At 39.6% G+C, this 144,179-nt stretch overlaps 1 protein-coding gene across 3 annotated transcripts; it reads left to right on the plus strand.

Moving 5' to 3' along the window:
- The first annotated feature begins 13,547 nt into the window (after positions 1–13,547).
- Positions 13,548–87,282, plus strand: LOC126470495 (proteoglycan 4-like). 3 transcript variants are annotated; one of them, XM_050098381.1, is made up of 10 exons: positions 13,548–13,736; positions 28,378–28,513; positions 28,596–28,770; positions 28,888–29,050; positions 29,693–29,819; positions 31,953–32,133; positions 46,184–47,038; positions 49,343–49,532; positions 83,809–84,762; positions 84,868–87,282. In XM_050098381.1, exons 1-10 carry the CDS (start codon positions 13,730–13,732, stop codon positions 86,430–86,432), a joined length of 4,353 nt encoding a protein of 1,450 aa, XP_049954338.1. In that variant the 5' UTR covers positions 13,548–13,729; the 3' UTR covers positions 86,433–87,282. The 3 variants fall into 3 exon arrangements, with proteins under 3 accessions (XP_049954338.1, XP_049954328.1, XP_049954347.1); XM_050098371.1 differs by having other exon boundaries at positions 83,809–87,282; XM_050098390.1 differs by lacking the exon at positions 46,184–47,038 and having other exon boundaries at positions 13,549–13,736; positions 83,809–87,282.
- The last annotated feature ends 56,897 nt before the right edge of the window (positions 87,283–144,179 follow it).

Raw genomic sequence — 144,179 nt, forward strand, 5'->3', positions numbered from 1 at the left:
TGACGTGGACAGCAATAAAATACATGTTCTTCCTTTTCACAAACATTTGACTCTTTTGTTTCCGAATATGTGTCTCTTCCGTGTGTGCTGTTAGGAAGGAACCTAAGAGTACAGCTTTAATTGCTGCGACTGAAACGAGCGACAGTAAAGTTCATATTCTGCCTTTTCACTAACATTTGTCTCTTTATTCCCGAATATGTAGCGATTTCCGAGTGTGTGGTTATGCTGGAATCTAACAGTACAACTTCAAAAGCTGTGACTAAAACGAGCTGCAAGAAAATTTCTTCTCACAAATATTTGTCTCTTTATTTCCGAATATGTAGCGATTTCCGAGTGTGTGATTGGGCAGGAATTTAAGAGGACAGATTAAATTGCTGCGAATGAATAGAAGAGCAATATTCATATTCTTTCTTGTCACAAAGTCGATAGCCGATCATGCGATCGTCAATATTAAGCGTGACGTCAAAAGACGTCACGTTAGCGGCAATTATTGTGTAACAGGCATTACCCATGAGTGTTACCCTCTAACGATTATAAATGAGGTTAAAGATTATGTGTTGTAATTAAACGATTATGTTGAACAAATAAGTTGTATTAACGCACGTCACATTACAGCGATAAGGGTTAGTCTGTAATCAGTTAGTCGTCACAAAGGAACTTGTTCCTACTACTTATTTTGCAACTGCTGTTATTTCATGAACATATTGTAATTAAGACATCTTGTTCGATTTTTTCGCCTAGAAACATGGCGTTGTTTGGCCGCTGGATGGACATTCGGGAAGAGCTTAGTGATTTATAGAAACTTGCCCAGCCATAATGATTTACTTTTCTGTATGCTGCAATAGGTAGATACGAAGCCCATGCCTACCACATTAGTACACGTTTATAAGCCAACTAGCTCCAGAGATGACGAAGAGATTGATGAAATGTATGAGGAGATAAAAGAAATTATTCTGATAGTGAAGAGAGACGAAAATTTAATAGTCATGGGTGACTGGAATTCGATAGCAGGCAGGAAAAGCACGAGAAGGAAAAGTGGTAGGTGAATATGGAATGGGGGTAAGGAATGAAAGAGAAAGTCGCCTGGTAGAATTTTGCACAGAACATAACTTAATCATCTAACACTTGGCTCAAGAATCATGAATGAAGGTTATATACATGGAAGTGGTCTGGAGATACTGGAAGGTTTCAGATAGTTTATATAATGGTAAGATAAAGATTTAGGAACCAGGTTTTAAATTGTAAGACGTTTCCAGGGGCAGATGTGGACTCTGACCACAATCTATTGGTTATGAACTGTAGTTTAAAACTGAAGAAACTGCAAAAAGGTGGGAATTTAAGGAGATGGGACCTGGATAAACTGACTAAACCAGAGGTTGTAGAGAGTTTCAGGGAGAGCATTAGGTAACGACTGACAAGAATGGGGGAAAGAAATACAGTAGAAGAAGTATGGGTAGCTTTGAGAGATGAAATAGTGAAGCCAGCAGTGGATCAAGTAGGTAAAAAGACGAGGGCTATTAGAAATCCTTGGGTAACAGAAGATATATTGAATTTAATTGGTGAAAGGAGAAAATATAAAAATGCATTAAACGAAGCAGGTAGAAAGGCATACAAACGTCTCAAAAATGAGATCGACAGGAAGTGCAAAATGGCTAAGCAGGGATGGCTAGAAGACAAATGTAAGAATGTAGAGGCATATATCACTAGGTGTAAGATAGATACTCCCTACAGGAAAATTAAAAAGACCTTTAGGAAAAAGAGAATCACTTGCATGAATATCAAGAGCTCAGATGGAAACCGAGTTCTAAGCAAAGAAGGGAAAGCAGATAGGTGGAAGGAGTTTATAGAGGGTCTATACAAGGGCGATGTACTTCAGGACAATATTATGGAAATGGAAGAGGATGTAGATGAAGATGAAATGGGAGATATGATACTACGTGAAGAGCTTGACAGAGCACTGAAAGACGTAAGTCGGAACAAGGCCCCGGGAGTAGGCAACATTCCGTTAGAACTACTGATAGCCTTGGGAGAGCCAGCCCTGACAAAATTCTACCATCTGGTGAGCAAGATGTATGAGACAGGCGAAATACCCTCAGACATCAATAAGAATATAGTAATTCCAATCCCAAAGAAAGCCGTTGTTGGTAGATGTGAAAATTACCGAACTGTCAGTTTAATAAGTCATGGCTGGAAAATACTAACACGAATTCTTTACAGACGAATGGAAAAACTGGCAGAAGCCGGCCTCAGGGAAGATCAGTTTGGATTCCGGAGAAATGTTGAAACACATGAGGCAATACTGACCCTACGACTTATCTTAGAAGATAGATTAAGGAAAGGCAAACCTACGTTTCTAACATTTGTAGACAGAGAATGCTTTTGACAATGTTGACTGGAATACTCTCTTTCAAATTCTGAAGGTGGCAGAGGTCAAATACAGGAAGCTTAAAATTATTTACAATTTGTACAGAAACCAGATGGCAGTTATAAGAGTCAAGGAACATGAAAGGGAAGCAGTGGTTGGGAATGGAGTGAGACAGGGTTGTAGCCTATCCCCGATGTTATGCAATCTTTATACTGAGCATGCAGTAAAGGAAACTAAAGAAAAATTCGGAGTAGGAATTAAAATCCATGGGGAAGAAATGAAAACTTTGAGGTTTGCCGATGACATTGTAATTCTGTCAGAGACAGCAAAGGACTTGGAAGAGCAGTTGAATGGAATGGACAGTGTCTTGAAAGGAGGATATAAGATGAACATCAACAAAAGCAAAACGAGGATAATGGAATGTAGTCGAATTCAATCGGGTGATGCTGAGGGAATTAGATTAGAAAATGAGACACTTAAAGTAGTAAATGAGTTTTGCTATTTGGAGAGCAAAATAACTGATGATGGTCGAAGTAGGGAGGATATAAAATGTAAGACTGGCAATGGCAAGGAAAGCGTTTCTGAAGAAGAGAAATTTGTTAATATCGAGTTTAAAATTTAAGTATCAGGAAGTCTTTTCTGAAAGTGTTTGCATGGAGTGTAGCCATGTATGGAAGTGAAACATGGACGATAAATATTTTGGACAAGAAAAGAATAGAAGCTTTCGAAATGCGGTGTTACAGAAGAATGCTGAAGATTAGATGGGTAGATCACATAACCAATGAGGAGGTATTGAATAGAATTGGGGAGAAGAGAAATTTGTGGCACAACTTGACTAGAAGAAGGGTGGACATGTTCAGAGAAATCAAGGGATCGCCAATTTCGTATTGGAAGGCAGTGTGGAGGGTAAAAATCGTAGAGGGAGACCAAGAGATGAATACACTAAGCAGACGCAGACAGATGTAGGTTGCAGTAGGTACTGGGGGATGAAGAAGCTTGCACAGGATAGAGTAGCATGGAGAGCTGCATCAAACCAGGCTCTGGACTGAAGACCACAACAACAATACAACAGGTAGTTTATACAAATCAAGCCCTACTTCCTCCCTCATCTGTTTCCAACTGGACTACTGCTTCACATCTAGTGTCGTCGACATTTATATCACATTAAATCTTGCGTTCCTTTTTTCTCGTCACTGTTCGTCCCGGGTGCTTGAGCACGCCGTAACGTAAAAAATAAAAACAAAAACAAGATTAGAATTAGGGCTACTGAATATTAGCTGGTCTGACAACGCATCGGCATAGGAAACAGTCGAGAGAATTGTATTCTTGCCCCACTGCTTTGCCTGTAAGGAAGGCACTTATCAGCGATATCCGTTATGTACGTTCCGTTTGAGTGAAAAAACAGTCGGTAAATGTCTTCTAGGTCATGGGTCAATATAAGGAAATTTTAATGTTCGTTTAATTTGTAGAAATCAGGCGCAGAGTTGTAAACCATACTGTTAGCTGGCTTCGAGTCCTTCGACTGTAAAAAGTGTTTGTGAGCCCTAAGAGAAAAGGCTTCAATTCGCTTGCGTTATTCAAGAGTCATATTGATCTGCGCTGTGTTAGTGCAAGACATTCAAAGTTCCTACTGGACGTAAAGGTGCATAACACAACTGTGCAATTGGGCATTAACAAGCGTTCGGGTTGACCACCCGCGCTGTCTGTCTGCAATGGCTAAACAGTAAACACTCTGCGTCCAGTGAGTCTCGCCACCGCTTTTCACGGGCGGCGCCACTAGCATTGCATTCCAAAACAGTCGCTGCACGGCTGCCAACACAGCAGAATTTTGGCGCAAGGCCGTGGTGCTCAGCTTGTTTCCCTATTACAAGGAACGTAGTGGCGTGATAAAAGTGCTATTGTGCGGCAGAATAAACTATCTTTACCACTTCTAGACCTCATGTTGTGTTTCAAACGATAAAATTACTAGATAATATCGAAAAGCCGTCAGAAATTATCATCGGCGTAAATGAATTCTGGTAATGCGAGATAACTGTCTGCCATTGAATGATCGATTGAGGTGGAACAGTAGTTAAAAGCATTGAGCTCGCATTACTGTGGCGCTGTGTTCATATTTCCACACGGTTATTAACCAGTGATTTTAAATCTTTTTGTGGTTTCACAAAATAACTTCAGGGAAATGCTACGTCAATTTGTTCTGCACGCTGTAGACGATTTCCTTTCTAAGTCCAACGGAGTTCTGCTCTGTTTTCTATAATCTCCCAGCTTTTATGCTGCTACTACCGTAAAAGAAATCAGAGCAACTCCCTGTATCCTACATGGAAGGCTTTTAGTCACAATCCGCAGATTTTTACATCAAATGGAATGTTTTTCTTATATCAAACTTGTGATGCAGCATTTGTTTTAGAGATTTAAAGTTCGAAGAGACCAATGAAATAATTGAAATAATTGACAATATTACGGTACCAGGTATTCATAAACGAGAGCTTAATTGCATGACTGTATTACTGTAGCTGTAAGTCACTAAAATTCACTGGGAGGGTCGAAAGCTGTCAATGCGAAGAGGATGAAGGCTTGTTTACTGAATCCATTTATTTTGATATGTCAGTGACACAGACGTCTAGTCAAATTTAGATAAAATATTACCATCAAAGGGATATCAATTCTAATAAGCCTCTTTGTCATTTGTTTCTTTAAAGAACTCCATTTTTAAATACTAAAGTCCGTCCAATATTGAGACAGGAGAAGTATGAATATAATATCTTCATGTCAAAAGAAAAACTTGAAGTACTAAAAATAATTTATATTTGATTTCGTAATTAACAGAAGACAAACTTGTTTATAGACTTATGAGACAAAACATTATTTAATTACTGATGAAAAGGCCGCTACTGTTGCTCTGTAGGACTGAAACTGCAGTACATACGATAGTTGTATGCCTGTACATAACTGAAGACGAAAAAAACATAGCTTACGTATTTTTATGTACAGATAGATCGTAAAACTTACTGAGAATGCCTTAACAAAAAAGCCTTAACCGATAGTGGACTCAGTAAAATTCTATAGAACAACTGGAGCGGCCTTTTCATTAATTAAACAATCAGCACATGGGGAAACTAACAAAATTTTATAGCCATCTGCTTAATGGCCTTTTAGTCCACATTTGAAACTCAGTGCTGTAGCGATACGGTGTGGCATTGATTTGACAAGTCCTTGATACGTTTGTGAAAGTATGTGGTGACAGATGTCTGTGCACAGATCCCTCACTTTCAGTAAATTACGGGCGGGTAGTGTAGGGTACGGAGCTAACCCCCGATAGCTTCCAGATATGTTCCATTTGGGTCAGATCAGACGAATTTTACTGTCAAGATATCAACACTTGTTCACCACCATGCTCCTCAAACCGCCGTAGCACGATTCTGGCCTTGTGATATGGGTGGTTATCCAGCTGGAAGATACAACTACCGTCGAGAAAACATCCACCATGAAGGGTACAGGTGGCCTGCAATAATGTCCACATACTCCGTAGCTGTCAGGGTGCTTTCGGTTACTACCCTACGGTCCATGGGAGACCACATGAATGTCCCCATAGTATGTCCACATACTCCGTAGCTGTCAGGGTGCTTTCGATTACTACCCTACGGTCCATGGGAGACCACATGAATGTCCCCATAGTATAATACTGCCCCTACCATTCTTTGTCTGCGGCGTGGTGCACGTTTCGAGAAGCCGTTGACTTTCGTGACAGCCCTGCAGCCAGGCGACTAGCGCGAGTTTTGGTGTTCTCGTAAAGATAAGTCATTTTAGATTATAAAACATATAGATTAGTACTGATTACGTGGTAAATAAGTGTATTAGTGTGCAGTTTAAGTGTACCATTAAAGGTTTAATTTTTCTTTACGTAATATAGCAGAAAACGCGAAAAGACCGTACAGTCGTATTTTCTGTTTACGTTCTGCTGCAGCAAATCTATAGAATTTCGTTTAGATGTTCCTTGCTCTCTCCAGCAATTTAACTTAGCGTACCTCTCCATTATTTAACTAGCATTTCCGGAAAGGAGCGTAAAGTTGAAGTTGTTGTTTCAGAAACTTTGCACTTTTGTTTTTGTTTACGCACAGTTGCGTATAGGCCAAATTTGTGTAACCATATTTTCGTGTTTATCTGTAATTTAACTGACTTATTCTTAATAAACTATTACGTTTATCATGAGCGAAAAGTGCTTGATTTGCCGTAGAATTGTTAGGTCGGGGCTTTGGTGTGATGGGTGCTGTAGTTTTTTCCATGTGGGTGACTGTAGTGGCGTGGGAATAGGGGAAGTAAATGAGACTCATCAGTGGTTTTGTAGGATTTGTAGTAGAGATAGGAAGATACTAGAACAGGAGGGGAAAATTGCCGCCATTCAGGCTGAGTTAGACAAGACCAGGAGAGATCTTAACAGGTTAAGGAGGGAGAAGGGTAAAGAGAGGTGGGAAGTGGCAACAGGCAACAGGGGGAACAGGCCTAGAACTTTGTCTGACAGCTTTATGATGAATTTGGAAAGTAGATTTGACTTGTTGCTTCAGTTAGAAGCTGGTGAGCCTCAAGCAGTTGCAGGTGTAGACAGTGCACAATAAACTTTCAGCAGCAAATTGAAAAGTAAGAACGTAGGGAAATCAGTAAAGAGAAAGAAAATGTTGTTGTTAGGTAGTTCCCATGGAAGAGGTGTTGGCCAACTTTTGCAGGATGAACTAGGATCAGAATACCAGGTCACCAATTTTTTTTAAACCTAGTGCTGGTCTGGAACAGGTGACAGAGGATTTAGGATCAATTTGCAAAGATTTCACTAAGGAAGACACCGTGGTTATAGTGGGTGGGGCAGGTAACAGTATTGACAGAGATCCTGGGTACAGTATAGAGTGTGACCTGGCGAAGATTGCATCAGCATCGAAGCATACTAGTGTTGAGTTTGTATCTGTTCTTGGGCGCCATGACCGAACTCATTTGAGCTCTTCTGTCAAGAGGGTTAATTTGGAGCTGGAACGGCTGCTCATGTCGGGTGCGGGTTCACACATTGGTGTGGTTCATATTGATTCTATCAGTTGGTGGTATTATACTAGGCATGGCCTTTACCTCAACAGGAAGGGGAAGGGTAAATTAGCTGGGGAAATAGCAGAAAAGTTAAAGGGGGGAGGCACTGTCATGAGTGGTAAAATACCAGTGGTTATAGGATTCAGAAAAGTCCTTTTTTTAGGGTAGGGAGGACAGAAAGAAAGCAAATTTTAAGAGAGGTTAGAACTGAGACAAACCTTCAGTTTGAGAAAGAAATCAAAAAACATAATTCCAGCTTATTACATCAGCATAAACAGCCATTGGTTAAGAATTTTTAACTGTCAGCAGATATTTTAACTCCACCCAATTTTAACTCAGTCAATGTGAAATGTCAGCTATCTTTATTGCATCAAAATATTCGAGGAATGAGAAATAAAATTAATGAATTAACTATCTGTATAGATGAATTAGAGTCTTCAAACCCAGCTGACATAATCTGCCTCTCTGAACATCATGTGACCACTGGTATAGAACTTTTAAGTGTTACAGGGTTTAGGTTAGCATCTCACTTTTGTAGATCAGAAATGGAGAAAGGAGGAGTTGCCACATTCATCAGGAACTGCCATAAATTTAAGAACATAGAAATTCATAAATTTTGCCTAGAACAGCATATGGAAGCATGTGCAACAGAATTAGAATTTCACAAAAAATCCTTCATAATATTAAGTGTATATCGAGCACCTGCAGGTAACTTTAATCTGTTTGTAAACCACCTTGAAGCTGTACTGGCCCATTTAACAACCAAAAACAAAGAAATAGTGGTTGCTGGTGATTTCAATGTAGATTTCCTTAAAGACTCTCCCAATAAGAACTTATTTGAGTTAGTGACACTATCATTCAACTTAATTCCCACTGTAAAGTTCCCCACTAGGATAGCCACTTGCTCACAAACAGCCATTGATAATAGCTTTATAGAAAAGTCCAATGAACAAAATTATATTACAAAACCAATAGTCAATGGCCTCTCAGACCATGACATGCAGTTCCTTCTGTTAAATGTTAATACTGAACAGAATGTAAAATCTGTTAAATCTGAGCTCAAGAGGGTAATCAGTAAGCCAAAAATTGATTATTTTAGGACACTCCACAGAGACATTCACTGGACTGATATTTACAGTGCTCATGGCATGAACGAAAAATATAACATTTTTGCTAATAAAGTGCTTACCTTATTCGAACACTGCTTTCCCCCAAAACTTACCAAGGTTAGAGCAAAGTCTACAAGGAAGCCATGGATTACTCGAGGAATAGGGGTATCTTGTAAAACAAAAAGAAAACTGTATCTGTCAATCCAAAACATTTCCAATGTTGATGCTATAGCACATTATAAGAAATACTGCAAAATATTAAAGACTGTAATAAGGATGTCAAAGCAAATATATTACAAGGGGAAGATAGTCATATCAGATAACAAAATAAAGACAATATGGGATATAGTGAAGGAGGAGACCGGTAGAACCAGACATGAAGAGGAACAAATAGCATTAAGAGTAAATGATACATTGGTGACAGATGTGTATAGTGTTGCAGAACTTTTTAACAAACATTTTATAACTGTTACTGAAAAGATGGGGTTGTCAGGTTTGGTAGATGCTGCTATGGATTACCTTAGACCAGACATTTCAAGTAACTTCCATAATATGAATTTGACCCTCACTACCCCAACAGAAATAATGTCCATCATAAAATCTTTAAAATCAAAAACATCTAGTGGGTATGACGAAATATCAACAAAGTTCATTAAAGAATGTAATTCTGAGCTAAGTAACATATTAAGCTATCTGTGTAACCAGTCGTTTATCAGTGGAATATTTCCTGAATGGCTGAAATATGCTGAAGTTAAGCCACTGTTTAAGAAGCTGTTGCCAGCATTCTCAAAAATTTTCGAAAAAGTAATGTACAGTCGTCTTTATAACCATCTTATCTCAAATAACATACTGTCAAAGTCACAGTTTGGATTTCTAAAAGGTTCTGATATTGAGAAGGCTATCTACACTTACAGTGAAAATGTGCTTAATTCATTAGACAAAAAATTGCAGGCAACTGGTATATTTTGTGATCTGTCAAAGGCATTTGACTGTGTAAATCACAATATCCTTTTAAGTAAACTAGAATATTATAGTGTAACAGGAAATGCTGCAAAATGGTTCAAATCTTATATCTCTGGCAGGAAACAAAGGGTGTTATTAGGAAAGAGACATGTATCAAGCTATCAGGCATCATCCAACTGGGAACTAATTACATGTGGGGTCCCACAAGGTTCCATTTTGGGGCTCTTACGTTTTCTTGTGTATATCAATGACCTTTCATCAGTAACATTACCAGATGCCAAGTTTGTTTTGTTTGCCAATGATACAAACATTGCAATAAATAGCAAATCAAGTGTAGTCTTAGAAAGATCAGCCAATAAAATATTTGTGGACATTAATCACTGGTTCCTAGCCAATTCTTTGTCACTAAACTTTGAAAAGACACACTACATGCAGTTCAGAATTTGTAAGGGGTGTCCCAAGAGTATATGTCTAACATACAATGACAGGAAGATAGAAGAAGTGGACAGTGTTAAATTCTTGGGATTACAGCTTGATAATAAATTCAACTGGGAGGAGCACACCACAGAACTGCTGAAGCGTCTTAACAAATCTCTGTTTGCAATGCGAATTTTGTCAGACATAGGGGATATAAAAATGAAAAAGCTGGCATACTATGCTTACTTTCATTCCATAATGTCATGTGGGATTATTTTTTGGGGTAATTCATCAAGCGAAGCTAAAGTTTTCCGTGTACAAAAAAAAGCACAGTAATAGTTATATGTGGTGTGAACTCAAGAACATCCTGCAGAAACCTGTTTAGGGAACTAGGGATACTAACTACTGCTTCCCAATATATTTATTCCTTAATGAAATTTGTCATAAAAATATATCACTTTTTCAAACCAACAGCGCAATTCATGGAATCAATACTAGAAATAAGAATAATCTTCACAAGGATTTAAAGTCACTTAGTCTTGTACAAAAAGGTGTGCATTATTCAGGCACACACATTGTCAATAACTTGCCAGCAGCCATAAAAAGCTTAACAACCAATGAAATTCAGTTTAAGAGAAGCCTAAAGGATTTATTGGTGGCCAACTCCTTCTACTCCATTGATGAATTTCTTAGTAAAACCAACTGATTTGTATATAAGTACAACATAACTTCTGCACAATTTCAGTGCAGTAATGTGTTCATTGAAAATTTGTGTGTTTCTCTCTCTCTCTCTCTGTGTGTGTGTGTGTGTGTGTGTGTGTGTGTGTGTGTGTGTGTAAGTATAATCTAACTTCTGCACCATTTCAGTGCAGTAATGTGTTCATTGTAAATAAGTATTACAGTAGTTGTATTACATGTTTATTACCTTCTAAATAAATAAAAAAAAATTATTTTAAATTCAGTGCATTACTATTTGTAAAATGACTCTTAGTGTTCATTAAAAATGACGATCATTCCACTTGGGACCTGTGGGATGGTACATTAGCTTATTTTTTTTAGTTGTAAATATTTGTCATGTATTGTTGTTTTTCTGACATGTTCCACATCCTGGAGGACCTCCTCATCACGGATCAATTGGAATGAAAGTAAATCTAATATAATATAATCTAAACTATCGGGTCACGACCGTTACAAGAAACGTGATGCAATCGACCGGACGACGAATTTCGATTGATCCACGGTCCAATCTCGATGAGTTCCCACTAGAGTCGCAATTGACGATGTCGTTGTGTCAACGTGGCAAGATGCAGGGATCGTCTGCTGTAGAGCCCCGTGTTCAACAATGTACACTGAATGGTATGCTCCGGAACACTTGTGCCTGCACAAGCATTGTACCCTGTCGTAAGGTCTGCCACTGAGTGCTGCGTGCTTTTCAGAATTGGTAAGCCTCCAACATCCAGTTTTTATGATGCATGAACGTCCAACACGTTGCATTCAGCCAACCACTTTCCGTAAATAAGCCTACCACCGCAGCTTAGAAGGGCGGCACGGTAGCTCAGCGTGTTGGGTCAGAGGGTTTAGCTACCTTCTGTATTAAAAAAAACTGCGTGAACGGATCAACGAACAACCAGAACGAGTGCTATCGGACGTCCGCAACGAACAAAGTCAACTAACAATATAGAACAAAATGAGATTTTTTTAAAAAAAGTCAGCGTAGATGGCTGCCATGCGGTAGATCCGGGTTCGATTCCCAGTACTACAAATGATTTTTCTTCCTTTGTGAGGGGACTAGTACAGAGCACACTCAAACCTCGTGACACCAACAGAAGAGCTGCTTGTCACAGCATTTGCGGCTCCACAGTCTGGAAAGTCTGCAAAACAGCCGTGGAGTGGTGTGCTGACAAATGCTCCTCCATGCCGCATCCGCATGACGCCACAAGGCAGAGGATGACACTGCGGCCGGTAGACATCCCTTGGGCGTTCACGGCCTGGTGAGGAGCTCGTGCTTTGCATAAATGCTTGCGTTGGCAGCACGTTAATAGTCAAGAAGCTACGAGATGATTGTTCGCAAGCGCCGTTCATAACAAGCCACCCTTGCGGACCCTTACCGCCGCCCCCCCCCCCCCCCTCTTCCCCCCGACCGCGTTTATACAATTCCCTTATTCGTCACGCGCCCCCGACGTCAGAAGTTCAGTCTCGCAGTGTTCATTAGCCATAAGGTTTTGGCTCATCATAGTATGTTTATCGTCGAAATAATATACCAATAGATGCGTTTTGGATTTTAGATCTTAGAATGATAAATACTTGTAAATGTCAACTACGTGAACGCTATCCGTTGGGTTCCATGAGCTGTTTGAATCTCTTGTAAATGCTATTTTATTAAGTTACTAACACATGCCTACATCGATTTCTTCTTTGCGTTCACTGAGCGAGATGGCGCAGTGGTTAGCACACTGGACTCGCATTCGGGAGGGCGACGATTCAAACCTGCGTCCGGCCATCCTGATTTATGATTTCCGTGATTTCCCTAAATCACTTCAGGCAAATGCCGGGATTGTTCCTTTTGAAAGGGCACGGCCAACTTCCTTCCCTAACCCGACGGGACCGACGACCTCGCTTTTTGGTCCCCTTCCCCAAATCAACCAACCAATTTATCTGTTTCTCCATTTCTTCTTCTGTATTCCGCGCTAGCAGGGTCCACTTATTGACTCACGTGCCTCCATTTGGGTCTGTCAAAGGCATCTTCATAGGTGGCATCGATGAATTCCATATCCTTCTTGATATCCATCGTGTCTTGGTTCTGCCATGAGGTCGTCGGCCATTTATGTCCAGGTGCATAGCTGTTCTTGCCATCGAGTCTGCTTCATTGCGCATGACGCGTGCATACCATCTTAACCTACTTTCTTATAGTTTGTCTGATAAGTGAGACGGGTGCAACTCCAAGTCGCCGCCGAACGTCGACATTTTTTGCGTAGTCAAGTCGGAGAAGTCCAAGTGACCATTCAGGTATACGCATTTTCATCACTTGGAGAGCGAGCTCATGCTTCGTTGTTGTTGGCCAACGCTCCGACTATTTTGCATAAATTTCTATAGTCGATAGATGAACATACTTTGCTAAATTGCAAGACGGAACAACATTACTATTCAGAGCGATGTAAGCCGATCTAGTTCCTGTATTTATACTTATCCGATTGACAGGTAATCGTGCGAAGGGCCTGAGAGTATATGCGGCGTTGATTGTTCGAATGTTGTGTCTGTTAGTAGTGAGATTACTAGAGACAACATTCGCTGAATTCGAGGACGTGGAGTATTGGCATCGACACACACACACACACACACGTATATATATACACATGACCAGTTCATACTTAATGAACGAATTAGTGTGTTGCCAGACTGAAGTATAAACTATTGATAAGCGATAAAACCATAGTTTATGTAAGGCTAAATCTGATGTTTGTATCTATGACCAAACTGTTTACGCTCTCATATACATTTCAGAAGGCGATTCTCGGAGCCAGAGGATCGAAATTGCTCTGAGCTGCAGTGTGCTCGTCCCCTTGAGATGTTCATTTTTCAGTCGTTGGCGACACTGCTTGGAACAAGTAGTGGGGAAAGGGGGTGGAGGGACTCGAGTTTACTGGCAACACATGTGTTGGACGAATCAGTTGTAGGAGGTGCGAGTGTAAAGTGTCATCGCGAGCGAGTGAAGTGTCAGCTGTGTACAGGTGTTAGAAACATTGAAACGAGTTGTGACGGATTATTCTGCCGTCACTACAACACAGATACTAGGAAATCTCTGTAGAAAATGAGTGGTGAGTGTTCTGTATTATACTGTCCAATTTCTTTCCTATCTGGTGGATAGTGTTGCAGACCAAAATCTGTATTCCGAAAAAGAATTTCTAGGACATCGCTGACAAACAGGTATACATCTACTGGCCTGTTTATGGAATTAAGTCATATGAAGGTCATTCTTAAACGCAGAGGTCAATTTGCATTTTGACCTTGCTGATGCATTGATGGTTTTCCTGTACGAGAGAGCTTGGAGAACGAAGTAGTTAGATTTACTGATTCTACCTACAAATATCAATTGCTGTTTTAAAAAAGTAAATATAGTAGAAAATAGAATTCTGTTTACTTGTCTCCCTCGCACTTATTTTAACCACGTAAATGCAAAAAAACTGTTCACTCCAGTATTCTGTATGACATAGGGATCTTCATAGGGACCCTTTTTTTATTGTCAGTCTAGTTTAAATGTATTTTTGTTTATGGACTTAATCTGGGAATTATTTTCGTAGCGTGGCCAAACTGTCCGATGTTTTGTTATTTAAAAACTATTATTTCATTATGAGGGTGGAATAAGTCGACCTGTCACATTTCTCTCATCTAGTTGTTAGAAAATAATCTCATATGTGTACCGAATAATCAGACAATTAATTACGGTAATCCGTGTTCTTGAGAAAACTGACTGAATCTTATAGGCGAACAAATGAAATTACGGCTTGCAAGTAATGTTTGGTAGTCATTCAGATAGTTCTTTGGCAGCACCTGGTGTTTAGTGGTAAGAACTGAGGTGCCAGTATTGTAGAATTTGTAGTGACTGCTGAATAGCTATAATGTAGAACATTATTCGCAAGTAGCAGTGTGTGTCCTACTCTCTGTTATTGAAAAGGCACTGGCGTAACTCATGTGGAAGTACCTAGTTTTTTTTAATTTTTTTATTCCATGGTAACTGTAGAATTTCTGTTTGTCAGCGTTTCAGCTTCTAGGATCAACTCTCGTTTTAGGAGAAGGTAAAATTTCGTTACATTCTTTGCAAATGTAACAGTTGTTACTAGCCTTGGATGAACATTGTTTACATCTTCAGTGGAGAAATTGTTAATAATGCACTTCCATAATCTATTGCACTGTTTCTCTGGATCACAGCACAGGCTGCTATGATTTGTGTGTGATGTGAAGGAAGCTGATGTTGCACAAGTCAACACACTTTATAATCCCCGCATATAATCTTAGAGACAAGATGATGACTGTAACTTTTGGTGTTTTAAAAAGTAGAAACACACAATTTAGGCATGAGTGAGAGTCATTTTTAGTTTGAATATTTACAATGTTTTTAGGTAATTTGTCAGGCAATACGTAAGAAATATTTATTGTAAATCAAACATCCACAACCAGAATGAAAATTTTGAATTAGTGATGTGTGTGCAGAACATAAGTCACAATCTAAGTGTATCTTGAAAATGGAATAAGCAAATGTACTGTAATTATCTTTCTTTATATGGGTAATAACTGATGCTTCAGATGTAACAGTAATGCTAATAAAATGGAATGGGCCACAGTTTTATTTTTTGTTGTTTCAAATATATGAGGTTTTTTATTTGCAAAATATCCATTCACATGGCCTTCACAAAAAAGGACTGAAAGATCATGGTATACCTTGTAAATAACATATTGTATGACAAGATATGTTCAATTTGATTACTATTTATCTACACTTTAGGTACCATCCGCACCAGTGAAACATGTTGTTCCTCCAAGAAATGCCTGTGCCTGGCACAATGCCTGTGAGTGGCTCAAAATAGCCCAGTTGATCGTTACACTGCCTGTGTATGGGTGAGAGAAAGGGAGAAACAAAACTGTATTAATGTATCTGTTGCATTTGCTGTTGATATGTCCCTAAACTGTCCCAGACATGACTGTAGTTCAAGTTTTGTTGAGTAAAAGTGGAAGTGGCTCCTGAAAATAAGCATGATATTATTAAAAATGTATTTTTAAACTATGACTGCCAAATTCAGTAATAAAAACTCGGACAAAATCTAATAAGTTAAAAGTAATATTTAACACTCTCAAAATTAAAAATTACATAGCATAGGAGTGACTTTTTACAGCATGAGTTGTGTTAAGTGCATCAGCTCTGCCTCAGCTCTCCCAGCATTTGAAAAGATCCAGAGGCTTATACCTGCTCTGTCTTGACAGAAGTAGCTCACCTGAATGTTCTTTAAATTCAGATATTTCAACATAGTCAAGTAATGCATTACAGCAGATTGCTGTTCTAGATTTTAACGTGATCAATCCTTGCAAGCCTCCCTGCAACATATGCTGTGGATGTGTGGTAAGTGGCTCCATTCAGTGCAGCCCACTGTACATAGCCTGAAATTCCTGAATGTGAGATATATGTCTGTGTACAAGTACCACAATTAAAGGCGAGAGAAATGCAGTAACTTTCTGGTCAATCAGTAATTAAACATCAAATGATTGCAACAAGGCTATATGTTTTTCCAGTATGCTGTCAATGCCTGACAGTAGCAAAATGCCATATTTATCAGTCCAATCCCTTTCTCACCAACACTATGTACATCATTGGTACCACACTTACAAATTAAGCACTGTTCAGCCAAGTAGTCTACTTTGCTTATTTCCATCACTTATGACAAATATTATATTTTGGGGGTAACTCTTCCAATTCTCAAAGGATATTTTGGGCTCAGAAATGGGCAGTTCAGGCAATAAGTGGTGTAAGTTCGCGAACCTCTTGTCAACACCTGTTCATTATTTGGGTGTTCTGACTTTGGCCTCTCAATATATATATCAAACTTCCTGGCAGATTAAAACTGTGTGCCCGACCGAGACTCGAACTCGGGACCGAGTTCGAGTCTCGGTCGGGCACACAGTTTTAATCTGCCAGGAAGTTTCATATCAGCGCACACTCCGCTGCAGAGTGAAAATCTCATTCTGGAAATATATATATCCTTTACTGTCATTTCAGAATATCAGAAGAAATTCAATCTTCATTTGGAGTGACTCTTGTGTAGAAAGCCATAAAGTATACTGCTGCATCCATTTTCAATAAGCTACCACAAGAAGTCAAAAATCTTGACAGTAATCGACATGCTTTCAAATTAAAGCAAAAAGTTTCTTCATGGGTCACTCCTCCTATTGTCGAGCAGTTCCTTGAAAAATTAACCAGATTTCGTTGTTATATTGTTGATTGCATTTACATAAACTTATGGCTTGTCGTTATTGGGCTCATAAACACTTTAATTTATCTATTATTACTTTTATGTTGTAATTTCATGTACTGGCATGTTCCATGACCTTGGAGATTTGCTTCTCAATTTGGTCCTATGAAACTACACATGTGTCTATAAAGCCCTCTTACATTACATAAGGGAACTGGACCAAAAAATGAGGGGGAGCTATAGCCTGTCTGCAAACTGAAAAGCGAACAGTGCTGGTAGGGAAGTTGCCTTTCCCAGAAGAATGTTGCAACTGCTGTACAGGATGACTAAGAATATATTTCCCCTCTAGCAATGTAGAATAGTGTGCAGAGGTTTATTTGGAAAATAAAGTGCCCTAGGGGGATCTATGTGCTTTGTTGTCATCGACTGATAAGGCAATCTCTGGAAGGATCGGTATAACTTTGTGAAATACCATGTATTTATCACAATGGAAACTGCAAGGTGGAATGTAAAAACGTTATGAAAAGGTTAGTTGCTACTCAGCATACAGCGGAGATGACGTGTTGCAGATAGGCACCCCACCACCTGGCTGCATCTCCCATCATGTGCAGCTGCTCTGTGTGGCCTCAGTAGCCAGAGACTGCAGTTTGTGTGCGTGCATGCGCGTGTTTTAACCCCGCTGAAGGCATTGTTAGCCAAAAGCTTGTTTTGTGACAGCATTTTTGTTGCGCCTATGTGTGAGTCAGCATCTCAGCTATATGGTGAGTAACAGCTATCCTTTTCATAATATTGTTGAAATACCATGTGGTTGCTTTTCGTAATGTAGTGGGTTAGAGAGAGGGGGACTCATTTGCTTGTTCTTCAGTTAACAGCCCTGCGAAGGAGGGGAGTGTCTGAATCTGGCAACTTGCCTTCAGTCACCCGTCTACACTCCACATGCACCCCTCCCCCACCTGGAATAGAGATTATCTCAAAATAAGTGTCAGTGAACTTAGAAGTGGTACAAACATTGAATAATAGCTCTTGACCCATTTGTTTTCCATCCTCTGTAACATGGAAACTTAGTCCTAGACAAAATATGAATAATCTTTTTTTGTGTAAAATTTAATGTAGTTTAGGTTTGCACTGAGAAACATTTTCATTGGAAGCCGCAGTCATAAAGATTTCCAAGAAAAACATGAAAAAGGGATTCCCAGAGATCCCTGCTCCACCCCATGCACACACCCCACTGACCAGGAGTTTTAGCTTGTTGTTAAAGACACTCCCTCCCCCCACTCTTCCCCACTAATATACAAAAAATTGCGACCACATGATTTTTTTTCCCTCAGTCAACCTTTGTTTACTTTTGTTGACTGGCCTACAGAATGGTATTAGCTTCATACAACATTATCTAAGTTGATATTTATTTTACTGGTTACCTGTAGGAAATTCATGATCTGTCTGCAAATACTTCCAGTGATTTGGGTTGACCATGAAAGAGTATTCAAGACCCATTTTTATCAAGAAGAATGCTGTTCTGGAAGTATACGTCTCTCGTACATAAAGGGTGTAGAAGAGCTAGTGGGAGTTTTCAAGTCCACAAAGCATTTGTGTAATGGAACTATTCTCTTGGAGATATTTACTTGCAGTCAAATCAGCAAACTGATGAAAAGTAATATTTTAGTGGAATATTCCAATAAAATGATATGCACATCACCACCATTAGATTAATGATTGTTCAGAAACCTTACAGATATTACAATAGCAGGAGAAAGAGGGCATCCAGAATGGTAAAAAAATTATAACAGGCAGCAGTTTTGCACTTCCGCAAGAGTTCACTATAGGTTTGATTAATTGGCAAGTGTCGACATTTATTCCAAAAATGGTGAAATGCTAAAAGTAGAACTATCACAAGTTTCTTCATTTTGCTGTGGCCTGTGAAAGGCGACCAACTTTGGGTTACTACAGCAAGGCTACATATGAAGCTGGTCTGTAATTCTCTTTGACGCTAGTTTGCATTCATTGCTTGAAGCAGAGCAGAAAAATATTGAGGTAGTTTAATGTAATAGAACAGATGTATTTGAATGTAGCAAAAAAGGTGTAGGTGGTAATGGCTACCAATATTTGCAACGTCTTCATCAGTGTTGAAGGTAATGGTGAAAGACAGAACTTGCCAGCACAAACAAAAATGTCACTTGTTGCAAAATCCATAAATCAATACATAGCAGTATTACAGAAAAAAATCTTTGAAGAGCAGTATTCCACCACCTGCACCTATATTCACCAAAGAAGAAACTTGAAGGAAAGATAAAAACAAAGAAAGAAATAGGTCATAAGCCAATTAGTAAAAGAACATTACGTCTGTCCAGCAGTGATATCAAATCGTAAGTGATATTGTAATTTATGTGTGCATGATGGAATGTGAAAGCCCCTAAGTACATACCCATTTTCACCCCAAATTCCCAGTCCAGATGGAAAGAGAGAGACAACATAAAACATCAACACTGACTGCCATAATATGAAGATAATGAGTTTGAAACACAAGAATTGAACCTTTCATTACTCGCAAGGCAGTGCATGTTATTATGGAGAAATATGTTTACATTCATTTTAGATGAGAAGAAAGTAAAAAAAAATTCTGGAAACAATTAAGGTTAACAATTTTTGTAGTTCTCTGACAGTGATGTTGGCAACAATGGTGATCCTCCTTTATCACTATCAAAGATAGAAATCAATATCTGAGCAACTATGTTAATTGTTTACTCGAAAAGGATTTATAGCACAATGCCTGACAAGTATAGCTGGTTTGATGTAACTTGGTAGAAAGATTAGGACTATGGATCGATAATCACTTGTTTCTGATTGCTACCTGCCTTAGCTTTCAATACAGTATGCAGAGAATATTGTCATTGAGCATATCAATAAATTCAAATTATTTAAAATTTAATTACTTACGGCATTTTTATGATCTGTAGCTTTGTGGTGGTGTCTGCTTTTGCTGAAGAGTACATAGACATGTGGAACACTGTCGTTAACTAACTATGGTTGACTAGATTGGCTGTGTTGAAAAATCTTTTAGCATTGAGTGAAGCCTTTCCAATTTCATTGAAGCCACTGCACTGTAAGTCTTGTTTGAGTGAGCAATTAGTACTATCTAGAATGATCTCTTCACTCTACAGTACAAAGGGTAAGTTCTGCATGCCTCTGCTGTAATGGAGCACAGAGGTGAGCATAAGTGCAGGAACTGTCATATATGTAAAACATAGAGAGAGGACAAGTGAACTGAAGATTTGTGTTGTATCATTCCTCATTGTATACATTGTAAGCACAATAAAACTCGTCACAGCTCGTGCAGTCATGTATGTCTGGTATTCCTCGTGCTGGTAGGGTACAAGTTCCTTTGCCAAGAGTAAGCTCATGTAAAAATAAATGGGTCTCTAGGTATATCTGTTGCTTTCCCTGCCCCCTCCCCCCCACTGCCCCTCCCCTGTCCTTTTTTAACTTGTTCCGTATCCCTGAATGTTCTCCTTCTTGATGGCATGTACGGAACATAATGAATGAATGGAATTGTCACTACATCCAATGTCTATAAAATGGTAGCAGTTCTATGCATTTGTTCTTTACAATTTGAAAGTGGCTTTTAGAGTAAGTAAATGCCTTTGTAGGCTACCCCATTTTAAACTTTTTGGCATTGTGTCCTCCTCGATTCTTTTAGGTGGTGATTACAAAGTATTTTCAAGACAAATGTAATGCAGAGCATGATTGCCTGTGATTCAGGCTTGTTAGAGGAAGATCTTGGTAAAGGTCATGGTTGTTTAGTTGCATGTGCAATAATAGTTAGTGTAATATGAACTATATGTGGTGAGTCAAAAAGGACTTTACAACTTCGGTATGATATAGAATTTTATTGAGGTAACTTACTGACTTAGAAGATCTGTCATTTCATAACAATCAACCTCATGTTTGATTCACATAGTGCATCAGTACCCCATTTAACTGGCCATAGTGGCCAGTTAAAATGGTTACTTTCACTGGTGCAGAATGTGTTCACTGTGTGTTTTGTTGTCGTGAAATGAACTGTGCAACAACTGTTTAGTGTAAATTTCACACCATATATGCCTACTATTTACTCTCGGGACAAGAACTTTGAGACAGGTTGTTCAGTGTGATGTGATAAATCACCAGGTTGCCTGTGTGTTGTTGATTAGATTGAACAGGTTGGGAAGAGTTTTGCCGCAGTCCACAAAAATCAGTGCGATGTGTCTCTTGTGAGACTGACATTACGCGAAAGACTGTTTGGTGAGTACTGCATAGACGTCTGTCTGAAACCATACAAGTTTACAACACCACAGCACATTAGTGATGCAGATAACATTGCTTGTGGGAAATTCTGTATTGATATTTTTGCATCCGATAGAGGATGACGAAACGAATCCAAACACAATAATCTTTAGCAGTGAGCCAACATATTAGTGGCTTGGTGAACATCCACAACTGCAGACTGCGGGGCAGTGAAAATTCACGTGCAAACCTGGAACATATTTGTGACAACTCTAAACTTAATGTGTTTTGTGCCATTAGCAAATTGAAAGTGTATGACCTCCTCTTTTTCATGGGGAAAAGCATCACTGGTATTGTATATCTGGATATGCTCAAAAACTTTTTAGTTCCACAAATCAGTGAAGATACAGAGATGGGATGGTTCATTTCCTCATTTAAGTTTGAGGTTTCCTTGATAATTTCTTCCCAGTTCAGTGGACTGACCATGAAGGGGCAATTGCATGACCACCTCGCTGTCCAGACTCGACACACTAGATTTATTTCTCTGGGATGTCATTAAAGACTGTGTGTATGTTCCTCCCCTACCAAACAATTTAACCAGTCTGAAAAATTGAATCTGTGCTGCTGTTGCACAAGTTATGGCAGGTATGCTGCAATGAGTGTGGAAAGAATACCAGTGGGATGTTTGCCGTACTACAAATGGTAGTTACATCAAACAAAAATTACACTTGACACTTTTGTATGAAACTCGAGGAAGTTTCCCACAAAATGACACATCTGCCGATTCTGTTAGTTATCACAATAAATTTCTGTATCATTCCAAAGTTGGCGAGTCCTTTTTGACCCACCCTGTGTAACTGAGGTCACATCAGTGACACAGCTGAGAATAATCTGCTTGATAACATGATTATTTCATTATTTGAATGGTATGACTAACCTTGATTGCTGTGTTTTGTGGAATGTGTTGATGAAAAGCTCGGACTGGTACATGGGAAGAAGGCTGTTTACACATAAGTCATTGCCACATCCCTAAAACTCCATCTTGGAACTGAATGCTTCTGGTAATAGTTTAATTGCTCAACTTGCTCAATTAATTGCCAGAAACAGCAAGTCGGACCAAAACAGGATCCATACTCTGCCAGTTATTTCCAATGCCTCAATCTCCCTTCCCCAGTGCTGACAACTCTTTTGTGAGCACAATTGGCAAGTAAGTCCCTAAGCCTTTCTGTGCTTAGTCTAACTCTTGACTGTCAGCTGATATATTCTCCCTAGTACTCAACCAGTGATACTTTCGTACAGCTGTAGTGAACCTGGGTTTCCTTAGCTGTTGGTGAGTCAGTTGTAGTAAAAGTCAGTACTGATACAAAAACCAGTAGGCATTTGCACAACTACTTGTATGTAAAGGTAGGTGTAACAATGCTCTAACTAATAAGTTTACAGCTGTTTCTAAACCAGTTCCAGGAGAGGTCACCAGCAAATTGTGGAAAGTACTTGCTTCACAGTAACAACCAAGCAAAATCCATGCTGAAAAACTGGTAAAACTCAAAGAAACTGGACATGCAAACATCAGATAGATGGAGGTCAGCGCTAATGAAGATTATTCTGAAATGAAACTGGAAATATATATACACAGATGAAATGACTATCGATTCATTTTTCATCACTCACTGCCCAACATGTCACAAAAAAAGGAAAAAAGACCCCTTTTGATGAATGGTTTCTATCTCCGGTGGAGATTGAATGGCTTTACATACTCATGGAGAGGAAGTAAAACTTTTTAACGCAGGGTAGGTCTTTATGGCTACGCATATGAGGGTTTTCAAATCTTCAGCCACCTCTTTGTTTGAAGGCTATACCGCTCACAGGAAGGACGATACAGATGAGAGATTTAAGAATGGAGTGACAGTATTCATACATGGTACATGCCATTCTGCATTACCCTCACAATCCACCTTCAAGCAGTATCTGTTTCAGTTTACACATTATTAAGAATAACTGTTAGGTCCCTGTACCTCCCACCTTATGAACATGATAATGCCTTATAGATCTTATCCACAGAGTCCTCTGTCTCTTTCTCCTCTGGAGGTTTCATCATTAATTACATGCAGTTGGGCTCTGCATACACTAGCCCCACAAGTTGGGTATTGGAGATGTTCCTCTTCTAGAATTATGTCTGGCTCCTGAATATGGAAAAAGCAGAATTCTTCAATACTGTAAACAGATCATCCTCAGCCACTGACCTATCACTTTGTTCTCCTATGCTATCTGATGTTTTCATTTAGAAAGTGGCAGAGGACTTTCGCTTCAGTAGCCACTTTTCCATGTGAATCGATCTGCTAGATATGTCAACACTTGCAATCAGTCCATCGAAATGATTGTTGAACAGGGTCAACTGGACTCTTTATAGCAACTTGGCTGTGTTCAGTCACCAGATTGATATCCAGGACATGGTATATCACATCACTGCAGTCATTCACAGGGCTGGTAACATCTTCCTCCTGATGTCATGTGTTAAACCTGGCAGATATTAAGTTCCATGGTGGAGCAAGGAGTGTCATGTAGACCTGGGGGAAAGGCAGGTGGTAATGTGAAAATTCCACCGCAGTCTACTTGCTGATGATCTTAGTCTTTTGCAGTGCTTACATAAAAGCCTGGTGTATCTGAAAGAGCAAAGAGCTGTCTTCACAAGAATTCTTAAAATCCATTAACTGTTTCACATCATCTGTAAAGGTAACATATTCAATGCATTTCTATAAAGGACAGTTAATGGTGAAATACTTTCAACAAATAATATCCAGTGGCAATAAAGATGTGAGTTCCAGTGTAGACTAGGAATATCCATTGGACATTGACTCCAGTAATGTTGAAGAGTACAACTGCCCCTTTAGTATGGAGATGTTAAAGCATGTGTATTTACACATGTTGTGGCAGTTGAATACTGATTAGAACAACTCCCTCCTTGTGCTTTTCAACAAAATCTGGTTTGAGGGACAATACCGTAATTTTAGGAGAGAAGAAGAATGATTTGCCTCCTGTAACCTGCGTAGTAAAACACCACTTCAGTAAGTTATTGCAGTTGAGTGCTTATCAGTTCATAGGGAACTTGTGGGAATGTCAGTTATCCTCAGTGTGATTTCTGTATTTACTATTCTACACTCAACAGTCTGATAAGCCTAGAAGCGGTGGTAAAAGGAGATCTTTTTGTGTACGCTGCACTAAAGAACATTTTCTCACATTGAAAATGCCTATGGCATCATATGGCCATACATCATCATCCAACACCTGTATGAATTAGGTTTCTATGGTTATCTTTTCAATATTTGAAAATCTTTCATGGTCGTATTTTAGGTTCAGAGCATTTTACAGCGCATTTGTTAAGGTGCAGCTGAACCCTGGCTGTTCTGTATATAGTTCTGCATAACAATGAGGGTGTTAAACCAGTGACATACCCAGCATCAGTGCTGGGGCTGGGGAACAACCTTCAACGATCTGGTAATAATTCATGTTGTGACATGCATATAAGGTTCATTCACTCTGTGTCCAGCATTTAATATTCTTATCCAGCCAACAGCAAAACATGTGTATATGAATTGTAGAAGACCAATAGGAGTAACTTGCAGAGCTTGGTGTGGTGAATCTGAATGTTTTAACACAGTAAATATCCTCTCTGATTTGCAGTGAGGCTCAGGCTCTTTTTAATTTGATAAACTACAAAATAGCATGTATACCACTTTCAAATACACCTTATATGAATTATTAGACAAGTATCAAATGTTAACAAGGTAGTTATTTACATTGATGGGTATAAGCAGGGGCAGACTGTCTGCTGCTTGGCGAGTTCCTCCAAGAAACGACTGTAGGATTCAACTCCCAGGTAAATTAACGATCTGCGACACAAAGCTCTATGCAGTTGTAAATGTCTTGGAGAAAGTGAGATGTAATCAACAAAGTAATTTTGTTTGTTCTGATTCCATGCAGCAGAATGGCATAAAACATGCAAGGCATCCATCACACCACACTGCCAAGAGGATGCTCCTCCAGCTAAACTGAGAAGGGCAAAGAGTATTGCTAAAAGAATAAAGTAAGTTTTCTTCACTGTAATTGGGGATGATGTAAATGATTGCCCTTAAAGAAATGCTTCTGCGTCCTAACAGCATCCAAACAGCAATCTATTGAGTGAAACAGCAATTTCTGTTGTTGTGGTTTATCATATTTAGAAATTAATCTGTAGCAAAAGGGACTAACACAGTGCTAGGCAGAAAAAGCTGGCTAAAACCTGAAATCAACAGCAGTGAAATTCTGGAGTAAACTCAGGTGGAGATTGAAAGGAAAGGCTAGTAGGAAATGGAGGTGGTGAATTTGTCAACATAACAAGGAATCACCTCTACTAAGATATAAAATGAATCACCATGAAAGGCTGTTTTGGCAAGGCTCAGTATCAAGGGTGGGCATAAAACTACCATTGAGTCTTTCTACCAACCACCTGATTCACCCCCAGATGTAACTGAAAACTTAAATGAAAATCTCAGCTCACTGACATGTATGCTCCCCACTCACACTATAATCACTGGAGGAGACTTCAGTGATTCAACAATTTGTTGGGACAATTACAGTTTTACATGTGGTTGGCATGGCACAAGATATCCTGTGAGATAGCACTAAATGCCTTCTATGAAAGTTACATAGCAATGATACTTCGTAATTCAATCACAATGGAAATATATTTGATGTAGAGGCAACAAATAAAATTAGCTTCTTTGAGAATGCCTATGTTGAAACTGGTATCAGCGACTATGAATCTGTTGTAGCAGTAATTATTACCACAGTGCAAAGAGCAATTAATACAAGTAGAAAGATCTATATGTTCTGTAAACTATGCAGCTGTCAGATCTCAAGGAAGAACTTGAAACTTTCACTGCTGGTCATGAGCATGTGGAGGAAGTGTGACCAAACTTCAGAAGAATGATTATCAAACACTGGATAGATACGTACGTAGTGAAACAGTTTCTGATGGTATTTAACCTCCATGGTATACATGAAGAAACAGCAGCTACTGCAAAATAGACCTAAAGCAAATCATAGTCCTATAGATGGACGGATGTTAGTGAAACACATGTGGCCTCAGAATGACTAAGCATGAAGCCTTTGGTGATTACCTTAGCAGAATTATATTGAAAAACCTCTCACAAAATAACACATTCTTGTGATATGTAAAGGCTGTCTGTGGCACAAAAATGAGTGGTCTGATGCTTGTGGATGGCACAGAAATTGACAGTAGTAAAGCAACAGCAGTAGAGCTGAACATTTTCTAATGTTCCTTAATGAAGTAAAATCCAAGAGTTCTACCGCATCTTAATTCTTACCTCACTGCAAAGATACGTATTTTCTGCTACAGTATATGATACATCCCTAGACCAAAATCTGTGACTAGCAGTTGGAAGAAAATATAGCTCACACCTATCTGCAAGAATGGTAGCAGAAGTGATCCACTAATCTATGGTCCAGTATCATAGACACCCCTATGATGCTGATTATTAAACCCATATTATGGGTTCAAAAAATTGGTCATAAGAAAGTCATCTCACACTTTTCTCACATGCCATTCTGAATGCCATGGACCATGACAGATAGATGCACCATTTCTTGACTCCCAAAAAGCATTTGACTCAGTACTACACCAGTGCCTATTAATGAGTGTACAATCATATGGGTTAACAAATGAAATTTATTACTGGATCGAGGATTTCTTGGTAGGCAGGATGGAAAATCTTGTCTCGGACGGAGAGTCACCAGCAGATGTAGAAGTAACTTCAGGTGTGCCCCCGGAAAGAGCATTAGCACAGGTGACATCTGACTTTTTGTAGATGATGCAGTTAGGTTTAATGAAATAGTGTCTGAAAAAACTTGCACAAATATTCAGTCAAATCTGGATAAGATTTCAAAATGGCAGGCAGTTTGCATCAAAGACACAGAAATGTAATATTTTGCATTTTGCAAAATTTAAAATTGTGGTATCCTATGACTACAATACGAATGGATCACAAATGGAATCAGACAATTCATATGAATACCAAGGTGTAACAATTTGTGGGGATTTGAAATGGAAGTATCACACTGCAAGTAATGTGAATGGTAGAGTATTGGGAAAACAGTCCATCTGCAAAGAAGATGGCACATGAGACTTGTGCGACTCATCCTAGAATATCGCTTATGTGTGGGACGCATATCAAATAGACCTAACCTGGGGTACTGAAAGTATGCAGAAAAGGGCAGTGTGGATTATGATAGATTTATTTGACCCATGGGAGAGTGCAACGAAAATACTGATTAACCAGAACTGACAGACACATGAAGACTGATGCCAACTAGCCTGCAGAAGTGTGCTTACAAAGTTTCAAGAAACATTTGCAGCCTCTTCTGCATTGCTCCACTAGGTACTGCACAGGCAAAATTAGGCCAACAACAGTGCACACAGTGTCATTTATGCAGGCTTTCCATACCCCTTATGTGAGTTGAAGGTAAGAAACCCTAATTTGTGGTACAATGGGATCTCCCTCTTCCATGTGTTTCATAGGGACTCGCAGAATCTGACTGTATAACTGTAGAAGATTTAGAAGTTTAAAAAAAGTAGGGTGGCGAGGGGGAGGTTAAGAAAGTATCAGTAAAGCAAGGCAAATGAAATTAAAGTTGAAGTAAAATTTCATAAGCAGTGTGTGTGTTGCAGTGCCTTGGGGTTTTAGATCAAGGATTTACATTGACTTTCTTAATGTCAGAGCTGTTGTTTCTAGTTCATCTGTGCAAAACTTATATGCACTGAAACAATGCTATTTCATAAGACATTTGTTAAAGACATGCACTCAGAAATATGAATAGGCCTAACTACTGTTGAATATTCTGAGCTAGCCTTGTGTATTTTTCCTGTTTCTGAGTGATTTGAGATAAAGTGGGAATAGTAGAAGGCCATAACTTGCTTGTCCCTTTCCATTGCTTAAAATTGGTACTTCATGCATTTAATTGAAGAATGTATGGCAACTGTGAAAGGAGTATTTGCATTATGAATATTAAAATTTACCGAATGGTTCCGGCTCTACAATGAATACATAAATACTTCATCCTGTGAAAGTGTTGTCAGTACTTTACCATAAATCACACAACATTATTAACAATTCCCATTTCATAATGAATGTTCTCTATTATATTTGTGATGTCATTAAAAGTGTTATTTGTTCATTTTTAGCAACATCCTGGGTAACATTAGCCACAAATGACTCATATGCCTTGGGAGCCCTTGTTTTGGGACATTCTCTCCAGAATGTTGGCACAATTCATCAACTGACAGTCCTTGTCACACATGGTGTTACAAAACCGATGAGGTAATTAGACTATTTGAAATATTACAGCCAATCAATCCATAAACATTTGCTATTGTGTTATGCGCTATAAATGTGTTCCCAGGGCTCAGTTGTCAACTGTGTTCAACAATGTGAAAGAAGTAAATGTTTTGGATTCTCAGGACAAAGCCAATTTGGCTTTGTTGGCAAGACCAGATCTTGGCATTACATTCACCAAGCTGCATTGTTGGCGTTTAACAGAGTTTTCAAAAGCTGTATTCTTGGATGCCGATACTCTGGTGAGCAGTGCCCTGTAGAAATTTTTATGTATGTATGAAGATATGCCCATTTGCTTTTGTGCAAAGGCATCTGATAGTTTATAGGATTATGTTTTAGTAATTATTTTTTTATGACAGGTTCTAAAGAACTGTGATGAGCTATTTGAGAGAGAAGAATTCTCTGCCGCCCCAGATGCAGGGTGGCCTGATTGTTTTAACTCTGGTGTGTTTGTGTTCAAGCCTTCAGAGGAAACATACCAGTCACTCGTCCAGTTTGCTGTGACACATGGAAGTTTTGATGGTACGTCATCCTTACATTCTCATTGTCGAATTTGCCAAAAATGTGTTGCAATTTTGATGTGTCTCTTAACTTGTTTATATTTAATGGAAAGTCAGTAGAAAAGAAAAGTTTCCCTGATTTATTCTGCTTCCTTGATGCTTTCAATGAGGTCTCTGGTCTTCTGTTGTTTCAGAATCCTAGTTATGTCTCTTCTTTCTTTCTGTTTTCTAATTTGCAATATTCTCATTGATTTCTGACAAAAATATTATGTTACTCCTATGTTTGTAAAACCTCATTTATAAAATTTCTATTTTAAAATAGATCTAATCTTTCATTATCTGTCCTATTCCTTTCTAAGACAAGTTTCCAGACGTGGCCTTTTCTTTCTTTTTCTTTTTTTTTTCCAAAATGCTACTATGCTGTAAAGAGGGAAGCCAGGAGTATGTTGTGCATATTGTGCATAATAAATGTACTTGATTGCCACAGATAGCTTGAGGAAAGCAAATGATCCTTTTATCATGATGATAATGTTAAGGGGATCTGTTTCTCTTATCCCAGGGGAAAAATTGTATTTTTATCAGTATATGTTTCTCTTAGTGTTAGATGTAATTGATTTCTTAATCATTATTGTACTGGAGTTAAAAGATTGTTAATTTGAAACAGGTGGGGACCAAGGACTTCTCAATTCATACTTTTCTGATTGGTCAACAAAAGACATTAGTCGCCATTTGCCTTTCATTTACAATATGGTTTCTTCAGCATTTTATTCTTACCTCCCAGCTCTGAAACAGTAAGTTTTTCAAGATTTCATAAATATTTCTTATTTTGAATAGCTTCAAATAATTTTATTTAACCCTTTGTTTCCTGACATAAGATAGAATTTACTTTTTAACATTTTCTTTGCTGAATTTATGCTATTGTGGCCTCAAATGATGGTAGGGTTTTTTTGTAAAATTTTATTTTATTTTTCACAACTTTTTTGTCTCCTGGTACTCAGAAGTACCGTCAGACTCCATGGACAGAATCACAACATGCGCAGAAAAATGCTCCAATTTTTATAACTTGTACTTTATGCCACATAAATATTAAATATTTTTACATTAGAAAATTAACAGAAATAGGATATTTCTGAATTTTTTTTTAATTTTGCATAAATTTATTCTAGAGCAACTTCACAAAAAAATGGTTTAAATGGCTTTGAGCACTATGGGACTCAACTGCTGAGGTCATAAGTCCCCGAGAACTTAGAACTACTTAAACCTAACTAACCTAAGGACAACACACACATCCATGCCCGAGGCAGGATTCGAACCTGCAACCGTAGCGGTCGCGCGGTTCCAGACTGTAGCACCAGAACCGCTCGGCCACCAGCGGCCGGCGCAACTTCACAATACATAGTAACTTAGCTATACATTTTTGACAGTATATACGTATCTCACATTTAGTGATACCTCATGAAATTGTAGGAAACAGTTCTTTTTCTCATTGCAGCACAAATACACTTTACATGTACTACATTGAGAATGTGGTCTCGACAGAATTTTATTTTTCGCACACATTTCTCATTGTCCTCTTTTTACAACTGAACACTACAAAATGGTTCCCTCGGTTGCCAAGACGTACATTCTTCGGAACAGAAAAACTATCCTTCCTTCTCTTTGGGGGAGTTATTTCATCTTTACCAGAGTTTTTCTTTTTGAGATTTGGCACTTGCTGTTCATTCATTAGCCCTAGTGCCACAGCACGCCTGAATTCCAGCAGTGGCAGTGCCCCATGTAGATCACTGAAAATGACGTAAGCATTGACAAAAGCAATTTCTATTGCTCTCCAGAAGAGACGGTGCCACCATTTCTTTGATCGCTTGTCAAGACCATAAGTTGAACGTAATCTGTCTGCGTGATCCACACCTCTCATGTTTTTATTGTAATCACATACAATAACTGGACATGGTATAGTCATACTAGTTCCATCTTTCTGTTTTTTTGTCACTACGCTCTGTTAAGTGCCATGGAAGTTTGACGCAAAATACACTACTTTATTTTCCTTCCATTGAAGTACTGTTAGGTCTAAAGATGACTCTCTGTGATTTGATTTAGACATTTTTCTTTAGGTAAATTCCCTGGCAAACCTTTCCTGTTTGTTCTAATTGTTCCACAGGCAAATGTATTTACGGATTTCTGTGTGAGAAAAAGTGGACAGAACAATTAGTGAGAGGTAACGCATTGTTGCTACAATAAAGTGTTCGCACAACCTGATGGTACTAATAAGTCCGCCTTATATTTTCCACTTTATATCATTCACTTGTAATGTAATGCTTCAAACTATTATAAAAAAAACAAAGAAGGTAAGTAGGTACAATGGAAAACTCAACGGATGTTTCAATAAATTGCACACAAATTCAGGCAACACCATGGAAACAAGCACATACAGTCTCCTGTTTTCACAGCAGCGCGCGAAAAACAATTTCAAGCTCTGACCGCCAGAGAGGTCTATGTATTGCACAATAACATCTATGAAACAGTAGAGCAGAGTTACTGTTACGTACTGACAGGCTCTCAGATCACGAAACTGCATCACGAGAAAATAATGAGTCAAAACTTACTGGTACTTTTAAGTACCATCAGGCAACAAAGGGTTAATATTTATTTCTCTTCATAAATAAATAATGGCACTTTCAAACAGAAAGGAATCTGTTTGTGACAAAATGATTTTTCTTAAAATAAAGCTATGATGTAATTCATTTCATTACACTGTGTGGGATGAGTTATTTGAATGCCATTTCTACATCATGGTTTGAACATTTGTTTGCTATGTCTTCTAGTATTACTTGATGTTTTATTTCAATTTCTTCAATGTGCTCTTTAGAACCGAATTTGAATTGAAATTGGTAATGAGATGCATATTACTAAATAATTGTTTTTAGGTATGGTGACAAAGTTAAAATAGTTCATTTCATTGGTACATGCAAACCCTGGATGCAGTACTTTGACTCTGAGACAAAGAGAGTAAAAGCGCCACCAAATTCCGAACACTTGCAGCCACTTCTTCAATTATGGTGGGACATATTTTGTAGTCGGGTGCATTCTGGCCTGAGTACGGACATGGTGAGTCATTTTTTTGTAAGCTTTCATTCAGTTCTGTGTTGAATTCTGTTGTGGAAACATTTTGCTACTTATTGCCTTGTGAGAATTGCTATTAATCTCCAGTTGTAAATCAATGCTGAATGTTGTACATTAACAAAAGATTTTCTTAGTAATTTTTGTTGTTTCATTTTCAAGCTTAATGTGGAAGAAAACAAGGTAAGTGCAGTGTGAGGAGAGCATTTTAGGAGCAGAGCATAAAAAAGTTTCTATATTGTTGCTGAGTTAGATGTTGGCAGATAAAATCTGTAGTTTGTGGTAAAGTTAAAATCAGTATTAAAACTAAAGAGCAAAGTTTTTTTAGTAAAAAGTCATGGTTGCTGTTACTTTTTATTGGTAGATGACAGATTTCAATCTACTACAGAGATTATCATCAGATCTGCATTCCTGGGGAACGGTAGGAATCACTGGTGTGGGGCAGGCTCATCAGTGCTGGTGTTGAGGACACTGTACTATCACGAAGGAATGTAGATCTGATGATCATCTCTGTAGTAAATTGAAACTGGTTATCTACAAATAGCAGGTAACAACAGTACGCAGCCACGACTGTGTTTACTAAAAAATTATGGTATTATTAAATTGCTGTTTCATGAAACAATATTCCAAAAAATTGAAAATAATGGTTAGAAAATTCCATATTTGTGCCAGAATTGGATGGAAATATCACACGCAGTACTGTTGTGAAACTAGTGAGACAGTGATGCACCAAGAAACAAAAGCGGCCACTGTAATTTTGGTTATAGATGAACATCTGTTTGCAAAACCATGGAAGCTTAAAAATGTAAGCACAAAGGACACGAAAAAAGGACCTGCATATTAAATTTGCAATAAGTTATGGTATGGAATAAGGTGAAAGGGTCGGGGGGGGGGGGGGGGGGGGGGGGGGTGGACAATTGTATGTGAAGTGTATAGGTCTGTTAGGCTCCATGGAGATGGGACAGGACAGTTGACTGTCTTCTTGTATACAGTGTGTAACACGGGATAGAAAGATAGCTCGACAAAAACACAGACTGAGATGTTTCCTCAGTTTGTGACAAATAAGATTACTTCCCAAGGCAGCAATAATTTATGCAGGGTAAAAGTGGTACATCTGGACTTTTTTGGAATAAATAATCAAGAGAAAAGTGCTGTCAAATGAATGTTGGGATGGAGTTCCACCCAAGAGGCCTTTCATCATTGCTGCTCACAAACTTGCATGATTATATTTGGTATAGAGATAACAAACATTGGACTTGGAGAACTAGAGTAATGTTATCTGGTCAGACCCTAATGATACATGTCATGTCCACAATAGACTTTAGGACGCCTCTAAAGACCGGAAGCTTCATTCAACTGGTGTGCAATCAAATTTTGTTGCTTGCCTTACTTGAATAAGGATCATAAATTTCCAACCATGTTTTTCAAGATGACAATTTTGCATTCATCAGGCTAAAACTGTGATTGTCTCTCATTTAAAAGGAGCATTCTGGAGAAATCTCACTTTTGTACTAGCTTCAAAAGTCCTGCCCTCTGAACTTCATTGAAAACTGGACAGTTTTGAAAAATTTGTCAGATGTCACATCAGCCAACCTGCTCAGGTTTGCAAGGCACGAGTAATCGGGTAATGGCATCTCCTAACAGCCAGAAATAAGCAGTGAATATCAGCTGCTACTGAGGCTTGTGTGCCCACTACACACTATTAAGATATGGTGACATTACTGTTCATTGTGCCTATGTGTTGTTCTTCAAAGTGGATTGTGGTCAACTGATTATTATGGTGTGTGTTTAAATATTTTATGTAGAAGACTTATTTACTAAACAGCTCACTCATAGTTAACTGTCTTACATTTCCGTTTAAATGTTTGAATGTGTGTTTTTACTTTCAATTTTCTAACATTTTCACCATTAATACAGTCCTAGTACAAATAGCTCATTCATACTCCTCATTATTTCCTTATGTCTCTTAATTCCTGTACTTCAATCTTTACAAATTTTTTTGTTCTCTGTTTCAATTTAATTTATATTTGATAAATGTAAATAGCTACAGTGGTTTACATTTTTTTTTTCTCTCTTGGGTATGGAAAGCAGTCTACTTCACAGAAAATACAGATTCATGCAGCTTTGATTTTGCTTAGTACCTTTTAAGAGGGACTGAACAAAATGAGTAGGTTGTGTTGTGTAATGCGTAACTACTGTGAAACATTCTGGCAGATTAAAACTGTGTGCTGGCAACTCAGACTCGGAATCTTTGCCTTATGCGGACAAGTGCAGTTTGAAAGGTAGGAGATGAGATACGGGTGGAAGTCAAGCTATGGGACAGGTTGTGAGTCGTGCTTGGGTACGTCAGTCAGTAAAGCTCTTGCCTGCAAGAGGCAAAGGTCCCAAGTAAGTCTCTCTAGCTGGCACACTGTTTCAGCATGCCAGGAAGTTTCATATTTTGCATGTCTAATACACAAATGTGCCTAGATTTTGTGATTGTGTTGGAGAATGCACGAAGTCATTCTGAAAGAACCTCTTGAATCAATAAATTGGTGAAGGAATGTTTTGTAACAAACCCAAGACAACAGAATTTATTTTCCAAACTTTGCAACTATATTTCCTATATGGAAAGTGTTTTAAGTGCTTCATAAAGCCATCACTCTCATCAGGCAGAACGCTCAAAAATTTTGGAATTTTTTCGCAAATGCTCTTGGAGAGGCAACAGAGATGCAACTCATATGTACACTAAATCTGAATACAAAGTCTGCCATGTTGCAGCAGGTACTGGATTGACAGTTTCACTGTCACGTTGCTATATTTATTAGCAAATGTATATTTTTATATTCATGATTGGCTAATTTAGGCCTTAAGCCATTTTAAGTGGTTCTCTATAAATTACAAATCATACATTGTATTTCAGTTACTGCATACTTCTATGTCTCATGCGCAAATGATCCTCTCGGATAATTTAATATGTACATGAGCTATGAAAATTTGATAAGTGCGGTACTTGATGTAAGATATGTGATATGTGGATTAAACTGGATACAATCAATAATGGATACAGAAATTCTACATCAGAAATGGAAAATAAATAAATCTCTTAAGAAAAATGCAATTTTTTTCTACACCTTCGTTGAATCGAACACATGATAGAAAGCACCTTTAATTTGGAGATAGCAGAAGAATCTGATCGTAAAGTAAGCTTTACAAGAGCAGACTGTATGAGCAACAAGAATTAGTCCACAGACATAGTAACCTTAACCAAAGTATTTTATGTAAAAGTTAAAAGAGCTATCTTTGTAAAATAGAACACTGTAAAAGATAAATGTAGGTAACAGTAATTTATCACTGTACTCGTATCCTTCAAAAAAATGGTGTTCCTTTTCAAGTATAAAAAGCACACTGAATATTCTGTAGAAGCAATGCAAATTTCTGCTTATCTAGAAATAAACCTTCACATAGGTCTGAAACCTACTCTTGGAAATTATGTGACATAGTGTCGACCCCAAAACCTTGCCTAACATACCTATTTTATCAGGAACATTTCAAATAACGCCCACAAATGGTTTCTCCCCCCCCCCCCCACACACACACACTATCTCTCTCTCTCTCTCTCTCTCTCTCTCTCTCTCTCTCTCTCTCTCTCTCTCTCTCTCTCTCACTCACAGGTCTTGTGTGAGATCAGATGGGGGCACTGCAGTGAACAGGGAAGTGTTTGAATCGTGGATTCCTTGAGAAACGTTTATTTTGCACCCAGGTGCAGATCTTGTTGTAGCGGAGCAAATCTAAGTCTGAGAACTTCTATTAGCTTCTTAAATACAGCTATGGAAAGCTGACTGCTCTGAGTCAGTCTGTAGTTACAACTTCTACATCAATACTTCACATGCCATCTGATGGTGTGTGGCGGAGCGTACTTTTGGTACCACTAATTGACCTCCTTCCCTATTCCACTTGCAAATGGCATGTGGGAAGAATGATTGTTGGTAAGCCTCTATATTAGCTCTAATTTCTCGAATTTTCTCATTATGATCATTTTGCGAGATGTATATGGCAGGAAGTAATGTGTTATCGGACTACCCATAAATTACTCTTCGAAATTTCAATAGTAAACTTCTTTGTGATGCACAATGTAAGGTCTGCTATTGGAGTGTCTAGAGCATCTTTGTAACAGTACTTAAGAATCAGCATAACAAGCACCTTGTAAGCCACTTCTTTCATGGATGAGTTACATTTCCTTAAGATTGTTTCTACGAAGGTGCCTGGCACATACCTTTCCTACTATTTGTTTTGTGTGTTCATTCCACTCAAGGTCAGTCTGGATAGTTATTTCTAGATATTTTACAATAGATGTTACTCAAAGTAATTAGTCATCAACAGTGTACTCGTATAACAGTGGATTTCTTGTATGTATGTGCAATATGTTACATTTATTAATGTTCATGATCAACTGCCAGAGCCCTCACAATTCATCAGTCTTCTGTTGGTCAGTCTGCACATCGATATGGTCTTAGGGCATTGCTACTGTCTTACAGACAATAACATCATGTACAAACAGTTTTAAAAGCTTCCAACGCGTTCTACTAGATCATTTATATACATTATAAAAAGTAAGTCTTGTCACATTTCCCTGGGGTACTCCAGAAATTACATTTACGTCTCTCATTTGTGGTCCATAAAGAGCAATGTGTTACTTTCTATCTGCAAAGAAATCTTGAATCCAGTCATAAATCGGTCACGATACTCAATAAGCTTGTAATTTTTTTTTTTTTTTTTACTAGATGACAGTGAGGGACGATGTAAAATGCCTTCCTGAAGTCAAGAAACACTGCATCAACCTGAATGCCACCATTGTCTACAGCACTATCGGTCTTTTTTGCATAATCTTTGTAGCATTTTACAGGTATCTTATCTGGTCCTGTCTGCCTGCCTGCCTGCTTAGCTGAGTGGTAAAGTGATTGCCTCCCATGCAGCGGGCCTGGGTTCAGTTCCCAGTTGGGATGGAGATTTTCTCTTCTCGTGGACTGGGTGTTGTGTTGTCCTCATCATTTCATCCTCATCACTGGCATGCAAGTCGTCCAGTGTGGCATCAACTGAAATAAGACTTGCACTCGGCAGCCAAACTTCCTCAGATGGGGCCTCCCGGCCAATGATGCCACATGCTCATTTCATTTCATCTGGTCATGAAGCCTTTCCACTATTAAGAGATTGCAGTTGCTTTTCTATTCCGTGATCGGTTCTCAATATCTGCCATTTGAACATTCATTTAATGTTTGAAAGGAGGGACCATGTTACAGCCTTCTGTGGTGAAACAATTTCAGAAGACCGAATTCAGTATTTTGCCTATCTTTTTGTTATCTTTTTGTTTCAGTGCCAGCATGGTCACTAAGTGACTAAACAGGTGATTTTGAACTGCTTACTGATTTTACGTTAGACCAAAACCTTTAGGGTTTTCAGTCAGACAAGTTGATAAAATTTCACATTGAAAGACATTGAATTTTTGTGTAATTGCTCTCCTTACTCATTTTTGCTTGATTTGGCTTTAGTTTGTCAGCTAGGTTTTGACTTCACTTGAATCTGTGATGCTCTCTTTGTTTACGCAGCAGTTTTATGACACAGCAACTGAACCACGGTGTGGTTTTCCCCATCCCTTAAGTTCTTGCTTGGAACATATTTGTCTAAGGCATAGTGAATGATGGTTTTGAGTTTCTTCCATTTGTACTCCACATCTTCTACCTCAGCACTGAATATTTGATATTGACTACCCAGATATCTCTGCTATTTGTATCTGTCACTCTTGTGAAGTAAAAGTCTACTCCCTTCTTGTTTAACATTCCTTGTGATACCCATAGTCATAGTTGCTATCAAGGCCTTATGATCTGATATCTTCCTGTACATTAAACTGCTTGATAAGTTCAGGTCTAATTGTTGCCAAGTAGTCTAAGAGATTACCTTCTCAAATTGACTCTCTAACTATCTGTTCAAAGTAATTTTTGGACAAAACATTGAGAATAATTTCAGATAAATCCCTGTGTCTGGCATCATTATTCAAAGCATGACTGTCCTTGCCTGGCAAGTTGAAGACACCTCCTATTAAAACAACATGAGCAGGTTATTAATGATATGCATGTTTTCTCTGAAGCACTCTTCCACTACAGCTCCTGATCCATGCAGTGTATAAAAGCGTCACATCACCATTTAAAATACTTGATGCTTAAATTCACCCAAACTAACTCTCATTTGGAATCCATGATACCCTCCCTAGATATTTTCGGCTTCTGCAGTACAATGCTGCCACCAGTGGTGAGTAACCTTACGATAAACGTTCCATTTTGAAGTTAAGATATCGTTGCTATTCACTTCTGCTTTCACCTGACTTTCTGTCCCTAATATTATGCCTAAGCAGTGGGCGTCTTCATGCTGACATGTGCCACTATTTGCAGAGCCTCGTCCACATTTTGGATGAGACCCCACCGGCATACGTACTGAGTGCACACCTTCATTCTTTCCCTAAGGGATTTCATTGCCTGCCTATGTTGGAACTCCCAGTGATTAACATAACCCAGTCTCTGCACCTGTCTGGACTGGACAGGAAAATCAGCCACTGGTCCAACGGGAGAGGCATCTTGCCCTGGTTCAGAAGTATTATCGACAATGGGTAAAACTGCATACTTGTTGCTAAGGTGTAAGACACGAATTGTGCATCCCCGTTCCCTATTTCACCTCCCACACAGTGGTGCTTTAACTTACCATGTCCATCACTCACTCGCAAGTGAAGACGGACCAGTCAGATGTTGTGTATCGGAAGTTGCGGCAACATCCAGATTAACAATGGATTCCAGTGGTGCCAAAAGTGTCATGGAGTCTCATTACTGGTGCTCCAATGTCACTGCAGCTTTGAACAGTATCCAGCAGCCTCCAGACAGTGGCCATCGCAGCTTCCAGCTGTTTACAGACAGCAGCTAGTACTCTTTGTATCCGCTTACTATAACTGTCCCCATCCATACCATACTGTTTAAAAAATCTGAATAATATCTCAAACAATACAAACAAAGCCGTTGGGAGTAAGTGAGAAACTACAATCAGACTCCCATACAGGAGAATATTATTAAACTGTGGTGCTACTGAGGTTGGAATGTTCATAAATTAAAAACGACAAGAATAAACTGACATTAAAATCTGCCCTCCAGAGTTCACTATAGCCTAAGAAATATTAGCTCACTGAACACAAGTGACCAGCACCCAGGCAAGTGACAAACTACCCTGTATTCGTAAAGCACAATTGTGTTGCTGCATCCATATTGAGTGAAAGGTGACTTCGTACTTATGGTAGAAAGGCTATGAATTTGAATCTTTCTTCCATATTCTCTGCCACTAAGACTTTCCTGCTGAGAATTGCAAAACATAGTGTATTAAAAATGTTGACTAGTAATATCATTTGTGATAATGAAACCTATTAAGCATTTATTGATATAAATTCAAAAGAAGAGCTTCACTTTTGTCTCCACTCTTTCCTCTCCTTGCATTATTGTTTGAAAAAGTGTGATTAGGAAGGAAGGAATATTATATTCAACATCCCATTAATGACAAGATCACTGGATGTTGAACATAAACTTGTGTGGAACCTTCATAATACTAGTCCAGTGACTGAATCAATGTGCCAACTTGCTCAGTAGCATGATTAGGGTAAGTCCAGATGCACAATTGCCATTTCATTGTGGTCACTTTGATACAGTTAATGTCTGTTGCCGTACATGATGCTCAATGTACATCTTACCAAAAAAGATAGGTTGCTACTCACTGTAAAAATGTGTCAAGTTGTGGGCAGGCACATTGAAAAGACTGTTACAGATTTAGCTTTTGACCAAAGCCTTCTGGAGATGGCTGTCATGTGTGAATGAATGCAGGCACACGTGTGTGTGCAACCTGGAATCTCCATTGTTCATTATGTATCTTCATATTTTCATGCTTAATGAAGCCATTCCCATAACCAATACCTTTCATCTTCTGATATTTTTGCTACAAGATGTCCAGCTGTCTTCAGACTGACATTAAGCAAGCTGATGTATTGCACTGATGCGCACACAACCACAAGCACTAACAGCTCTTGAAATGTCACTCATGAGGCAGAGATATATCCTAATTGCATGTCATTTGTAATGAACACTGTAGTAACTTTGGCACACAATAATTATGCATTATCAACATGGGTGCTGTACTATTGTTGTTAAGAGCCAACTACTGCAAGTGCTGGATTTCATTCTCTATCCAAATTGAAGCCACTAACATGATTAAGTCAGTCCTTTGCCACATTATTTCAATAGCTTTCTTGATGCTCAATTTCCAGAGGACGAAGCAGATGCCAAAATTTGGACATAATTGTAAAACCACACAGTTGTCAGGCTGGCTGCTTGATGTGGCATCTGACCTTTGAAGTTACACTTGTGGAGGTCTAGCCTGGCTGGTGTATGAAATATACACACTTGTGCAGGGAACAAATAAGTTTTATTGCATGGCACAGAAAATAAGAAACTTATTAAGAATCAGTAGTTTTGGAGAAGTTCAGCAAACATGTAGAATATTCTCTCAAGATACAAGAATAACTCTTAATGTAGTGTGTAACTAAGTAACTCATATCTCTGAAAAACAATAAATAAGTGCAATAATAAGTACATTCTCAATAGAAATAAACCAGCAACTCGGATAGCTGGCTCGAAAAATGCTTTGACAGCCATGATGTAAATAAACATGTGTGAGGCAACATGGCACTGCACAAGGACTGTAATCTTGGTCACGAGTGGTCCATCGCAGTGCAGTGTTCATTCACCACAGATTTGTCAGGTGGTAGAATCATCAGTGTTCATTGTACTGTTATTGAACAGTTCGTACCATTCACCCAATATAACATAAACCTCATTCACTTCGGATCTTGTACAAATTTGCCTTGCAAAGGATCAGACATCCTTTACAGAGCCAATGAGTGGTATGTATGTTGGCAGGTGAAGGATTACTCCAACTCTTTTGAAGATTTGACCTATTTTGGAAGAGAGATTCCCTACATACCGTAGAAAACCTGAGTTTAGACTTTTCCTCCTAAATTTCTTGAAACAGAACGTTCAGTTTTAGGTTTAATTGTGAATATTTGTGAATATTGTATGGTGGTAGCTATTATCTTTAAAAATTTTGAATATCAGTACTGACCTGCTGTAGTTATACATATTTAGTATTTATGTATGGAACTTAAATTATGGTGCTTCCTATTTGCAGTTAAATGATGTAGTATTTGTGAAATAAGTTTGCCTCACATAAACTATTGTGTACAATCTGAGAGACAGCAGTCAATTGAATTACAAAAGGTCACACTGACTCTGCAGATAGGTGCAGTAGGTACTTTTAGCATTCACTGTCTCAGGAGGACATGGTAGTGGCTCTTATTTTATACTGAGATTGGCTTCAGTTTTTGGGAAGAATTCCGTTGTTGTTTTTTTTTACGTTGTTGAACTAATGAATGACAGTGACTGAGAGGAGAAGAATCCACAAATTTGAGATGTATCACTCAAGGCATTGTTTCACACTAGTGAATTATTTAAAATTGTGGACATTATTGCACACATTTCAACTTTTTGTGTGACAACAGATGACTATCACAATAGCAAGACCAAAGACCTACCTTTTAGTCACAGATTGTCGAAACATGCTACAATGGATTGTATTGTATGTTGCTACCACATTTCTGAAAAGTGTGATAATGTATCAGTTAAGTTCTGCTCTAACAACTGATTGAGCATTTTAGATGAATAGTTGTTATACACTACTGACACAGAAGTGAACCAAAATAGAAACTGATGGGCCACACAGCATTATTCACAAAGTTGCATTACAAAGCTGAAATTAAAACTCCATTTTATAAGTGGGAAAGATGCACAAATTTATGACAAATTGATAATTCGCACATGGTAACTCTACTGGAATAAGAAAGACTATTGTGCCAGTAGTTACATAAGTGGTGAGTTCCCCATAAGGTGCTACAATGTGAAGAGAATATTTGTCTTAAATTTTATAGTAAATACTAGCAGAGTACCTGATGTTGCCCAGGTATGTATTTATTCTACCTCTATTAGAACATCTCCTCCTCACCTCTTCTCTCTCCTTGTTATCACTTCAATCTCAATCGGAGGTTGCTGGTTCTTACCCCCACTGTATTTCTCTGCCAGATAGTAAGTTATATGTGTACCAAATTCGGTTGAAATAGGTCCAGTGGTTTAGGAGGAGATGTGGAACATACGTACATTTTTTATAACATGTATGGATTACTGTATGTAGGAATTCAAGCATATCTCATTAACTTTGTAGTAAATGCAGCAGAGTTTGCAGTGTTTAGTGTGAATCTGTGCTTCAAAAGTAAGTATTGTTTCACCCCCCCCCCCCCTCCTCTCTCTCTCTCTCTCTCTCTCTCTCTCTCTCTCTCTCTCTCTCTCTCTCTCTCTCTCTCTCTCTCTTTCTTTCTTTTTCTCTTTCTTTTAAGCATGGGCATTTGTCAGTCTGCATGGATAAGCCTGTATATTTATATAAAAAGGCATGGTTATAAATTATTTGCCCAAAATAAAAAAATCTAATAATATGGAATTGTAACCTTTTCTTTACCACACGAGATCTAACAAAGATGAGGCAATGTATTATGTTACTGAAGCATTGTCATGGCGCAGTAGTGCCAACACTTTTTATCTTGGATTGTTTCCTGATTCTGTGTCAATCAACTTAGTGACAGTTGACCGCAGACACGCTGTTGTATTGTGGCAAGCATTCCTGTGAAAATCTCATTCTTGTTAAACAAACTTGTTACAAAATTTGCTGCTGCTCTTTCAATCTTCTCTTTATACTACACTGTAAAGGTCCCAAATTGATGAGCAATATTAAAGAATCAGCCAAACAAGGATTTTTGTAAGCTAATCTGTCTTGTGAGTGAATTGCATTTCCTTAAAGTTCTTCTGAAGAATCTCATGTGACCCTTGCATCATTTTGTGCTCAGTGCTTTGCATGTGCTTCTGTTGAGGATCATCTGCCAATTCCTACACCATGCAGTGACTCTCTGCAGGCCTACATACATTTCATGTCTGTGTTCTGGTATAATACTTTCCTCGATGACAGCCTTTAAGTGAACAGCATAATGGAACTTCAAATTGAAATTTCATAAGCTTGTATTTTGTCAACTAGGTGACAGTGTAGAAATTGCTTCCTAAAAGTCAAATAACATGACATAAACTGTGTGCATGTGTGTACTGCCGTCATGATTTGTGAACTAATAGAACAAGTAGAGTGTAACAAGGTTACTGTTAAGGCTCCATGTTCAGTCACACAGTGTTTATGATGTCCAAAAGGATCATATTTTCTTGTGCTTAAAAAGTGTTCCACTATTTTACAAAAATGATCTACCTTGAAAATTGAAATGGCCTGCACTTTTTTTTTCTAAACACTTGCAACAATTTGATGTTCAGGTGACCAACAATAAACTTAGATTAATTTGGTATTTGTGCAGTGAGTGATAGGAGAAACTATAATGCAATCTTTCGTAGTGAAACAATTGTGGAAGATAAAATTCAGTATTTTAGCCTCATGTCATCCTGTGTGCCTTTGTCAATATAACTGAATATGTGCATGACTGACATTTTTACTGACTTTATGTAACATCAGAACTTATTAAGATATTTCATTGTGTCAGCAATGGAATGTTGTCTTAAATTTTGTGGAATGCTTAATGTTGTTTTTCCTTTATTCATCTTTTGTTTGTCAACAATGCATCAGATTGATTTAAATTTGTGATGAAGCCCTTTGCTTCTGTAACAACATTGCAACATGGCTAATGAATCACAGTGGGTCTTTTCCACCCTTCACAACTGTTCTCAGCATTGAATTGCATCCAATGTTACTTATTATTTTCATCCCCAGAGGTGAATTTTCAGTGAAAATTGCTCAGTCTTCTGTAATCTGTTTCTTGTCACACTTCCTAATCAGAAATATAATGTAACTGCATAGATAAAAAAAAATCTACTCAACAAGTGGCAGTTGGAGAACACACATATAAAGAAATGTTTGATGTATGCAGGCTTGTTCAAGGGGAGGGAAGAGGGGTGAAGGAAAAGGACTGGAGAGGTTTAGAAGAAGGTTATTGTTAAAAAAAGTTACCCAGAACCCTTTGTCAGTGAAGTCTTACCAGAAGGGATGAGAAGGAAAGAAATATTTTCCTATTGTTTTTAAAATTCCTTTTGATACCCTTTGGTCAATGACTCTATAGAAACCTTATGGGCACTGTCTGTCTTCTATGTTAACCGAATCAATAAGTTCAGATCTGTATGTTCCTAGGGTGAAGCTATGAGTTGGTTCTCTCATTGCACAAGATAATTGTTGCGTAAGAGGTTAAGACCAATACCACATTAATCCCTGTCCCTGAAACCTGTTCTAATCATATGAGTCACCCAGTTTTTAGCTGTAATTGAAATATTTCGAATTATCATAACATAATCAGGAAATTTACATGTGACATTCACAGTTTCCACTGAAGATTTTTGGCACTACATCTATTAAGCCAAGCAAGCTACCGTAGCATGCTTGACCCCCATCTTGGATGATTTTTCACCCAAATTAATCCTATTCAGAATCTGTAATAACCTTACTAGATATAAGATATCTTAATCGTAATAAAATTCTGCCCCCATTGGCATCTTGCCTATCTTTTTCCTAGCAGTTTGCGTATTAAGAATTATACTTTATTCCATTCTTCTGAATAATACAGTTCACAATGTACAGACCATATTGCAGGACATTTTTCTTCTGTGCTTTTAATTTACTTTAGGGAGACTATTGAAAATCTGTAAAGGCATTTCCAATTCTTTCAAAATATTCTTACCTTTGACCAATTTTTCTCCTTTATGTAGTTAAGGTAAAAATGTGTGAATTTCTGTTGTTTGTGTAACCAGTTGTTCACAAAGGGTAGAATGAATGTTAACTGGCAATTCTGTACTCTCTCTCGCCCATTTCCAAGAAAAATTGATCATTTCTTGCTGTGTATGCTCTTGGTTCCCACAAAAACACAATACAGCAAAACTATCTCTTTTACATAAAATTCTTCATGAATAGAAGTGAGCTGTAAGAAACCAGCCATGTTCTGATTTAATACAAAGGGCTTGTTCTTAATCACAAAGATTTAAGCTCAAACAGTCCAGTAATTGAACCACCTACTCATGAGTTCTGTATGATACGCATAAAAGAATCAGAAGTTAAATTGCCTCACCGATGTCCTCTGGAGAGTAGAGTTTGAGCCGTGCATGTCATTTTATACTTACTAAATACTGAAGATTTTTTTCTAACTAAAGTTAGTGTTCTAAATCGTGACTATTACTTACTACATATAAGAATTGTGCTTCAGCACATAAAATTTGTTATAAAGATTTAATTAAACAACCACATTTCAGCTTTCTAGTGTAGACATGTAGAGGTGAAAAAGTGTGTGAAATAAACAAAAAGCAAATAAATGTGTGTGCTTGTGTTACTGTATTTGTTGATGTTAAATCATAATTTTGTAAAATGTAGCTATTTCTTTTTAAAAAAGTATATTTTTGTTTTACAATTTTTTAAAATTCTATCACCATTCTGGTAGAATTTGTTATTACTTTCTAGTAAGAGGTGAAATGTAGAAAAATCTTAACTTTGTTGCCGGCCAGAGTGGCCGAGCAGTTCTAGGCGCTACAGTCTGGAACCGTGCGACCACTACGGTCGCAGGTTCGAATCCTGCCTCGGGCATGGATGTGTGTGATGTCCTTGGGTTTAAGTAGTTCTTAGTTCTAGGGGACTGAGGACCACAGCAGTTAAGTCCCATAGTGCTCAGAGCCATTTTGAATCTTACTTTGTTGTTAAAAGTTCACTAAAATTCTAACAGAATGGTGATGGTTTCCTGTGCAGTACTTCATTTTATTGCTTTTTTACTCATCCATTTATTATAGCATTGATTTTGACTAACTTTTTTAATTTCTTCTTTGTTTTGCATGACTTACTCTGATAGAAACATCGAAGTTCTTATGTGGCACCGCTTACTGCACATTCTACTGCACGTACTGATGTACATCCTGCACGTGTAACAGCTGATACAAACTTTGCATCCAATTTCTCTAATAACCAGAACTCTAATCTTGCTGAAACTGTGTACAGTAGCCCCAATGTGAGTAGCTATTTCACTGATCCATGGGAAGAGCACAATGAAACATGTCATCCAGAACACTCCAGTGATGCAAAACATGTGGAAAGTCAGGAACACTATAATAACAGTTGTATAAAATCATTGCCTGCTTTTGCACCTTCAGTTGTGGAAGATAAAACCATTAGCATAGTATATGAAACTGAGAAAGGTGATTCTTCCCCAGAAAGTGAAATTACAGCTTGTAGTTCAGTCCATTTATACTGTGATAAAGATTCTGAAGTTAAAAATACTGATGTCATCAATAAAGCATTGCATGATGACAACATTTATTGGCAGCAGAATTTAGAATCTTCTGAAGATAGATCAACATTATTACCTGTGGTAGTAGATTGTATTATTGAGGATGAAGTTCGGCATAACTGTTTTCACCAGTCTGGAACTGGTTCTGAAGATGTCTCACGGACTGAAAGCACTTCTGAAGACAAGCATTTGGACGGGACTCAAAACAGTGAATTAAGTGTACCGGTCATAGAGAACAAAGACAGCAAGCAAGTGTCCCAATTTCCTAATACTACACAAGCCTTAAACTTCCCTAATCCTCTTAACACTGGCCAGATAAATGAGGTCCACAGTGATCATAATGTGGACAGTAGTATAGAGAGTGAATGTGACTATATCAATACTGGACCTGCAGCAGACAGAGTACAGCAAATAACAGAAGTAAGTAAGCATGCATTTTCAATTATTTCAGCTTTTGTGGCTTTACAAATCCATCCAAGCAAATAACTGATTATTTTTTCATTCTTAGCTCCATTATTATTAAAAGGTATGCCTTAGGCAGTTCTAGATTCCAACTGTCTCAAGACAGAGTGAGGCGACATAATGGGAGGAGCAAAATTGTCCAACTTATCACAATAATCTGTGGAAGTAAGATGACAATATTTTCAAGATGTTAATGGATTCATGAGCTTTTTGACCCTGAAAAATTTCTGTTATAGAGCTAAGGAAGATAGTTTCACTGTTACTGGAGAAATAATTTGGAACTTACATGTACAGTTTCCCAAAAGTGTTCAGACACCCATCGTTATTCATTCCAAAGATGCAAACCATTTAATAAGAGCACACAGGCTTTCTCTCAGTTTGTGTCTGTATTTAAACACAGAGGAAGGCTATCTGTCAAGTGCTAATATTTTAAATGTGGTGTTTCCATTCTTACTGAAGCATGCTGTAGTATTGCTACACTTTCGTAGTATGTTTACATTTTACCTAACTGACAGTCAAGTTCATCCTAGTCAGGAATGCTCCCTAAGCTATTAAGGAGGATATTTAAAAATTGAGTGGCTGGCCATCTATTATGTTGATCAGCCAGTCATGTGTATCTGGGGAAAAATGAGTCTGTTATCCAGCTAATCTTAATTTCATCACACAGTATTTCATCCTAAGTAACTCAGTGATCATGCCCATAGGTTTGTGCAGTGCTGAGTGACCGTGTCATTACCTGCCTAATGGCTTTATGTGGATGTTTTATCTGGGAGCCTTTACTACTCAATCAAATTTGGTCAGTCAGTGTTGGCAGTGATGGAGTCTGCAGATTGGTGTTATGTTACATCATTTCACACCAACATTGTCACACATTTTCAAAAATGCTGCTAATGAATTTTCATAGTACATCACAGTAAATTTATTTTTGTATTGACAGATTTCTTTGTTCATTTCAGAAATTGCATACATTAATGTTCATAAAATATGCTGATAATCATGCTGTTGAAAGTCCTAAAACCAATATCATCATCATCATCATCATCATAATCCACATCTGTAAAGCCTTCCTCAATGACCCACAGTGCATAGCCTAATGTTTGTGTAGAGCATATGTAGTGATATTGTCTGGAGGCTCTTGGCAACATTGTATTTTAATAAAGACTGCCAGTCCTCCTCCTACCAAAAGAAGTTCCAATGGAAGTTGATGGCTAATGAATTAATTTGCTTCCAAACTTATCACTTAGTAATTATAGCTGTTATGTGTTCCAATATGATAGAAGTTACCTCAGATTGTGTATCGTATGCTGTGTTACTTGAATGGGAGTTGAATCAGACAATGAATTTCATACATGTAAATAGTTCATGAAACAAGTAACTGCTTAAATCACATTTTGATATCAGTGCCAAATATGAGCAGCCTCTGTGTTTGCTAGATGGTAATCAAGGTTCAGTTGGTGGCAACAAGTACTAAATGTTCTTCCAGCATTGTAGACCTTTTCCGCAACAACTAATAATAAAAAATTGCAAAAGTAAATTATTAATAGTTGTGAGAGCAGTATCACAATTTACACATTACATTGTTATTTGTCATATTGTATAAATTTTCTATACAGCCCTTTTATCAAAATTTTCACACAAATTCTGATTACTTGTTTTTTGGTTCCTTACACTGCTGATTAAATAAATTTTCATCTGTAGTTTTATTTTGTTCAATACCTATTATAAATAAATTCATTCTATTGTCAGGACTGTATTACAATGTGAATTTGGAGCCTAATAGAGTATATTTTATTGTGAATACAAATGGTCAAAATCATTAATAATCTGTGATGTTGGCCATTAATAATACTGGCGAATGGAAAAACTGCACCTAAGTTGGATCACAATTCTTAGATAATCTGAAAGAACATTTAAGCTTGTACCTAGACACATTGCTTGGTGTGTCATAATAATTGATGAGTTGTAACTGATTTGTGACGGAGATGTCAATTATTGACCAAACATTTTATATGATGAGCAAGCAGAAAAGAAAATTTTGATTTTGTCACATAGGGGGTCATTTTTCACTTCATTTACTGTCTCTCTAATCATAAGTTGGTGTACATTCAGTGATAACTTACTTCTCTCTCCATGGATTAACCATTAAATAAAAGAATATAATTAAAAATGAGATTAATCCAAGTCTTTGGACTCTTTTGTTCATTTTTTAAAGTATTTAATGTACAGTAGTAAAATTTTTACTTTGTGTTTAACTTATCACAGGCTGGCCTTGCTGGAGCATTTGCACAGCTGACACTGGGAGCACCTCGAACAGCAGCTCAAATCGCATATGATGAACATGTGCGCCGGCAGGCATGGGAAGAAGGCAGATTTGATTACATGGGCGCTGATGCCTTTGACAATATATGGCAGAGGATAAGTGAAACATTGGCTACAAAGCCTGAAAGTAAAGGTCAGGAGTTGACTTCCACCACACAGCAGTAATAAGTTTTCTGTGTGTGTTGTGCATGTATACACTTTTAACATGCAAATGATGCAAAACTGAATAGTCTAAACCTCACAAGAAGTGTAGAAAATTAACATAATCCCAAGAATGCTTTTTGTAGTTTCTGTTTATCAATACGTAAAGAATGTCATAATAGAAAAAATATAGTGTTTGTATACTACAGACATGCTATATTTTGATACAGCAATGATGCATTATATTTGTATAATTCTTTCTGGTGTGTCTTTGTTCATATCAAAAATTCATTTGTTTTATGTTCTTCCCAGTTCAATTTCTGTTAAGACAGTTGATAGATGTGGTTGAGGTTCAGACTATAGAATGAAGACTAAAAGCCTAATGTTATGCAGTTGAATTGTGTGAAATGCTAAAGACTGACAGCTAATTACTATTGTTCTGTATTCTCTTGAAAGTGCTGTCTCTTTTCTAATATATTTATGCTTTATTTTGAGAGAATTAACTCTTTATACTCATTTTCTATGCACTGAATAGTTCTGCAAGAACTCTGTTTATCAAGAAGGCTATGTAATATTTAAATTTAATTTTGTATGTTTGTGAATGGATGCGTGAAGGCATGTTGCAGGATCCAGGAAGTGATCTTTGAACTACAGGGCAGCAGACTTCTATCTGGGCAGCTTCTCAATGTAGACAACACTCAATACCTAGAAAAAGACCTAAATTGAGAAATTTAGTTCTTTCAGCACCATTGTCCACTACTGTATTTCTCTGAGAATTTGTATATGTTCCAAATTTGTATTTCAGAATCGTGTGGAAGCTAGATTTATTTTGAAAAGTACTCAGAGAAACATGGTAGCAACACTCATTGTAAAAAAAATGCATCGCTGGAGGATGAGTATTCTGTATAAAGCATTGCCACATGAAATGGTTTAACAGTATCAATCTGCTGTCATTTGTTGAACAACAGCTTTAAGACAAGTTAATTTGTGAGCATTTTGATAGAGACTTCAATCTTACATAGCATTTCTTCAAATACAATGCTCTGAGTACTGTGCTGGAACTTTCTTTCAGTATTGAGAAAGTTATATTACAGTGGCTATTAATAATTTTTTGGACAAAAAGAAAAGGAAAAAAGGCTGTTGTATGCACAGGTAATTCAGTTGTTTTTTCCAAAGGCAAAATCGTAGTTACCATCACAGCACAAATGAAAATTATAGTTTGCTTTCTGCTTTCCAGTTGTTTAAAACAAAAGCAGTGTGTAATGAACTGCTGCAAACTCAAATTTTGTTATGTGATCAATAGTGCTGCATTCCGTTTGAATGAAGACAGATAGGTAAGCAGTTCATCTAGGTGCAGCAACTTACAGCCTTTGTAACTATGAATGAATGATATTAACTGAAAGATCTGTTATCTTTTACCTTCCTTTCTTCTGTCTTTACCACATCCAGGTCAATCTAAGACCTGACTTGTTATATTATAACTCAGTTTGTGATACTTTTTATTTATGCTTTTGTCTGATAAGCAATATATGGCAGTGTTCTTAAATACTTCTGTGTGAAAATAGAAGTAGTATTTGTATTTCATAAATACTGTTACAAGGAAGATGATAAAAAATTAAAGTTTTCATATTTTATGCAATACTGCCATTGTGTTTTGACTGCCTCGTGTGAAACTTTCTTCTTTCTTCTGCAGTCAGATGTGTGTGTTGTAACATTCTTTAAAAATGTAAAATTTGGAGCATTTTCTGTAAGAATTGCTTTGTTATTTTAATAAAAATTTACCAAGAACTTGCATGTTGTTTTTTTGTTTCTTTGAACTGTACTTTTAAAGTGTAGTTTGTATGGCTATTAGAACATAATGTATATTGCACAATAACATTGATTTTTTTTATTTGAAATTAATATTGCCATAATAAATTATTTTCGGAAAATTGAGGTGTATTGCTGAAGCTTTAATATCACAACTGATAATGCTTTAACAAAATGCATAGTGTTATGTGTCTAACACTGAAAATTGGTATTAAAATAAAATCATCATTCCAGAAATAGCAGGATATTTTAACAGCATTTAGTAACATACATCGTTGTGAAAATAGGGGCATGGCACTCTTTATAAAATACGGAACAAGCAAGTTGTTATACAGCTGGTCTTTTCATTAATTTTACAAGTTTATGAAAGATTATCAATAAGCAATACACATCAAATACTCAGACATATGCAAATAAATATGTATACGGTTATAAAACAATTAAAGAACTTGTTTTGACTGATATAGTTTACATAATGAGGTGGGAAAATTTTCAAAATGTAAACCATACAATAATCTGATAAATAAATAAAATAATAATGATGATAATAATAATAATGATAATGATAATGATAATAATAATGGTGGTGGTGGTGGTGGTGGTGGTGACGATGATGGTAATTTGGTTCCCCAGCAAATCTATGAATGTGTGTGGTCTTGGTTAGATTCAGGGGTTGTGAGAAATCAAAGAATAAGACTTGTGAAACTAAAAAAAAGTACATTACAGTAAAATAAAACCAAAACTGTAAGTGAAATAAAACAGTCTTCAAGTACAAATCTTCAAAATAAAAATCTACTTTTGGTAAAATTCAATTATGTTTCCTTCAGCCTGTGCACTGCAAAATGCTTAGATCCTCCTCCATACATTTTCCACAAAATGGTGAAGTCATTGCTGCTTAAGCCACTTCCAGCTTCCGGAGGTCATCCTGTGTGCTAGGAGGGTATTTATGACAAGGGACTGAGAGTCTCAACCATCCAGAAATATGCTCAGTTGGGTTCATGTCAACAGATACTGCAAACCATTACATTCAGTTGATTCCTGCCTCTTGGAGGGATGCATATGAGAGATGAGTGCACCATGCTCATTCGTTACCATCTTGAAAGGGACACTCGCCATTGAAGTGTACGACTGGAAAATAGATTGCAAGATTGTCCCAATACTTCACTTACCCTCGATTTAATGAGAGCTGTGTGACTCTCATACATGATACCAGCCCCAAAACATGATTGAGCCATGTCCCTGTCAAACCCAAGGAAAAGGATACCTGTGGCATACATTGGTGCCTGGCTGTCCTAAACTCTTTATATGACACAGGTGTTGGACAATTCCTGAATCCAACAACGATGAGAACATGACATCACTGACACAGTTTCTATTCCACGTGTTTTCATGCCCATCTTTTCTGCATGCTGAAGTGCTGTTGGGATTTGTACCCAAATTCATTTTGTTGAAATGGTTAAGTACATGTTGAGTCATCAAAGTCATCCCAGTGGGTTACACCAATACCCAAACAGTTTATTTTATTTATTTGTTTATTTATTTTTTCCTGTCTTCCTCAAGATACCTATAAGCAATAAATTGTAGGTAGTGGTTGTAACTGGTGTCACTAACTGCAGGCAACCCCCTGCAAAGTAGATCTTCAACATTTTGTGGGTCACGATAGCAGTTGAATGTTCTAATGAACTCACTGGGGTGCATGCCATTTCAGTGGGCAACTTCTCATGCCGACAATCCTTCTTGCTGTAAAGTGACTGTGGGTGTACTGTCTCAGGTTGAAATGATGTTTCACAACATGATTACAAGATAAGACAAGACAATTTTATTGTCATTAGGCCTTTACAGCAATAGACAATTTTTTTTATATGTGTAACATAATCATTATTACATTAGCAAATATAACTGTTTGGCCACGTCAGTTGTTAGCTTACAGTTCCATGTTGCAGTCAAAAAATTCTTTCAATTCGTAGAAGGCATTGGCAACAAGCCATTTATTTAATGTTTTCCTAAATTCACACTTGTATCCTCTGTGGAAGCTTATTAAATAGTTTATGGCCCACTAGCTCATTGCTATTGATTGACTTTGATAATCTGTGGTATGACATATGTATGGAACTATTATTTCTTGTGTTGTGCCCATGAATATTGTTTCTATGTTTTATTTCATGTAAATTTTTTTAATGGGTTAATGCTTGGTATATATCCAGATTTATAACAGTCATTATTTTACATTCAGGGAACAAAGGCTTACAATGTGATTTATGCCGAGAACTTGTAATGACTCAGATTGATTTATTCTGCAGATGTAATATGTTTTGAATGTGGCTCGAGTTTTCCCAGAGAATAAGTCCATGTAACATGGTACTTGAAACAGTGCAAAATAACATGTTTTAACATAAGGTTCTGGTACACATTTCATAAGACATCTTAATAAGTAAATAACTCTGGATAATTTAACACTAATGTATTTTATGTGTTGATCCCAGTACAATTTGCCATCTAGGGATACCCCCAAGAACTTTTATATAAAAGGGATCATTAAAAGGACTTTTGTCCTTTAGACTAAATACCATTTTCTGTGTTTTGTTCTTATTCAGGACAAACCCGTTTGACCTTAACCAATATGATGCTTGGGCGAGTGTATTGTCAGCAGAATCTTTTAACTTATTTGGATCATTGTTGTAGTTTACAGACTGAACAGCATACAGAAGTTGCAGTTTCCTGACCAATACATGATATAGAAACTGTGTAAATGACAGTGAGATAAGAAGATTGTAACTGCAGTTTTTTGTAAATATGGGTAAACATGAGTAAACTAAGGTAAATTGCTTTTCATATACATAAAATGTATGTGTATGTTCCACATCTATTCCTAAACCACTGTGGGGGTAAGAACCACTTACCTCTCAAAATGGGTGGACATGAAAAAGAGGTCTAGCTCATAACACATGTGTAGCTAGACTATCTTCATCCAGTATTTGAGAATGAGAGCACTTAGTGACTTGCAAGTAACTTTACACATAATTGCAAACATTTACAAGACTTTTTCTCACCGATACCCCCCTCCCAAAAAGTTTTTCGCTTACTACATTTACACTGTTCATGCAGTAAAACTGCCAGATCAGGCATCACCCTTTAATTTATTACTGCTTTACTACTAACTCTATTTGTGACAAATTTTGTACACAGTATTCACATATACCACTGAATGTATTTGCAAAAATGTCATTGTAGGACACCCCTTTCAGGAGATGTTACCTCATAAACATCAAGCTGTGTGTGAACAGAACAGCAAGGGGAAATTTGCTGGAGATACGGATGAAGTACGTATACAAATAAACCGAATATATGTGATCTGTGTGTACACGGGGAAAACCACAGGTATTGAGGTCCTCCTAAATCCCTGGATCAATTTCAACCAAACTGGGTACACAAATTAGTCACCATCTGAAAAGAACTACTATGGGGTGTAAATCAACAACCTTGTATTGGGGTGCAGATTATAACATGGAGAAGAAGGGAGGAGGAGGAAATTGACATAAAGGGAACAGGAGGAGATGGATAGCGAGAGGGAAGGAGGAGATGGACTGGAATTAATACACATCCAGACAACGCCATGTATTCAGCTGAGAGAGTGAAGTGTGTGCGTGTGCATGTGCGGGCACTTGCGTGCATGCACACACACTCAATCATTTTCAAATATTTCTTCAGGAAATAAAATAGTTTCTCAACGTTTTAATACTCAATGGGTCATTATCATCAAAATAAATCTGATACTAATATTCGTCAATATCTGCTAATGTTCAAGCATTTTAGAACCATCTATGGTTTCCTCTTGATCTGTCTCTTATAATGAAATGCCTTTGTGGTTTGAGACTTAATGAGAAAGAATAGTAATATAGAAACCAAGATTAAGGCAGTCATAAATTTGAAGAGAGAAAACCGATAAAATAACGAAGAGGTATTGTCCATTGATTGCTTCTTTCTCGAATTATTTGGCATAACAACTTTTACTGCTACATAATCTTTCTTGTCCTTCATCGAAAGTTCTAATTTGTTTATCTCCCTCAATCTGGTGTGTAGTATGTTAGAAAGGAGGAAAACTGTTTTGAAAAACAAACGTGTTTGCCACCCATCCTATATGCAGTGCATTCATTCACCCATCTAGCCAATTCCTTGTGGCAACAGCAGTTATTCTAATGATATTGATAATGAATAGTGTGAACTTCAAGACATCTCACACTAATGAGCCTCTTGTTACAATACATTGAAACTGTGATAGAACTGAGGAAGATGATAAATCAACAAAAATATATATATATATATATATATATTTTTTTTTTTATTTTCAACCAGAGTCACTGTGGAGGGTAAATCTATTTCTGTGTTTGTTGTCTTAGCTGATCCTTTTAGTCTCACTTGGTGTCTCTTTTTATTCCACTTCGCTTACTCTGTAAAGCGTATTCTCTCACTCCCAGATATCATTTTGTAAAATCCAGTATGGACTGAAACATTCAGGGACATGTAATGGACCAAGGAATGAATTGATAGTAAGTTTAGTTTAGTTTTAGATATGTCATGTTCCGTAGATCATTTTCCCAATTGTTGTATCGATATGATGTAGAACAAGTCAGATTAACATGCGCACACACATGAATAGTGCTAATATTAATATTACTCAAATTTTTAGTTCTACACATGCAACTACAGTTAGAGGTACATTTCTGAAACAGAAACTCGTCCATGGAGTAGGAGGAGTTGTCCAAAAGAAATTATTTTAAGCTAGATTTAAAACTTGATCTGGTACCTCCCAGACACTTTATGTTGTTGGGCAACTGATCAAAGATTTTAGTTGCTGAATAATGTACTCCTTTTTGAGCAACTGACAGCTTCAGTAATGGATAGGAAAGGTCATTTTTCCCTCTAGTGTTTGTAACGTGCGTGTGGGGCACACAATACTCGTTAAAGTCTGTACTATAGTAAGTGAGCAGAATTCACCTTATGAGAAAGGATTTTCTTACAGATATCGACCGTGTGTACCTGAATGGTGGCAAATCAGACTTAAACACACTCTGTAATAACAATGATCCATCAAGCAAGTCCAAAATGCAACTACACGTCAGGATGGACCAAAAGCAACACTGAAGATGTTACCAATTTAATAATAATACGGTCGCCAGCCTAATTAGGCATTAACTGAGTTTCTTCCCTGTACAAGTTGGTAGATATTCATGCAAAACAACAGGTAGTAACACTGCATAATATAGTAGAATTTTAGAACCAGAAAATCTATTGAACTGATAGTTTCACATTCTGTACTGATATGGAAAAACCATGAATACATAACACCACACTATACTATACTACAAAACTTCATACTGTCTATTAATCTGATTAAAATTGGGCATAGGTTACCCTAGCAATAGCACTTTCGTGACACACGCAAAATGTCAATTTTGATAAAGATAAAATACTGATAAATTTTGACTTATATATTGACTTTAACTTTTGCTGGTCAAACCAATTTAGAACACTTCAGAATTCAAATGAATAAAAAAAAGGGGGGAGGGGGGTCCCTGAAACTGTTGTGATCACTATATTAAAAAAATTGATTACTGAAATTATTATGCGTTCAGGATTTCCAGTATATAAGTTACAACTCTTTTCATCTTATTTACTGCTCATTTAAATACCTTTATATCTGTCTCGAAATAATTAAACTTCATTACTATATCAATATTAAAGTTATCTTTCAACTTCGTTAGACCTTCGTTATTTATTTACTGGTTCATTAACAAAACAGTTCTTTAAACACCATTCTAACATTGCTAGGTCTGCAAGTAATTATTATTAACACACAATTTAATTTTTCATTTCGGGACACTCGGATTGCACAACATTTGGAAAGGACCCTGTCTAGGTTAGTTGTGAGGATAATTAAATGACGGGAAAGTTCTGGTAAAATTTAGGTTATTATTGAACAGTTCACTCTATGGTCCATACGAATACAGTACTAAAAGTTTCAACCTGCTTGTATCGATGCGGCGGTTGGCGGGCGGCGAGATGGCGAGACACAGAGCACACATACAACCACAGTTATGGCTCTTGACGTATCGGCACTTTAATTCTTCATAGCATCTCAATACTTTTCCATTTAGTGCCTATGGAATTTTGCCATGCTGTGTGGGATTTGGAACGACATACCCGAGGCTCAGTGAAACTACGTCTTCCAGGAGAGCCTCCTCGCTCCAGAAAGTGTTGCTCAAACCAGTGCCAGACTCCAACTACTACTGCTGAGCCCATTGTGCCATGCAGTGCCCGCGTGCATTTTCCCACGCTAGCCTGCCATCCACCTTTTACCGCTCCCTTACAGACAGGGTATTCACCCGAGGTTTTGCATTCTACGTATCCTAACACATTGCCTATGTATGGACCAGACGCACAATTACAATTTTAAACATCTTACAACAGTTTCAACATTTGTTACATTTCAATTCTATTACAATATTGCTTCACATTTGACATAAACATTAATATTCACATTGAAACTTGTTTACGGTTTCCTTAACACAATGGCATGAAACAAAAAAGAAATGGAATCAGAACATTAATTACACAAGTTTATCGAAAAATCAGAAGAAAAAAAAATTACTTATATGTACAATAGTACAGCGTTGTTGTTGTTACATGTTGTACGTATGAACATCACTGTTCTTCGCAAATTGAGATGGATTATTTGTAATGAATTTCATTAGTGAATAAATGTACTCTGATGGTGCTGTTAAAATACCTAACTCCTTGAAAAGTTGCCTATATGACATCCTTGGGTGAACACCACCAATTATTCTCACTGCTCTCTTTTGTGCAGTCAATACTTTATATCTAAGTGGTGAGTTATCCCAGAAAACTATCCCATAAAACATTATTGAGTGGAAATATGCAAAGTATGTGAGGAGACTGATCTGTTTATTACCAAGACTAGTGATTATACGAAGAGCGAAAGAAGCTGAAATTAGTTGTTTGAGAAGCTTAGTAATATGCTTCTTCCAGTTTAAGCTGTCATCAATGTGAACACCCAAAAATTTGGAGAAATCTACCCTGTTCATATGCTACATCAATTGTCGCTATGACTCTGTTCGGTGTACAGACCTGGATATAGTGAGTTTTTTCAAAATTAAGGGAGAGTCCATTTTCTGAGAACCACTTAATAATTCTTTGAAAGACATCCTTAACAATATCTTCAGCTGCTATTTCTGGAATGGGATTTTAGTATAACACTCGTGTCATCTGCAAAAAGTACTAGTTCCACTTGCCGAACATTAAGTGGGAGGTCGTTCACATGATTGAGGAACAGCAGAGGAACTAAAATTGAACCCTGTGGACTCCCTTTGTGATATCTCCCAATTCACTAGAATTTTCCACCCTCCCAACATTATTTGTGCTACTCAGCACAACGTTTTGCTTTCTGTTCATTAAGTATGATTCAAACCAGCTGTATGTATAGCCTTTAATTCAATAAAACCTGAGTTTTTCTAAGATGTGACATGATCCACACAGTCAAATGCCTTCGAGAGGTCACAAAAAATACCAACTGGAGATAATTTGTTATTTATGGCTTGTACTATTTGATGGGTAAATGTGTAGATAGCATTCTCAGTTGAGTAACCCTTCTGGAATCCAAACTGTGACATACTGAGTAAATTATTTTCACTTAAATGTGAGACTGCTCTTGAATACAGAACTTTTTCGAAAATTTTAGAAAATGAAGTCAGCAATGAGATTGGTCTATAATTATTTAAGACACACTTGTCTCCTTTCTTATGAAGAGGTTTGACAATTTCGTATTTCAATCTGTCTGGAAAAAATCCCTGTGCCAGTGAAGCATTACATATATCGCTAAGGACTCCACTTATTAAATTAGAACAACACTTCAAAATTCTATTAGAGACTCCATGAGCTCTTGTTTTTCAGTATATTTATAATTCCCTTAATTTCGGTGGGGGATGTTGGTGCTATTTCTAAAGGCCTAAAGTCCTGGGGAATGACATTTTTAACTACTTTTTGCTTCTTCAACTGAACCCTTTAACCCTATTTTTGCTGCTACATCCAGAAAGTGATTGTTAAAAATACTTTCAACTTGTGAATTATCACTCACAACATCATCATTTAGCTTTATTGCTATGGTAGGCTGTGCACTGTCAGGCTGCCCCATCTCCCATTGACAATGTTCCATATAGTTTTAATCTTACTATCCCCACTATTAATTTCTGTCAGAACACGTTTCTCGACTTCTTAATGACTTTCCTTAAAATATTACATCCTGACTTATTCTGGCCTGTCCATATATTTCCCTCTTCTTCTTACATGATATCTTAATTCCCTTAATAATCCATGGCTTACTTGACTTTGTAATGGCTTTTTTGGATAACATTTCAGGAAAGCAACTCTCAAATACTGAGACAAATTTATGGTGGAATAAATTGAATTTGGCATCAGCATCATTTTCTGTGTATACTTCATCCCAGTGTAGCTCTTCTAGACTGCACTTAAAGCTCTATATCCAATTCGCATTAATAAGCCTCCCTGCCTTGTATGAACCTATCTGAATCCTGTAGGGTGCTATATGTGTTATTTCCGTTAACTGTGCATCATTATCAGATATCCCATTAACAACTGGGTACACATTAATTGTTTCTGCCTGAGCACTGTCTATGAAAATGTTATCGATAAGTGACCTCCTATCCTGGTGCACACGTGTAGGAAAATTTACAACAGATACTAGATTGTTATGGATGAAATCCTACAGCAAGTATCAGATGCAATTGGAGATCATAAAATGAAAGCAGTGCTTTTTGCCGATGACCTGATGTTATGGGGAAATTGCGAGAAGGAGGTGCAAGAGCAGTTAGATGCATGGGAGGCAACGGCAGCACAATATGGAATGCATTTCTCTGCAAAGAAAAGTGAAATAATTGTCACAACAAGGAAGAAGAATAGGCCAAATGTGGATATAACTTGTGGAGGGGAAAAACTACAAGTGGTAGAGAACTTCAAGTACTTGGGAAGCGTGATTGAAAGTAAGGGGGGAAACGCAATGGAAATAAATGAAAGGTGCAGAAAAGCAGGGCAGTTCTACAAATGCATTAGGGGGCTTATTTGGAGCAAGGAGGTGCCACAGAAATCCAAGGGAATTATATACCGAACCTACTTTGTCCCCATATTGGCATACGGAAGTGAGACACGGGTAATGCACAAAAGCGACAAAAGTAGAATACAGGCTAGTGAAATGAAGTTCCAGAGGAGCAGGTTGGGTGTAACAAGACGAGACAGATTGCGGAATGTGTATGTGAGGGAAAGACTAAAGGAGGAACCAGTACAGGACAGGATAGAAAAATCAAGACTGCAGTGGTATGGACACATGAAGAGAATGGATGAGGGAAGAATTCCAAAGAGGATGTTTGATCTGGAACTGGAGGGGAAGAGGCCCAGAGGAAGACCAAGAGATAGATGGGTGAAGGGAGTGAAGGAATGTGTGATGAGAAGAGGAGAGAACTGGACGAAGGTGGAAGAGGGGGAATGGTGGAAAGACAGAACACGATGGAGAGGCTTGTGTTCCCGACAGACCCAGCCAGTGGCTGGAAACTGTCCAAGATGATGATGACTAGATTGAAACAACCAAACAAAGATTCTGTCTCTTTTTCCCATCTGTATCCTTTAAGAAATCTAAATTAAAATCACCACAAACCACTAACTGCTTCTTTTTGTCTGACAGGTAGCTCAATAATGCCTCAAGATTTTTCATGAATAGCTGAAAGTTACCTTGAGGGGATCTGTAGATTGTTACAATTACTGTAGAAGTATATTGCAGTAGCAACTCACAAGCACATGCTTCAAGGATCTGATCCACACAAAAGCTATTTGTTTCAATATTTTTGACTTTGTGTCCAGTTTTTATATAAGTAGCAACTCCTCCTTTTTTCCAAGTTAACTGTACATGAATAAAATGCTAATCTGTAATCCCTTAAATTTAACTTCTCCATCCCTGAGGTTACATGGTGTTCAGAGAGACACAAAACATCTATACCTTCAGAATTTACCCCATTTTCTAGGCATACAAGAAGCTCATCCATCTTGTTTTTCAGTCCTCTAATGTTCTGATGAAACACAAATTTTATTTCTGTGGATACTGCTACAGACATTGTGCCACTGTTCTGTTTTAATCTCTTTCAATACTCTCTATCTGTAATCTGACTCTAACCTAAAAAATATGTCCCTTTGACTCCAGTAAACACAGGGATTTTGTCTTATGTGCATGTGGCCCCCCTTACATTTTCTGTCAGAAGATCAACTAATCTATCCTTCCCTCTCCTATTATTCAGGTGCAGGCCATGACTAGTGTAACCCCACCTCCCAATTTCATCAACAGGCACAGCACAGATATGAGATTTAGTTTCTGGCAACAGTAACCCCCACCCAGCTCTCTGTTAACACGGTTGACAGCCGTATTAACTCAGGGCTGGTCATTGCACTGCAAAACATCCACAAACCCCACATGAGTGTGAGCTGTTGCTGCACATCCAGGTCACACCTAATACTATAGTCCAAATTTCTAGCCAGGCTGTTTCCTGCTCCTCCTATTATAAGAACATGGTCCTCACCATCAAAATATTTGCACAAGGCCCCTAGGTTTTCTGTAACCTGGCCAAGCTTAGCACTAGGTTTCACAATGCTTGTGACCTGGTACTCGACTCCTAGCCTATCCTGTAGCAACTGGCCTACACCTCCCCTGTGACTGCTACATAACAGCAGGACTCTTTTTCTTTCTGCTTGACTTTACTCCCGACCTAGCATTACAATTGTTACTACAAGTCTGCTGCACCCTACTTTGCTCAAAAGCTGCTTGAGGCTTTTCTACTTCAGGTAACAAATCAAACTGATTGCTCACTGGAATCTGAAAAGTGATTTCTGAGGTTTTCTCCTTCTGACTACGACTTGTTACCTGTTCCCAGCTCCCATTGTCCATTTCCCCCTTCAACCTGTCTAATTCAAAGTAAACCATTTCTAGTTCAGCCTGAAGGGCACAAATCTTTTTCCCCTGTTCCACATTTTTCTTGTCATGGCTACATAATCTACAACTCCATTGGCGAGCCTCATCTGACACTATAACAGCTTCTCCGCTACAATCTCCCTAATGAAACACCAATCCACAATCCTGACATTTCATTCCTGTGCTCACTAATCTATGACAACATACACATTTGTCACACATGACGGCAGATTAAACAATACAAATTACACTACAAACAAACAACACAAATACAAACAATACAAATTGCACTACAAGCAATTCCTCTACACCAACTAATAATTAGCAGAAAGTAACTTACTTGCCGTGAGGTGAGCAGAGAACTTATGGATGTCAGGCGAATGTAGCAGCAGGCAAATGTAAACAGCGCGAATTTAATTGCTGGCGTAGGTTATAGTGGCGGAAATCATGAAACGAGCAGGAAACTGAAGAGACTCGATATTTTCTAATGATAAATTTGATCAGGTGCTATCACTGAATTATGTATAAATATGCTAATGGAAACAGAAACACCACTTAATGACTTTACAGCACAATATGGAAAATTAACTGTACGGAAGTATAGAAACACAGAAAACATGAACTGAATGCAAATTACACACCCATGATACTCTTCACAATAAAGCTACACACACTACCCAGAAATTATTGAATAATAACATAACTGACTGCGGTCAATAACGAAAACAAACCCACGCCAAAGGCTTGCACTTTACAACAGTTATCTTTTCTCGAAAACTACACAAGTAAAAGCGAAACCTTCAATATTCACGTCACAATAGTTACTAATTTACTTATTTAAGCTACAATATTACCTTAATAAATTGTTTTTCCACGAGAAAACACCTATATTTACGAGCACACTAAGTAAATGTTCACCAGGAGCTAAACTGACTTTTAATTAGCATTAACTTTGCTCTTATGATATCAATCAAAAGCATTTTGCTTTATGTTCTCTTGGAGTCAGTAGGAGAGAAATGGAAACAAACAAATGGAACAGTTAACTGAAAGGACTACAAGACATAACTATGAGTGCAATGGAAATGGAAATCCAGGTATGCTGGACATGAAGACTGGCAGATGGATAGTGGATGGAGCAAGGTAGTTTCTTACTGAATTCAAATAGATAATAAATGATGGAGACAATGACCTAATTGAAGGTCAATAAACAATATTACAAAACATGAAGGAACAACACGGATGTGTTTAGCTGAAATGCATAAGAAAGTCAGAAGAGGTGTTTATCCAATAATGGATATCAAATGTATGATGATTTATTCTTATAGTATCTAAGTAAACTTTACCCCACAGCAGCCAGAGACTGCAGCCATGAGTGTTTGAGTTGCATTAGCGCACACGTGCTTATTTTTGTGTGTGTGTGTTCTTTCTCTATCTCTAACACGGGTCTTGTTGGCAGAAAGCTCATTTTCTGACAGTCTCTTTGTTGTGCCTATCTGCGACTCAGCATCTTCGCTATATGGTGAGTAGCAACTATCCTTTTCATAATATCATTACTGGTTATATTTCGATTGTTCAAATGAGAACCTTAATTGTAATAACTGTTAACACATTGAAGTAATTCAGTTACATTATCTCCCTCAGTAAGCTGTAATGCACCTATGCTTCGAATGTGCACTCACTTCTTGGAAGAGTCTTCTCCATTGTGTTTTCCCTCTCTTCATTGGAGAAGGAATGCTTTCCTCAAGAATCTTTCAATGGCATGAAAATTCAGTGGAATTAAGGTCTATCAAATGGACCAGATGTGAAAGGCACAGTTCATATCTTTAGTGGTCTGTCCTGAAGTTGTACAGTCAATTGCTGTACCACAAATCACAGAACTTTTGTGGAATTGCAGAACATCTTGGAGAATGTAATATATTGAACTGACACCTACACGCTCATATTCATTGTTTATTTCCTTCAAAGCAACACCTGCTCACATATCTTTGACAATGCGTTTCTGTGGCCTGGTCATAGCCCAAGCAAAATGGATGACATTTTTAAACTTCCTAAATCTATTGCAGGGATAAGCTGCGTTTTTTTCTTTTCCTTGGAACATGTTCTATCTACTGCAGGATCCATTTAAGATAAACAGTTACCCATCTGTGATACGGCTATCACTTTTATTTCTATTTTGTGCCTAGATATTCTTCTTGTTGCCAGAGACATTAGTTATTATAAGGGTGGAAAGTTGTGTGCACTGTCTGTCTGTGGATGGTAATATAATAGTTCTTATATAGTCATATTTGAAATGTTTGTACTTTGTGCTTCTGAGGCAGAGATCAAAAGCTAACCTGTCGTATGTCTACAGACTATGGAAAACTGCTTAAAAACTCCAGCCAAGCCAACTTAAGTACCAGTAAAAAGGTCATTAACCCAATGTATAGATTTGGTCCAAGTTTGCCTGCTTCCATGTCTTAAGAGCTTCTACACTATGTAACAATAATAATAATAAAAAAGGTACTGCAGAGTCGTTTACCGCTGCTGTTAATCTTCACCTATGGAGTGGCCATCTTTGTTTAGTATTCCTGATTTATGTTGCGATCTGCTACCTAGTATTCAAACTGAGAGCACTACTGTTAGCAACTGTCAAGTCTCTCCATCTGTTGATTTATCATTGTATTATTAAAGTTTTGCTTTGAATGAAACACACTCTCAGCTATTTATTATTTATCTTATTGTCATTAAACTATGTACCGGGTGATCAAAAAGTCAGTATAAATTTGAAACCTGAAGAAATCATGGAATAATGTAGATAGAGAGGTACAAATTGGTACACACGCTTGGAATGACATGGGATTTTATTAGAACCAAAAAAATACAAAAGTTCAAAAAATGTCCAACAGATGAGATGTTTCATCTGACCAGAATAGCAATAATTAGCATAATAAAGTAAGACAAAGCAAAGATGATGTTCTTTACAGGAAATGCTCTATACGTCCACCATCATTCCTCAGCAACAGCTGCAGTCGAGGAATAATGTTGTGAACAGCACAGTAAAGCATGTCCAGAGTTATGGTGAGGCATTGGCATTGGATGTTGTCTTTCAGCATCCCTAGAGATGTCAGTCAATCACGATACACTTGCGACTTCAGGTAACCCCAAAGCCAATAATCACACGGACTGAGGTCTGGGGACCTGGGAGGCCAAGCATGACGAAAGTGGCGGCTGAGCACACGATCATCAGCAAACGATGTGCGCAAGAGATCTTTCACGCGTCTAGCAATACCTTTTTTTTTTTTTTTTTTTTTTTTTTTTTTCTAATAAAACCTCACGTCATTTCAAGCATGTGTGTCAATTTTTACCTCTCTATCTACATTATTCTGTGGTTTATTAAGGTTTCAAATTTATACTACCTTTTTGATCACCCGGTACTTTGTCAAAGAAAATACTTTGCTGTATGAAAGCACGTTAATTTCTCAAGGAGTATTATTCCTTAAAATATGCACAGAGATTTGCAAATGCAGAAACCAATATCACGTTGTTTTGTGGGAAAGGTAATTTATTTGTGAGTTTCTGTGGAGTTTCAGTTTTGTACTTGATGTTTACACACAGTTTTATAAAAATTCTGACCAAAGTTCTGATTGAAAATTACAAATTATTTAGGAATAAAGGAGACAACTTGCTGAAAGGCAGAAGCACTGCATCATCGATAAGCACACAAACAATAGGTGCAGAGCTTGGCTAGCTTTCGGAATGCACTTCCTCTTACTAGCTGTAGCAAAAACACACACACACACACAAACATCGGTCAAGGGTACTGGGGCAAGGGATGGTGTGTGTGTGTGTGTGTGTGTGTGTGTGTGTGTGTGTGTGTGTGTGCAAAGGAGATGCTGCAAGGATAGTACCATCTGTGCAGCTCAGAAAACAGGTGATGGTGGAGAGGACCCAGATAGCAAAACCAATCCAGTCCCAACATCGAACCCTGCCTGTTCCAATTCATACCACCATCTAACCATGACCCTCCCATACTCCCACCCAACCATCTCCTGGTCACCTTCCACAAATTCCTAACTTCCAGCCTGACCTTGTCATCCTTCCCCAGGCCCCCCTAAGAAGTAAGGACTGCCCTACATAACCAGAAAATGGATCCTGATCTCATCATCCTCCCAGCAGACAAAGGTTCCACCACTGTTGTTATGAACCAGAGTGACTGCCTGGCAGAGGCCAGTTGCCTGATACTTCCACTTACAAGCTCTACCAGGGTTACCCCATCCCAGAAGTCCAACACAACCTCCAATCCCTGCTGAAATCCTTAGGCCCTCCCCAGAATCTCTCCCCACCCTATTGTGGTCGGTTACAGTGCCCCTACCAAAAGAATCTTGCCCTTTTTGATCAACATCTCCAACCAATTGGCCAAAATCTAGTCTCCTGCAATAAAGATGCCAACCATTTCCTGCACTGGCTCTCCACCATCCCCACACCCTTACCTCTTGGATCCTTTCTCGTCACTGCTGATGCAACCTCCCTATACAACAACATCCCTCATGCCCATGGCTTTTCAGGGATTGAACAGTACCTCCCCCAACACCCTTCAGATTCCCAAACATGTCACTTCATTCCTCGTACACCTAACCAACTACATTCTAACCCCTAACTGTTTCACCTTTAAAGGGAAAGTATACAAACAAATATGTGGCACAGTTGTGGCCACTGCATGGCACCCTGCTATGCAAACCTCATCATAGGCCACCTAGAGGAAACATTCCTAGCTTCCCAAAAGCCCAAACCCCTGGTCTGGTTCAAGTTTATTGATGACTTCTTTATAATCTGTATCCAAGGCCAAGACATCTTATCCTCATTACTCCACAATGTCAACATCTTCTTTCCCATCCACTTCACCTGGCCCTCCTCCACCAACTGGTCCACCTTCCTTGTTATCGATCTCCTCTCAGATGGCTCCATCCACACCTCAGCCAACATCAGACCCACCAATCACCAACAGTACCTGCACTTTGACAGCTGCTACCCTTTCCTCACCTAAAAATCTCTGCCATCAGCCTGACAACCCATGGTAGAGGTTTCTGCAGTGATGACAACTCTCTCATCCAGTATGCTGAAGGCCTCACAAAGGCCTTCACAGACAGGCAATGCCCTCCAGACCTAGTTCACAAACAGATTTCCTGGACCATATCCTCACACATACCTGATCCTAACATCCATCCCAGGAACCAATTGCAAAGGAGTGCCCCACCTTGACACCCAGTACCATCCTGGACTGGAATGATTGAAACACGGTCTTTGTCAGGGCTTTGTCTGTCTATCATCAAGCCCTGAAACGAGGGAAATCCTACCATAGACACATCCAACCACTCCCAGAGTGGTGATATACCAACCACCCAACCACCACATCCTAGTCCATCCCTATGCCATTCTCCTGCCACAGGTGTCATATCTCTGTGGAAGACCCAGATGCAAGACCTGCCCAATCAACCCACACAATACCTACTCCAGTCCCGTCAGAGGCTTATCGTGGCCCATCAGAATCAGAGCCACCTGTGAAAGCAGCCATGCTCTGCTGCAAACACCACACAGCATTTTACATTGGTATGACAACCAGCCAGCTGTTACCTAGAATGAGTGGCCAATGCCAAACCGTTGCCAAAAACAAGGTGGATGACCCAGGGGAACAACATGTAGCATAGCACAACATGCAAAATTTCTATAGCTGCTTCACTACCAGTGTGACCTGGATCCTCCCCACCACCACCAGCTTTTCTGAGCTACGCAGATGGGAGCAATCCTTACTGCACATCATACCTGCACCCTGGCTAGTCCACAGATGGCTCCCCACTCTCCCATGAGCCACTAGACACTCCCCCCCCCCCCCCCCAACCCGTACTCTGCCTCCCCTCTATCTCTCTCTCCATTCTTCACCCCACCCCAAACCCCCACCTCACCCCACTCCACCCACTGTGGGCCAGTAAAGAGCTGGCAGTCAACTGAGCACAATATAGGGAGACAGGCATGTGCATGTGAATGACTGTGTGTTGTGTGCATATTTTTTCTACAGCTAGAAAAAGTAAGTACATTCCAAAAGCTAGCCAATCTCCATACCTTTAGTTTGTGTGCCTATCGATGATGCAGTGCTTCTGCCTTTTGATGAGTTGTCTCCTTTATTTGTAATTGTGACAAAAGAATAATCAAACATCCCTCTAAGTCACTGAGAAGATACAAAGTGTCAATGAATATTATTTTACGTTTTATGTAGTGGTTACATTCATCACATTTCACCAGATACTTGGTTGTAGATGCTTTAATGTGGTCATGTACTGGCACAAGAGTGACAGGCACCTGTGTGATTTACTGCCATTGACTTCACCATATTCTCACTGCTCTGCTCAGAATAAATACTTACTCTTTCTTGCTGTTTTACCCAGCAAAATATCCTGAATGATGATAAGGGTGGGAAGTATGCATAACATATTAGAATTTTGTCTGCACATCAAAACACAAACAAGGTGAACTGAGTTTCTGATTAGATCTGTCCCTAAAAGTGAAAATACCAGCAATGAACAAGGGCATGTAGATGCAGATGGAAAAATGAAACCACCACATTAAATACACAGAAGTTTCTTCACAAAATTTTCTATATAGTACAAAATTCTCATAAAAACCACAAAATTAACAAAATAAATCACAGACAGAAACTAAATCCATATTTGGATCTCTTTGTGGAGACATCTCAGGTGTTACTTATCAGGACAATGAAGAACAGGGGTCAGTGAAATGAAATGGAAAAAGATTTCTATTAAGGTAATTATAAGCTAATAACAAGAAGAAGAACAACAACATTAGTGGCTGATGCAACATGTTGCCACTTTAAAAGCATGGAATATGAAATGGAGAGAGTTGTGATGAGCAACATGGTGTCCAAATTATTTTTCCAAGGGCTGAAACAAAGCCCACATGAAACACCACTCAACAGTTATATATGCTCATGTCAAAAGCTGATGATTCAGCACAAAGAAAATCTGATAGACCTAGACAACTGGAATGTTATAGTAGAAGAGAAAAATAATGGCTGTATTACTGGAGAATTTGTGATTTGGGGACAAAGTAAAGGCAAAAGAAGCTTTCACAGTCATGTTATGTATTTCAGCTGATTGTAACAAGGACCTTCTTTGAAAATCACAAAGGAAGAAATTATACCTGGGAAATATCAGCTGAACTACACCATAATATTCCATTTACAAACATTAGTAAACTGTACAGTGTATGCAAATGTAAACGTAAATTCAGGTCAAAACCTTGTAGTGAGAAAACAGTAGGCTGAAATTCAAAATAATAAAGAAAAAAGTGAAACAAAATATTTGTAAACATTAAGATGGCATATGACTCCGTAGATAGAGAAACACTCTTCAACACTCTGGAAGAAATGAAGGTGGACAAGACGAGAACGCTAATCCAGGGCACATTAACAAATACACCTTCCAAAGTGAAGTTCATAGGAGAGATATTGGAACAATTCAAAATCAAGACAGGAGATGACCTGTCACCCATTCTTTTTAACTCAGTTTTGGAGAAAATAATCAAGACATGTGACAAAGAAGTAAACGGGTAAAGATGTGGAGACCCAAGGATAGAACTGTCAACATAAAATGTCTGGTCTTTGCTGATGATGTAGCCATCACAAAACGTAACAGAAAAGAATCTCTAGAGACGCTAAATGAAATCTCAGCCAAACCAGGACTACAAATCTGTTTCAAAAAGCTAGGATAGATTATACAGAAAAATGGACTGAACTTGACATTCAATGAAGAAAGGATCACAATACTACAAAAAGCAGACAGACTTGCATGAAACCCCTGCAACAAAAGAAATTCTCTGTCAATGTCAAATTTAGACACTATAGTACAGTAGTCTTATCTCAGAAACAACAGTAACCAAGAGAAGAATGAAAATCAAGGAAATGGAAAAACAAAAGGTGAAAGCATTGAGAAAGATCTATGAGCTGGTTCCAAAATAGGATATCTGGATAAAAAGACCAACAAAAGAACTGTATGAATGGGCAGACATGATTACAAACATTATCAGGTAGTAAGAACTAAGTTCTACAGACACACACATGATGAATGAAAACAGACTTGACCAAGAAGATTTTTAACATAGTGATCACTAATACAGTGAAAAACCTCCTGGGTAAAGGAAACCAAGGAAGACCTCAAGAAACTAACATCTCCACAGAAGATATGACAGACAGGACAAAATAGAGAGAAAATCAGAAAACAAAAATATCAGCAAACACCAAAAGAGAAGAAAATAGGAAAAACTTGGACAGAAGGGAGGAAGAAGAAACAGTGAATATATGAGAAGCTTTTGGGAAAGGAAAAAGAAAGAGACAGAAAAATATGCAATGAAATTGATTGTGTTTTAGTGGGTTCCTTAATAATAATAAAGAAACGAAAAAATAGCATAAAAAGATGATGAATTTGAGGTTCACCTCTTCAAGTCTACAAACAACTACTATAGAGATGTGAGACTACTAATGTTCTAAAATTTGTTATTGTTCGAACAATGGCAGCTCAGAATTTGATTGAGGACTTAGTTTATAATGAGAGTTCAATGAAGACAATTTAGTGAAAAAACATAATTTTGACATGAAGGTGTTCATTAGATGATTTTTTACAATTTTTGTAAAGGTCTAACTCAGCAACAATGCTCTGAATTGTTTTGCTAAAGTTTTGGTAATCAGCCCCCATCAGAGAGGTGTCTGAAATTGGTTTGCAAAATTTTGTCGTGGTCATACAGTGGTGAATTTCATGAATGTTGATCAAATTCAATTGTTATTTCAAAAATCATTGATGCTGTGTTTGACATGTTTGAATGATCAGCATGTGATTTACAATGAGTTAGAGGCTTCCTTAATCATATCAAAGGGTGCAGTATGTTTGATTTTTGCATAGCATTTAGCTGTGAGAAAATATCTATTCTCAATAGGTTTTGAATAATTTGAGTATAGCTTAAAAATACTTCACAATATTGAACTAAGATACTATACTTTTTTTATTCCATTTTCATCTGCTGTTCCTGAAATGTAAATATAGGCTTTACTTCCAACTATTTTAAGGAGTTGAATATGAAACCTCTCGTCTGTTTAAGTTTGTTTCATACTTTTGATTTCTTTAGCTGGAGAGCAGTTGTGATTAGATAGACTGTAGCAGACACTGTTTCTGCCCAGAATTTACTTAGACAATTTGTTTCAAAGGGCAAACCTGTTACTTTTTCCAACATAATATGATTATAAAGTTCAGTTACTTCACAGCCCATCCATAAAGCTTTACTTCTTCCAGTACCTCATCTTCTATCTTCCTACCAAAACAGAAGTTCTCCTGTATGACTTGCGGGACTAGAAGTATTGGAATAAAGGATATTGTGAGGACATGGCTTTGCCACAGCCTGGGCTATTGTTTCCAGAATGAATTTTCACTCTGCGGAATGGTGTATGCTGATATGAAACATTCTGGCAGATTAAAACTGTGTTTTGGACCTTTGCCTTTAATGGGCAAATGCTCTACCAACAGGGAACGGAGCTATCCAAACGCGACTCATGATCAGTCCTCTGAGCTCTATATCTGCTAGCACTCTATATTTGTTGGAAAAACTTACATTTGTGCATCACCCGAAAAACTTGAAGGTAAGACATCCAAAGCTTTGAATATGTTGCAATGTGTGAATAGAAAGAGCTTGAGAACAGACAGATCACAGTTATTTACTATCCACCTCCACAACCAAATGCTCAGCACAGCAGAATGCCATGTGATGGGCCTGGGTTCAATTCCTGTCTGGGTCAGAGATTTTCTCCACTCAGGGACTGGGTGTTGTATTATCTTCATCATCATATGATCCTCATCAACACACAAGTCACGGAAGTGGCATCAACTAAAAAGACTTGCCCAGGTGACCAGTCTACCCATGGGAGGCCCTATCAATACAACATTTCATGTTTATTTACTAAGTGTTCTATTTGATTCCATTTGGAATATGGTTGCTTTAGATATGGGTAGTCATGACTGTTTGCATCCAGAGACAAAAATTTAAACTGTGATGTTACCAGAAGACAAAGAATGTAATAGGATTCCATAATAATTTGGATCCATTCAGACTGTAATGAACATCTACAGGTATTAGTTAATCACTTATTATTCACAATCAGGTGCCCAGGCCATGCACTATGGCATCCGACCAACCGAGTCTCCATTCATTATCATTCCCTCCCTCACAGTGGCAATAGTACCATTAGGCACCCTTGGAAGGGCAGCCTCCTGTCATTGTCTCTCGGGTACAAATACTTTCAGAGAGGACAGTGTTCCCTAGTGACAGCCCAATATAATGACCAAACATACTGGTCACCAAAGGAATATTGAATTCTTTCCAAAGTAATGCAAGTAGCACAAAGCCTACAAAAGCACAGAAAAGAACACAAGTAAATACACAAAACATTGTGTCTTTCAACTAGGTGCTGTTGATAATAGTGTTTGGTTCCTGAAAATCATGATCTCTCTCTCTCTCTCTCTCTCTCTCTCTCTCTCTCTCTCTCTCTCTCTCTTTCTCTCTCACTCACTCTCACACACACACACACACACACACACACACACACACCCACACACACACACACACACACACACACACACACACACACACTAAAAAAAAACTGAAATATAAAAAATGATGAAATACACTCAGTCTGAGTCACACAGAACAAAGAAAAATTTAAAGGTGAAAAAATAAAAAATAAAAATAAAAAATGAGGCAACTAATATATTGTTCACTTTTGTATCGCTACAGCTGGTAAAGGGCATAGCTTGCATTGTGTGAATAGCGATCACACGCAGCATTGCATTTTGCCTTCAAAGATGGGCAGATTTGAGCATAAGGATGGCAGGTAGTCTACACTCGGCAAAGAAAATTGCTTGCAGATGGATCTTTTGAAAACCTCTTGTGATGTGTGAATAGTCACTTGCAGCATTCCATCATGCCTTCAATGATGGCCAGCTTCCAGACAAGGAGGGCAGGTTGTCATCTCTTACTATGACTGTGCACATGATGTAGGTAGCCAGATGACCAGTGTTGTGTAAGACCTGGAATCCTTGCTGCTGTAGTTTCCACCTTGTGAGCAATTGCAGTCTGGCTGCACAAAGATCTGGCTGAGAGATACTTGTGATTGTGGTTCCATTCAGGAAATGACTTGGGGTGAAGACTTGGGGATCAGTAGGACTACAACATAGTGGCATGAGAGTTCAAGCAAGCCTCAATTTGGGCCATCAGAGTTGTCAGCACATCGAATGTTACACACACTGTTCCCATCATTTGCCACAAGTTGTATTTGGAGGGTGTCACTCCTGCTTCCCATATTCATCAAAATGTGGTGATGCTGGAGGAATGAAGTGAGAACTGATGCCTTCTTTGCCTTGAATTGTTCTGCTAATGTGACAGAGGATTTTAGCTGTTTCTTCTGGCATCTCGTCAAATACAGAAACATTGGAGGTATCTGACAGAGGCTATGAAATGATGTCTTAAGCAAGGCTGGCACCTCCTACCACAGGCTGTTTTCTTCTAGGTGTGCAGGCAACACTTGTCATGATGTTATATGAGCTGGATTCTCCATTATAAGTACAGGGTTCCATACCACAGCTGATGAAATGTTCTGTATCTCTGACACACTGTTCCTCATAAACATCTTCAAATTGCCTCATGAACTCAGCAGCTTTCCATAAACTTAGGTTGTCTTGATTTTCTCTGTTCAGTCTAAGAAAACAAATTGATGCATTGTGGAAAGAATTCCCTAACTGGCTTGGCTCTTCATGAGTTGGAATTGGACAACAAATTTGCCTTTGGAATTTTCAGTCCTGTATTCCACAATGTGTGTTTCTTACTTTTTCCCTTCTTTCATCATTACAACTTCATTTAATTCTCCTGTCTTCCAGAATTGAATGTGTTTGAATGTCAGTGCTGGATTTTACACTTCCTGATGTGAGGGACCACTGTGATGAACTGGTGGACTGTACCTTTGATAATGGCCTGATAGGACCCAACCTAGTCATGTTCCCTGAAGTGTGAGATGATCAGTTCCTATGGAGATGGTTCATGGCCTTTGAATGTATGGAAAAAATTCTACACCTCACAATACATCAATTATGCCAGTGAACCAAACCTCTGGATCAGTGAGTTGTATATTTGGCAGGTTCCATGTGCTGGCATCATTTATATGTTCTAGCAAAATTAAATATTTGACAGGAAAAAGTTGCTTATGGAGGGGCCCACTTGTACAGAGAGTGATGTTATGTTTCTGAGAGGATTTCACCTATTCCTTGAATCAGTGCTTGGCTGTGCCACCTTTGAATTCTGAGGCATTGTGCACCTGTTTCTGATTTGGAGCGTGACTGCGACCTAGAGTGTAATAGAATATGAAAAGTCTGCCATCTTGCAACTTATTCTCATTGTCACAAGGAATAGTTGTTTGCCTGGGCTGATCTTCAGTGAACAATAACTCGATGTACTTGACTGATGTTTGTCATTTTGCTCATGTTGCATGCCACTTGGAGAATCCTCCCTTCTTCCATCTTGTGTGTGCTGCGATTCTGCAGTAATGTGTTGTGTTGTTTTCTACAAGTATGACAATTAATGGGTTTGCAGTTAGAAGCCCTGTGATCACTCTTCAGTCAATTGTAACACACGCCATTGTGCGTCACAGGCAGCTTTGCATTCACTACATGCAGTTTGCCTGCATTTGTTGCACTCATGCGATGCAAAAGGCTGGTTGCACATAACACATGCAGCACTAAAAGTGACGTAAATTTGTCTCGAAGATGCAAACTGCCGGCCATTGGAGGCACTCCATTCTTTATTACTAGATACAATGTGACATTATGCCAGAAACCTGTTTGAACTCAGGTGCCTTCAAATTATGTTCTTGTAGATGGTTCAACCCTTTCTAGAAGAAACTGTGATATAATGATACCTTGCAACGAGACATCTAGCTGTAATGCCATCAATGCATACATGTTTTTAGAATCCTTGTTCAGCACTGCAGGAAGTTCACTTGCGCGTGGTAGCATTAACATTCTCTTCAAATGTACCAATGCAGTCAATCAAGGATTGTTTTATTTGTTACAGAAAAAACCAAAACCTACCTTAAGGTTGGTGTTAGTGACTGGAAGATGCGTTATTAGGTGAACTAAGCAAATATGTTACTTAGCAACGTCCTCTAACTCCTCATTATTTATGATGAGACTCACAAACGTATTGTAAAAATACCTGAACTGCATTACATCATTATTAAATGATGGCAGTTTTGTGGTGGGCAGCTTGAAACTACATTTTGATGCACTTGATGCTGATCCAGCATCTGATGAAACCCTGTCAGCTGCATTGGCACGATTCATCTGGATTGCTCCCATCTTTTTCGAAACCTCAAAAATCATATTTTAAAAGATATTTCTATCATCAGCATGTTCTTCTACATCTTCAAACAATTAAACCTGTGACTGCACATCCTCATACTTCTCCATGATCTTTGAAAATTCTTCTATCATGACAACACTATCCAAAGTGTCCAATTTGCCTGTTATGTCGAATTTGTTTGCAAACTTTAACAACTATGTGAGGCTTGCTTTCACAGCCAAGTGTGTAGTAATAAGTTTCTTTTTTAAAACTCCATCCAGCTTGAAAAGTTAGAGGTGGCAAGTAACAGCAGAAGCAGCAATTACAATAAGTGGGAATTCAGGTAGTGGAATGGCCAGACCAGGCATATGTTGATGCTGCTGGCTGTGTCTCCAACTGCTTTGCTGAAACTTGCCACTGCCATCCCACCAATGGATGGCTGCCACTGCACATTACTTCACTGAACCCACCTCAGTCCAGCCTGGAACGACCAAAACTTTAACTGTAATATTACCAGAGGACACAGAATTTAAAAGGACTAAATAATGCTTTGGATACATTTAGATCTCCGGGCGGGGACTACTCAAGAGGATGTCGTTATCAGGAGAAAGAAAACTGGCGTTCTACGGATCGGAGCGTGGAATGTCAGATCCCTTAATCGGGCAGGTAGGTTAGAAAATTTAAAAAGGGAAATGGATAGGTTGAAGTTAGATGTAGTGGGAATTAGTGAAGTTCGGTGGCAGGAGGAACAAGACTTCTGGTCAGGTGACTACAGGGTTATAAACACAAAATCAAATAGGGGTAATGCAGGAGTAGGTTTAATAATGAATAGGAAAATAGGAATGCGCGTAAGCTACTACAAACAGCATAGTGAACGCATTATTGTGGCCAAGATAGATACGAAGCCCACGCCTACTACAGTAGTACAAGTTTATATGCCAACTAGCTCTGCAGATGACGAAGAAATTGAAGAAATGTATGATGAAATAAAAGAAATTATTCAGATTGTGAAGGGAGACGAAAATTTAATAGTCATGGGTGACTGGAATTCGAGTGTAGGAAAAGGGAGAGAAGGAAACATAGTAGGTGAATATGGATTGGGGGACAGAAATGAAAGAGGAAGCCGCCTGGTCGAATTTTGCACAGAGCACAACATAATCATAACTAACACTTGGTTTAAGAATCATGAAAGAAGGTTGTATACATGGAAGAATCCTGGAGATACTAAAAGGTATCAGATAGATTATATAATGGTAAGACAGAGATTTAGGAACCAGGTTTTAAATTGTAAGACATTTCCAGGGGCAGATGTGGACTCTGACCACAATCTATTGGTTATGACCTGTAGATTAAAACTGAAGAAACTGCAAAAAGGTGGGAATTTAAGGAGATGGGACCTGGATAAACTAAAAGAACCAGAGGTTGTACAGAGATTCAGGGAGAGCATAAGGGAGCAATTGACAGGAATGGAGGAAATAAATACAGTAGAAGAAGAATGGGTAGCTTTGAGGGATGAAGTAGTGAAGGCAGCAGAGGATCAAGTAGGTAAAAAGACAAGGGCTAGTAGAAATCCTTGGGTAACAGAAGAAATATTGAATTTAATTGATGAAAGGAGAAAATATAAAAATGCAGTAAGTGAAACAGGCAAAAAGGAATACAAACGTCTCAAAAATGAGATCGACAGGAAGTGCAAAATGGCTAAGCAGGGATGGCTAGAGGACAAATGTAAGGATGTAGAGGCCTATCTCACTAGGGGTAAGATAGATACCGCCTACAGGAAAATTAAAGAGACCTTTGGAGATAAGAGAACGACTTGTATGAATATCAAGAGCTCAGATGGAAACCCAGTTCTAAGCAAAGAAGGGAAAGCAGAAAGGTGGAAGGAGTATATAGAGGGTCTATACAAGGGCGATGTACTTGAGGACAATATTATGGAAATGGAAGAGGATGTAGATGAAGATGAAATGGGAGATATGATACTGCGTGAAGAGTTTGACAGAGCACTGAAAGACCTGAGTCGAAACAAGGCCCCCGGAGTAGACAATATTCCATTGGAACTACTGACGGCTGTGGGAGAGCCAGTCCTGACAAAACTCTACCATCTGGTGAGCAAGATGTATGAAACAGGCGAAATACCCTCAGACTTCAAGAAGAATATAATAATTCCAATCCCAAAGAAAGCAGGTGTTGACAGATGTGAAAATTACCGAACTATCAGCTTAATAAGTCACAGCTGCAAAATACTAACACGAATTCTTTACAGACGAATGGAAAAACTAGTAGAAGCCAACCTCGGGGAAGATCAGTTTGGATTCCGTAGAAACACTGGAACACGTGAGGCAATACTGACCTTACGACTTATCTTAGAAGAAAGATTAAGGAAAGGCAAACCTACGTTTCTAGCATTTGTAGACTTAGAGAAAGCTTTTGACAATGTTGACTGGAATACTCTCTTTCAAATTCTAAAGGTGGCAGGGGTAAAATACAGGGAGCAAAAGGCTATTTACAATTTGTACAGAAACCAGATGGCAGTTATAAGAGTCGAGGGACATGAAAGGGAAGCAGTGGTTGGGAAGGGAGTAAGACAGGGTTGTAGCCTCTCCCCGATGTTGTTCAATCTGTATATTGAGCAAGCAGTAAAGGAAACAAAAGAAAAATTCGGAGTAGGTATTAAAATTCATGGAGAAGAAATAAAAACTTTGAGGTTCGCCGATGACATTGTAATTCTGTCAGAGACAGCAAAGGACTTGGAAGAGCAGTTGAATGGAATGGACAGTGTCTTGAAAGGAGGATATAAGATGAACATCAACAAAAGCAAAACAAGGATAATGGAATGTAGTCTAATTAAGTCGGGTGATGCTGAGGGAATTAGATTAGGAAATGAGGCACTTAAAGTAGTAAAGGAGTTTTGCTATTTGGGGAGCAAAATAACTGATGATGGTCGAAGTAGAGAGGATATAAAATGTAGGCTGGCAATGGCAAGGAAAGCGTTTCTGAAGAAGAGAAATTTGTTAACATCCAGTATAGATTTAAGTGTCAGGAAGTCATTTCTGAAAGTATTCGTATGGAGTGTAGCCATGTATGGAAGTGAAACATGGACGATAAATAGTTTGGACAAAAAGAGAATAGAAGCTTTCGAAATGTGGTGCTACAGAAGAATGCTGAAGATTAGATGGGTAGATCACATAACTAATGAGGAAGTATTGAATAGGATTGGGGAGAAGAGAAGTTTGTGGCACAACTTGACCAGAAGAAGGGATCGGTTGGTAGGACATGTTCTGAGGCATCAAGGGATCACCAATTTAGTATTGGAGGGCAGCGTGGAGGGTAAAAATCGTAGAGGGAGACCAAGAGATGAATACACTAAGCAGATTCAGAAGGATGTAGGTTGCAGTAGGTACTGGGAGATGAAAAAGCTTGCACAGGATAGAGTAGCATGGAGAGCTGCATCAAACCAGTCTCAGGACTGAAGACCACAACAACAACAACACATTTAGATTGTTATGAATGTCAACAGATGTTTGTTAATCACTTATTATTTACAGTTAAGTTAACATCAACAAATGAAAATATACATATTCAGCATTTAGCATACAAGGTGCACAGGTCACAAGCTATGACAACCAACCAACCAACCGACCGACTGAGTCTCCATGCACTGCTGTCCTCTCCCTCACCATGGTAGATAGTACTGTTAGGCACCCTTGGAGGGCTTGGCAGTGACTCAGTCTATTGTGGCGACCAAATGATTACCCTAATGCCTTATAAGGTGGCCTCTGTGCATAATGTGGGCACTCAAAGGCTTCGGTTTATTTTAGATGTAATAAACTGTAGCCCTACACTACAGAATTGTTCTGTCAGTGCTAAGCTGCTATTTATTGATTCTTTAAAATTATACAGAATGACATCACAAGAACACACTGAATACTCTGATAGTGAGCAGCAGTGTACAAGTCCATGCAACAACATTGAAGTAACATATAAAATCCAGTCAACAGAAAAGACAAGTAAGCAGCACAAATATACAAATAATCCAAAGAGAGTTTGTTTGCAGAATCAAGGCAGCACTGATCAGCCAAACAAGTTAAATGTTAGTTTTGGTGCTGATTATTTATCCATACTTGGTTGTCAGTGCACATTCCAAGGATATGGAGCATGGAATTACATGTGGCTGCCTTTCATTGCACTTATCTCTGGTGAGTTATCACTCCTAGTTGTATCAACGTCTTTGGAAACTGAATATTTATACTACTTGCTTTAAAACAACCCCCCCCCCTCCCCAGTTCAATGCACAGGGACAAAAAATGACCCTTCCAGTGTTGTCTGAGTTAGCAAGAGGGTGGAGTCTGGCAGGACAGCACTGGTGGCATTAAATGCATCCTCAGTTTTAGTTACATGGTCATGGGTGGCAGGGATCTGGTCTTATACACAACACTTGCCCTGTATTGCCAAATCTTGGAAGAGATTAGAGGATGGAGGGCAGTATGAAACAGTGATCTGGTTGGCGATACACAGTGACAATATTCAAAGACCAAGCAGGACCCAGGGTGGTGGTTCTTGATCCAGTTTTTGTGAAAGAAGCTCTAGTTGAACTGATGGTGGCAGAGATAGTGGCATCAATGGACATCATCTCAGGTAGCCACATCAGGTGGCCATTAATGAACTCCATCATGGCAAGAGCCCATGGGGCCACCATCCTGAAACTACATACATGTAGGAGACGATCTAATCGGAAACAGGTGATATGAATGGAGTAGTATGTGTTTTGGTCTGAGAGCAGCAGACAGAGGAGTTCTGGGTTGCCACCCATACAACACCTTGGTCAATCTCCTTCTGTTAACTGGTTTGGTGTGACACACGCTGGGGAGAAAGGTCTGAGTGGCATCTGAGGATGCCCCCCTACCACCCTGCCGTCAACCTCCATTGTCTGACCTATTGCTGTTTGAATGTCTGACCATTTTCTCAGCTTCCACATTGCTCTGAGAGCTTCTGACACTAGCCATTGCTCTGCCTCTGATGCCATTCAGATGATGTTTCTATCAACTATTTTCTATTAATCATGTATATGCTGGAAAAGTTAGAAATCTGTATATTGTGAACATTAATGTTAGCCAGTATTTAGATTCCTGAGTCAAAATACTCTTATAAATTATACAAGAAAAGGCTAATAAGGTACCCTTTTACTTGATTTTCAATGTTAGGAGATTCCCAGTTGCCTGCCTGATGCCTATTGGAACCTGTTAAAGACCTTGCACCAGAATATAAAACTATTCTGAATGCAATACAGGGCTCCATAACCTAGATGAAAATTATTTTTATTTCTAGTATTGTAGTGATGAATTCCATAATTAATCCTAAATTCAATCTTTATTATTAACAACAAATACCTTTGTGAAGTAAATACAATTCCGTATGAGTGTAACAGTCTCAAGGCCTTGGAAGAGGCTTCTACAAGATGTCCTTTTAGTAATTTGTCATAAAATTCTTACTGCATATATTTGTAGAACAAATACTTCTTCACCTTAGCAGTTTTGACCCAGATGATTATGCAGTGAGACAGTACTGAGTGAAAGTATGCTACCAGTTCCATCTGCAGGTCAACACAAAGAAAAGAGATTTCGAAAAGAGGCAGAACTAAGCTTTTCAATTAACTTCTCAGTTTTTTATCCATCTGGATACATAGGAATTCCACACATGATGTTTCATTTAGTCCTTGTCCATTAATCTCTAGTTCTGGTACCCAAAGGTAAATTTTATTTGTTTGAAATTAGATAATATAAGCTTCCGTATGATTAAGTGTTAAGCTTTTTGCTGCAAACCAATGATAAACCTGTAGTTCCTCGCTATGGCAGTGGGAAAAGAACATAATCTGTACACATACAGTTGGTGTGAACAGTGTTTTATTGCCATGTATAACAGCTTACATAAATGTGACTGTCACAGTCAATGTCAGAGAACAGAATACGCTGCTGCCTGGAACCATAAAGTTATTTTTGCCTAATGGCAGCAGTTTTATTAGTCAAGTTCCCACAAACCTACTCCATTTTTCTGCTTATGTCTGACATGGATGTGTTAATGTCCTTTATCAGCAAATTTGTATCACTGGCAAACATCAAAGTTTTTGAATAATCCTTCAGTGTCCTTTGGGAGACCCATTACTTATGTTGTTAAGCATATAAGGGGAATGCAATTAATAGTATAACTTTCTAGTTTCCATTGTGGAATTTTTCAATCTACGTAATTAAAGACCTTGGTAAAATCACTGCAAATGCCAGCAGGCTAATTTTTTCTTGCTTCATTGCCTGTTTTTTATGGCCAGCAGTTCTATCCTACCTTTATTAATTTTCTCTATAGAATTTTCCTTTGACACAGTTAAACACCTTGTTAATAAATATTTTTCAATGAAAGATATTTATTGCAAACAATATGATAACAAGCATTACATTGGAGAATGAGGTCAGGTTAAGTTGCATTTGTTACACAGGTTTAAAGGCAGCAAAAATTTCACTGTGAAATAAAGTACCACAGCTATTATCTGAACCTATGAAAAAATTTGTAACTGCTCTTTGTTTGCAGATAATTAATGTTTTTGCTGTTTCCTTCAATAAGTGCTCTGCTATAGTAGCAATTTCACATTACAATTATTCTCTGTAAATATGATTATTGCAATAAAACATCTAAAGATTAAAGTGATTGTCAATAAGAAGAGAATTATCTAGAATTTTTAAGATTTAATTTTGCATCAGCTGCACAGATAAAAATACATTCTAATTATATCCAAAAGAATTGGTTAACATCATTTACTTCTTTCTTTTTCTTTTCGACTATGATATAAAAAGTAAAGAAATATGGTTGCTGTAGTTCTGTAATCTGAAGACAGAGACTAAGACTCCATGTGATGTGACTGCATATATAATTTTAATATGAGATGTACCAAAAAATTTTATTTTGAATATATAAATAATTAATTTTTAAGTGTGAAAGAAATTTCCTTCATTATTTCAACTGGGTTATTTTAATTACCAGAAACTGTGTGGACATACTTTGTCTAAAAAACTTGCAAACATTTCTATGAAGGTTAAAGTGACAGGTCAGGAGCTAAAAAGGTATACTTTTCCAAAGGAGAAAAATTAATACTATTAGTCTGCACAAAAATGTTATGGGATGTATTAACAAACTTTTGGTTTTAGAGATAAAGTTTTTTGGCATAACAAATGAAATAAACTGAAACACCAATTTCTATACTGAATCCACCTGGATAGCCAAGAGCACTAAAGCACATGCTTCTGAAACATGGGTATGTGAACCAGCCCCAGATTGATTTGTCTTGGGGATTAACAATTGAGGCTGTGGACCAAGCCAGCTGGGATGTGGGCTGTAAACGGTTTCCCACATCCAACTACATAAATAGCAGGCTGGTATTCATGTCTCACCTCAGACACACAGTACAGCAACACTCAGAAAACAGTATCAGACTTGAACATGAGATCTGCACTAGATATAAACAGATGGATTACACAGATTCCTTCCCTAAGAGAGTGGTGGTATTAGGAAGAGCATCCAGCCATCAAACACCACTAACATTCCCAAAAATGATGTATAATAATGCTGATCCCATAGAAAAATGAGACAAGGGAAAGGGAAAAGAAAGAAAAAATTAATTTTGATATTATCGTAAAATATTTACCATTAATTGTTCATTTTTTTATTCTTTAACTTTCACCCATACTTCTTTTGATATGAAACCACAGAATAAAAAATCATTGTGTATGCAAAATCAGCTTTAGGTTATTTGTGGTTGCACTAAACCAATTGAGGTGGATGTTAGAATGATTTCTCTGAAAAGGAATTTTTCTTCTGTCTTTTTTCAATCTGAGCTTGTCCTGTACCTCCAATTACTTTATCACTGATGAGATGCTAAATCCAACTCTTCCTTATGTATGTAAAAGTATTTTTTTAATCACCATGCATAATATTACTCTTTTTTTTACAGAAGAAGAACACCAGGAAGTTGTACCACCAGCACAACAAGAACAACATGGTCCCCCTGTGCCTCCTGAGACACTGAGTGAAACTTCCACAGTCACTCCAACAGCAGCTGTGACTAGTGCTCAAGCACCATCAGTTCAGTTTTCACTAAGTGCAGAAATGGCTGCTGGCTCTCCCCTTGGTGCCACTGTTCCTGCAGTTCCAGGATCTCCAACTCCTGCTATTCCTACAGTGCCTTCTGTAGCAGAAGCTACCCCCCCTCCAGCATCACCTGTTCTTCAGGCAGTGATAGCTCCTGACAATAAAGACCTTTCCACAAAGGAACCTTTGACAACAACACCAGCAAAATCACCTTCTGTGGCAATGGCCCCCCAACCTGATCTTGCACCAGTGCAGCAGGTCGAGGAATTGTCCCCTCTTACACCAACATCTCCTACAGCTCCCACTGCAGAGCCAGTGGGCCCGGAACTCCTTCCTTCAGAGGCAAAGCAAACTATATTGCCAACTCCAGCACAACCATTGGCAGCAAAGCCACCAGCTGAAGTAAGTGCCACACAAGGAAGCCAGTTTGTTCCTGCAACAGTAGAGCCCACTGTGCATCCTGCAGAACCTCAGCCAACTATCACTCAGCCACAAACTGCTCCACCACCTGTTCCACCTCCAACAAGTCCCCCAGTTGCCCCTCTACCAGCATCTGTGAGTGGTGCACCACCTCAAGATAAAATACTTTCTTCTACACCACCTGCAGCTTCACCCATGCCAACAGCTCCAGCTCCAACTCCACCAGAGCAAGTCATAACCAAGCAACCTCCAATGCCAGCAGTTGAAGCAACCCCTGCAGTTGCAACACCACCTCTGACTCCACCTGTTCCTACAGCTCCAGCTCCACCACAGCAAGTCATAGCTCAAAAACCTCCAGCACAGGTGGTTGGAGCAGCCCCTACAGCTGGAACACAACCTCCAGCTTCACCTGTTCCAACAGCTCCAACTCCGCTCGAACAAGTTATGACTGAGAAACTTCCAGAACCAGTGGTTGGAGCAGCCCCTACAGCCGGAACGCAACCTACAACTTCACCTGTTCCAAAAACTCCAACTCCACCAGAGCAAGTCATAACTCAAAAATCCTCAGCACCAGTGCCTGAAGCAGTCCCTGAAGCAGCAGTCCCTACAGAAGTACCCCAACTTACTGAAAAGTCATCAGTTCCTGCAGTCCCTCAAACAGAGACAACAAAGTCTGCCCCAGCACCAGCTGTCCCAGTAGCTGTAAGTCCACAAACTCCAGTGGCACCAACTCCGATACAGCCTTCCCCTGTAACATCACCCCCAGCAGCAGGAGCTGTGCCACCATCAGTTCCTACAGAACCAGTTGTAGGTGCACACATTCCATCACCACCAATTCCACCAACTACAACAGTGCCCTCTACACCATTACCAATTTCTGCTCCAACTGCAGCAGCAGAAAAACCAGCTGAATTGCCCCCTCTGGCATCTCCTCCATCTTCTCCCATTGATACTCTGACAAGACCAATGTCCACTGCTCTGGTATCTGTGCCAAAAATAAAACAGAAAGCACCAACAAAAACGCCAGAGCCACCAAAACCTCCTATTCCAATGCCAGCTCCAGAATCGCCATCTACAGTGCAACCCCCATTAGCATCCCCTGTGGTCTCTCCTGTGACAGAGCAGCAGATTCCAAAACCTGCTACTGCTGCTGTTGCTGCTGCTGCTGCTGCTGCTACTACCACTACTACTACTACTACTACTACTACTACTACTACTGCCACTAGTGCTACCACTACTCCAGAATTAAAGGGAGCTAAAGCTGAAGAATCACCTGAGAAAAGTGAAAAGAAATCTGGAAAACAGCAGACAACAACAAAACAAGAGAAAGACTCAGGTAATTTAGAAAAGCTACCTACAACTCAGACAGCAGAAACAGACAGCAAGACAACTAAGAAAGTGAAAGACACTGAACAAGGCACAGACAGTCAAGCTGCACATGAAAAATCCACTGCTAAAACCACCTCAAAACAGGCAAAGCAGACAAAGCCTAAGGCACCAGACGCTCCTACAAAGTCTGAAACTGCACCTGTTAAACCTGGTGATGTGGCAACACCAACACCAGCCAAACCAGCTGCTGCACCTGCAACTGAATCTGTATCACCAGAAGCTGAAGCAGCACCCTCAGTCACGAAACCAAAAACTAAAGCTGTTAAAAAGATAGCAAAGGAAGGTGCTACAAAAGAAACAACGCAGCAGGATTCATCTTCAAAGACTGTTTCACCTCCCTTATCTCCTACTGCAAGCTTGGTTCCACAATCCCCTGATGTGGGTAAGACAGCACCAGCTAAGACATCTGAGAAAGATCAGTCAGCTGGAAAGGAAGCAGCTTCTGCTAAGGTAGCAACTCCCAAGCCTCAAGCACCTGCTGAGAAAAGTCCGACAGTTCCAGTGAAGGAATCAGCAGGAGCAGAAGCAGCTCCACCTGCAGCTACAGCTTCCACAGAGCAGGCATCACCTGCTCCTGTGCCTCCAAAACGAAAAGCAGCAAAGGCTGCAGCTTCTGGTGAAGGTGCTAGCAAGCCACAACCTAAACCTGCAAAACCTACTTCAAAACCTAAAAAGTAACACAATAAGACATTTTCCATTGCTTATTTGCACTCAGGAGTTTTTCCTTTTAAGCTGCATAACATTTGGCTGGAGTTTTTTTAAATATTTTATACTCTATCTTTATCAGTCTACCAGTTTGCTTGTTCGTAATCAAAATAAGATGAACTAATAGGAGATGTAATGCTCTACTTACATGCATTTTGCACAGCTTTATCAAAAATCTTCCATTGTGCATGATTTATTTTGGACAAAACACTACAGCTTTCTAAAATTTATGCTGTACATATTTTACATTTTCAATTTTTTAAAACTCTAATTAAAAGTTTGACTTGCACCCATTTCGACACAAGATTATGTAACATAGCAACATTATCAAACAACATTCAAAATTTGTATACTAATTTTTATGAGTATTAATTGAATATTAATGTAGATTAATTGCATTTTCAGGTCTGTGCATAGCCTTGTAAATTTTCATATGTTTTATGAGTGAACATTGAACTAAACCTTGGAGTTTGAATGTATGTGCCAAACTGAGTGGACCCCAGTGTGTATCTTTTCTGCTATTCAGTCCCTTACATTTTCCATTCAGATTTCTTTGTGTATCAGAACATTACATAAAAGGACAAAGTACGTGATGTATAAGAGTCATGAAAGTAAAATAAAAGAACAGACATTGATAATAAAAGAAAAAGCTGTTCATCTTTGAACAGAGAAAACAGGGTTGTAGTTTCAGTTTGTAGTGCTGTCTGCATAATAAATGTTACAAATTCTGCCTTCTTTGTTATTTCCTGTGTATGAAAATGTGTTTCAATTGTAACAGTATATTATAATTTAAATGTGAAATTAAAAACTGATGTTCTGTGTTTTCCATCTAAAAAATTATTTTAAACTCACCCCAAGTGTACAATTAGTCTGATCTTAAACACTTTTATTCTCTGCACTGTTGTTAAAAAAAATAAGAACCTATCAGTTACATAGTGTAGTCCAGTTGAATATAACATAAATGAAATGTTATTCTGGTTTAATAATGAATTATTGTCTGTTATTAAAATTATAGTAAACCAAGTGAAATTCTGGTGGGGGGAACAACAAAATATCAAATACTAAATCAGAGAAGATGTTGTGAGACAGCTGATGATTACACATTAGACATAATATTATACTATTATGCTAGGAAAGGTACAATGCAACTTTTTTTTTCAAATCTTTCCTGAGTATAGCAATAACTACTACTGATGTTTTAGGCAACCTCTATTGTAATGTTATTTTGCTGTGGAATTAAGGTGGTGTATCATTTTATTTGATTCATACATTCAATTTGAATACTGTATGTGCAGAAAAAATGTCCTGTTATCTTGTAATTGTATGATGATAAGATGCATGATTTACTAAATGATTCTGCCTATAGGATTATTGATTATGACTCCCATGACACGAGGAACAGAAAACCTCTGCACTCTTGAGTTCATCTGCATTACCTCAACAGACCACCAACAGTTTAAGATCATATGGTTGCTTACTTCGAAGATTGCATGGCCTTCCTAAAAATCACAAGGAAGGCCTGACTTTACAGCCAACAGTAAGCAACACTAGTGCTTGTACATATGATTTTGCCAAACACATTGCTTCCTCTCTGACAAATGCTCACACCATACATGTAACTCAGTTGATTTTACCAACAGATTGGGGACTCTCCATCTAAGCAGTTTGAACTTTGACATAGTATCAGTTTTTACATAGGTCCCTCTTGTAGATTCTTTGGTACTAATTGGTAATAAGTTTCAGGAGGCCACCAGCAGTTTGTTTTAGCATGCTCTTTTCTCAATCTATTTTATGCTCAACCAAGAATATTTTCAGCTGATTGATGCAATGCTATGGGTGACCCTCTGTCTCCTCTGGTGGCCAACTTTGTTATGGGGGACTTTAAGAGCAGAGCCCTGGACTCAGTGGCCCTTAAAGCAATTTATTTTGGAGGTGTGTGGACAATGCTTTCATAATGTGGCCTCATGGAGAAGGCAGATTAATGAAGGTTTTATTTCATCACCTTAGTTCCTTTCATAAGAACATCTGGTTCACTATGGAAATAGACAAAAACAGTTTCCTGTCTTTCCTGGATGTTTTAGTTAGATGGAAGAATAATGGCTCTCTGGTGCATTCAGTTTATTATAAACCCAGTCAAAATTATTTGTACTTACAGTTGTTGTGTTGTCATCACCTGTTGCAACTTATGAGTATCCTTAAAACATTTGCACGCAGAGCTCACACAGTCCCACATCCTGATAATATGCCTCAAGAACTTGCTCACCTAAAGACAGTATTAAGGGACACAGATCTTCTGCCCGGTAGATTAAAAGGCCACTATCGGTTGAAACTAAAAACTAGAAAGTGGATAAAGAGTAGAGCATACCTGTAAAATCTCTAGTTTTTCTTCCCTTTGTTGGCAATATTTCGAATAAGATAGTAAGCGTTCTCCATAAGCTTCAGGTGAAAGAGTTTTTCTGCCTACTATCTATGATCACCTATCTTCTGGGAACAGTGAAGGACAATTTAATACAGCAGAAGGGTGGAATTTATGGGATATCTTGCCAGTGAAGCACGGTTTCTATAGGCCACACCACACACACTAAGGAAGCAAGCTGCACTGAACATCAATACCATGCTTGCATTTTACAGCCAAGCAAGCCTGCTGTTCCAGAGCATAGTATCTCCAGCAGACATTCAATAGAGTACGGTAACAGAATAATTTTGGCCACAACAACATCTTTTTGGGACTGTATTATTAAATAATCCATAGAAATCTGCATGGCAGAAAATCTGAGCTGTGATAGTGGCTACCAGTTGCATAACACATGGAACCCTATCATCTCCATGGTTTGCTCTAATTGAAGATGACATAATATGCCAATGGCAGAGCAAGCTGCAAACATGGGGCCAGCTGAGTTATGCATTTCTACAACTAAGGATGCTGCTGCCAGGTATTTTGGTCAGTCCTTCAATGCAATGTTGACACATCTGCAGAATACATGCAGCGCACTAATAAATTGTGAATGGGGGACATCTTTGTCAGTCTTTCTTGGCTCACCTGATGATGACTGGCAGGTGCCCTGTCAAAATATCATGGAGTGCATTTAACAACAGCCAGCTGCAAGCCCAAAATTTCTTTGACCATAACTTTAATATTCATTCTAAGAATATTCTGCTCTTCATAAATATATATTGTGCAAATAAAACAGAGATATAATTAGAGCAGACATCAGGCAGACAGAAATATGTGGGCAAGCATGGAGGCTGCAATTGATGCACACATGAATGGATGAGCTAAAGGATCACACAATAATAATTCTCTGTGATGAGACAAAAACATTATGACTGACTGCTTAATAACATGGAATGCAATACAATATTGATTCTGCATGGTGTGGATTCAAGTGTTTGGTAAGTATCCATAGGTATGTGGTACTAGCTGTCAATGCATAGGTTATGCAATGCATGCGAACTATGAGCTGATAGTTTGTTGTGCCCCATAAGATGTGTTTCACGTTCAAATCAGGTGAACCTGGTGGCCAAGACATCAATTTGAGTTCATTATCATGCTTCTCAAACCACTGTAGCAAGAATATGACTTTGTGATATGGACAGTTATCCTGTTGGAAGATGCCATTACTGTTGGGACAGACATCAAACATGAAGGGCTGCAGTTGGACCACAATAATGTTCATGTTGTACACAACCTTTGATTGCTATCACATGTCCCCTGGAAGACCTGGCGAATGTTCTCAGAGAATGATACTGCCACCAAGGGCCTGCATTCATGGCACAGTGGGTAATTTGAGCCGTTCACCTGGATCTTACCATATCCGGACGTGGCTATTAACCTAGTGTGACAAGAAACATGATTATTCTGACCAGGCAACGTGTTTCCATTGATCTGTGATCTAAATTCAGTGATCCAGTATCCACTGCACTCGTAAAAATTGATGACACCATTGGGTGAATGTGGTAACACCTGTGTGTCATCTGTGCACTGAATGGTCTTCTCTAAATCACTTGTTCCTTCTCCAGCATTGTACTCTGTCATCAGACCTAACACAGATTGCCACCTACTCTCCAATTCAGTACAGGCAAACCTCTGTAATGAAGAGGGTACGTTCAACACCTTGTCACCCACTCATGGCTTGAGTGTCCTTGAAATGCTTTCCATAAATGCTTACAACACTAGCACATGACAGCTGACCAGCTTCACTGTTTCTGAAATTCTCATCCCCAGATTCTGGGCCATGACAGTCTGGCCTTTGTCAAAGTCAGTTATGACAGTGGATTTCCTGAGTTGTGGCTTATGTTATTGCTAGAATGATTCTTCACTCATCTCTGCTCCACTTATATACTTTAATTGAATCAGTAGTTGGAAGAAGGGAATAAACACCAAAAATAATAAATTGAGATTTTGCTGAATTCGAGTCATGAAAGGCTACACACAACTATAAAATACAAGAAAGGAATGAAAATTAACCCATCAAGCCTTGAAAACCAGGTCTGAATATTCCGTAAGTTGGAAGAAGGAAACAAAGACTGGATTTATTTCTGTCTTCCAACTACTGCCACGTGTGGCCAAGACATGGCAGCAGGGCATGGAACAAGTTCGTTATTGCTCAATCTGCTGGATATCTTTTTAACTAGTTATTTTGCAAACAGTTGGTTAATGTGATTACATGTTCATGTAGAGCTTTTACTAATCACTAATTTCTTCGTACTACAACATACTTATATAATGCCATCGATATCGATTTCTGAGAGTCATTCTGAAGTGGCTTCACCATTCAGAAACAAGTGGAAAAATGGAGTTCGTAAATTTCACTGCTATAAACATGAAGTACAGAAGAGGCAGCATCTTCTTGGTCAACAATATGTGAGTACATCCTGCAAAATCAAACACCAACATTTGGTTTTCTTGCAAGTTGAAATGTACAGACTACTTCCATCCTGAAGAGAAGAAATATTTTCTAGATAATTTATATCACGGACAAACGAGATACATTCCTAATGGGTCTGATAATATGTCGTGATCCAAAATGCCACTGTTCGGATAACAAAAACCCTAAGAAACATTCTGGAAAATCTGCAGTTGATATGCATGATAAACATATGAACCAGGGTAATGTGTTACCTCCACAAATACTAGGTGCTATTGATGATCATGTAAATGAGTTCTCAATACACCATTCTCATTACTGCAGTAAGGAAATTAAATATCTAAGTGCTCAGCTGGACATAAAGTCTTTGCACCACCTGTTTTGTTAGAAATATCCGTATTACGCATTTAGTGTCAAATACGATTTTTATTGGAAATATTATAATGAGAACCATGGATATAGATTTTGGAGGCTCCAAATTCATGTCTGTAGCACATGTGAGGAATTGGAAATGAAGATTGAATCGCCAGTTCTCAAAGCCCCCGCAAAATGTGTCCCAGCCACTGAAAAGATGGTCCATTTACATCGAGCCAAGAAATTTTACTCCAGACAAAAAGAAGTGTTGCAACTGTGCAATGTAAAAGAAGAAGTAGGGCACCTCGTCTTTGACTACATGCAAAATCTTCCACTGCCAAAAATTTTGGTCCAAGAGACATTCTATCTAAGAAAGCTTTGGTTGTACGTTTTCTGTATCCATGATGTGAAAACAGGATGAGAAAATTTCTACGCATATCCAGAAAGTGTGGCTAAAAGAGGCCCTGATGAGGTATGTAACCTACTTCGGTTGAAGATTCAGGACATGAGTCCAACTGTTAAAGAACTTCACACTTTTAGCAATGCTTACAGTGGACAAAACTGAAATAATACTGTTATCAGGTTTCTACTTGCCTTGGTATCACTTTGTCGTTTTGCTACAATTCACCAATATTTTCCTATTTGTGGACATTTGTTCCTGCAGTGTGACAGGATCTTTGGTACTGCCAAGCATAAAATTATGAAAATGGACAGAACATACACTCTGGACGAGTACTGTGAGTTGATGCAAACAGCGAGAGAATCTGGATATTCTGTGAAAAAGGTGACTTCAGACCAAATCATGAACTGTAAGGATTGGTGGCCAAAGTTCTTTGAGAAATCAACGAAAAGTACTGACAAACACTCAAACTTTTGTATTTCTAAACATCGACACCTTCAATATTCAACTGATTCAAAGGGTTCTGTAATAGCCTCTGAATTCATTGATGGCATCGTTCAGACAAGATTTATCCTTCAAAAACCAAAGTTATTGGATGAAATAACACTTCCTACAAAGACAGCATACACAGGAAAAATGCCCATAAATGAGAAAAAAATGTAAGATGTAGAGAAGATAATTACCCACATACCTACAGAAAAGAAGGACTTCTACGAGGACTTAATGACCTGGCCTACCATCTCAGATCCAGCTGATCACGATGATGAGTGATTTTTGTGTCCGAGTTCTTTTCCATAAAACTTTCTGTGCATTCTTGGGGTCAAATAATTGATGCCCTTTTAAACTTTTCAACTATATACATTTTTTCCATAGCCTATAGTGTTATGTTTTTACAATTTTGAATAAAATTTGAAAGGCATTATTGACTTACTTCTTTACTTTTAGTCACATTTTCAATCAGTTGGAAGAAGGAAACAAATCCATCAATTTTTTTTTTTAATTTTACAAGTCAAAGTAAAACACCTGGAAATTGTCTGAACACTGCAAACGGATGGAAATGTTGTTCTGTATGTGCAATAAAAAATTATTTCTCATTCAATGAAAAATGCATAAGTTATACAGTTTTTTAAATTTCCCAACAAACAGGTTTATGGAGTTATTTCCTTCTTCCAACTGCTGAATCAATTATGACTTCATGTGCCTGAAACACCACCAGGGGCACATGAAAGGAACCTCCATGAATATTGCAATATGAGAAGAACAAGAAATGAGTAGTAGTCGGGTATACTCTGGGTAATGTAAGAAGTGCACTGACAGCAGATCCTTTCACAACTGGTCTCCATTCAAATGGACTGCATTTTGACAGGTCTTTCTCAAGACTATTTGTTTTTATTTCCATTAACATCAAGGGATTTTTCCAAGAGAAAGAAGTTTTAGTAGTAAATTTATTTCAAAAATATACGTGACATTCTGCTAGTCCTGGAAACACACAGTGGAAGTACAAAAAACTGTCCAAGAATTGCTGGTATGGAATTAATACTGGAAAGGACACATAACAAATATGACAGTGCCATCTTTACCAGACCTAAAGTGAATATCACATCAGCCTCACAGACTGAAGACAACAACATCGAGCTCCTCATAGTGTGAACCCCATTCTTCTGTGTAACATCTGTCTACAAACCACCCAATGCCAATTTTAGCATTAAAACACCAGCCAACTTCAATGATTAGGATGTGAACTTTGCCATAAGCGATTTCAATTGCAGAAGCACATCATGGGGATACCCAGATACTGACACAAATGGGACGAGTCTAGAAACATGGGCTGAGGCTCATGACCTACATCTGATCCATGAGCTGAAGCTCCCACATTCTTTTAACAGTGGCAGGTGGAAAAGAGGCTACAACCCTGACAACATCTTTGTTTCTTCAAAGGTAGCTGTATGATGTATGAAGACTGTAGGAGAGCCCATCTCCCATACCCAACACAGACCTGTCATATGCACTGTGAATCCTGTAATAGCACCTGAAGAGGTACCATTCAAGAGGAGGTTTAACTTCAAGAAAGCTGAATGGCAGAAGTTCAGCAACAAGTTTGATTCAAAAGTGATAAACATCCCACCTCAACCTGAAATGTATGAAACGTTCATCAAATGTGCCCAACAAGTTTCGAGCAAAACTATTCCGAGAGGATGCAAAAGTCAGTATGTTCCAAGCATGTCCAGTGATGACAAACTGTTGTTAGAAAGATACCAAACTCTCTATGAAGAGGATCAATCTGCAGAAGAAACTATTCAAGTTGGTGGAATATTGCTGCAACACCATTTCAGCAACTCGTAAGGCCAAGTGGAGTAACCTGGTAGAGAACCTCGACATGAAGCTGAACGGTACACAAGCCTGGAAACTGCTTAAAAACCTGAGTGTGACTCCTGATAAAGTGGCAACCCAGTACGGAATGGCAAAATAAAAGGAAAGACACCCCAGAAGCTCTCCGGTGCAACCCAGAAACAGAGCTTTATTTTCTTAGGGATCCCTTCTCCATGGCTGAACTCAAAGCTGTCATCTGCAGTCTGAAGATGCATAAGGCTGCAGGTGTCGATGACTTTAGAGTTGAACAGATAAAGAACTTTGGCTGTAAAACAATGGAGTGGCTACTAACCCTAATTAACATATGTGTCATCAGGCTACACATCCCCAGAATGTGGCACAGTCATTGCAATACTTAAACCTGGGAAGGAACCAAGTGATACAAAAAATGTTTGATTTATCCCCCTTTTATGCCACATGTTCAAGATGTTAGAACAGCTGGTACTTTACCAGGGCCACCCTTGAAGCGAAGTTTATCCCACAACAAGCAGGCTTTCGGGCTGGCAGATCATGCTGTAGCCAGATCTTGAATCTAACCCAGCACATCGAAGACAGTTTGGAGTGTGGTGAGATTACTGGAGTCACTTTTGTTGATCTAACAGCTGCATACAACACCATTAATCATAGGAAACAGTTAAAGAAAGTGTATGACATTACTAAGGGCTACCAGCTAACATCACTTATTAAGACCTTTCTTCAGAACAGAAGATTCCAAGTTTCATTACGGGGTAAGAGGAGTGGATGGTGAATGCAGAAGGATGGTCTCCCCCAAGGCAGTGTGCTTGCTCTAGCACTGTACAATGTCTACACAAATGATCAGCCAATACCAGCAAGCACTAGGCTGTGCTGATGACACAGCAGTAGCTGTTCAGGGGCCAACATTTAAAGAAGTAGAGGGAAACTGTCTCTAGCAATGGATTAACTCTCCAAGTACTATGATGCCAACCACCTGAAGCCCAATCCCAGTAAAACTCAAGTGAGTGCCTTCAACTTACGAAACAGGGAAGCACAGTAAAAGATGGACATCACATGGCAAGGAGAGCAACTGAAACATTGCCCAACACCAGTCTATCTAGGTGTCATACTGGACAGGACTCTAACATACAGGCAGCAATGTCTAAATGTGAAACAGAAAGTCACTGCTTGCAATGGAATACTTAAGAAGCTGACTGGCAGCAGCTGGGGAGCCAACCTGCACCTCTTAAGGACTTCCGCACTTGCGCTTTGTGTATCAGCTGCTGAGTATGCTGCTCCTGTGTGGAACGCTTCAGCTCATGCTAAGCAAGTTTATATTGCGGTCAACGATACTGCAAGCATCATCTCAGGATGCTTGAAGCCAACACCAGTGCAGAAATTGTATCCGATTGTTGGAATAGCCCCACCCAATATCCGGAGGGCCACTGCTGCAGACAATGAGAGAACAAAGCAGGAGAATGACTGCCGACATCCTCTGTATGGTCATCAGGCAGCAAGATCCCACCTTAAATCCTGCAACAGTTACCTTGCTAGGACTGCACCACTGGAGGGAGCACCAGAGGCAATTTGTTTTGCAACATGGAAGACGAATCACCAAAATAAGAACTAGCTCCTGGCGCAAACCTACAAATACCCTGTGTGGAGGTCCCTCAACTGTCTAAGAGTGGGCATCCCCCAATGCAAGACCAACCTGAAGAAATGGGGAATCCTTCCAGGGAGCGCAGACACCTCTTGCGACTGCAGGGCTGAAGTAGATCCAAGCCACCTACTTGTATGCCCCCTCCTGGACAACTCATGCACAATACTAGATGTTTACGAAGGAAAAGACAAATCCATCGCAGCTGCTATTTTTTGGGAATGCTGACTGGACACAGAAATGAATGACCGCCTGGTGGCATTCAGTCTCGTGATGGTGAATGGCATAGTATTTTGGCTCACCATTGTATGTATATATGTTGGGGAGGGATATACTAAACAGCACAAGAATACACTAACTGCTCAATATTGTAGCTACTGTAGTCCCTATGCACAAACAAATGAAGCACCAATTTTGTTAAAATAACTTAAACTTGAAATCATTAAAAAATGAAATAACAGTTAAAGTTAACTAGAATGCATTTAAAATTGTGTTCTAAAGAATAATGCAAGAATGAATTAATATCTAGCTTCAGTGTAAGAAACAAATCTCGCTTGGTTGCACTGAACCAGCACATAACAACAGTTTAGTTACAAAATGCAAAATGTGAAAAATTTAGGAGATATTTAATGCATCATGAAAACATGTTAGTGATCAATGACAAAACTGTTACTTTCAGAAGGATATTTCTAAATTTAATAATTGGGGAAATTTTCAGTGAAAAGAATGAGGCTAACCAGTCACCACGTATATAGTGGAGCTGTTGAGTGAACGGTATATAAGAACATAAACAAGAAATGGAACATGGCAGCTCATCTATGAACTCACATTTTTTTGAGCTCACCAAAATACACAGCTTGTTTATCCTGGTGCTACTGCTTGAGTATGAGAAATTTGCTAACTGAATAAAAAGTTTTTGAATACTTCTGACAACATTTACATTCATCCAGATTACTTCTACTATTATTTTTTACAGTATAACACTGCTTCTGGTGAGTCACACTCTCATATGTGTGAATTTCTGTAGGAGAGTGAGAATTCTTTGCATATTTTCACAGTTCTACATTTGCAGTGTATACAAACAGATGGAACAAATATTTACAAAATCATTGGACTAGATACTTGACGTTCAGCCCAAGCACAAAGAAACTAACTGGTACTGCTTTAATAGTTTAAAATAGGACCAAAAACACTTTATTAGTCTGGCTATCAATTATAACTGAATCCAAAGGCTGAGCTGTCTCAGTAGCTGCATATGAAGAGAGCTCAGTTTGCTTCCAAAGCTCTTATTGTTGCAATTTAAAGGTAAAGTTCCAATTGTAAAGACAAGGCTAGGGTTAAATTATGGGAGGAAATAGTAAGTAACGAATAGGAAAAACACCTTATTAATAAAAACTTTACACTTTTAAAGGCACATGCAGCCACATCCTTAAAAAAAATGTTTTCCACACACTATGCTGCAATAGTTCTTCATTGCCAAATATTAATATGAATAGTTGAAACTGCAGCCCAATGTCAGTATTTAAAGCTGAGGAATAAGAAAGATTTGAAATTACATAAGCTATAGTTGGAACACTTTCACTTGAAATAATACTGCTGCTTTTTGAACTTGGTCTGTCCTTTATGTGAATATTAAATTAACTCTTTAAGTATAATACATCTTTTGTGTTTTCAGTCAAGTTTCATGTTACATAATTTGCACCATTTTGAGGTATTTTTATAGTTAATTATTGATACATAGTGACGAAGTGTGTCCAAACAGGAAACATTCCTATGACCTCTGTATAAATTTGAGACAAAAAGCAAAAACACATATCACATTTGAAGAATATCCAAGGTATGTGATGCATTCATGAGTAAGAAGAGTGATTTATTGTAGTTGCAGAAGGAGATGAATGTTAGGTTTCTGACTAGGACTGTCAGTGTCTTTAAATATACTTTAAGACAAAAAATAAGATGCACCACAAAGGAATTATCCAAATGGAACAGAAATTGGTAAACTTAATGTATGTCTACATACAAAAAAATGATTACAGTTTTAAAAAATTGGATGATTTATTCAGGAGTAAGAGCTTCACTAATTGAGGAAGTCAACAACACATTGGTCCTGCTCTGGCCCTTATTCAAGCAATTATTTGGCTTGGCATTGTGTTATTGGATGTCCTCCTGGGGGATGTCAAGCCATATTCTGTACAATTGACATGGTAGATCATCAAAGTCCTGAGCTAGTTGGAAGGCCATTCCCCTAATGCTCCAAATATTCTCAATTAGGTACAGATCCAATGACCTTTCTGGCCAAGGTACAGCTTTGCAAGCATGAAGACAAACAGTGGAAATTCTCACTGTGTGAGGTTGGGCATTATCTTGCTGAAATGTAAGCCTAGGATGGCTGGACACGAAGGGCAACAAAATAGAGCATATAATATCCTCGGCATACCATTGTGGTGGAAGGATGTCATGGATGACAACGAAAGATGTACTGCTATGAAAAGAAATGGTACCCCAAACTACCACTCCTGGTTGTTAGGCTGTATAGTGGGCAATAATCAGGTTGGTATCCCACCACTGTCTGGGGCATCTCCAGACATGTCTTCAGCCTGGAATCTCATTGATTAGAGTAGAACTGTCTTCAGTGCCGAGTTCCATTTTGAACTGAAACCCGATGACAAGCAAAGATATGTCTGGTGATGTCCCAGACTGTGGTGGGAAACCAACTTGATTGTCACCTGCCATACGGCCCGACAACCAGACGTGATGGTCTGGGGTGCCATTTCTTTTCATAGCAGGACCCCTTTGGTTTTAATCCACAGCACACGTACACAGTGTACATCACCAATATTCTATACCCTGTTCTGTTGCCTGTTCATGCATGGCAAGAGTTTCTATTGCTTGCCTTCATGCTTGTCAAACCCTACCTTGGTCAGTAAGGTTGCCAGATCTCTCCCCAACTGCTACCATTTGGAGCATTATGGGCAGGGCCCTCCAACCAGCTCAGGATTTGGACAATCTAATGCACCAACTGGACAGTATTTAGCAGGACATCCAACAATTCCATCCATCAGTGCCAAGCTGAATAACTGCTTACATAAAGACCACAGGAGGACCAACACATTATTGACTTGCTCAGTTTGTGAAGCTCTTTCTCTTGAATAAATCATAAATTTTTTCTGAAATTGTAATTATTTATTTGTCTGCATATGTACACCAGCTTTTGCTGTGATAAAAGTGGCTCACAGATTAAGAAAGGATTCCACTCCAAATAATTAATTAGTAATCTTTCATTCATTTGAATTTTGAGTTTCTTGTATTCTTTGAGGAGAAAAAAATTGGATTTGTATCAATATACACTCCTGGAAATGGAAAAAAGAACACATTGACACCGGTGTGTCAGACCCACCATACTTGCTCCGGACACTGTGACAGGGCTGTACAAGCAATGATCACACGCACGGCACAGCGGACACACCAGGAACTGCGGTGTTGGCCGTCAAATGGCGCTAGCTGCGCAGCATTTGTGCACCGCCGCCGTCAGTGTCAGCCAGTTTGCCGTGGCATACGGAGCTCCATCACAGTCTTTAACACTGGTAGCATGCCGCGACAGCGTGGACGTGAACCGTATGTGCAGTTGACGGACTTTGAGCGAGGGCGTATAGTGGGCATGCGGGAGGCCGGGTGGACGTACCGCCGAATTGCTCAACACGTGGGGCGTGAGGTCTCCACAGTACATCGATGTTGTCGCCAGTGGTCGGCGGAAGGTGCAGGTGCCCGCCGACCTGGGACCGGACCGCAGCGACGCACGGATGCACGCCAAGACCGTAGGATCCTACGCAGTGCCGTAGGGGACCGCACAGCCACTTCCCAGCAAATTAGGGACACTGTTGCTCCTGGGGTATCGGCGAGGACCATTCGCAACCGTCTCCATGAAGCTGGGCTACGGTCCCGCACACCATTAGGCCGTCTTCCGCTCACGCCCCAACATCGTGCAGCCCGCCTCCAGTGGTGTCGCGACAGGCGTGAATGGAGGGACGAATGGAGACGTGTCGTCTTCAGCGATGAGAGTCGCTTCTGCCTTGGTGCCAATGATGGTCATATGCGTGTTTGGCGCCGTGCAGGTGAGCGCCACAATCAGGACTGCATACGACCGAGGCACACAGGGCCAACACCCGGCATCATGGTGTGGGGAGCGATCTCCTACACTGGCCGTACACCACTGGTGATCGTCGAGCGGACACTGAATAGTGCACGGTACATCCAAACCGTCATCGAACCCATCGTTCTACCATTCCTAGACCGGCAAGGGAACTTGCTGTTCCAACAGGACAATGCACGTCCGCATGTATCCCGTGCCACCCAACGTGCTCTAGAAGGTGTAAGTCAACTACCCTGGCCAGCAAGATCTCCGGATCTGTCCCCCATTGAGCATGTTTGGGACTGGATGAAGCGTCGTCTCACGCGGTCTGCACGTCCAGCACGAACACTGGTCCAATTGAGGCGCCAGGTGGAAATGGCATGGCAAGCCGTTCCACAGGACTACATCCAGCATCTCTATGATCGTCTCCATGGGAGAATAGCAGCCTGCATTGCTGCGAAAGGTGGATATACACTGTACTAGTGCCGACATTGTGCATGTTCTGTTGCCTGTGTCTATGTGCCTGTGGTTCTGTCAGTGTGATCATGTGATGTATCTGACCCCAGGAATGTGTCAATAAAGTTTCCCCTTCCTGGGACAATGAATTCACGGTGTTCTTATTTCAATTTCCAGGAGTGTAACATCACTGTGAACTACAATGTGCATAATTGCAACAAATTCCACAAAAACTGTTGCCTTGCAGACGTAGTCTCCTTGTCCAGTGATGGTCATGAGGTACTGCGTACAAAGATGTTTGCAAACAGCTTGCAGAAAAAGTACAAGAAATTGCTAATGCATATAATAATGAAAAATGTGTCTTGTCACCTACTCTTTCCATAAATTACGATATTATCTAGATTTAAGAACTGGAAACACATATTGATGTTCATTGTAAATTGGCCTCAATAAGCTTGTGTATATGTACCATAATTCGTTGTTCATTGTCAGTGTGTCCACATAAATATCACTCAAGCTTTAGCATATAATCAGCAGCTGCTTAGTATGACCAAAAGGCAGCAGGCTTTTCAGAATAGTAGCTATTCTGCTAATTTCATACTGTTCATTTATAGCTTGCTTAACCAAGAGACAGTACACAGATTTTTCCAAGAGGAAGCAAGATACCAAAGTTGCAATTTTTCACATAATTGATTCAGTAAGACAGACAATGTGTAACACCCCAAGAACTAAATTCGATAAGAAGAACACAAAACTTATTTAAAGTTAAACAAGTGATAGTTATCCACTTAGCACTTTTAAGGTCGGCTGATGCCTATATGGTAAACAAATTTGTATAGTATGTCCAAAGCACCTCGTATATTATTAAGGTGGATGTGAATGTCACAATTTTTTATTCAACAGTTTAAAATTATGTATTCATATGATTAAATCCAAGACTTCTAAGAATCTGTGGAACATAAAGCTTGAAAGCATTCACGAAAAGTAATTCACATTCCAATAATATTAATACTTTTGCTGTGCATATACACGCCTCTGCCCCTAATGGTGCTGGCTGGACTAACAATGCCAATGCTTTGTTTCTCGGCAGGTGGACTGGTTGTGGTGGGTAGTGTAAGGTAGGTGTGGGGTGGGTAGAGGGAGGTGGGAGGCCAGGAGAGAGATTAGAGGTGACTGGCTAGTGCCTTGGAGGGGGCTGGTCAGTTTGCTGGCTAGGAATGCGAGAGGGAGGGGTGACAGATATATGGGCTGGGCAAGTAATGCACGATTGTGGGTGCCAGTGGAGAGTGACACACATTGGGGACATGAATTGGGAGAGGGTAACAGAATGGATGAATGGGACACTGTTGGATGGAGGGAGCAGGGACAGTGGGTTACCTGAGATTGAGGCCAGGACAATTACTGTAGTGGAGGATATGTTCTAAGGATAACTCCCATCTGCATATTTCAGAGAAACTAGTGGTGGAGGGAAGGACCCAGATGACCTGGTTTGTGGAACAGCCATTGAAACTAGGCATTTTGTGGTCACCTGCATGTCGTGCCACCAGGTGACCAACTTTGTTCTTGACAACAGTTCTTTCCTGCAATATCCAATAACATTAGGATACAGAAAAGAGAAATCAGAACTTTGGAGAAAATCTAGCTGAATACCAACAAAAATAACTGACATAGCCCTGCAAATACTCTTTGCAGTGGCAAAACAGGAAATAAACTTTGGAATGTCTTATTCTACCTTAATTCCAATTACAACACTTTTTTTGCTTAGAGTACTTCATGTCTTAATGGACTTACTGCATACTTATGAGTTTTTATTTTTTTAAGGTTTAGTCTTTGGGGCTGGTTAAGTAAAGGGTACCTGAGGCCAGTATAGGATTAGGACTACTGAGCTGAAAATGTCCAAATTCCTGGGGAAGATGTCTTTTTGACCTTGAAATTTGACAATTTTTCCCCTTCTTTTATTGCAGAAAACTGTGTTTCTGCATCGAATGTATTTGGCCCCATAGATTAAGTAAAGATGTACATATGAATTCTTCAAAGTCTATTAAAATAGTTTTACTGTGTAAAATTGAATGTAGAACCACCAAATCAGTATGGATCCTTTTTGTCTGTAGTAAAATAGTAAACTACTGTTGTGCCTACTGGGCAGCAAGAAGAGAAGAGGACATTCTTGTGAGAAATGGGGACAAATGATAGGCACATATATACTGCTGCCATGTTTCTGTTGTGTTAGGAATATGTGCATCAAGATACTGGATCAGTCCCCTCCTTCAGGACAGTAAGGGCTGTGGTAGTGAGAGACAGAGAAAAGATTGAGGACACTATTTTGGCACTCTTCCATTGGGGTTCACATCCATCTTGACTGCTGAATAGGATCAAAACTGCTGCTGCACCAACAAATTGGCATAATTTCTTGTGAACAGGGTGACAAACGAAAAACTACAAGATATGTAGTGATTGCTAAAGTCACATTGTTTGACATCACACTTGGCATTGTTAAATCTGCAGTTTAATAGAGTCATAGACAATCACCACTAAAAATTAATGAGATTTCTGCAATCAATAAAAATGTCTATCCTACCCTCCCTTCCCCCCCCCCCCCCCCCTCCTCACCCCTTCACCCAGATTCCGGGAAGGATGCAGTGTTTTGATTAAACACAGTTAATATTTACATTGAGCACTGTAGTTATTAGCAGAGACAGTAAAGACTTACAGAGAAACACTATGATTAAATTTCATCCATCTGTACTTCTTCTCTGATCAGCCATTGAGCAAGCTGGATGCAATTAAACACCATTGCTTGACTAGTTTACTCAGTACTGTAGTATTGGTGAATATACTAATATATAGATCACAACAAATGGCACACTGTAGACTGTTATTTTGAAGATAAATAACAACATTGAGGTAAGGAAGTCATTCTCCACTTCAGCATACTCATTTCCTAGTAGTAGAAACCATGAACATTATTTAAGCACTCACTCGTTTGCTATTCTTGTGTAATGTTCTTTAGAGTATGTTATGTAGCACAGTTTACACATTCTAAGGTGGAGCACAATATCCGTTTTGAAAGCATGCCACTCAGCAAAGGCATTCGTATTTAGCCAGTGTTCAAGAGGACTTGCAGTTAGTTTTCACCTGAAATCATTTAAAAGGATCACAAATTGAAAAATTACTATTTAAGCTGAGATATTTAATTCATAATTTTTCATATAGTTATATTTTTTGTCTTTGTACAATGTATACTACAGGGGGCAAGTGTCCCCTTGTGGACACTTATGTGTGTAACAAGAATTAAAATATAGTGTTAGTAATAATTTGTTTCAAATAAAGTATGTAGTGTTTGTCTCTGACAGATAATTCTGTATTAATGTATACACAATCCTGAACGTTCTTCAGTGTAATATCTCTATGAAAAATGATGAATGAGTGAAAGCTTCTGCAGTGCACATACATATCAGAGCACTTGAGGCACTATGATCCAATTCTTCCAAACCACATTAGCTTGGTCAGAGATCAACAAGGAGGTGGAAAGCATTTGCAGGTGCACTGTCTGTCAAGTGATACTCAAAATGAATTTATATAATGGAAGGAAACATTCCACGTGGGAAAAATTATATATAAAAAACAAAGATGAGGTGACTTACCGAACAAAAGCACTGGCAGGTCGATAGACACACAAACAAACACAAACATACACACAAAATTCAAGCTTTCACAACAAACTGTTGCCTCATCAGGAAAGAGGGAAGGAGAGGGGAAGACGAAAGGAAGTGGGTTTTAAGGGAGAGGGTAAGGAGTCATTCCAATCCCGGGAGCGGAAAGACTTACCTTAGGGGGAAAAAAGCTTGTGTCTGTATGTGTGGATGGATATGTGCGTGTGTGCGAGTGTATACCTGTCCTTTTTTCCCCCTAAGGTAAGTCTTTCCGCTCCCGGGATTGGAATGACTCCTTACCCTCTCCCTTAAAACCCACTTCCTTTCGTCTTCCCCTCTCCTTCCCTCTTTCCTGATGAGGCAACAGTTTGTTGCGAAAGCTTGAATTTTGTGTGTATGTTTGTGTTTGTTTGCGTGTCTATCGACCTGCCAGCGCTTTTGTTCGGTAAGTCACCTCATCTTTGTTTTTTATATAAAAATGAATTTATTTATAGTTGTGCCCATCATGAAAGGGAATGATAGAAAATGAGATTATTGAATTATTGTTGATGCAACTCCTAATTCAAATCATATTGAACAAACAACATTCATCCTGCATTATACTTACGTCAAGAGTGAAATTGATACATATGACATAAACAAATGGCTTTTGTAATCCGTAGATTGTTGTCAGAAAAAGTAAGTTGCTGTTGCACATTTAATTTCATCAGCACTTGTGAAATGCTCAGAACCTACCAGTGAATGCCTCAGACAAGGTGGTGATAACGGAGGTAATATTAGATGATCTTATAAAGGAGCCCTGACACATTTTCTCAGTGAAACCCTTTTGCAATATTTTTTTTTTTGTGCTTGACATAATCTTACATGGAGTACATGCAGCTGAGAGTTGTCATGAAGCAGATACTTTTTTCACCTTTTCAGTCTCAGTCCACAGTGATGGGAAATTCTGAAACAATGTGTTGGAATTCCTTGTTATTCCATGTCTGATAACCATTGGAGTGCTCTGTCTGGCGCTGCAACACCAATTGCAGCTACTTGGATAAGATCCATAGAATAGCAAACTTCCATGGGCACTCCCATGTTGTGTGTGTGTGTGTGTGTGTGTGTGTGTGTGTGTGTGTGTGTGTGTGTATGTGTTGCTGTTGAAACTCTTATTAAGTTAAATTTTTTAGCTGAAGCATGTTCTGTGTTACAGGGTATTTTGGATTGTGTGACATCATTCAAGTGTTTATTACCCATTTCATAATGATTGACCCCTGACATTGAGCTCATATTCTGGTTATATCACAAGACGAACATCAATGTGTTACGTCTTGACAGAATTGTGGAAATGTCTACTTTTAGCTGATATATGAAGATTACATTTCAGCTGAAAAAGTGGTCATACCTGTGGTAATATTTTAAGAGAGCGTGCTTTCTCCAGCATTTTTTGGCGGGTGTCAACTTTTAGGAGTCATAGAAACCAGACAATAATTATGAGAAAAATTTCCTTTGCACAGTTAGAAAATACAACGGTTTTGTATTTGCAGGCGGATTTTTGTTATTTCCTGAGTAGTCATTTCATCGTTATAATGTCACAATCGATGTGAAATTTAGACAACGATCCTAGCAAGAGCACATCACACAGGTGTGCTATTAACTCTCTTCTTTCTATGAAATTATTATTGTTACAACCCCCTGGTTGTGCCAGAACACCCCAGAGGTATGGTTTGGGAGAGAGAGGTGAATCACGTCGAAGCGTGCAGAGAAACACAGGCAAGTGTGTCATTGACTTTATTACATCAAAGATACACAGCCAGCCTCATGCTGTACTCGGCGATGGTGCTGTGCAGCGTGCATGGGTCAGCCAGAATCTGCAGCGTCGGCTTTCGGTTGCCCAGCCTTGCAGACATTGCAAACCTACTCGCGCCCGGCTAAGTTGCCACCGCATGTATTAATGCCATTATTACACTATCATATTTCTTTGACAAAGACATATGATCAAATATTCATCAAATTTCTTTGACAAAGACTCTTTGACGTGGTGCTAGATAGTGGTGTTACACTGTCATCGTATTTTTCATCAAAGTTCAAGATGGCAGACAACAATAACTTGTTACTATGCACTGCAGTATCACAATTGCATTGTGTGTGCATTTGGAAGAGAAGCAGAGGAAACAAAAGGAAACATACTTGTGTGAAGCTGTGAGTTTTATGTCAAGATAATAAAAACATTCAGCAAATTTTTTTACGAGAGTGGCAAGTGGAGGACGTCCAGTCTTATATAAATTACTTACGACTGGATGAGAGTGCATTTCAGTATTTGCTCAGTGAAGTGGCTCCTTGTATTACAAACCAGAATACTCAGTTGTCCACAAGACAGGCTCACCATAACACTACGATTTCTTGCTACAGAAGAGAGCTGTTGTAGCTTACAATACAGCACTCCAATATGACAGAGCACATTAACCTCAATAATTCAAGAAACGTGTGAAGCGATTTATAAAGCAATGAAGGTAAATAAATCTCTAGTGCACACAATATGGTCAATAAGAACTATTTTTATTTTTGAATAATTTAATTAATAGGATTAGTGTTCCAGCAATCTCAAACTTAATAAAGAGTACAAAGCAGCACTTTTTAACTTGTTGCATCCAAATTTCAAAAATAGGCAAAGTAGAATAGAGAGCTAAGATTTTTTTAAATTTTATTTTAGAGTGTTTGCTTCTCCTCTACTCTGGCTAGTTGAAAAGCTGCCTGGATGTTTCCAGATGTAGAGCTAAATGGCTGTAGCTGTGATTGTGGATTTGGAGTCACCTACAGCATATCCACTTGCACATCAGCACACGATTAATAGCGTGTGTTGCTCCCCAAGTTCACCTCCCTACCTGTGGCAAAGCAGTCTTATTAAAAATAGTCAAAGGAACACACAAAATAAACTTTGCAGTCATGTTTACCAACACACTACAGACATAAAATAGCTGTAGCAATACCAGTGCTCCAAGTGGTTACATTTCACATTGCACTGAACAGAAGACGAAAAACTTTTAAGATCAAATCTACAGTGAGGCCCTAGATTTGATCATATTTCTTTGATGAAAGGCGAGATTTGACAAAATTTCCTATTACGCCATCAAATTTCTTTGACAAAAATATTTCATACATTAATTTTGACAAAGAAATATGACAGTGTAATACCGGCCTAACTGTGCCCGTGGCCCGGAACAGGGCTGACTGCTCCCTCAAGAGAGACTCGAGGACGCGATGTAGACCACCGAAGGGAAGCAGCTGCCATTGTGGTGAGCCTTAGCAGCCCTGGCCGTCCGCCTAGGGCAGCTTGTTTAGTGCCCGCAGACAGCTCTGCATTTGGGAGGCTGCGAGTGCGCGCCCCTACCCACCCCTGCAGATGGCAGCTTGCAGTCTGCTGGACTGTGCCACCCAGAGAACGGAGGTTAGCAGCTGTCTCACTCTTCATGCCAGTGTGGCTCCAAGGTGTGAAGCATTCCATCACAGCAATGACGCTTCCATGGAGTGGAGATTGGCCTCCATAATCAATCACCAAAAGGTCATCGTGGTCACCCTGTAACCGGTCGTCATTCGCTCCGGTTCTAGACATGGCGACACGACTGCCTGCCTTGAGCCTCTGGGCTCACTTATTTATACATCTTTTCCCTATGCCTCTGATGTAGTTCCTCTGGAAGGGACAAGTGGAGTGCTCTTTAATAATGACAACGTTCAGATTCAGCCCACTTCGGCCCTACACACAGTTATCTAGGGGCTTATGTAACTGCAATGTATGGGTTCTTCACAACAAGTTGGTGCCCTGTGCTTCCCTGATTATTTAACATTTGGATACAGTGCCCACCATGGTGTGCCTTCTAACCTGTGAGTGGTGTCGTAAACCAGCCTCGCAGAATCGTTTGCAAAATGTCAAAATTGCCCATGCCTGCAATCTGATGTACCAATCGGTGCCTTCCAGCCATATCTGAGCGAAATTCACAAGCATTTCCCAAATCCATGCCTGTACTTATTCGTGGCGCACATACCTCCTCCTTTCCGAGAAGATTCATCCCAAATCTTTAATATATTGTTCTCCCAATCAACTATCTTAACTCTGATAATTTACACACTGAAGACAATCTCCTGAATTCATCACACAGGACTTCCGCTTACATTTTACTACTGCCATTTATCCCTTATCATGCCCTTACACATTAATTAAGACCTTGAAACTAATTGCTTCCCCAACCAATGCCGGTCATCCATTCTACTGATAATTGGTATGTTGGCATGTCAGTAGCCTGTGCCCTTGGGCTTCTCACCCAGAAATACAGTACGCAAAACCCTGCTAGAAACACGCCAGAACTGGTGGCCGATACGCTCACCACTAATACTTTGTGCTTCTGTTCTTCCTGGAAATGGTGTACATGCTGCCACATTTGCTCCATCGAAATTCCCCCTTGCTGGGACTCTTTTAATCTGTCCAAGGACTCCAGAAGTTCTGGATTGAGTGTTTCATTTAAATACATTAAATTTTGAATGTATAATGCCCTCAGAGATCCTTCTGGCCAATACAATGTGTTCTGCAACAATGTCGTAACAGTTGAGCCTGTGAACGTAGACAGAAGATGAAAATCCGCCCTGATCACCTCACAAGTCGTGTCATTAATTATCATTCCGCTTTCCCCAGGCTTAAGTTTTTTCCACCCTACTGGTCTACCTCCTTCGTAGCATTTCAGCCATTCATTTTCCGATGTCAATACACAGTATAACCAACGAGTATCCCTCTCTGGAAGCATATTTGGGCTAGCAGAAGCTCCTTACCACAACTCTTTAATTTACTTTGCCCAGGAACAAATTTGCTTCACACGTCCGTGTATCAATCCATACTTGGTCACCAACACAAATTACTCTAACGCCCCCTCCCTTTTTCCTAAAACACACAAGCCACAAAAAAACAATATCACTAATCATGACATGAAAAACTAATGACCCTGAAAAAAAAAACAGAAACAAGAAATACCCCAATGGCAATAAAAATACATGCTCCCTAATATACTAAACAAAAAAAAAAAAAAAAGAAAATACCCAAACAAATTACAATCATACATACTTACGAGAGCTTAGCCTATATGGCACATAATGCACCTTCATTCCTCACCAATTTCCTTCTTTTTACCCTTTGTAGCTTTCAACTCCTAATTGGCAGCCAATAACAGCGATAGTCCAACTACCATTCCTTTAAACGGTTTTATGTGACTGACATGAATAACACACATTTTAGTGGAGAACTGGGTCTTCGCGTTGAATGGTGAGAGTATTGAGGCAAGAGTGATTCCACGCCAAAGTACCGTTATCCAATATGGCAACGATTACATCATCCAAGATGGCGGCGATTACGTCATCCAAGATGGCAGCCACGACGTCATCCAAGATGGCGGCTTTTGGCGGGAAGATAGGTCAATTGGGCTACCTCCACTATGCCAACCCCCCTCCCCACCCCTCCTCCAGAAAAATGGCGGGAAGTTCAAATTCCAACAGGATAATGCATCACACCATGGTTATCTCTACTAACCGAAGAAAATTGTGGGAAGATAGGTCACTTGAGCTACCTCCGCTAACCTAAGTCATCCAACCACCACCTCTTCGTAGGAACTGGCGCCAAGATTAAATTTTGCCGGTAAAGAAATGTCACTTGGGGTTTCTCTACCAACCTAAGAAAATCGCGGGAAGATAGGTCACTCCACTAATCTAAGTCACCCAACCACCACCTCTTCCTAGGGATTGGTGGGAAAAGGACTCAGCCTACAGAGGAAGAGTGTGCCTTATTTAATTTGCAACACTTTATTTAGGGATGGAGTATGTCTATCGCAGTGATACAGAACACATGCTCTGACATGCCACACAACATACCGACCTGTGAACTACTCCTAAATTATTCATGTATATGAACTCTTATGACTTGACATACTCTTCCCATGCTATCACGGTACTCTATGTCAAATCCATACCTTCCTTATGACTGGACATAGTCATTTCCTTTGCACAAACACACTTTATCAGCCTGATGCTCAACGAGAACCTATCACACACACCCTACTCCTAAGTATAACACTTCGTCAATAACTGATCGCTGGCAATACGAAATAATACCGATAGAAAAATCAACCATGGGTAGACATGTCTCACAAGTTTTTCTTGCGAGTGCCATCACTGTGTCCTAGAAAGAGAGACATAGTCGTCCAGATGTTAAGAAAACTCGATCCCAACAACTACTGTATGTTACTGTCACAAGCAGTCATGGTTCCACATGTGCACACAAGTATCCATGTTAAAAGCTATACTGGCTTTATAAATTGAGGTACAACATTACCTCTGAATGAGGTGGTTTTTCTATCTGGACAAATACCAAGACAGTGATCACTGGAGTGTATATTATCAGACCAGCAGCACACTTACACATAGCCCACAATGCAACCTCGTGATAAAATCGCTGAATTTTGAAAGTTATTCAACTAAGGAACATGGTATGAAACACGTATTTGTGACGTCCTCACACCGCTAGATATTTATCCAGTATGGGTAACGCATTCTGTCTTGATGAGTTGTAGGTGATGACTGAGAAGGATCACAAACAGTACTAAATCGTATGCCTATTGAGGTCGTAAGAAATGTACACTAGCTTTTCAGATCTCTAGTGTTACGCTATCCGCTAGAAATGCTGTTTGCAATTTGGAATCAAGTCCTCCCATTCAACTACGTACCTGCACTGGATCACAGCCCCAAGTGAATCATATTTCTGGCACTCTCATATCTTGCAATGAGTCACCTTCCTTGAACCTGCCTGCTACAGTAAAATTACAACCTGGTTTTAGTCAGACCCTACGCATCTTGCAACTGCTCCCATTTCTATAGCTTTGCGCATGTGGTCGTTCCATATTAAGTCAGAACTGAGCAGAAGTTGGAGAAAACCAAATCCACAACCTTCTGCAACCTGTGTAGAAACAGTTAGTGAGTTAGAGCAACAGGAGCATGTTTTGACCATTTGGTGGAAATGCACATATTGTTGTGCATCCCCAAACTACAGATCTGTGTCCATTCAAATCTATCAGCCCAACATGCTATCATCGTTAATCTCTACCCCCAAACAGAGAAAAATTAAGAACGATAGAAGCTCCACTAATTTCATCCAATATAGAACTCATCTATGCACCATTGCTCACACGATGACGAAAAGCTGCGGTGGAGCTCCAGTGCAGAGAGGGAGATTTCGCAATGTTTTCCAGAATAGCGCAGCGTGCATCCCTCGAAGCATTCCTAACGGTATACCGCAGCTTTGTGTCATTGCGTGAGCAATGGTGCATAGGTGTGTTCTATATCGGATGAAGTTAGTGGAGCTTCTATAGCTTCTAGGTAGTAAGTGGTTTACATCTGGCCCGGGTCGGTAGAGAAATAATTTACAGTCTGTATCTTGGGAATTATGTTGCGTTAGGGATCAGTAGGATCCTGTCTAGTACTTGATATCGAATATATCAAAGAGTCTTTCCGTATTTGACGATATGTATGGTAGTTTGTAAGATTTAATTGCCAGTGCAATAAGGTGACATGTATAAAATAACCGCTGAAAGTGCTTCAATACTTGTGGCATCAGTAATTAAGTGGGTAAATACGATAAGAGCCAATCATAATGCTCGAATCATTCATATCCTTTTGTGCTGGAGCCTCTACACAGTGGGGGGAACGATTGTGTGTGTTGAAAGCAGCAAGGGTAACACGTGATGAATGGAGTAGCATGTTAGGTCCACAAGAAAGTCTGCATTCGACGTTATTCTGAGCTAATTTCGTAAACAGGATCTGTTAGGGTAAGAATTTCCATGCATACTTGCTGAGACATCAAGAAAGCGAGCTTTAACTATTTTCAGGACACTATACAATTTCCATCAGGTCGACTCGGTTCTTATTTTTACGTAGTCATGTGACATCAATATAGAATTGAGAACGTTGCTAAATGTTACATGCAGCATTGTGTCACTCACACTGGAAAGTTAAGTATGGTTAGAGGCATCTCTCATGTTGTGCTAAGAACAATGCGCCCTGTGTTACTCTGTCATCAATGGTAAATACACGTGCTGCCCGGTGGCATCTTGCATATGGGAGGTGCGTCACCGTGCCTTGGAGTTTTGTGATGTCAGTATAACACTGACTGTATACCCGAAAATGGAGGCAACTTTCACCTGCATCCGGTGGTGGCCCACGGCTGCATTGGCGCTTGTGCCCCTGGAGAGTCTGCAGTCCTGTCCGGTCGCATTAGCAACAGTGTCGATAGGTGAACACATATTTTAAGAGGAATTTCTGAGGTGTCAAGTATGAAAGGGATGTCTCCACCTCAGGCATGAGGGCATCTGTGCGTGGTTTGACAGCTGATGGCTGCGTCACTTCACGGGGCCTATCACTGACCTCCTGTGCGGTCTAGTGGACAGAGGGTGGTGGATGGTGCTTGTGCGCGTTGAGTGCATGTCTGCTGCAATATTTTGCGAGTGGGCATGTAGGCTGTTCTATGCACTCTTTGGACAGTTTACGAGTTGATTTCGTGTCTGCACATCTGTGAACTGCATTATTTAGGAGCAGTTTGCATGTCTGTACTGAAATTATTTTGGTAACTTAGGAGGAGTTTGCATATCTGCAGTGCATTACTTAGGAGTAGATTACAGGTCTGTGGGCTGTGTGGCTGACCCCAAGCATGTGTGTTTTGTGTCAGTGTGATAAATATACTCCATTCCTAAATAAATTGTTCCAAAATAAATAAAGTACACTCTTCCTCTCTCCACTAGCCCAGTGCAGGCTGAGTTCTTTTCCTACCAATCCCTAAGAAGAGGTGGCTGTCGGGTGACTTAGATTAGTGGAGGTAGCCTTCCCATGATTTTCTTAGGTTGGTAGAGAAACCCCAAGTGACCTTTCTTTACTGCCAAAATTCAAACGTGGCGCCAGTTCCTAGGAAGAGGTGGCAGTTGGGTGACTTATGTTAGTGGAGATAGCCCAAGTGACCTATCTTCCCGCAATTTTCTTAGGTTAGTAGAGATCACCATGGTGTGATGCAATATCCTGTTGGAATTTGAACTTCCCGCCATTTTTCTGTAGGAGGGGAGGGGAGTGGGGTTGGGTTAGTGGAGGTAGCCCAATTGACCTATCTTCCCACCAAAATTAAAACTTCCCGCCAAAAGCCGCCATCTTGGATGACGTAATCGCCGCCATCTTGGATAACGGTACTTTGGAGTAGAGTCACCCTTACCCCAATACTGGTGAAGTCATTTTGTTAAAAATTTCTTCTTTTTCTCCTTTGACATACAGTGGCCAGTGACTTTTACCAATTGCCCCACACGGTATTGCGGCAATTTGCCCATGCGTATGTTTGGTTGTTCCTGGCGTTCTAGAGCCTTCGCGTTTGCCTTTCGAAATTCCTCCAAACTTCCCCAATTCTTCTGGCAAACTTCCTCACAGATTGACCATCCAGTCCTAATTTAGGAATAAAAACATCAAAGACAAGTGGCATTTTCCTGCCATACAACCCTCAAATGGCAACAAGCCCACTGCAGTATGAACCTTCGAAGTATAAGAGCACTTTACTTGCAATTGTCTTGTGCACACATTCCGTTCTCCCATTGGTTTGCGGATGAAACGGACTCATCCATAACTTCCTTGTACGCAACATGTGCCATAGCTGCTTCATTAAATACGAGACAAAATTCGTACCTTGGTCTGTAATTATGGTCTGCTTAACATTGCTTCCAAGTGGCTTCACAAATCTGCATTTGCGTGTGATCTCCCAGGTTTATGGATTATCTCGTACTAGAATTCGCTAAGCTTAAGTGCGCATCGAGTTAATGTACTATATGGAGCTTTCAAACAAGCAACCATTTCAACGAGGCATGATCTGTCACGACCTTTAACTTTTTACCATACAGATAACACAGAAAATCTGTAATACCACATAAGACCGCCAACATCTCTTTCTCCGTTGTTAAGTAGTTGTGTTGAAGTGTAGGCTATCGGATGTTCCTGACCATCAACCATCTGTCCCAAAACACAACCGATTGCCTCATTTGAAACATCACACTAAAGGATAAAGTCTTTCTCGAAATCCGAAAAAAAACAATAATGGATCTGAAACTAATATTTCTTTCAATTTGATAAATAGTTCTTGACATTCCTGCGACCAATGGTATTTCGACCCCTGCTTCAGTAACTTATTCAAAGCTCCGACTATTTTCGCAAAGTTATTCACGAACCGTCTTAATAATTACAGAGGCCAACAAACGACTCTACCTACTAAGTTTTCCGTGGTATCGGATAATTCTGAACTGTGCCTGTAAGAAGAGAATAGGTCTGTAGGCCACACATGTAATAGCGTGCTCCAGATATTTTACTTGAGTTAAATACAATAAAAATTGCAAATAGATTTATAAACATTATTTAAATTTTTAGCTACCAGAATCTGCTCTGGTTCTGATTGAAAATGTGTGTGGAAATCGTAAATGTGAATGCAGAAAACGTGTTCGAAGAAATTACTTACTGGAGGTAACAAATTTTACTTTCGGTGTTAGTTCTGTAATTATGAAGCCTGTCTTTTCCACTCTCGTAGAAAAACAATGTTACATATTTTAGTACCTGAAACTAAGTGAGTAAATTTCATAGGAGACATTCTATGATCAATAGTAACAAACTAACTTCAGTAGCTCATCCTTTTTGTGATAATAACAGCAGTTGAAGCTGGGCTTTTGTACAGAAAATGAAGCATTTGCAGACAATGTATTATTATAAGTAATGTTTACATTTTTGCTCTTTATGACTACGGAAATTAGGAGCAGTTCCTGTGATACAACTTTACATAAACTTACTGCTCTGTGCCGGAATACTTCACGCTTTTTCTTCTAGGGCACCACCTTTCTAAATAAAGTGCAACTATATGTCACAGTCTGTACAATTTGCTCGGATGTTCACATGATCTGTAACACGGAATAGCACTGTATCTAACATGCAACCGAAGTTAGTACTGTTACTCGTGGCTCGATGATACGCGTATGTATACTACTGCAAGCTCTGTGGCACCATGAACAATTCCACCGGCAATATGTCATGGAACGTATAGTACTGTAGTATAAAGCAACGGAAAAATGCCCCTATCGGAGCACAAAAAGACAAACATGTACGTTTTGAAAAGACTCTGAAAGGAAAGTGGGGAACCAGCTGCATCACTCCTCATTTCGCTTCCTCACCAAAAATTTCGGCATGCGAACATACTCGCGCTCTTTTATCACAGAACGTTCTAAATCCTTCGACACTTAGCATTTCCTTCACCGCCACTATGTGTCTCCTCCACAGTCTCACTTTTCTACCGTAGATTTGTAGCTGTAGATGTAGGGAACATGCAACAGTCCGCAGCAGTTAGGAGGCCTAGATCAGTTGCAAAGTCTAACAGAAAGAAGAAGGTTCTGCTGGTAGGTAGTTCGCACGGTAGAGGTGTGGGCCAGCAGTTGCAGGAAGTGTTGGGTAGTGAGTACCAGGTCACCAGCATTGTGAAGCCTAGTGCAGGGTTGCCTCAGGTGACTGACAGCGTAGGAGAATTATCTAAGAATTTTACGAAGGAGGATCAGGTGGTGATAGTGGGTGGAGCAGGGAACAGTCTTGATAGGGACAGGGAATATGGTGTGGGTGCTGACCTGGTAAAGATAGGTACTCAAATGGGTGGCACTAATGTGCATTTCGTCCAACTATTTCAGCGTCGTGATCGACCTCATCTTAATCAGGCTGTTAGGCACGTTAACATATGGCTGGAGAGAGCGGTGATGTCAGAGGGCATTGGTCACATTTCAGTGGTGCCAGTTGGGTCTATCAATAGATCGGGTTTCACTAGGCATGGCCTGCATCTCAATAGGTATGGGAAGGGGAGGCTGGCAAAGCTTATAGCTGACAGTGTAGTGGGCGGTGGTGGGATAACTCATGGAAAAATTCCTGTAGTAGTTTGTATTAAGAGCTGCAACTTTTCTTAGATTGAAGTCAGCTGATAGGTATACCTACTTAAAGGAAGTCTCTCTAACTAAGGGCTCACCTTCAGAGAACGTCATGTTTCCAAGTAGAGAAGGAATTATCATATTTCATCATAATATAAGAGGTATTAGAAATAAAGTTAGTTAATTGCTTATAGATTTTGACTCTTAAATTATTGGTATGTCAGAGCACCACTTAAATAATTTGAGAATTCAGAGGCATCCTTTAGCAGGATACAGATTGGCTGGCTGTTTTTCAAGGTGTTTCTTGTGGGGTGGGGAAGTGCCCATGTACGTAAAAAACAGTATTCCATTTGAGTCCATAGATGTATCACAGCATCGTACTGAACAGATATTTGAATGTTGTGCAGGGGCAGTTGAATTTAGTGAAACTAAACTTCTAATTGTTGTTGTTTATAGGCCCCCTAACTCTGACTTCAGAGCATTTCTGCTCAAGCTAGAGAGTGTTCTTGATTCACTTTATAGGAAGTACCAGAAATTAGTTATATGTGGTGACTTCAATATAAATTTTGCATGTGATGGTGCAAGAAAAAGGATGTTGGTAGATCTCTTAAAGTCATATGATCTGATGCAGACTGTGTTTTTACCAACTAGGGTGCAGGGGAACAGTATCACAGCCATAGACAATATTTTTATTCATTCTGCATCACTAGATGGGCATTCTGTTAGTAAAGGGCTGAATGGCCTTTCAGACCATGATGCACAAATTTTAACACTAAAAGGCTTTTGTACTCAAACAAATGTCACATATAATTACAAACTATGTAAGGAAGTTGATCCAACAGCTATAAAGAGTATTTTAAACCTTGCCAAGGAACAAGAATGGCAGGATGTTTATAGTGCCGATAACATAGATTATAAATATATTGTTTTCCTTAACCCATTTCTCATGCTCTATGAGAGTTGCTTGCCATTAGAACGTTCTAAACGAGCTACTAGCAGTAACAGGCAGCCCAGGTGGCTGATTAGTGAGATAAGGATATCGTGTAGAACAAAGCAGGAATTACATCAAAATGTTACAAGTAGTCATGATCAAGCTCCAGCATCCCATTACAAACAGTTTGTAAGGTGCTTACAAATGTTATTAGGAAGGCAAGGAGTATGTGGTATGCAAATAGAATAGCTAATTCACAGGATAAAATTAAAACCATTTTATCAGTTGTGAAGGAAGTGTCTGGTCAGCAGCACAAGGTCAACAATATAAAGTCAGTTCGTAGTAAAAATATTTCTGTTACTGATAAATCAGATATATGCACAGTATTTAACGATCTTTTCTGAGCATTGCCGGTGAATTAAGTAAAAATTTAGTTTCTACAGGGAATCATATAATTTTCTTGGCAAATGCCTTTCCGAGATTGATGTCTGAAATACTCCTCTGTGATACAGATAAGGGGGAGATTGAGGCAAAAATTAAATCACTGAAGGCTAAGGACTCTCATGGTTATGATAGAGTGCCTAGCAGAATATTACTCTGCTACACATGTTAGCCCTGTATTTAGCAATATTTGTAATTTCTCGTTTAGGAATGGTCAGTATCCTGAACAATTAAAGTACTCAGTAGTAAAGCCGTTTTATAAAAAGGGAGAAAGGGATAGTGCAGGCAATTTTAGACCTCTTTCTCTGCCATCAGTGTTTGCTAAAGTTATTGAAAAGGCTGTATATGTAAGGATAATTGATCATTTTATATCACACAATTTGCCATCAAATGTATAGTTTGGCTTTAGAAGTCGTTTAACAACTGAAAATTCTCTTTTCTATGGGTGGTACTGGAGGTTTCGAATGCTAGGCATATTTTTTGATTTAACTAAGGTGTTTGATTGTGTTGACCACAAAACATTGCTCCAGAAGTTGGACCATTATGGAATATGGGGAGTAGCTCAAAATTGGTTCACCTCTTACTTTAGCAACAGACAGCAAAAGGTTATTATTCACAGCGTTGAGAATGGCTGAGATGTGGTGTCTGAGTTGGGTACAGTCAAGTGGCGGGTTCCCCAGGGATCAGTGTTGGTGCCACTCCTGTTCCTTATTATAATGTATGATATGTCCTCCAGTATTATGGATTACTCTAAAATATTTCTGTTTGCTGATGACACTAGCTTGGTAGTACAGGATGTTGTGTGCAACATTGGATCTGTTTCAAATAGTGCAATTCATGACCTAAGTTCATGGCTTGTAGAAAATAAACCAACACTAAATCACAGTAAGACTCAGTTTTTACAGTTTCTAACATACAATTCAACAAAAGCTGACGGTTTAATTTCACAGAATGGGCATATGATTAGCCAAACTGAACAGTTCAAATTTCTAGTAGTTCAGATAGATAGCAAACCGTCGTGGAAAGCCCATGTTCAGGATCTTGTGCTAAGACTTAATGCTGCCATTTTTACTATTCGAATGGTATCTGAAGTGAGTGATCATTCGAACGAAAATTAGTCTACTTTGCTTATTTTCATTTGCTTATGTCGTATGGATTATATTTTGGGGTAACTCTACCCATTCTAATAGGATATTTTTGGGCTCAGAAACGGGCGATTCGGGCAATAAGTGGTGTAAGTTCACAAAACTCTTGTCGACTCCTGCTTCACGAGTCTGGGTATTTTGACATTGGTCTCTCAATATATATATTCTTTTCTGTCACTTCTTGTTAACAATATTATCTTATTCCTAACAATAAGCAGCTTTCACCCAGTTAACACTCGTCAGAAATCAAACATGCATTTGGATAAGACTTCCTTAACACTTGTGCAGAAAGGCGTGCAGCATACTGCTGCATCCATTTTCAATAAGCTACCGCTCGAATTCAAAAATCTTAGCAGTAATCCCGCGCCTTCAAATCGAAATTGAAGAGTTTCCTCATGGGTCACTCCTTCTATTCTGTCGAGCAGTTCCTTGAAACATTAAGCTGATTCTTGTTGTATTGTTGATTGCGTTTACTTAAACTTATGGATTGATTTTTTTCAGGTTCATAAACATTTTATTTTTATCTTTTATTACTTTTATATTGATGACACGTTCCATGACCTTGGAGATTTGCGCCTGAATTTGGTCTTACGAAACTTGACATGTAAATAAAATAAAATTTACAGTGTATCCCACTGCCACTGTCTCCTCACTTACTAACACTGTCCCCTTTTGTCTTTCTTCGCGCTTCCACTGTTTACAGTCTCCACAATACCCCGATGGCTCAAAAATTCTGTGGCAGAGATGGGGTGGTGGGGGGCGGGGTAGGGAGAGGGGGGGGGGTTCCCCAACTTTTATCTCCCTATAACCACGTGTTTAAAATTTCGGTCCAAGAGGTAACCTCCCATATATTTAGGTGTTAAGGTTCACCGGTCTGGAAGTGTCCAGACTCCTCAAGCCTACATATGATATCCACTTATCTCTCTTTGTTATTTCCACTGTCTTCTCCCGCTTTTCGTCCCACTGCTTCTAACTCCATGCCCCTCCCATTCTCTTTTACTGCCACTATCTCTCGCTGGCCATCAATATCTCTCTCTCTCTCTCTCTGCCATTCTCTTTCAGCACAAAAAAGCGCGAATATGTCTGCATTCCTAAATATTTAGTGGGGAAGGCGGAATGTCACTGTCTTTTCAAGAGGAACATACTCTCCTTTTTGTACTCGTACAGTACCATTTTTCCCTTGATTCCTTTCTTTTCCCTGCTACAACAATGTGTGCAGCTTATACAAAAGGAATCCTATAGGTCAGTGAATATATATAATTTGTATACTTCGACACATATAAACGACAAATAAGGACACGTAATATAAGGTTAACACAAAATTGTTTGCTTTACGCTTTTTCGAAATACTTCGCTCGTTGATCGCACTTCATCGAAAACACCCAGCTTATGTATGTATCAAAAACGAGGGAAAATGTTACGAGAAATATTTTACTGAATTTGCAGTCTTTCCAGTTTTACGTAATTTTTGACAGTCACTTTGGGAATATTTGCATAGGCATGAAGTGCCCATTGTACAGAGACAATGCGGTCATAAAGTTCTACTGGTGGAAAAATGCTGACTCAAAACATAGTTTCGTGACCTCTGAACTCTTACGATGACCCTACAACCCTTACTATGTACTCACATCGTCAGTTAAAATTACATTTACGTTTTAGAGCGCATATTACTTGCATATTCTACTGCATAAGTACGACAACTTTGAACCTCTGGGACTTAGTAACGGATAATGATATCGAAAAAAGTTTCTAAGTTCCCCAAGAATATCATCTTAAAAACATATGGTAAAATTGTGGATGATCTGCCATCAATAGAAATTACAGAAGTGGCCGTCCCCACAATTGGTACTTTCCGTACTCAAGAATCGTGGATCTTCTGGGTTTTGTCAGGAATCGACAATGAACAAATAGTTAAGCCGCCTAAGGCCCACCCTGGACCACACCTAAGGCAAAAGAACCAACCAATTTTCTCGATTTGCATGGACTGGAGAAAGTGTGTGTTCAAATTTTGACACTGTGTTGTAGAATAGCTACAGCATGCCAGTTCTGCCTATAAGTTTACACATGATCGCTAGGCCGAGGGTTATCCCTTATCTGGTGATCAACAGAAACCCTGAAAATCGCATTTTCGTGCGCGACTTTTTCTAACATAATGGTGCCATGCACTGTCGTGCAAATTTGTGAAGACGTGTTTAGTGTTTAATGAGAAATTATATTCATCCCAATGAATATTTTTTGTGTACCTCCAATATTAACCGAATTGCATTATGTTTAAATAATGTCAAACATTCTTTGAAATAAAGGTAAAACTGAGTTGCTATATTTGGACATAGGGGCCCAATCACACATCTCGTCCTGGGCCCTGTCCTCACTCACAGCGCCCCTGCCCCTCCGAAGATATTTGGAAAAGAGTGCGTTTAATTACCGTCTGTGCAGAGAAAGATTACTGAATGCATACGTATTTGGAATAGGATCCAATAAGCCTTGAATTTTTTACCGACCTTTGAATGTCTTCCACGGAATTTTAGTAGGCATCATAAAATGTGGATTTGCACGGCACAGTTTTGTCCGCTTTCAGTACGGAGCAAAATTTGAAGATGCTTTGCAATACTATGGCTTTAAAGATACAGAATCTGGCTCGAGTACTCACAAGGGAACCTCCCCATCGCACCCCCCTCAGATTTAGTTATAAGTTGGCACAGTGGATAGGCCTTGAAAAACTGAACACAGATCAACCGAGAAAACAGGAAGAAGCTATGTGAAACTATGAAAAAAATAAGCAAAATATACAAACTGAGTAGACCATGCAGAAGATAGGCAACATCAAGGACAGCGTAACCGCAGGAGCGCCGTGGTCGCGTGGTTAGCGTGAGAAGCTGTGGAACGAGAAGTCCTTGGTTCAAGTTTTCCCTCGTGTGAAAATTTTACTGTCTTTATTTTCGCAAAGTTATGATCTGTCCGTTCGTTTATTGACGTCTCTGTTCACTGTAATAAGATTAGTGTCTGTGTTTTGCGACCGCACTGCAAAACCGTGCGATTAGTAGACGAAAGGACGTGCCTCTCCAATGGGTACCGAAAACATTTGATCGAATGGTCATAGGTCAACCGATTCCGCCACAGGAAAACACGTCTGATATATTCTATACGACACTGGTGACGGCATGTGCGTCACATGACAGGAATATTTTGTCGACCCACCTCACTTGTACACTTGGCGGCGAATGGGTAAAAAGATTCGTCTACCTTGCCCGATTTAGGTTTTCTTTTGGATGTGATAATCACTCCCAAAAAAGTGATGAAAACATAAGAGATAGTCACATAAACTGCAACCAATAAATGCAACAGTTTCACAGTCGCACAGTTTTCCCTGTGCTCTGTCAAAACATATGTTTTTAACGTTTTCAAATTTTTCCGTGTGTAGATCGTCAAATCCAGCATATGTCCAACCAAATCTGAACATGTCCTGGAATTTTGGAGAGCGAAGTTGATTATGTGTGAGTGCCTGAACTTTGATAATTGACACACGATCACGTAAACAATACTGCTCTGTGTACCTGTGCAGCTTGGCAAAATCATAGAATCTTTTCACAAAGTATTTCACTTTCCGAAAACCAAACACTGAATCCTGCCTCGGGCATGGATGTGTGTGATGTCCTTAGGTTAGTTAGGTTTAAGTAGTTCTAAGTTCTAGGGGACTGATGACCTCAGCTGTTAAGTCCCATAGTGCTCAGAGCCATTTGAACAGATTTATAAAAAAAAATATGAGAATTAATCTATGATTTTCTTTCCTTGTGGCGACCAGATCTCAAAATCCCCGTTCTTTATTCTACTGATTTCATTTCCAGTTTTGGACTTTTCCAAATTATTTGAGTTATCGATTACGGAGCAGTTGCACAGAACGAGCCTGCTGTGCGCTTCTGGAACGACACACTCCACTCCGAGAACAGTCACAATTTCCTCCATTGTCAGACACGAACATAGTACCTTTATTGTGCCGTATTGTAATGATCAACAGTGGGCAGAAACAATGTAACTGCTGCTGACGTGGGGCAAAGGGCAACAGGCAATGACGCACGCGACTGGCGGCAAACTGCTCGCTGCCTCGCGCCTAGAGGTTCCCATCTGAATCTGTGAGAAGTGAGTAGCGGCGACAAACTTGGAAAGCCGCACTTGGCGCCACAGTGAGTCAAATGCTGCGCTTTTCGTGTGAAGTGATACATTAGGCAAAGGGAATCGCTTCAGCTTTCTAGATGTGGGTGCATAGTGACTGTCAGTTGATAACAAAAATACTCATAAGGATTATTCTTCCTGGAATGATCAAAATTTCCTTGGCAGTTGAGAATGTGATATGTTGCCTATACCTTGCTAACTCTCATTACAGACTTGTGAGTATTTTGACAATAGTGAGAATGGACACAAATGCAAACAAAGCAGTTTTGGCACTGCCTCTGGTACTGTGTTTAAAGAAGGAGAAGGAAACAAGACGGTGGTCCAGGGAATGGTTTAAAATGAGAGAGAAGTATCCACATGCAAACCTGATTAAGGAAATGTTGCAATTAGATTTCATCAGCTTTCTGCTGATGAACAGTGAAACATCTAATAACTTGTTTAGAGTTACTTCACCATCATACTGAAAAAGAAGACACAAGTGTAGTTGCTCGCCAGGTTTCGAGAGGGTGCGTTGCTGGATGAGGTATCGAATATATTGCTTCCCCTTACTTATACCTCCCGAGGAGATCACGAATGTAAAATTAGAGAGATTCGAGCGCGCACGGAGGCTTTCCGACAGTCGCTCTTCCCGCGAACCATACGCGACTGGAACAGAAAAGGGAGGTAATAACAGTGGGACGTAAAGTGCCCTCCGCCACACACCGTTGGGTGGCTTGCAGAGTATAAATGTAGATGTAGATGTAGAAGTAGGCCAAAATTCATACTCTTCTACTTGGTCCCGTAATGACAGTTCTTTAAAATATTATAACATGCAAAACGTCGTCCGTGAAACAACCGATGAACTTCACTTTTTTAATGTTATTTAATTCCCGCTTGCATGTTATGTGTAGAATACTGTTTTTCTTCTGTAACTACTCCTGTATAATATATGGCTGGGAAAGATGCGACATCTAAGGGCGCCCGTACCGGAAGGCAAGAGGAGGAGTGGGGTGAGTGGCGGGGGGCGCAACCCATCCCCCCTAGCTCTCAAGGAGAGAAAAAATATGTTATAAACAGGCATTCTTCTTCTTCAAAGAAAATGGTTTAAAAGTCGATATTACATAGGTTTTTAACATGGTCGAAAGTAGAACTTTTTATGGCTTTTTTTAAGTAGCCATTCGTTTTCAAATGGTTCAAATGGCTCTGAACACTATGGGACTTAATATCTGAGGTCATCAGTCCCCTAGAACTTAGAACTACTTAAACCTAACTAACCTAAGTACCTCACACGCATCCATGCCTGTGACAGGATTCGAACCTGCGACCGTACCAGCAGCGCGGTTCCGAACTGAAGCGCCTAGAACCGCTCGGCCACTGGGGGCGGCCCATTCGTTTTCCAAAATATTAAAAATACTCCATACCCCCAGGGCTAGCCCCAGCCTCCCCCCCCCCCCCCCTATAAACTATCATGCGGGTGCCCTTGGAGAGGCCGCTACCATTTTAGTAACAAATATTGCTATTTTGTTTTTGTCCTTGACTATAGTGTATATAGACGTGGAAAATCACGAAACAGAGAGATAAATCGCAATAAAACTATTTCCCAGTAACCATAGTTGCGAAACATCGACACAAGCAAAGTCTACTGTCTTGTCAAACTTTCTGTGAATCAAAATTTCTCACAGACACGTCAACCAGGATTTATGCTTAACAAAACACGTCATACAGCACCATACACGGTCATATGTTTGGCAAACATAATGGACTTCGATAAATTGTTTCATTGTGTACAGGGACTTTTGTATACTTTAGCAGCCTACCAGGAAGAAAGTTGATGTTATGGATAATACAGTTTTATAACCTAAAATGAGCCGGAAATACACTATGCCATAAAAAGTATCCGGATACCTCCAGAAACATGTTTCTCATATTAGGTGCATTGTGCTGCCACCTACTGCCAGGTACTCCATATCAGCGACCTCAGTAATCATTAAACATTGTGAGAGAGCAGAAAGGGGTGCTCCGCGGGAATCACGTACTTCGAACGTGGTCAGCTGATTGGGCATCACTTGAGTCACACGTCTTTACGCGAGACTTCCACAATCATAAACATCCCTAGGTCCACTGTTTCCGATGTGATAATGAAGTAGAAACGTCAAGGGACACGTACAGCACAAAAGCGTACACGCCGACCTCGTCTGTTGACTGATAGAAGCTGCCGACAGTTGAAGAGGGTCGCAATGTGTAATAGGCAGACATCTATCCAGACCATCACACAAGAATTCCAAACTGCATCAGGATCCACTGCACGTACTATGCTGGTTAGGCGGTAGGTGAGAAAACCTGGATTTCATGGTCATGCGGCTGCTCATAAGCCACACATCATACCGGTAAATGCTAAACGACGCCTCGCTTGGTGTACAGAGTGTAAACATTGGACGATTGAACAGTGGAAAAACGTTGTGTGGAGTGACGAATCACGGTGCACAATGTGGCAACCCGATGTCAGGTTGTGGGTATTGCGAATGCCCGGTGAACGTCATCTGCCAGCGCGTGTAGTGCCAACGGTAAAATTCGGTGGTGTTATGGTGTGGTGGTGTTTTTTGTGGAGGGGGCTTGCACCCTTTGTTGTTTTGCGTGGCACTACCACAGCACAGGCCTACATTGATATCTTAAGCACCTTCTTCTTTCTTCCCGCTGTTGAAGAGCAATTCGGGGACGATCGAGCACCTGCTCATAATGCACGGCCTGTGGTGGAGTGGTTACACGACAATAACATCCCCGTAATGGACTGGCCTGTACAGAGTCCTGTCCTGAATCCTATAAAACACCTTTGGGATGTTTTGCAACGCCGACTTCGTGCCAGGTCTCACCGACCGATATCGATATTTCTCTTCAGTGCAGCACTCAGTGAAGAATGGGCTGCCATTTCTCAAGGAACCTTCTAGCGCCTGATTGAACGTATGCCTTCGGGAGTGGAAGTTGTCATCAAGGCTAAGGGTGGGCAAACACCATATTGAATTACAGCATTACCGATGGAGGTCTCCACGAATTTGTAAATCATTTTCAGTCACGTGTTCGGATACTTTTGATCACATAGTGTACGTTTCGCTTGGTATGATTCATCCACATATTCGACCATAACGACTGAGCGAGATGGTACTGTGGCTAGCACACTGGGCCCGCATTCGGGAGATCAACGGTGCAAACTTCCGTCTGCTCATCCAGATTTAGGTGTTCTTGAAACATTCTGAATTTGTCTTCCGTCTCGAATGACTCTGATCTTCTTCCTTGTTCAAATGTTCAAATGTGTGTGAAATCTTATGGGACTTAACTGCTAAGGTCATCAGTCCCTAAGCTTACACACTACTTAACCTAAATTATCCTAAGGACAAACACACACCCCCATGCCCGAGGGAGGACTCGAACCTCCGCCGGGACCAGCCGCACAGCCTATGACTGTAGTGCCATAGACCGCTCGGCTAATTCCGCGCGGCGATCTTCTTCCTTGCCTTCAGCCAGAATGTTCGGGTCAATGAAAGCGTTCCGCTCTGCCGTGTGGTACAAGTTCCGAGGGGAGAAGTTTCCTGTTCCCTTCCTTGGATAAGTTTGCATGGAGGAGGTCATCAGTCGCCTAGAATTTAGAACTAATTAAACCTAACTAACCTAAGGACATCACACACATCCATGCCCGAGGCAGGATTCGAACCTGCGACCGTAGCAGTAGTTTGCATGGAGCTGTAATAAACAATTACAGGGCAGCGAATGAAGTAAAGCACAGTTCTTAGCTTTTATGAGCAGATTTTTTATAAATATCAAAACGCAAAATATCTACAAGTTTATGTTATGGACATGAGTCAAATCTGTAAGAAAATACGTAATACGTAATATTGTCAAAATATTCTGTTAAATATTTAACATAAAACAAAAATTTCAACTGAATGACACACTGAATGACTACACGGTCCTATCAAAAGCATGCAGACATCCCCATGTAACGCGGAATTGCCACTAAATGTCATGAAAGTAGGCGGGGGGGGGGGGGGGGTACTGTGTTGTCAGCAGAGAAACAGTGACAGCGGAATGGGTCGGTCAGGAGAGCTCAAAAATGGTTCAAATGGCTCTGAGCACTATGGGACTTAACATCTGAGGTCATCAGTTGGTTGGTTGGTTTGTTGGGGGAAGGAGACCAGACAGCGAGGTCATCGGTCTCATCAGATTAGGGAAGGATGGGGAAGGAAGTCGGCCGTGCCCTTTGAAAGGAACCATCCCGGCATTTGCCTGGAGCGAGTTAGGGGAATCACGGAAAACCTAAATCAGGATGGCCGGGCGCGGGATTGAACCGTCGTCCTCCCGAATGCGAGTCCAGTGTCTAACCACTGCGTCACCTCGCTCGGTGACGAGGTCATCAGTCCCCTAGAACTTAGAACTACTTAAACCTAACTAACATAAGGACATCACACACATCCATGCACGAGGCACCATTCGAACCTGCGACCGTAGCAGCAGCGCGGTTCCGGACTGAAGCGCCTAGAACCGCTCGGCCACAGCGGCCGGCAGGAAAGCTCATTGTCTTTGATAGTCAACTGCTCATTGAATGTCACCTGAGTAACAAACCCATGAGGAACATATCGACCCTTCTAAAGCTGCCCAGGCCGACTAATGGTGATGTGATAGTGAAGTGGAAACGCGAAAGAACAACCACAGCCGAACAAGACCAGGCAAACATGCATGTGTTCACGGACAGGGACTGTCGGGCAGGGTGGTTGTAAAAATTCGCATGAAATGAGCTGAAAGAATCACTGGCCTCTAAATGTAGTCCAGTCTCCCTCCGCACCACGCTCTTACAATTGTTTGAGAAGGTAGACAGAATGGAACCATCTTTGTGAGAATAATCTTTTTACAGTTCAGTATGCTTCTACAAAGGCTCCTCAACTGAGAAAGTAAATACATCATCTCACAAAACCAATTCTTGTAGAACGAAACAATATCAAGTAGCCAGTTTTTTTGTGATTTTGCCAAGGCTTTTGATTATATACGTCATAAAATTCTGCTAGAGAAACTAAAATGGATGGCATTAAAGGTCTGCTTCTTACATGGACGGAAACATCTTGACAATAGAAAACACAAGGTCTCATTAACAGATGGTATGACAGGTATTAATTGAAGTCACAGTGAGGAAACATTAAAAAAGTGTTCCTCAAGGCTTCATGCTTGGTTCACTCCTGTTCTTGTGATTTGGGCAGAACTCGGGGGCATTCTTAAAAACTGCAATGTTTGCTGATGGGACAATTTTTTTTTCTTACCACTTATAGCCAGGAGAATAATGGAACATGTTTACAACTGATTCACAGTTAACAGTTTAACCCTTAATCTTACAAAAACTCATGTTATGCAGTTCCAAAAAATAAAAATTACTGGCACCAGAAGTAGAGATTAATGGAAAGAATCACCGGATGAGTCTCCATGAGTAAAATCCCTGAGCATCTAGATGGATAATAAACTGAGGTGGGACCATCGTTTGAATAAGTTAAGCAAAAAGTACGTAAATTATACATGTTTTGTACTTAACATACTTTGTTGACCTGCAGACTGGATTGCAAACATCTTTTGCATTCTTTCACTCAGTTCTGTCCCATGGCATAATATTCTGGAGCATCGCAGCTAAGATGAAAAAGATTTATTTTACGGAAGAATTCTGTACAAACAAACAGGAGCATGTCCAAAGGTCCAGGGATTCTTACTCTTCCGTGCCGATTCATGAACTCCCTAAATGTATCGTCCAAAGAGTGAATTTAAAATGTACTCAACAATTTACGACCACAAAAGTATAAGAAGAAATATTTCCATGTAGAGTGTGCATCACTTTCTAGGGCGCAAAAGTCTACAAAAGACTACCAATTAACATCATGCAGGAAGCTTAAAACCCACATTTAAATACCTCATCAGCCTCTCCTTCTACAGTCAACAACAGTGAAACGAGCGCAGACTGTGGGACAAATGATGCTGCGGACATGCTTTGTGGTAAGTTACTGCCGGCCGCTGTGGCCGAGCGGTTCTAGGCGCTTCAGTCCGCAACCGCGCTGCTGCTACGATCGCAGGTTCGAATCCTGCCTCGGGCATGGATGTGTGTGATGTACTTAGGTTAGTTAGGTCTAAGTAGTTCTAAGTCTAGGGGACTGATGACCTCACATGTTAAGTCCCATAGCGCTTAGAGCCGTTTGAAACATTTTTTTGGTAAGTTACTACATTGCCACCACCATTGTGGATGGAGAAAAGCAAAAGCGTAACTTCAAGTTGATATCCTATAGTCTGCATAGCCGAACGCTTGGAATGCATCAGGGAAAAACGTTCACAATAAAGTTTACAAGGGACCTTACTTCATTATGATAGCACACTAACCACATTGCACAGTGGAAAGCGAACCTCTGCTTGAAGTGTCTCGGGTCATTAAAGTTTTTCGTACATCCTACATTCCTATCATAGCTCCCTACAATTTATTTATGTTTTCTGGAGTGAAAGAAATCATACCGTCATTATCGATTTGAGTATCTGAAGCAGTTGTCTCCGTGTAATCAGTCTCTAACGTTCATCTCAATTACAGTAAGGATAGAAACCATGGTATGCCAAGCAGTGAAGCAGAGAAAATTAGACGAAGAAAGCAGGTTAGGGTTAAATGTGTCGAGGTCTCAAGAGACGGGGCACAAATTCGGATAGGAAAAGAGAGGAGAAGCAAATAGGTAGCGGGCATTTCAAAGGAACTCTCTCGGCATTAGCCTTAATCGATTTAGGGAACTCATGGAAAACGTCAGTCTGGATGGTCAGACATATATTTGAACCCAGCTCGTCCACAATGCGAATTATATTCTTTAAACACCTCTACACGTCGCTCGGTGTTGTAACATAGTACGCACGTCGCTTTGTCGCAATTCTTTCAGTGATCTCATGCCGTGTTATCTAACGACTTCCGTATACCTGAGTCCACTACTATCTCTTATTAATCACACCATTATGTGTCCGATATCAAATGAACAAGAAGTCTTGGACCAAATGAGACGCCTGTGAGGTACTACAGATACTATGCGAAAGATCTATTGCTAGTAGTAGTTTATGTTAGGTCACCGGAGCAACGAAGAGCATCTAACGATCGGATAAAAGCGCATGTCATTTCCGTTTTCAAGATGCATCTTCTGATATACGGGCATAACTCTGGGCCTATATCACTGCACTGTGTGTCCAAGTTAAACATATAATAATATGAAATGCAATAACTTGAGACGTAATTGAGAGATTTATTGCGGGTTTGCTTCTACCAGTAGGGTAACTCAAAAATGCTATTTTCTGTGTTTGCTTACGGCAGTTGTTATCGCGTGCGCATGCGCGTCAGTAGCCATACAGAGACTACAGCATCCTTTCTCTCGCGGGGCTAAAGTCTGTTGCTCTGTTACAACGTCGTTTTCGGCGTGAGTATAGGCTGAGACCAACTGAAGATGTTCCCACTTACGTAACAATCAAGAATTGGGACAAGTGCCTTCAGGAAAGTGGGAGCACGTTTGCGATGCCGGGCCATCAAGCCAAGCACGCAGTTTCAGACGCTGCTGTTGAATTAAACCGTACGTCCTTCCAGCGGAGCATTCGTAAGTCAGTTGGACAAGCAAGTAGGTAATTACAGTTGCTTCGTTCGACAGTACACGATGCCTTTCATAAATAGTTGCGCTTCGTCACAAAATAAAGCCTGAGGGCAGGCCGCCACTGAAGACAACCACGGAGAGAATTCTGTCAAAAGAGTATGAAAACGAGGCATTCCTCTATTTCGTCTGTTTCTTAGACGAGGTTACATTCCACACTTCCGGCACGTTAAAGACCACAACTGCCGCGTTTGGGGAACTTAATTCCCCACGTAACGACAGAGTGCAAAGGTGAATGTGAGGTGTGGACTGTTGAAGGACAGGATTATAGGCCCTTTCTTCTTCACAGAGCCAACAGCTAATGCAACATAATACGTAGACATGGTGGAGCTGTATGCTGTGCCACAATTTCCTCATGACATGATCTTTCAACAAGATGACACATCACGCGATTTTGTGAACATTGTGAGGGAGTTCTTGGTTCATGAGTTCCCAGATCATTGGACTGAGAGAGGTAGTCCATTTTTTTACTGTGGGGGTTTAGCAAGAATCAAGTGTACCCGACACTAGTTCGTCATCTACCAAAACTGCACCATCCCATTCGTACATGTTACGACTTCAGTGCTACAAACAACTTGGAGAGAAATGGAATGCAGATTAGATGTATTTACGCCATTAATGATGCTCATATCGAGGTGTTTTTGAGTTGCCATACTTGTAGAAACATACCGTCAATGAAAACATCAATTCATTTTCGAGTGATTACGTTTTAGACTGTATTGTTACGTGTTTAATGGAGACACCCTTTATGATTCTTTGTAGAATTGTAGAACGTGTGTTAAGCTCACACGTTATTATGTTTCTGGAGAACGAAAACCTGCTCTTTAAATCAACATTGATTCCGCAAACGGAGAGACTGCAAAAACCAGCACCCCCTTATCGTCCATGAGACAAAAGCGCTCAGGCTGACACCGTGTGTTTTGATTTGCGGAAGGCACTTGATACAGTTCCGCACTGTCGTTTAACGAAGAAAATTTAGGCTTACCGAGTATCGGACGAAATTTGGACTGGATTCAGGACTAACTTGCAGATAGAACTCAACACGTCGATATTAACGGAACAAAATCGACAAATGTAAAGCTTATTTCGGAAGTATCTCAACGGTGTGTTATAGGTCCACTACTATTCAATGTTTCTATCAATGATTTAGTGGATAACGGTCGGGGCTCAATGAGGCTGTTCGCGGACGTTGCAGTTGTTCACAGGAGGGTTGCAACGCCAGAAAACTTTATCGAAATACAGTAACACGTGCAGGTACTGGCAGTTGACACTGAACGAAAATAAAGGTAATGCACTGCGCAGAAACAGGCGAAGAGATCCACTACAGTACTGTTCGATTACACTATCGTCGAAAAGTCACTAGAAACAGTAACTACCAGTATCGTAAAATACATAGGCCTGAACATCCGGAACGAACTAAGGTGGAATGACTACATAAAACAAATAGCAGAAAAATCAAATGTCAGACTCAGATTCACGGGAAAAATCTTAAGGAAAAGTAATTTAACCACGAAAAAAATGGTTTACAAAATACTTGTGCGAGCAAATATTGAATATTATTCATCAGTATGAGTATTTTAACAAGAGGGGTTAATGGAAGAGTTAGACAAGATCCAACGAAGAGCGTCACATACCGTCACGGTTTCGTTTACTCGGAGCGAAAGCATTACGGAGGTGTTCAACAAACTACAGTGGCAGACGTTGCAGGAGAGGCGTTGTGCATAACGGAGATACTAACTGTTGAAATTTCGGGAGCCTACGTTCGAAGAAGAGACGGGTAACATGTTACTTCGTCCCCTATATGTCTTGCGAAAAGTCATGACGAGAAAAGCAAACCAAATGTCATATGGAGCTTTACCGAGAATCATTCTTCGATGCGTCTTTCTTGAATAAAACAGGAAACGGGGGGAAAAGGTAGTCCTACCAGAGTACCCTCCACCACACACCGTAAGGTGGTTTGCAGAGTATAAATAAATGTAGATAAAGGGCACCAGTAGCACGAAGTGATGCGATGTACACCCAAAAAAAAAAAAAAAAAAAAAATAGGGATGGGGAAGGAATGAATTATCCGAATGGGCCGCAAATCGTTAGATGTGCTGTACATTTGAAGACAAACAAATGGTTAAAAATTCAGAAAAAATGTATGATTTATTGAAGAGAAAGAGCTTCCCAAATTGAGCGACTTAATAACTCATTGGTTCTTGTCTGGTCCTTACGCAATTAGCTATGCGGCTTGGCACTGATTGACAGAATTGTTGGATGTTCTCCTGACAGATATCGTGCCAAATTCTGTCCAATTGGCGCGTTAGATGGTCAATATCCTGAGCTGGTTGGAGCGTCCTGCGCACACTGCTACAAACATTCTCAACTGGGGGAAGATCCGGCGACTTTGCTGCCCAAGATAGGTTTGGCAAGAACGAAGAGAACATCTACATATACATCTACATGGATTCTCTGCAAATCACATTTAAGTGCCTGGCAGAGGGTTCATCGAACCACCTTCACAATTCTCTATTATTCCAATCTCGTATAGCACGCGAAAAGAATGAACACCTGTATCTTTCCGTACGAGCTCTGATTCCCCTTATTTTATCTTGGTGATCGTTCCTCCCTGTGTGGTGCAAAAAGTGCCAATTGACCCTGAATAAGGAAAAGTGTGATGTTATTCACATAAGTGCTAAAAGAAATTAGCTAAATTTCGATTACACGATAAGTCACACAAATGTGAAGGCTGTAAATTCAACTAAATACTTAGGGATTACAATTACAAAAAACCTAATTTGGAACGATCACATAGATAATATTGTGGGTAGAGCAAATCAAAGACTACGATTCGTTGGCAGAACACTTAGAAGGTGCAACAGGTCTACTAAAGAGACTGCTTACACCACACTTGTCCGCCCTATTCTGGAGTACTGCTGAGCGGTGTGGGATCCGCATCAGGTGGGACTGACGGATGACATCGAATAAGTACAAAGAAGGGCAGCTCGTTTTGTATTAATGCGAAATAGGGGAGATAGTGTCACAGACATGATACGTGAATTGGAGTGGTAATCATTAAAACAAAGGCGTTTTTCGTTGCGACGGGATCTTCTCATGAAATTTCAATCACCAGTTTTCTCCTCCGATAGCGAGAACATTCTGTTGGTACCCACCTACATAGGGAGAAATGATCATAACGATAAAATAACAGAAATCAGGGCTCGCACAGAAAAATTTAAGTGCTCGTTTTTCCTGCTTGCCGTTAGAGAGTGGAACGGTTGAGAGACAGCTTGAAGGTGGTTCATTAAACCCTCTGCCAGGCACTTTAGTGTGAAAAGCAGAGTAATCACGTAGATGTAGATGTTATAAAATTTTTAAATGAGCGATTACTCTCACGTATATCGTTTCTTACGGAATACAGGTTCAGCTGTGACTCTCTGTTCATTACGAGTCAGCAAGTTTGTAATTTCGACTTTCCAATTATTTCCACAAGCCGTGAATTTGGTAATGAGAATATATATATATATATATTAAAATTCTTGTAACATATGTGCATATCTTGTGCACTTGACACGTTCCACATCATAACAGCTTCCGTACCGTGCGATTGATCAATGGAACACGCAACCAACCAACAGCGGCCAAGTCTTGGCTGTAGTGAACATTTTCAAATGAATGTGGGCTGGAATAATTACACCGAGATGCGGAGGTTTGCACAGAGTAGACTAGCGCAAAGAGCTGCGTGAAACCAGTCTTCATAATGAAACTACGAAACTTATCTTCAAGTGTAACATTTCGTGCCTACGCACATCTAACAAAATTTAAAAATCTTGTAGTATACATAAACATCTCAAGTCATAGTCAAAAACATGTCAGTTCCACAGCTTCAACTGTGTGTTACTAGAGCAGAAGTTGTTCGTGTATGACAAAATATTATATGCGCGCAGGCACCAAATCTCAAGCTTGAAAATGATCATAATATCAAAATTACAGATGTGACAGTTGACATTAAACAGTTTAAGGTGGAAATGTTTTCCCTCAAAAAGTTAACTTCGTGACACCCTGATCACTCAAAGATTGTTTCGTGGGCATTTCTTCTGTCAGATGAGACACGTGCAACATGAGCATTACTGCAAGTAATGAAAGCTTCTGCATCAACAATATTTTTGGGCGATGTACTTGAGGACAATATTGTGGAAATGGAAGAGAATGTAGATGAAGACGAAATGGGAGGTACGATACTGTGTGAAGAGTTTGACAGATCACTGAAAGACCTGAGTCGAAACAAGGCCCCGGGAGTAGACAACATTCCATTAGAACTACTGTCAGCCTTGGGAGAGCCAGTCCTGACAAAATTCTACCATCTGGTGAGCAAGATGTATGAGACAGGCGAAATACCCTCAGACTTCAAGAAGAATATAATAATTCCAATCCCAAACAAAGTAGGTGTTGACAGATGTGAAAATTACCGAACAATCAGTTTAATAAGCCACAGCTGCAAACTACTAACGCGAATTCTTTACAGACGAATGGAAAAACTAGTAGAAGCCAACCTTGGGGAAGATCAGTTTGGATTCCGTAGAAATATTGGAACACGTGAGGCAATACTGACCAACTAAAGGGAAGCAGCGGTTGGGAAGGGAGTGAGACAGGGTTGTAGCCTCTCCCCGATGTTATTCAATCTGTATATTGAGCAAGCAGTAAAGGAAACAAAAGAAAAATTCGGAGTAGGTATTAAAGTCCATGGAGAAGAAATAAAAACGTTGAGGTTCGCCGATGACATTGTAATTCTGTTAGAGACAGCAAAGGACTTGGAAGAGCAGTTGAACGGAATGGACAGTGTCTTGAAAGGAGGATATAAGATGAACATCAACAAAACCAAAACGAGGATAATGGAATGTAGTCGAATTAAGTCGGGTGATACTGAGGGAATTACATTAGGAAATGAGACACTTAAAGTAGTAAAGGAGTTTTGCTATTTGGGGAGCAAAATAACTGAAGATGATCGAAGTGGAGAGGATATAAAATGTAGACTGGTAATGGCAAGAAAAGCGTTTCTGAAGAAGAGAAATTTGTTAACATCGAGTATAGATTTAAGTGTCAGGAAGTCGTTTCTGAAAGTATTTGTATGGAGTGTAGCGATGTATGGAAGTGAAACGTGGACGATAAATAGTTTGGACAAAAAGGGAATAGAAGCTTTCGAAATGTGGTGCTACAGAAGAATGCTGAAGATTAGGTGGGTAGATCACATAACTAATGAGGAGGTATTGAATGGAATTGGGGCGAAGAGGAGTTTGTGGCAAAAGCTGACAAGAAGAAGGGACCGGTTGGTAGTACATGTTCTGAGGCATCAAGGGATCATAAATTTAGCATTGGAGGGCAGCGTGGAGCGTAAAAATCGCAGAGGGAGACCAAGAGATGAATACACTAAGCAGATTCAGAAGGATGTAGGTTGCAGTAAGTACTGGGAGATGAAGAAGCTTGCACAGCATAGAGTAGCATGGAGAGCTGCATCAAACCAGTCTCAGGACTGAAGACAACAACAACAACAACAATAAAAGGGCCAGTTATAGGTAACAGTTGTTATTTCTTTGGCCAAGGAAATAACTTCAGATGATGATCACAGCCTCCAGCGCGCCATCTAAGAACGTCAGCACGTAAGTTGGTCAAGAACTCTCCACGCTTGAGGAGTGCTGCAAGGAATATTGAAAATATTGAAAAAATCGACTTTTGGTACTGTCTTTCCTTTGGTAGAATGGTGGATGAGCTAATAAAACACACAAATTAAAAAATTAATTTTCAAAAAGGCGAACTACTCAGAGAAAGAGAGCAGCGCAGTTCATCAAGTACATGTGATAGAAATGAAAATTTTTTCAGGTTTGCTGTATTTTGCTGGTGCATTCATATTAGGACACGAATATCTGAATTCTCTCTTTGTCTCTGATGCAACTGATCGTGATATTTTGGTGCTTCATGACTCTCAAGAGCATCCATCTGTCACAGGCCGAATAGGGAGACCAACCAATTCTGCAGTACCTGCATAAGATCCATGTGTGTCATGCGCGCTGTACGTGTCTGTAAAGTGCGAGTCTCACGAAGTGAATGAGAATCGATACAAGGAATTATTGTATCCAATAATTTTATGGGGGAGGAAAGTATTTGAATCACTTCTTGTTCTAGCTTGTAAATACATTTGTCACATTATGTATCCTACATGTTTTACTGATTATCCACCAATCTTGCAAAATCCTCAAGGAGATCATAAAAACTGTTTTTTTTAAGTTTACACAATACAATTAAATTTTGTAATTGTCATGCAATATAATCATCCGTATGCTTTGTATACCTGTCGGAAGATCATATATAGAGTGTTTCTTAATGTTAATCCGAACAATAATTTTAAAAACTAGATCATTTTGACCTGCATCATACTCGTTAGGCAGGAAACTTGCTGGTAGGTTTAAAATGCGGATCATGCCAGGACAGATGGACTTGCCTGTCACGGACAATATTCTTGCCGTTTGAGCAACCTAGGCGCGAGTCACGACTCATCTCGGCAAAGCAAGGTTCCGGGATCGAGTCCCGGCCCGACACACAGTTTTAATCTCCCTAGAAGGTTCAAAAGAGCGCACACTCCGCTGCAGAGTAAAAAAATTCATCTGCACTTCCGACTAAGCAGCTAATGAGAATGTTTGATAATAACACGAAACTATTATTTCATCTTAATTTCGTTCATCACATTGGATGTTTCAGGGAAGTTTGCAACTGTGTCATTCATGGTTTAAATAACGAAAATTGCACCAGCAGCTCGTGCAGTTGTTATTTAAAATATATTATTTTCCCCTCCTACTTCAACAGAAACAGATTACTAAAAAGTGGTTAGGTTAGGTTAGTGTTGTTTTAACGCCCCGTCGACAACGAGGTCATTAGAGACGGAGCGCAAGCTCGGGCTAGGGAAGGATGGGGAAGGAAATCGGCCGTGCCTTTTCAAAGGAACCATCCCGGCATTTGCCTGAAACGATTTAGGGAAATCACGGAAAACCTAAATCAGGTTGGCTGGAGACGGGATTGAACCGTCGTCCTCCCGAATGCGAGTCCAGTGTGCTAACCACTGCGCCACTCCGCTCGGTGCTAAAAAGTGGTTCAAATGGCTCTAAGCACTATGGGACTTACCATCTGAGGTAATCAGTCCCCTAAACTTAGAACTACTTAAACCTAACTAACCTGCCCGAGGCAGGATTCGAACCTGCGACCGTAGCAGCAGCGCGGTTCCGGACTGAAGCACCTAGAACCACTCGGTCACAGCGGGCGGTCACAGATCACTCAGTCAGCGAATAAGTGCATGTGACATCTAGTCGAAACATTTACCAAACACACTACATTAGCAAATCAAAGCACTTTAAAAAACGTTTCCGGTTGCTTCACTGACACTTATCTGACTTACCGAAACGGCTTCATAGACGAACTGAATTTTCATGATGCGTTGGTTTTGGCACTGTTTCCCAAAATTTCCTTAAATTACAAAGGAATGTGGACGAAGCGGCTGTAATGGTAGAAGGCGATTAATATTTTGCCGTCAAGTGAGGCGCTCAGTGCGGCCCAGCGGAATCCGCATAGCAAAATCGATCCAATGTCTGGCTGGCCAGACAGTCTGGGTGTGGTTTCTTGGCTACCTTCCATGAGCACCGCAAAATCGCTATACGCTTACTTCTGCGGCGCCTCCAGAAAAGGAATTCCTTGGATATACTGCTTTTAAAATTGCGCAATGTATCGCTGTACTGGATGGTTACAATTGAACTCGTCGCTACCTGTACCCGTGGTCTAGGGATGCCGGCACGGTAGCTCAGCGTGTTCGGTCAGAGAGCCGGTTGGCCTCTGTAATAAAAAACTGAGTGGAACGATCACCCACCGAACTTGAACAGGATGTCTTGCGACGTCCGCAACGACCAAACACAACGATCAATAACGAACAAAAAAAAAAAAAAAAATCAAAACGTCTTCGGTCCCGGGTTCGATCCCCGCCACTGCCTAAATTTTGATAAATAATCAGCATTGGTGGCCTAAGACTTCCGGCATAAGAAGTCAACCTCATTCTGCCAACGCCCTTGTCAAAGATGGCGGAGGAGCGGATAGAGGTTCAGGGCACTCTCTCGTCCTAGGGGTGGGAAATTGCCCCTAAAGGCGGAAGAATCAGCAATGATCAACGACATGAGGATGCAGAAGGCAATGGAAACCACTGCATTAAAGACACGTAACGTGTATCCACAGGACATGTGGCCTGTAATTGAAGAAGTGGCGTGATGATCTCTCCATTGGCAAAAGGTTCCGGAATAGCCCCCATTCGGATCTCCGGGAGGGGACTGCCAAGAGGGAGGTTACCATGAGAAAAAGATTGAATAATCAACGAAAGGATAACGTTCTACGAGTTGGGGCGTGGAATGTCAGAAGCTTGAACGCGGTAGGGAAACTAGAAAATCTGAAAAGGGAAATGCAAAGGCTCAATCTAGATATAGTAGGGATCAGTGAAGTGAAGTGGAAGGAAGACAAGGATTTCTGGTCAGATGAGTATCGGGTAATATCAACAGCATCAGAAAATGGTATAACAGGTGTAAGATTCGTTATGAATAGGAAGGTAGGGCAGAGGGTGTGTTACTGTGAACAGTTCAGTGACCGGGTTGTTCTAATCAGAATCGACAGCAGACCAACACCGACAACGATAGTTCAGGTATACATGCCGACGTCGCAAGCTGAAGATGAACAGATAGGGAAAGTGTATGAGGATATTGAAAGGGTAATGCAGTATGTAAAGGGGCACGAAAATCTAATAGTCATGGGCGACTGGAATGCAGTTGTAGGGGAAGGAGTAGAAGAAGAGGCTACAGGAGAATATGGGCTTGGGACAAGGAATGAAAGAGGAGAAAGACTAATTGAGTTCTGTAACAAGTTTCAGCTAATAATAGCGAATACCCTGTCCAAGAATCACAAGAGGAGGAGGTATACTTGGAAAAGGCCGGGAGATACGGGAAGATTTCAATTAGATTAAATCATGGTCAGACAGAGATTCCGAAATCAGATACTGGATTGTAAGGCGTACCCAGGAGCAGATATAGACTCAGATCACAATATAGTAGTGATGAAGAGTAGGCTGAAGTTCAAGACATTAGTCAGGAAGAATCAATACGCAAAGAAGTGGGATACGGACGTACTAAGGAATGACGAGATACGTTTGAAGTTCTCTAACGCTATAGATACAGCAATAAGGAATAGCGCAGTAGGCAGCACGGTTGAAGAGGAATGGACATCTCTAAAAAGGGCCATCACAGAAGTTGGGAAGGAAAACATAGGTACAAAGAAGGTAGCTGCGAAGAAACCATGGGTAACAGAAGAAATACTTCAGTTGATTGATGAAAGGAGGAAGTACAAACATGTTCCGGGAAAATCAGGAATACAGAAATACAAGTCGCTGAGGAATGAAATAAATAGGAAGTGCAGGGAAGCTAAGACGAAATGGCTGCAGTAAAAATGTGAAGACATCAAGAAAGATATGACTGTCGGAAGGACAGACTCAGCATACAGGAAAGTCAAAACAACCTTTGGTGACATTAAAAGCAACGGTAGTAACATTAAGAGTGCAACGGGAATTCCACTGTTAAATGCAGAGGAGAGAGCAGATAGGTGGAAAGAATACATTGAAAGCCTCTATGAGGGTGAAGATTTGTCTGATGTGATAGAAGAAGAAACAGGAGTCGATTTAGAAGAGATAGGGGATCCAGTATTAGAATCGGAATTTAAAAGAGCTTTGGAGGACTTACGGTCAAATAAGGCAGAAGGGATAGATAATATTCCATCAGAATTTCTAAAATCATTGGGGGAAGTGGCAACAAAACGACTATTCACGTTGGTGTGTAGAATATATGAGTCTGGCGATATACCATCTGACTTTCGGAAAAGCATCATCCACACAATTCCGAAGGCGGCAAGAGCTGACAAGTGCGAGAATTATCGCACAATCAGCTTAACAGCTCATCCATCGAAGCTGCTTACAAGAATAATATACAGAAGAATGTAAAATAAAATTGAGAATGTGCTAGGTGACGATCAGTTTGGCTTTAGGAAAAGTAAAGGGACGAGAGAGGCAATTCTGACGTTACGGCTAATAATGGAAGCAAGGCTAAAGAAAAATCAAGACACTCTCATAGGATTTGTCGACCTGGAAAAAGCGTTCGACAATATAAAATGGTGCAAGCTGTTCGAGATTCTGAAAAACGTAGGGGTAAGTTATAGGGAGAGACGGGTCATATACAGTATGTACAACAACCAAGAGGGAATAATAAGAGTGGACGATCAAGAACGAAGTGCTCGTATTAATAAGGGTGTAAGACAAGGCTGTAGCCTTTCGCCCCTACTCTTCAATCTGTACATCGAGGAAGCAATGATGGAAATAAAAGAAAGGTTCAGGAGTGGAATTAAAATACAAGGTGAAAGGATATCAATGATACGATTCGCTGAGGACATTGCTATCCTGAGTGAAAGTGAAGAAGAATTAAATGATCTGCTGAACGGAATGAACAGTCTAATGAGTACACAGTATGGTTTGAGAGTAAATCGGAGAAAGACGAAGGTAATGAGAAGTAGTAGAAATGAGAACAGCGAGAAACTTAACATCAGGATTGATGGTCACGAAGTCAATGAAGTTAAGGAATTCTGCTACCTAGGCAGTAAAATAACCAATTACGGGCGGAGCAAGGAGGACATCAAAAGCAGACTCGCTATGGCAAAAAAGGCATTTCTGGCCAAGAGAAGTCTACTAATATCAAATACTGGCCTTAATTTGAGGAAGAAATTTCTGAGGATGTACGTCTGGAGTACAGCATTGTATGGTAGTGAAACATGGACTGTGGGAAAACCGGAACAGAAGAGAATCGAAGCATTTGAGATGTGGTGCTATAGACGAATGTTGAAAATTAGGTGGACTGATAAGGTAAGGAATGAGGAGGTTCTACGCAGAATCGGAGAGGAAAGGAATATGTGGAAAACACTGATAAGGAGAAGGGACAGGATAATAGGACATCTGCTAAGACATGAGGGAATGACTTCCATGGTACTAGAGGGAGCTATAGAGGGCAAAAACTGTAGAGGAAGACAGAGATTGGAATACGTCAAGCAAATAATTGAGGACGTAGGTTGCAAGTGCTACTCTGAGATGAAGAGGTTAGCACAGGAAAGGAATTCGTGGCGGGCCGCATCAAACCGGTCAGTAGACTGATGACCAAAAAAAAAAAAAAAAAAAAAAAAAAAAAAACCTGAGAGGACCTTCATGAAAAACAAGGCATCGTAGTATAATGAAACTTTATGGAAATATTTGTAAGGGCGTGCGCAAGAGAAATAGCGAATAACTCGTTGAAAGAAACACATCTTAATTTGACATGAGAGGGCACCATTTCTTAATTGCGTACCGTGTGTGAGTTCCAGATTAATAGTGTTGCTCATACTGACGACCTTCTGCAGCTACGACAGCCTGGAACCGCACTAGAGATACCATTTCACAATTTATTGTTCGCAGCGGTTTTCGAACGGCGGACCATGGAATGTTCAGCTGTCGTGACGCAGCTCGTGCACTGCTTGAAGATAACACATTGCATTCGGTATTGTTAGCCACTAACTTCTTCAACAATTCCTGGGGCAATTGGCTGTTGGCCTCTCCCGGGAGCAAACCCCAAATCGCCAATTAATTATAACTTCCGAATCACGTTCTTCAACCCCGGTGTGGGAAGAGGGCCTCTCCGTATACATTTAATGCATCGATACTCGCGAAGACCAGCCGGACTAATGGTGTTGTTTTGATAAGCCGGCTTTCGTGGGCGAGCGGTTCTAGGCGTTTCAGTCTGGAACCGCCCGACCGCTACGGTCGCAGGTTCGAATCCTGCCTCGGGCATGGATGTGTGTGATGTCCTTAGGTTAGTTAGGTTTAAGTAGTTCTAAGTTCTAGGGGACTGATGACCTTAGATGTTAAGTCCCATAGTGCTCAGAGCCATTTGAACCATTTTTTTGTTTTGATAAAACAGCTTTACTAGTAAGGCCCTGCTCTCGTGGTCCAGAGGCGTGTTGACTGTCTGCAGCCGCAATACACAGTGATGCTTGTGTTTCAACTCAAAAACGCTGCAAATTCTGCAGCACACAGTCTGATCAGCATTCCTGTAAAGTTGGGTATCCATACGGTAAACAATTTTCCGCCTGCACTGTTGGCGGTTATCGCTGAAACAGCCACTTTTCGATTACAACGCTTTATTTGTCCCATACCAATTTAAACTGAGTGTTAAAACCATTGAAAATAACCAGTCTCTGAAATAACCAATTTTCAGATCTTATTCATACTATTTGCACTAATAAACGTATAAATACAACGAATACGAAAAGGTTGTGACTTTCTCAGTTTGAAGACACATAGAATGAAATATTAAGTTAAATAGCCAACCCGCGCGGGATTAGCCGAGCGGTCTGAGGCGTTTCAGTCATGGCCTGTGCGGCTGGTCCCGGCAGAGGTTCGAGTCCTCCCTCGGGCATGGGTGTGTGTGTTTGTCCTTAGGATAATTTAGGTTAAGTAGTGTGTAAGCTTAGGGACTGACGACCTTAGTAGTTAAGTCCCATAAGATTTCACATACATTTGAAGATTTTTTTAAATAGCCTAATAAAAGAAAACTTTTCTCGAAAAGTGCCAAACACAAAAAGTCACAAGTATTCTCGAATTGATTCTGATTTTATAAACTCTGCTCAAACATAATGTTGCAATATGGTATCATACCACTATTTGGGCACTATGAACGGTCAGAGCAGAAAGGTGAAAACTGAGGTTGAAGAACTCTGTTTTTCGTGTTAATTCGTCCGTTTTCAAGGGCTACAAGCAGATAAAGGAATATTATGTAGACACAGGCAGAAGATCAGCTACTTTCTATTTTTATCTTATATTTTGAATTAATTCTTGTTGCATTACTGTTGCTGTAATAATTCGACGTCTTTTTTTTATTTCATAGAAATGGCAGACAAATCTTTAATCTTTTAAAGTAAATGGAGCACTTCACAAAAACGTATCCAGGCCATGGTTGGTACCATTCTGCAATACAACGACGACAGCGAGAAATTACCGTATAGACCGGGCGAGGCCAAGCCTTGCACACTGCAGTACACGCGTACCTTAAGCCACGGTACACGGCAAACCTCATCAATGTCTCAGAAATGCCGTACTACACTACTGGACATTAAAACTGCTACACCAAGAAGAAATGCAGATGATAAACGGGTATTCATTGGACAAATATATTATACTAGAAGTGACATGTGATTACATTTTCACACAATTTGGGTGCATAGATCCTGAGAAATCAGTACCCAGAACAACCACCTCTGCCCGTAATAACGGCCTTGATACGCCTGGGCATTGAGTCAAACAGAGCTTGGATGGCGTGTACAGGTACAGCTGCACATGCAGCTTCAACACGATACCACAGTTCATCAAGAGCAGTGACTGGCCTATTGCGACGAGCCAGTTGCTCGGCCACCG

The sequence above is a fragment of the Schistocerca serialis genome, chromosome 1 (assembly GCF_023864345.2).
Source record: "Schistocerca serialis cubense isolate TAMUIC-IGC-003099 chromosome 1, iqSchSeri2.2, whole genome shotgun sequence".
Classification (NCBI taxonomy): domain Eukaryota; kingdom Metazoa; phylum Arthropoda; class Insecta; order Orthoptera; family Acrididae; genus Schistocerca; species Schistocerca serialis.

Excerpts from the sequence above, each read along its gene's own strand:
- LOC126470495 (XM_050098371.1), top strand. Across the intron at positions 29,051-29,692 it reads GACACATGGAAGTTTTGATG|GTGGGGACCAAGGACTTCTC; the intron begins GTACGTCATCCT and ends AATTTGAAACAG. Across the intron at positions 47,039-49,342 it reads GAGTACAGCAAATAACAGAA|GCTGGCCTTGCTGGAGCATT; the intron begins GTAAGTAAGCAT and ends AACTTATCACAG.